Source organism: Salvelinus namaycush, chromosome 25 (assembly GCF_016432855.1).
Source record: "Salvelinus namaycush isolate Seneca chromosome 25, SaNama_1.0, whole genome shotgun sequence".
In the NCBI taxonomy this organism is placed as follows: Eukaryota; Metazoa; Chordata; class Actinopteri; order Salmoniformes; family Salmonidae; genus Salvelinus; species Salvelinus namaycush.
The window spans coordinates 39,432,532-39,576,710 of record NC_052331.1 but is presented as its reverse complement, the minus strand read 5'-3'; the positions used below and the strand labels follow the sequence as shown (position 1 = coordinate 39,576,710).

The 144,179-nt window shown below is 42.2% G+C and overlaps 1 protein-coding gene across 1 annotated transcript; it reads right to left on the bottom strand.

Moving 5' to 3' along the window:
• Nucleotides 1-35,548: 35,548 nt before the first annotated feature.
• LOC120019940 (pinopsin-like) lies at nt 35,549-99,924 on the bottom strand. The gene is made up of 4 exons (XM_038963350.1): nt 99,552-99,924; nt 82,546-82,874; nt 53,778-54,011; nt 35,549-35,902 (listed from the first exon to the last, which is right to left on the bottom strand). Exons 1-4 carry the CDS (start codon nt 99,922-99,924, stop codon nt 35,549-35,551), a joined length of 1,290 nt encoding a protein of 429 aa, XP_038819278.1.
• Between the last annotated feature and the right edge of the window lie 44,255 nt (nt 99,925-144,179).

Here is a 144,179-nt window from a genome sequence, read left to right as displayed (position 1 = left end):
TAAACAGCCCATCTATCTACCTACCTCATCCCCATACTGTATTTATTTATCTTGCTCCTTTGCACCCCAGTATCTCTACTTGCACATTCATCTTCTGCACATCTACCATTCCAGTGTTTTAATTGCTATATTGTAATTACTTCGCCACCATGGCCTATTTATTGCCTTAACTCCCTTATCTTACCTCATTTGCACTCACTGTATATAGACGTTTTGTTTTCTTTTGTTCTACTGTATTATTGACTATGTTTTGTTTATTCCATGTGTAACTCTGTGTTGTTGTATGTGTCGAATTGCTATGCTTTATCTTGGCCAGGCCACAGTTGCAAAAGAGAACTTGTTCTCAACTAGCCTACCTGGTTAACCTTTTGTCAATAGGGGGTGCTATTTGCACTTTGTAATAATTTCATTCCCAAATTAAACTGCCTCGTACTCAATTCTTGCTCGTACAATATGCATATTATTATTACTATTGGATAGAAAACACTCTAGTTTCTAAAACCGTTTGAATTATTTCTCTGAGTGAAACAGAACTCATTCTGCAGCACATTTCCTGTCAGGAAGTGAGATTTCTGAAATCGAGGTCCCTGTTCTAGGGTCAGTTTATAAGTCCCCATGTAAGCTATGCACTGCATACGCCTTCCTCTAGATGTCAGTAAGCGGTGAGAATTTGAATGGAGTGGATTGCACCATCTGGGGGACTATAAATGCTCATGGAACGGAAGTACTGTTCTTTTCAACGGGGCGCCTGGCGCAAGAGGGACATCACAATGGCGTCCTGCAAAAGCTTCGTTTTAGCAGTTCTATATCTCCGGTCATGTTTTTATTCGTTATAGGTGTTAAAGACATCATAAGGTAGTTAATTTAAACCGACTTATAGCAGTTTATAGCGATTTTCTGGGATTTCTTTGTGACGCGCTATCACGAGTTGGACACCTCTCCAGTGGATGGCTATCGTTAGCTGCTATTTCTACAGGAGAAGAGGACATCTTTCAACCAAAAGACGATTGTTCTGGAGAAAGGACACCTTGCCCAAGATTCTGATGGAAGCTCAGCAAATAGTAAGCAGTCTTTATGCTGTTAACTTTTACCGCCTCAGAAACCCGGATCCGGGAGCACCCCCCACCACCCCCACCAGTAAAAAAGCTGAATAGCATAGCTAGCATAGCGTCACAAGTAAATACTAGCATCTAAATATCATTCAATCACAAGTCCAAGACACCAGATGAAAGATCCACTTCTTGTGAATCCAGCAATCATTTCTGATTTGTAAAATGTTTTACAGGGAAGACACAATATGTAAATCTATTAGCTAACCACGTTAGCAAAAGACACCATTTTTCTTTGTCCACCATTTTTTCTCTCCACCAGTAGCTATCACCAATTCGGCCAAATAAAGATATTGATAGCCACTAACCAAGAAAAAACCTCATCAGATGACAGTCTGATAACATATTTATTGTATAGGATAGGTTTTGTTAGAAAAATGTGCATATTTCAGGTAGAAATCATAGTTTACAATTGCACCCACCATCACAACTCGACTAGAATAAATACAGAGAGCAACGTGTATTACCAATTTACTCATCATAAAACATTTAAAAATATACAGCGCACAGCAATGGAAAGACACAGATCTTGTGAATTCAGACAATATTTCAGATTTTCTAAGTGTTTTACAGCGAAAACACAATAAATCGTTATATTAGCATACCACATGTGCAAACGTTACCCCAGCATTAATTCAAGGCAAAGAGAGCGATAACGTTATCACCACCAAAATATATTAATTTTTTCACTAACCTTCTCAGAATTCTTCCGATGACACTCCTGTAACATCATATTACAACATACATATAGAGTTTGATCGAAAATGTGCATATTTAGCGGCACAAATCGTGCTTACACAATGGAAATAGTGTCCAACTACTCAAGCAATCTGCCCGGCGCCATCTTGGAAACACAACTATTTTTATCGAAAACTATTCATAAACTTTAATAAAAAAATACAAGTTGGACAGCTATTGAAAGACAAATTAGTTCTTAATGCAATCGCTGAATTACATTTCTAAAATTATCCTTACTGTGCAATACAGGGTCCGCCAAAGCGAAGCTACACAAAAAAAAAATGGCGATATATGCGTTTAACATTTTTCAACAGAACAGCGATTTATCATCATAAATAGTTCTTACTATGAGCTGTTCTTCCATCAGAATCTTGGGCAATGTATCCTTTCTCCGGTCTAATCGTCTTTTGGTCGAAAGATGTCCTCTTGTCCCGTCGAAATGGCCACTAACGTTCGGTATGTACAGGAAAAGTGCCCAGCTCTTGGAAGGGCGTCACAAAGAAATGCCTCAAAATCGCACTAAACGGATATAAATTGCTATAAAACGGTTTAAATTAACTACCTTATGATGTTTTTAACACCTATAACGAGTAAAAACATGACCGGCGATATATTACTGGCTAAACCAAAGCTTGGAAAGAGGCCCGTCCGACGTCCATCGTGCGTCAAGTGCAGGGAGCAAAAGAAAGGGACATCCGGTCTTTGGCCTTTTATACAGGCCCTGATTGCGCAATCGACTCCATTCAAATTGTCACCACTTACTGACATCTAGAGGAAGGCGTAGGCAGTGTTTGTATCCTCATAGCATTCACAGGGACATTAAAACTGACCTGGGACCAGAGGCCAAGATTTCTGAAATCTCACTCCCTGTCAGGAAAAGTGCTGTAGAATGAGTTCTGTTCCACTCAGAGACATAATTCCAACGGCTATAGAAACTAGAGAGTGTTTTCTATCCAATAATAACAATAATATGCATATTGTACGAGCAAGAATTGAGTACTAGGCAGTTTAATTTGGAGACGAATTTATGCTAAGTCGAAACAGCACCCCCCATAGGCTCAAGAGGTTAATTCGTATTTATGTTGACAAATGTCAAATAATAATTCCGCCATGAATTTCGGTGCGGTCTCGCTTTAGCGCACGCTGTATTGCGCAGTAACGTTAATTTTAAAAATCTAACACAGCGGTTGCATTATGAACTAATGTATCTTTCATTTGCTGTCCAACCTGTATTTTTTTAGTCAAGTTTATGATTACTTATCGATTAGAATAGGTGCCTCTCCAAGATGGCGCCGGACAGATTGCTTGAAGTTTTGGCCACTAATCACATTGTATAACCACGATTTGTGCCGCTAAATATGCACATTTTCGAACAAACCCTACATGCATTGTGTAATATGATGTTACAGGACTGTCATCTGATGAAGAAAATCAAGGTTAGTCAAAAATTATATATCTTTTGCCTGTTTGTTACGATCGCTAACCTTTGCTGCTGGTAAATGGTGTTGTGTTTCTGGCTATTGTGGTAAGCTAATATAATGCTATATTGTGTTTTCGCTGTAAAACACTTAGAAAATCTGAAATATTGGCTGGATTCACAAGATCTGTGTCTTTCATTTGCTGTACGCTGTGTATTTTTAAGAAATGTTTTATGATGAGTAATTAGGTAATACACGATGGTCTCTGTAGTTATTCTAGTTGCTTTGGTGAGAGTTGTGATGGTGGCTGCAATGGTAAACTATGATTTATACCTGAAATATGCACATTTTTCTAACAAAACATATGCTATACAATAAATATGTTATCAGACTGTCATCTGATGAAGTTGTTTCTTGGTTAGTGGCTATTTATATCTTTATTTGGTCGAATTTGTGATAGCTACTGATGCAGTAAAAAAATGGTGGAGTAAAAAAAGTGGTGTCTTTTGCTAACGTGGTTAGCTAATAGATTTACATAGTGTCTTCCCTGTAAAACATTTTAAAAATCAGAAATGATGGCTGGATTCACAAGATGTGTATCTTTCATCTGGTGTCTTGGACTTGTGATTTAATGATATTTAGATGCTAGTATTTACTTGTGACGCTATGCTAGGCTATGCTAGTCAGCTTTTTTACTGATGGGGGTGCTCCCGGATCCGGGTTTGGGAGGAACTAGAAGTTAAATAAAAAAATACCAAGGTCCCATTCACGTGGTCCTCTGCCGCTGGCCCGGGTGTTCCGGGGCCTTAAACACCGCTTCACCACTGCTCCTATCCTGGTTCATCCTGACCCTTCCCATCAGTTCGTGGTGGAGGCCAATGCTTCGGATGTCGGAGTGGGGGCTGTCCTGTCCCAATGTTCTGCCCTGGACCTTAACTTCTTATGGATGAGAGGCGCTATTTCCACGTTCGGATGAAAAGCGTGCCCAGTGTTAACTGCCTGCTACTCAGGCCCAGAAGCTAAGATAAGCATATTATTGGTAGATTTGGATAGAAAACACCCTGAAGTTTCTAAAACTGTTTGAATGATGTCTGTGAGTATAACAGAACTCAGTGTAAACTTGGTCCGATTGCACTTCCTAAGGCTTCCACTAGATGCCAACAGTCTGTTTCAGGCTTCTACTGTGAAGGGGGAGAGAATAAGAGCTGTTTGACTAAAAGGTCTGGCAGAATGCCATGAGCTAAGTCATGCACACGGCCGTGAGAGCTAGCTCCGTTCCTTTTCAAAGGAATTGTCCGGTTGAAACATTATTGAAGATTTATGATAAAAATATCCTAAAGATTGATTCTATACATCGTTTGACATGTTTCTACGAACTGTAATATAACTTTTTTGACTTTGTCTGGCCTGTGCCTCATGAACTTGGATTTGTGAACTAAACGCGCAAACAAAAAGGAGGTATTTGGATATAAATTGACTTTATCAAACAAAGCAAACATTTATTGTGGAACTGGGATTCATTAGAGTGCATTCTGATGAAGATCAAAGGTAAGTGAATATTGATAATGCTATTTCTGACTTCTGTTGACTCCACAACATGGCGGGTATCTGTATGGCTTGTTTTGGTGTCTGAGCGCTGTACTCAGATTATTGCATGGTGTGCTTTTTCCGTAAAGCTTTTTTGAAATCTGACAAATCTGAATGCCTGGAACCCGGAGTCCCTGGTTGACACCTTCCTTCATGGATTATCGGAGAAAATTAAAGATGAGCTCGCAGCTCGGGAATTATCCATGGATTTTGACTCCATCATAGCCTTGACCCCTTGACCGTAAGGATCGATGGGCGCCTACGGGAACGAAGGAGGGGGATGAGGTCTGTTCTCGGCCACACACCGCATAGTCTGCCACACTATGGAAGTATTGACATAGTTGAAGTAGCTTCTGAGACGCTTCTCTCCCGGACACCGGAGAATCAAACATCTTCCTCACCTCCGCTACAAAATCCTCCAGACGAAGGCAAACGGGAGGCTGTTGCTCCCACACCGCCGTAGCCCAATCGAGCGCCCTTACAGACATCAGCGTTATGAGATACGCTATCTTCGAACAATCTGAAGGAAATGAAGAAGCCTGCAGCTCAAAGATGAGGGAGCACTGGGAGATAAACGCACGGCAGGATTCCCAACATAGCGCTCCAGGGAGGTAAGCAGGGTTCTCAGGAAGCCGGGGTAGGCTGGGAAAAAGCACCACTGGTAGCTGAGGATCCGGGAGGTTTCCGTTGTGGCTTGCTGCCTGATAGATAGTCCGCAGGATTGCTCCAGTAATGAGTTGAAACCCTGGTCAAGGCGTTCTGCCAAGGTATGAAGTACTACCATAAGGTTCAGAAGTGGCTCCTTGCAGGCAGACAGCATTGCAGAGCTGGTCCGAGTCTGCTGGGTCAGTCATGACCAGTTCGCACTATAACGACACAGGATGAGACCCAGATGCAGACACAGGAGGCAGATGGTTAGAGTCTGAGATGTAATATATACAAGGGGTAGGCAAATGGCAGGTCCAGGACAGGCAGAGATTAGTAATCCTAAGAAGGAGTCAAGTAGGCGTAGAGCGGCAGGCAGGCTCAGGGTCAGGTCAGGCAAAAACATGTCTGAACCGGGAAGACTAGAACACAAACTAGAGAGAAGGAAACTTGACGAGACGAACTGGCAACAGACAGAAAACGTAGGTATAAATACATAGGGGATGACGGGGAAAATAGAAGAAACTTGGTGGAGACAAGCACAAGACAGGTGAAACAGATCAAAATGCACTGAAGTGGACAAATTCCTCTTCTTCCCTGCCTAAGCAAGTTCTGTCTGACTGATATCATAACTGCGAAGAACGGGATAAGTGATGCTTTTATCATCATTTTATCTCGGCAGGCTTTTTATTTGAGAGAAACGGTGGTTTAATTGACCCTGGTCAGTCAATCGACTGCTCCTCCCTCTGCCAGCCTCTAGCTGACTCAACGGTTAATCCGTCTAGTGAATCTTTGTTTTCATTTCAACAATTTACTGTGATGTGCTAGATGCCTTGCTTAAGATTGATGTAAAAATAAATCCACTGGGGCTAATATGCTTGATCTATTTTTGCTGCAGCTCTTTTCCTCCCTGATTGATGAATCATTAACCCATATTTTCAACCTGACAATAATAGCTGGTACTATCCCCAAGGTTTGGAAGGCGGCCCATGTACTCCCCCTTCACAAAGGTGGTGATCCTTGTGACCTAAATTAAATAAAATTAAAAAATGTTTTTTTTTTTTTTTTTTTTTTTTTTTTTTTTTTTTTTTTTTTTTTTTTTTTAAATCGGCCTAATTCTAAACTTTCTTGACTAGCTAAAATATTAGAATCCTTGATTAATTCTCAGCTAAGATCTTTCTTATCTTTGAAATGTATTCTAAATGTACATCAGTCGTGTTTTAGACTAGGTCATAGCACTTTCGATACTGTTGCTCACTGCTAATTCAGAGGCTTTCTTCAACTGGCCTAGACCAGGCTGCATGTAACTGGTTTAAAAATGACTTGACAGATAGAACTCAATGTGTATCTACTGATGGTGTTAAATCAGGTTTCCTGGATATTACGAAAGGTGACCCGCAGGGGATGATTCTGGGTCCTGTACTTTTTACTGTTAACATGAGCAATATCGACTTGTCTGTAAAAAACCTCTAACCTGCACTTGTATGCCGATATTGTTGTGTATGCTATTGACCAGGCTCTAACTATAGTCTGCCTTCATTGTATTACAGAAACTTTATTGACCTGAAATTAGTATTGAACGCAGGTAAAACTAAGTATATGTTGTTCTCTAGAGCGCTTAAAAATAACTCTGATTTAAACATATGTGTGATGGTGTCCATATTGACCGTGTCCCTGCTTACAAATTTCTGGGCATCTGGATAGATGAAAAGCTGTCTTTTATAAAGCATATTGATGAGTTTAGTTAAGAAGCTGAGAATAAAAATGTGCTTCTTCTAAAGAAATAGGTCTTGCCTCAATAAATAGTAGAAAGCAGATTAGGAATGTCGACGTTCCTATCGGTCCTAGACTATGGCAACATCATCTATATGAACACAACTGCCACTTCATTAAAGCCGTTAGATGCTGTTTATCATAACGCACTGCGCTTTATTACGGGTGACAATATTAGGACTCATCACTGCATTCTCTACCAGAAAGTTGGTTGGCCCTCTTCGATGTCACGTAGGTTGATACATTGCTATGTTTTCATTTATAAAACCCTTCTACAAAAAGTCCCACTGTACCTAAAATCTTCACTAAACTTTAGGACATCCCACTGTACCTAACATATTTTAGAAACTTTAGACATGAGTTTTCTTGCACCTTATTAGTGGAACAATCTTCAAAATGTTCTTAAAATGTAATGTTGTGGTGCCTCTAGGGCAGTGGTTCCCAAACTTCTTATAGTCCAGTACCCCTTCAAAACACTCAACTTCCAGCTGAGTACCCCCTCTAGCACCAGGGTCAGCGCACTCTCAAATGTTGTTTTTTGCCATCATTGCAAGCCTGCCACACACACACACACTATACGATACATTTATTAAACATAAGAATCAGTGTGAGTTTGTCACTTCCCACGAGCCGGGTTGTGACAATTAGCTCTTATAGGACCAGGGCACAAATAATAATATAATAATAGTCAATCTTTTTTTATTAAACCATCTTACATATAAAACCTTATTTGTTCATCGAAATTGTGAATAACTCACCACAGGTTAATGAGAAGGGTGTGCTTGAAAGGGGGTTGTATTGGAGAGAGCCTCAGTCTTAAATCATTTCCCACACACAGTCTGTGCCTGTATTTAGTTTTCATGCTAGTGAGGACCGTGAATCCACTCTCACATAGGTACGTGGTTGCAAAGGGCATCAGTGTCTTAACAGCACGATTTGCCAAGGCTACTCTGAGCGCAGCCCAATCCAGAAATCTGGCAGAGACGTCTGGTTAAATTACATTTTCACAGAACCGCTTATAGCCATTTCGTTGAGGCTCCCTTGTTCAGATATCAGTAAGTGGACTGGAGGCAGGGCATGAAAGGGATAACGAATCCAGTTGTTTGTGTCATCCATTTCGGGACAGTACCTGCTTAATTGCGCACCCAACTCACTCAGGTACTTTGCTATATAACATTTGACATTGTACGTAAGCTTGAGTTCATTTACACACAACAACAAAAAATCATACAATGATGGAAAGACCTGTGTGTTGTCCTTGTTAATGCAGACACAGAAGAGCTCCAACTTCTTAAATCATAGCCTCAATTTTGTCCTGCACATTGAATATAGTTGCGGAGAGTCCCTGTAATCGTAGATTCAGATCATTCTGGCGAGAAGAAACCTCACCAAGATAGGCAAGTCGTGTGAGAAATTCATCATCATGCAAGTGGTCAGACACGTGAAAAATATGGTCAGTAAAGAAAACTTTAAGCTTGTCTCTCAATTCCAAAAAACTTGTCAATACTTTGCCCCTTGATAACCAGCGCACTTCTGTATGTTGTAAAAGTGTTACATGGTCGCTGCCCATATCATTGCATAGTGCATAAAATACACGAGAGTTCAGGTGCCTTGCTTTAACAAAGTTAACCATTTTCACTGTAGTGTCCAAAACATCTTTCAAGCTGTCAGGCATTCCCTTGGCAGCAAGAGCCTCTTTGTGGATGCTGCAGTGTATCCAAGTGGCGTAGGGGGCAACTGCTTGCACGCATGTTACCACTCCACTATGTCTCCCTGTCATAGCTTTTGCGCCATCAGTACAGATAGCAAAATAAGCAGCAGCTACATTTGGCTACATACGGACCGTTAGTGGAATTCCCACGAGAGAGTAACGGTTGATGTGGTTGGATGTTAATTATTTGACTAGGCTACCTGTATTTGACATTGTGTTGTTAATTCGCTGAACACTAGATGGGTTAATGTTATTTTTGGCAGTGAAACGAGGCTACTCAGGCGAGAGATTTTTTTTGTTTTAAACACACCCAAATGTATAGCCCTTCGAAAAATATAAATGGACTGTTTGAAAATTAAGGGAAAAAAAGTGTTAGAATTTTTTGGGGACATTTAAAAAAAAAAAAAAAAAATGAATCACCTTTTATTTGGCGTACCCCCTGAAGGCAGGGGTACGCGTACCCCAGGTTGGGAATACCTCCTTTAAGGTAATTCAGAAAGCTGGTTGAGGACCTTATTACTGATGAATGTGTTTGTTTTTTATGACCGTGTTTTTTTTCTACTTGCATTTTGGATTTATATTGACGTGTGTATTTTCTGTAATTTAGGGCTCATCTATTAAGAAGAGACCTTGGTCTCAGTATGACTCCCTGATAAAATAAATGGTCAAATAAATAAATATCTTTAACCTGGTTTAGGGGAGGTAATTTTCCCAAACAAGACTAGTCAACATCCATGCACTGTGATTAAAAAAAGACCAGTACAACAAAGTGCAAAGGTCAGTTGGAACGCTATGAAATGCAGTGAAAATAGGGTCATATTGAGATGGCCCTATGATTTCTCCATTGAAGAGCATGATCTGTCCCAAGACAGATGCATTCTTTTCTCAGAAATTAGATGGTACAACTGGTACTCTCTGCTACTTGCTTAAAATAATTACCTTTTGGTGACTAAACTGACTATCAAAATGGTACAGCCTATGAAAGGAAGACCTTACATCAAGTCAATTAAAATGTTTTACAGCTAAATCAAGTTAACACTGCAGAGTCATTTGGTTCTAGAGTTGGGGTTATGCACACGAGTTAGAGTATCTTGGGCCAATAAATAAAATGATGCATCCCTTTGATAAGGTCTTATAACTAGCCCGTTGTAGCATATACGATCCTCTTTAGAGCTATCATGAAGAGGGAACTGGGTAAATAGAGGGGGAACTGGGTAAATAGAGGGGGAACTGGGTAACTAGAGGGGGAACTGGGTAACTAGAGAAGGGTTCCAGCATTCATCTCACATTCCAGTAGTGCACCGGAGATCAGAATTGTCTCCCTTAGAAAAAGAAATAAAAATACTCAGTACATTATCTCACTGAGAGAAATTAAGTTTGACGTCCAGTAAAATCTCACAAACGAAGCTTTCGGAACATCTCTGCCGATAAGAGAGACCTCCAAGTATCATAGCAAAAAGATCTCACACAAAGGAATTGCAGAAGCTCTTGAGACGTTCACAGAGGGAATATTTTGTTTATTGTCTATTCCATTTTCTTTGGCAATGTAAACATATATTTCCCCATGCTAATAAAGCCCACGGAATTGAATTGAGAGTTGTGGGCAGTCTTACGTCGATTGATTCTAAAGTAACACATTGTGGTCCTGGAGTTTCAGTGATATAGTGCAGAGTTCAGTTCCAACCAGGCAACCACTCCTGACTGCTAATCACAACACTAACTTAACTAATTGACCTATCACACCAACTTAACATATTTATCCATCTCAATGATTAGTTGAATTCCACCCATCTGATCTCTCAGGTCTAAGGCAAAGAGGGTAATGTCGTGTTCATTAGGGCACAACACAATGGAAAATAGAAATTACTGTTTTTTTAGTGGACATGTTCAGATAGCAACTTCTCGTTTCACTCTGTTTTCTTCATTTTCGTGCCTACTGAACACAACCCTGTACTTGGGGCTCTCCAAAGACCAGGGTGGCCTTCCCCTGTATTAGAGGACCAGCTTGTCTAAAGCAATGCACAACAGCCTAAGAGTGGTGATGATTTGATGGTATGGATACTGTGATGGACATCTTTATTGCACGATTTCTCGATTGGTATAGCACGTTATAGTACTTTCAGTTGATCTGTACAACGTCAGCTAGACTGCTTCCTTCCAAAACCAGAATTTCCAGAATGTCCTGTCATTTTATGGTGATAGACACAGAACGTAGAATGTAATTGGTTAAAGTAAACCAATGGCAGATCCCTCCCTAGTTCAGGAGGAGAGATCTCTAACATTCAGAAGTTTAACAACCGGAAGGACGGGTGGAAGCATAACATTTTGAACCCATGAATTTCTATAAGGTACACTTACAAAACTTTAATAATTACACTTAAGTTAGCTTTCAGTTGGAAATACAGACAGTTATGCAAATAGTTTCTCAGCTGTGAAAATGTATTTGGGATTTTTTAAATTGCTGTTGTATAATCATATTTGTAGCAAGAAGCAACAAACCATATAAACCACTATAACTCACTTCACCTTCGCACTTCAACTCTCATTCTGTTATCAGTCTTTCCCCTCCCTCCCTCCCTCTAGCCTTCAGCCTCAGGGACCCAGAAAATTAATTAAACGACGGAAAATGACAGGCTCTCTTTCTCCCAACTCGCCCCAGCAACTGTCCTTTTCCCTCAGGCCCCAGGGACGACACATTGATTTCCCCGCTGTCTAATTTTCTCAAGCCATGTCTTCCAGGGGAAGTTTTTTTAGCTTGAGGGGGTGGGATAGAGAGAGAGGGAAGAGTGAGAGGGCAGATAGGAGGGCGGATAGGAGGGAACACACAAACAGTCACTGTCAGTGAAGGCCCTTCAATAACCCACAGCGCCGTTCCCTAGGCATACCCTCCCTATTTTTTAATAGTTTTTTCCCTGGCTCATGGAGGAAGGTCACCCAACAAAAGAAGGACTCCTGTAGTGGCCGCAATTAAGATGCTGTCTTGCTGCGTAGCTTACTTGTAATAGGCTGCAGTATAGGAAGGACTTCATGTGGGTTTGTCTGATGCGAAAACCACAACAAAAATATTCAGTTGATCAGAATAGTGATTAACTGTTAATAATTTTTGTGAAATAAATATATTGGTACTGTGTTTTTAATTTACGGTAAAGAGTCCTTACACATATTTATACTGGGAATATTTCAATTTCTCGACTCATAGCTCAAAAAATATATATTTTTTTTTAATTAAAAAAAATCCATCTTGCCTTGCCTGCTGTTCTTCTAGCTGTACTTTAGAGAAATACGTAAATATACAAATACGTCACAGTGGCTAGTCTGAGGGAGCAAGCCACCATTAAATACATCAAGGCTTTGTCAGCCAATGATGGAGAGAATAATAGTTATTCTTTTTTTCAAACCCTAGGTGTGCTGCCCTTACAGCCAGAATTGCAAAAGTACTGATTAAAAGCAGATTAGCGTTTTTTGTCAGGAATCCAATTCTGGAGGCAGCTCTGCAGAGTGGTCACTAGCTGGCACAGCCACAAAGTTATACAATCTGATTTTAAACCTAACCCTACCCTTAACCTTTTTTTTTTTTTTCCTCAACTAGGCAAGTCAGTTAAGAACAAATTCTTATTTACAATGACGGCCTACCCCAGCCAAAACCGTCCGACGCTGGGTCAATTGTGCGCCGCCCTATGGGGCAGCTGGATGTGATACAGCCTGGATTCAAACCAGGGACTGTAATGACACCTCTTGCACTGAGATGCAGTGCCTTAGACCGCTGGGCCACTCGGGAACCTTAACCACACTGCTAATCCAAATGTCTAACCCTAAACTTACATGAATAACAATGTCTGTGACAAATGACATTGTTCCAGTATGAAAGATGATGCCTTGGGATTCATGGCATTGACAGGTGTGTCAAGAAGTTCAGGTCGGGGACTCCCAAGTAGTGCAGCAGTCTAAGCTAGAGGCGTCACGACAGATCCAGGTTAGAGCCCGGGCTGTGTCACAGACGGCCGTGACCAGGAGACCCATGGGGCGGTGCACAATTGACCCAGTGTCGTCTGGGTTAGGGGAGAGTTTGTCCCGAGCCGGGATGTCCTTGTCCCATCGCGCTCTAGCGACTCCTTGTGCCGGCTGGGTGCATGTACGCTGACTTCTGTCGCCAGCTGTACGGTGTTTCCTACGACACATTGGTGCAGCTGGCTTCCTGGTAAAGCAAGCAGTGTGTCAAGAAGCAGTGCGGCTTGGAGGGGTCGTGTTTTGGATGACGTACGGCTCTTGACCTTCGCCTCTCCTTTTCAACAGGACAATGACCCAGCACACCTCCAGACTGTGTAAAATATATATATAGATTTGTTTAACACTTTTTTTGGTTACTACATGATTCCATAGGTGTTATTTCATAGTGTTGATGTCTTCACTATTATTCTACAATGTAGAAAACAGTAAAAATAAAGAAAAAGCCTTGAATGAGTAGGTGTGTCCAAACTTTTGACTGGTACTGTAAGTATTCATACTTCCCTGAGTCAATACTTTGTAGAAGCATCTTTGGCAGCGATTACAGCTGTGAATCTTCCTGGGCAAGTCTAAGAGCTTTCCACAATCCTGGATTTCGCAACACCGGCCTTTTATCCTTTTCAAAAAATGTCAAGCTCTGTCATACTGGTTCATGATCATTGCTAGACAACTATTTTCTTGTCATGGATTTTCAAGTAGATTTAAGTGAAAACTAACTCAGCCACTCCAGAACATTCTCTGTGTTCTTGGTAAGTAACTCCAGTGTATATTTGGCCTTGTGTTTCAGGTTATTGTCCTGCTGAAAGGTGAATTAATCTCCCAATGTCTGATGGAAAGCAGACTGAACCAGGTTTTCCTCTAGGATGTTGCCTGTGTTTAGCTCCATTCCATTTCATTTCTTTTTTATCCTGAAAAACTCCCCAGTCCTTAACGATTACAAGCATACCCATAACATGATACAGTCATCAGAATGCTTGAAAATATGGAGAGTGGTACACAGTAATATGTCATATTTGTTTTGCCCCAAACATAACGTTTTGTATTCAGGACAAAAAGTTAACGGCTTTGCCATATTTTTTGCAGTATTACTTTAGTGCCTTGTTGCAAACAGGATGCATGTATTTGAATATTTGTGTTCTTTACAAAATTCCATATTTTCACTCCGTCAATTAGGTTATTATTGTGGAGTAACTACAATGTTGTTGATTCATCCTCAGTTTTCTCCTATAATAGCCATTAAACTCTAACTGTTTTAAAGTCGCAATTGGCCTCATGGTGAAATCCCTGAGCAGTTTCCTTCCTTTGCGGCAACTGAGTTAGGAACGACACCTGTATCTTTGTAATGACTGGGTGTACTGAAACTATCCAAAGTGTAATTAATAACTTCACCATGCTCAAAGGGATATTCAATGTCTGCTTTTTACATTTTTAACCATCTACGAATAGGTGCCGTTCTTTGTGAGGTATTGGAAAAACCTCCTCGGTATTTGTGGTTGAATCTGTGTTTGAAATTCACTGCTCAACTGAGGGTCCTTACAGATGATTGCATGTGTGGGGTACAGATATATTAATTGGCACCTACTACCATACCTGGCACCTTCTACCATACCCCTTTCAAAGGCGGTGATGTAAAATATTTAAGTAAAAATAGTACTACGTAAGTCATTTTTTGGAGTATTTGTACATTGCTTTACTATTTATATATTTTTTACAACTTTTACTTCACTACATTCCTAAAGAAAATAATGTACTTTCTACTCCATACATTTTCCCTGACACCCAAAAGTACTGGTCACATTTAAAATGCTTGACAGGACATTAAAATGGTCCAATTCACACACTTATGAGAACATCCCTGGTCATCCTATTGCCTCTGATCTGGTATACTCACTAAACACACATGCTTTACGTGTAAATTATGTGGAGTGTTCCCCTGGCAATCCGTAAATACAGAAAAAAACAAGATAATTAAAAGTGTCTGAGTCATTTTCTATTAAGATATCTTTACTTTTATTGAAGTATGACAATTACGTACTTTTTCCAATACTGTTCAAAGGCACATACATATTTTGTCTTGCCCATTCACCCTCTGAATGGCACACATACACAATCCATGATCAATTGTTTTAAGGCTTAAAAATCCTTCTTTGATTAACCTGTCTCCTCCTCTTAAATCTACACTGATTGAAGTGGATTTAACGACATCAATAAGGGATCATCGCTTTCGCCTGGATTCACCAGGTCAGTCCAGGTCATGGAAAGAGCAGGTGTTCATAATGTTTTGTACACTCAGTGTATATAAGAAACATGTCCGGATTGATATTGTATGACAATGTCTTGTTCCCCATGATAGATGAAACCACACCACTATGGTCCAGACTTGATTCCTGCCCAGGTCAATGGATTATTCCACTGATGGATGATTAAGGGGCATGGGTTCAGGGGGTCCCCCAAAACTCATGGCAACTCTTAATCCATAACGTGAGGGGTGTAATCACGTGTTGATGGGTGCGTCTATACAGGGAGATGGGGGTAGGGTGAGACTGATGAAGGTCAAGGGAGCAGTGGAGGAGAGGAGGAGGAGGAAGGTAAATCACTGCTTCTGCTTCAACAATTTAGACCAGCCGTCAGCCAGTGAGAGATAATGGAGAATGGAACACTATTGGTTTTCCCTGGAAATGTTCTCCTCTGGCCTGAGTGATTCAACTCCTGATATCTTCACTCTATCTCCAGTTTTTCCCCTCCGGCCCAACCCACTGGGCACAGATGTTAGTTTACTTTCTAGTTTTGATTTACATTTGGTTGAGTTTGCAGTAACGTGAATTCAAAAAAACATTTTGCCATATCATTGGATTTAGGTTAAAAGTTGAAATATGGGCAACGTAAGGACATTTCATTAGCACAGACATCAATTCAACGTCTATTCCACGTTGGCTCAATGTAATTTAATTGAAATGACGTGGATGCAACGTTTCTTCAACCAGTGTGTGCAGTGGGTGATGACTTTTTGCAAATCCAATCAGTTTTCCATGTTGACTATTAATCATCGCATAGAATTGTTCTGTTGAAATGAAACTGTTGTGTATTAAGTATAGTGGTTCAAGGGATACTTCAGGATTTTGGCAATCAGTTCATGTTCATTGGGTTCATGATGAAAAAGGATGGCTCCTGGGAGGAGTACGTTGAAGAGCTCTGTTTTTTCATTGCTAATGACATTGATAATGCCGAAAAGAATTGCGCTGTGTGGCTGAGTTTGTGCAGGGGGGTTGGTGACATATTCTACATGACATTCTCTGCTCGTCTCCAGCCCTGCTTTCTGCAAAGGGTTATGATGATAGTGGCATGTGAAGTGGCATTTCAGACCAGCTCCGTCAGAAATTGTGCAGAGATTTCATTTGCATAACTGTAAACACAAGGCAAATCAAAATGTCTCCAGTTTCCTTGCTGGTCTGCGTAGGTTTTCGGTGCACTGTAACTTTGGAGATCAGCTAGAGCCGATGTTGCGTGACAGAATTGTTTGTGGGGTATCAGATGAGTCTCTCCAACGGCACCTATTGGCTAAACCCAATCTGACATTTAGAGTGGCTGAGGGAAAAAAATCCTTGGCGGCTTAGACTGCTGCAAATAATGCTGACTGCTTTACACAGAGACCAGATTCTCCGACACTGACATTCATCTCACTGTACGTAGTCGGCTTGTGCACGTGGAGGGGGGCCTGTTTCAGATGTGGGGGGGATGGCCATAATTCCAACAGCTGTAGGTTTAGTGCTGCAACCTGTCACTATCGTAAACGCAGGGGACATATAGCTCGAGTATGTTTGAAAAAGTCCCAGTCTCTGGCAGCTGACCCATGCCCACTAGGGCCACACAGACACATTTGATAAACTGTGAACCAGACCCTGAGGAGTAGGTTGTCTATAGTACTCATGGGAGAGCCACAGCCCGAGAGGAAGAAAGCCTGTATGGCCACAGTGCTGCAAAATGGCCAAAGCATGTCGTGGAAATATATACAGTAAATGCCATTTAGCAGACGATTTTATCCAGTGACTTACAGTTAATATAATTTCACTTATGGGTGGCCTGGGAACCAAACCTATAACCCTGGCATTGCAAGCACCATGTTCTATCAACTGAGCCATACAGAACCGGAAGTTGACTCAGGCTCTGGATGTTCACTGATTAGCGAGGAAACTTTCCATGTGTTGTGTACACAGAGCTCTTACAAGGCAATGGTCCCAGGCCCAGTTAGAGTTCCGGGTAAGATGTTGTGGACGTAAGCTATCGAACGGACCACAGCAGGCTACCCCTGATCCTCATTCAGGCCACTGGAGCCAGATAACTGGGCTGCGATTGGTTTGTACCTTTGACCATCGAGGTCACGGGGGTTTAATCACACTCAAAACTCTGGATTGGATTATCAAGCAGCATGAAGAAGCTTTCCAGAGGCTTGGGCTTTGCAGAGGGGCTCCTTTTGTCCATAGCTATCAACCCTAAGTAACCCCCTAAGTCCTTAAAGATCACCCAGTATCCTTCACTCTCCAGCTGAAGGTAGATGAGGCTCTGGATACACTGCTGGCTCAGGGGTTTTCAAACCAGTGATGGCCTCTAAGTGGGTTACATCCATTTTGCCGGGGGGGGGGGCTAGTTTGGGAAACCCTGGCCTACTGGAACAGGAAGCCTATAAAAGAGGCTAAGAGGATGCTGCTAGCAGATGGGCTGCTAGCCCACTGTGATGATAGAAAACCCCTGTTACTGGTCTGTGATGTGTTTCCATATGGTCTCTGTGCCTTGAGTCATGTGGAATATAATGAATATAATGGTCAGGAGGCACCTGTGTGCTACGCATCTAGGACCCTAACTGCCACTGAACAGAACTATGCGCAGCTGGATAAAAGAAGCCCTGGTGATCATTTTTTCCTGTCAAGAAGTTCCATCGGTATTTGTCAGGTCGCCATTTTGTGGTCTACACCAACCACAAGCCCTTATTGGGCCTGTTCCATCATATGAAGTCAGAGCTTGCTACTGCGACCCCGTAGTTATGAGCTCTGCTATCATCCAACAAAAGCAGCTGGCTAGTCTCCTGCCACTCGCTACACCTATGTCTGAGCCACCACCTCCCTGGGAAGTAATGCTGTTGGAGGGGTGGTGCCTGATGGCCCTCTCCATGCTTCTAGGATAGCCGCACTGACCTTGAAGGATCCTGTATGGATGGGCCTCTGGGAGGTTCCTAGCAGACAGTCCAGTTTGGGCCCTACTGGTCTCGTCGAAAGAACTTTGTGTTAAGGGGCAACCGGGTGGTGGTTCCTGGCCTGGTGAGGGAGGGGGTCCTTTCCATGCTGCATGATATGCATCCTGGAATAGTGAGGATGAAGGCACTGGCACGGAGCAATGTGTGGTGGCCTGGGATGGACAGGGAAGTTGAGGCGGTGGTGCGCAGCTGCGTCATCTGTCAGGAGTCATGCCAAGCTGCCTTCACTTCTGCTGAGTTTAAGGAGCTCACTGGGCGGAACGGAATCAGATTCGTCACCACAACCCCATAACATCCATCTTCCAATGGCCAAGCTGAACATATGGTTCAGACAGCCAAGGAGGCTCTGTCTAGGATCTCAGTGGGTGACTGGCAGCCCCGACTGTCAAGGTTCATGCATGTTACGCCCACGATCTGTACGGAGAAGAGTCCAGCCAAGCTGTTAATGAACAGGCGATTGACAACTGTCTTAGACCGGCTGCAGCCAGACTTCACAAGTGACATGCGTCTTAGGCAGGAGGACAATGTACACAACGAGTTTATCCACTTGGAGGAGCTACTCTGGAGGCCCTAAGTTATTTATGAAGCCAGTGACTGATGTGGTGTACTCCTCAGAACTCCTCTAGAGGCCTTAAGTGGGTCCCTGCAGTCGAGGAAGAAGCCTCCTGTCTCTTACAGGACTCCTGATGGCCAGTTGCACCGCCACCAAGTGGATCAGCTGCAGGGCTACGAAGCAGCAGCCCCCTTTGCTGCCACCTCCTTCCTCCCTGGCCTGGATGACCTGGACACCTTTAGGTGGGAGCGGAGTGCCAACTCCAAAGCTAAACCCTGATACTCAGCACCAACTTGCAGCTGAGCCCTTTCCGTACGCAATTAGGGTGCAATCTAATTGCAGGGGGGGGGGGGGGGGGGGGGGTCGGAGTGTTTTGGATATAGTGGTAGTGGGCACCCATTGGTGTTAAAGTTCACAGTCACCTGCAGACACGTCGTTCATATTCATTGCCTGCACCATGGACTAAATAGCCTAAACTTACCGTTGTGCCTCCTCGTTATTGGATTTCTACTTTCACCATGTCACAGACATAATTGAAACGTTGATTCAACCAGTTTTTGCCGAGTGGAAAGTGATCCAACTTCTAATATCCTCACTCTATCCAACTGCTGATATCCCCACTGTATCCAACTGCTGCTATCTCCACTCTATCACTCTCCAACTCCTGATATTCTCACTCGTTCCAGTTTTTCCCACTCCTACAAGGCCCCGGAATGATTTAAGATCGTTCCATCATTCCATTCCACTTGCTGGGCCTGGGAGCCCGGCAGTGGTGCTTAGTGACAAATGTGGGAGGGAAAGAGGAAAGGAAGAGGGGGCATGACGACCATAGAGGAGAGAGAGAGAGTCTTGATGAAACCTTAGTGTCAGGGTTGTGGTCAAGGGGCACACGCTGAAATTAGTTATCGTAAATGTCACTGGCAAAATCCAAAGGGACTTTTTAAAGGAGAGATGTGACTAAAATGAGCAAACTGGGGCAAAAGGGGGTTTCATTTATCTCTGCAATAGAATCCAATTTCAGTTGGGGAAACCCATGAAGTGTAGTTAGAAAAGATTGTGGTAACAAAACGAACAAGAGACAAAGTATATACTTTTTGTATTTTTTAATCTTTATTTATCCAGGTTAGTCTTATTGAGATGAAAAATAGATTTTAAGAGAGCCCTGGTCCAACCAAGACAGCACCAGAGGTGATTTTTTTCCCCCAGGCGTAACAACTTAGACATATACGCTCCATAAACAAATTATATACGCAGACACGCATACATTACAGTTACAGTGCATTCAGAAAGTATTCAGACCCCTTGACTTTATCCCCCAAAAAATTGTTACAGCCTTATTCTAAAATGGATTTTAAAACAATGTCCCCATCAAATCTACACACAATACCCCATAATGACAAAGTGAAAATGTTTGCAAATGTATTCAATTTTTTAAACAGAAATACCTTATTTGCATAACTATTCAGACCCGTTGCTATGAGACTCGAAATTGAGATCAATTGCATTCTGTTTCCATTGATCATCCTTGAGATGTTTTCTACAATTGGATTGGAGTCCACCTGTGGTAAATTCAATTGATTGGACATTATTTGGAAAGGCACACACACCTGTCTATATAAGGTCTCACAGTTGACAGTCCATGTCAGAGCAAAAACTCAGCCATGAGGTTGAAGCAATTGTCCGTAGAGCTGCGAGACAGGGCTGAGTCGAGAGACAGATCTGGAGAAGGGTACTAAAACATTTCTGCAGTATTGAAGTTTCCCAAGAACAGTGGCCTTCACTATTCTTAAATGAAAGAAGTTTGGAACCACCAAGACTCTTCCTAGAGCTGACCATCCGTCCAAACTGAGCTAACGGGGGGAGAAGGGCCTTGGTCAGGGAGGTGAAAAAGAATGGTCACTGACAGATGGTCACTGACAGAGGTCCAGAGTTCCTCTGTGGAGATGGGAGAACCTTCCAGAGGGACAACCATCTCTGCAGCACTCCACCAATCAGACCTTTATGGTAGAGTGGCCAGACGGAAGCGACTTCTCAGTAAAAGGCACAAGACAGCCTTCTTGGAATTTGCCAAAAGGCGCCTAAAGACTTAGACCATGAGAAACAAGATTCTCTGGTCTGATGAAACCAAGATTGAACTCTTTGACCTGAATGCCAAGTGTCACATCTGGAGGAAACCTGGCACCATCCCTAAGGTGAAGCATGGTGGTGGCAGCATCATGCTGTGGGGATGTTTTTCAGTGGCAAGGACTGGGAGACTAGTCAGGATCGAGGCAAAGATGAACAGAGCAAATTACAGAGAGATCCTTGATGAAGTCCTGAGCGCTCTGGAGCAGGTTCTCAGACTGGGGTGAAAGTTCACCTTCCAACAGGACAACGAGCCTAAGCACACACCCAAGACAATGCAGGAGTGGCTTCGGGACAAGTCTTTGAATGTCCTTGAGTGGCCCAGACAGATCCTGACTTGAACATCTCTGGAAAGACCTGAAAATAGCTGTGCAGCAACGCTCCCCATCCAACCTGACAGAGCTTGAAAGCATCTGCAGAGAAGAATGAGAGAAACAACCAAAGTACAGGTGTGCCAAGCTTGTAGTGTCATACCAATGAAGACTCGAGGCTGTAATCGCTGCCAAAGTTTCTTCAACAAAGTACTGAGTAAAGGGTCTGAATACTTATGTAAATGTGATATCAGTTTTTATTTGTAATACATTTGCAAACATTTATAAAAAAACGTTTTTTCTTTGTCATTATGGGGTATTGTGTATAGATTTAACTATTTAATCAATTTTATTATAAGGCTGTAACATAACAAAATGTGGAAAAAGTCAAGGGGTCTGAATACTTTCCGAATGCACTGTACATACAGAAACAATGTAGATAAAATGAATCATTTGGATAATTTTCCATCATTTGCCTCTGTCATTTTGGTTGGTATGAGTAGACATTTTTTTTTTTGCTTTTATATAACTTTTGTTTAAAATAATTAATGGAGCCCTTATAACACTTGAGTGGAAAAGCTGACAAATTGCACTGTTAATTTTAGACAAAGAAGGAGACAATGATTGAGCAATTGTGCCAAGAAGCGTGTAGAGTGTAGAGCGTAGAGCCCAAGAAGATTATCCTACTGTACCGATTGACAATATAGTCAGTTGCTATTACAGAAGAAAAGGGGAAATGGAATAGACAAGGATTTTGGAAAGCATGTCCATGTTGGCAGGCTAAACAATGAAAATCAACTGAGCGATTAATGACCTCTTTGTTGACCTTTTGACCTGAACGATACTTTCTGTGGGCGGCTAAAAAGTGCCGGTATTTCACTACGGTAATTTTACTATTGACATGGATAAAACAGGTTCACCCCGGAAGTTTTGTAGTCCCAGTCCTTGGAGAGCTGCAGTGTCTGCAGGCATTTGTCCCGTCCAGACAGCGAAGCCTGAATCAGGAGCAGAGATCCTAACCTCCTCTGTGAATGGGATAGAAACTAAATTGGCTCGATGAAGACAACAATCAGTTAAATGTGATATGTGCCGCCTCCCAAATGGTGCAGTGGTCTAAAGCACTACATCGCAGTGCTAGCTGCGCCACTATAGATTCTTGGTCCAGGCTCTGTCGCAGCCGGCCGCGACAGGGAGACCCATGCACAAATGGCCCAGCGCACGCTGACACGGTCACCAGGTGTATGGCGTTTCCTCCAACACAGTGATGCGGCTGGCTTCCGGGTTAAGTGGGCATTGTGTCAAGAAGCAGTTGGCTGGGTTGTGTTTCGTAGGACGCACGGCTCTCGACCTTTTCCTCTCCTCAGTGGAAGAGAAAGGGGATGGAAGAGGAAGGAAGAGTGTGTTTGTAATGACGTTAGGGTCAATCACAGAAATGAAATAATGAGCAGAGTTAGGACAGAGGTAGATAATGTCAAAGCATGTTGCGCTTAAAACCTACTTACAGAACCACATCTGCCATGGTTTACCGACCCTTTAACATTTCAGCTTTTTTTTTTGTGGTACTTTTTGTGTTAGCAAAACGTAAATCCAGTTCTTTCACACTGGCATTGAACTGTGAAGAAGTGTTTTGAGTTATGAAAAAGGAAATATCCACATTGTCCCCACGTTGTTTCTTAACACCATTGCATCCAGGTTGTATCACATCCTGCCTCGTTTGGGAGACCCGTAGGCCGGCGCACAATTGGCCCAGCGTCGTCGGGGTTTGGCCGGAGTAGGCCGTCATTGTAAATAATAATTTGTCCTTAACTGACTTGCCTAGTTAAATAAAGGTTAAATAAAAGATAAATAGAAAAAGAAAAAAAAAGACAAAACACACGTTACTTTGTTGAACCCCCATAAACTTCAAAATAAAATTTTGTGCTGCATTAAATTGTTTTGTTTCTAATTGTTTGCTTTTGTGAAGATTCACAATGTTGTGTGAAGTGAATTTAATAGTATGACAACTGGAATGATTTGAGTCGAAGTTTCTGTCTATGAGGTGAATAGAAAAGTGCATTTTAATAATAAACTTATGCAATGCCTTAAAAAGTGGTGCATTGTCAATATCCAAACAGTGATAGTTTGAGGAAAGTACACTGTTATGAATATTTAGAATTAAAATGATGTACCTTGAACAGATGTTTAAGACTAAATGCTGCTAAAATCATCAATGCACTCCCTTGTTTCAGCTAAAGTGGTTTTGCAATGCAGCTGTCCATATACCATCTACCTGCCTGTGCTTTACAAGTCAAATTAGTGAGGATAGTTGTGATCGAGAAGCGAATGTCAGCACGCTTACTAATGGCCTGCTAGAATTTAGATTATGTAACCATTTCTAACCTTCAAAAACAACTTGATCTCACAACCAATCAATCACTCTCATTTTCTGAAATTCAGCAGCCTCAGAAATGCTCATATCTAACATTTACAAGCATCAGAGACAAATGTATATAGAACTTACATACATATATCATTCTAAAATATATTTTTTATATTTTCAAATATCCATAATAAATCCAACAGTAAAGATGACCATATTAAGTTTGGGGCATGACCTCTTCAGGCAAAGCCTAACCCTGTTTGCTAGCTCTCAGTTCAACCAAGGTGCATGACATGAGTAACAAACTGGATCTACAGAGGGTGGTCAGCCACTCTAAGGAAATTGGAAGTTTAATAAAATATATAGTTTTAAATAATACAAAATATACCTTTTATTGAACTTACCTTCAAGTGTTGCCAAATATCTTCTGTTAATGTCCCATCTTCCTAACCTCTGTTCACCCTCTAGTGCAAGTCTCCTCCTACTCTGATTCTCTTGACCGAGACACTCAGCTCATTTCACCACCAGACAGACTCCAACCCAAAGAAGTTTAAAAACAGATAGCTATTTCATCCTTCTCTTCCCTCTGTATCAATCATTACCTGAAAGTGTGATACCACTGAAAAGCTCATTGCTATCTGAAAAAGCTCTCATGCTACAACAATAAACAAACTAAAAATATATACATATGTTTCTCTGACAAACACTTTAGAATTACAGTTTTAATTTGTCCCTCCCTCAGATTTAGAGTTTAATGCAGGCCTGGGAAACTCATCGGAGGCCTGATTGGTGGTCACACTTTTGCCCCAGCCCCAGTTAATACACCTGACTCCAATAATCAACTAATCATGATCTTCAGTTTAGAATGCAATTAGTTTAAATCAGGTGTGTTTGCTAGGGATAAGGGGGAAAGTGTAACACCAATCCAAGGACTGGAAAATGCCCAGGCCTGGTTTAGAGAGAGGGTCTCATCATATTAGATGGGGCAATTAAACATGTCCGTGCATAATCATCTCCCTTTTCTGTCTATTATTCGGCTAATTCCCATCAACCACTGTCTATGCAATTCAATTCTATAATCAACCCACTCTGCACTGTGGAACATTACAGAGACAAAGTGTGACCTTAATATTAATCACTCTGTCACAATGACGGGCCGCCTTGTATGATTGTACGAGCTTTTGTGTCACCGTGGCTTCCGTCTTCCAACCGTGACCTAGTGCGCGTCCTTTATAATGCACTACCTTAGACCAGAAGATAATAGAGTGCCATTTGCGACACAGACTTTTTGTCTTCTGTGGTGATAAGGCAGACCCACAGTGTGTAGAGATGTTAAAGTATAGGAATAGGCTACGTGATCATGTCGGTCATAAGACGCTTCATCTGTGTTGTTGAATTGGATGACGCTTTCCTTAATGGATCATTATTAGCTAAAAAGTTCTTTAGTGTCCACTATTTTGAGATCTTTGAGAAACTTGTCACTTTTTTTCACACTTTTTCACAGATTACTCTACATACACTCCCCTCTTAGATTTGAGTATAGAATGTCACCTCACATTTTCTTGTGTATTTTCATACATATCATAATCGTTTAGAGAGAAAAAAAGCACTTTAGGCATCTAGTCCCCTCATTTGAAGAAGTCATAAGTAGTCAAGACATTTTCACTAGGTTTACTTTAGTATACAGATCAAGTAGTCAAAAGTTTTGTAATTGGTCCGATATTCCTTGTAAGCAATGACTACATACAGCTTGTGACTCTACAAACTTGTTAGATGCATTTGCGGTTTGTTTTGATTGTGTTTTGGATTATGTTTAGCCTGTTTTCACAAGCGTCTCAGAGGAGGAGTGCTGATCTAGGAGCAGGTCTCCCCGTGCCATATAATCATATTTACTGTGATCTAAAAGGCTAAACTGATCCTAGATCAGCACTTCAGAGTTAATTCACCTGGAATTCTAATCCTGACCCTGTTTGTCACTCCCCCCGTAGAGCTTTTTAGTCATGGATTTCACAGCCTGTCACTCCAATGTTATGCCTGTTATGATAACCGACTGATGCCAGAACGTGTCTTGGAACTAGAACGGCGTTTCTAAAGTAAATCATCCGTTTGTCATTATTATGACGTCGTCAGGTTTACTTTAGATGGCTATGTTACCTTTATCTATCGCCTATCGTCATCAAAAGCCTAAAGTCTGCTAAACTCTGGTGCTCATCATGCAATCTGATGTAGCTAGCTAACGCTATGCTAAAGAAAGATGGAAAACATTCAACTGCCTGTACAAAATTGGAGGTATGGCTGTAGTCTGCTGTGCTGTCAGCACAACAACAGTAGTTATATGAGTGGGTCAAACAAGATCCCAAGTGTTTGAGTCCCTCTCGACAACAACTAGGCCGTCATTGTAAATGAGAATTTGTTCTTAATTAACTGACTTGCCGAGTTAAATATTAAATAAAGGTAAAAAATATAATAAAAAATCATGGACTGATAACAAAACTAGAGGAAATAGTTTGTCTGTCTGTTTGTATAGGATACTTCCCAGTGCATTTGGAAAAGAAGAAGATATATATGAAAACCAGCCAAAATTAATTGATTGAAAGCAAGGATATTGGGCAACTAGGCTTATCTATTTTTAATTTTCTCATTATCATCCTCAGTGGGGAGCCCTCATCTCCAGTACTAATTTAGGAAGTCGTGAATAGGGGGAGAGGAAGCTTACATCTGCTCCAGACTCCAGTGGTAATTGGCTCCAGGGTTTTGGAAGGTTTTCTAGCAGGGCTGTTTATACATTTTTGTTCTGAGCTCAAGTCTGCAATGTTGCTTAACAAAAAGGCTGTATAGCCTACTGGGGGCTAGATTCTATTAGATCTACTGGGGGCTATATCCCATCAGATCTACTGGGGGCTAGATTATATCAGACCTACTGGGGGCTATATTCTATCAGATCTACTGGGGGCTAGATTCTATTAGATCTACTTGGGGCTAGATTCTATTAGATCTACTGGGGGCTATTTCCCATCAGATCTACTGGGGGCTAGATTCTATCAGATCTACTGGGGACTAGATTCTATTAGATCTACTTGGGGCTAGATTCTATTATATCTACTGGGGGCTTAGATCTACTGGGGGCTAGATTGTATTAGATCTACTGGGGGCTAGATTGTATCAGATCTACTGGGGGATAGATTCTATCAGATCTACTGGGGGCTAGATTCTATTAGATCTACTGGGGGCTAGATTCTATTAGATCTACTGGGGGCTAGATTCTATCAGATCTACTGGGGGCTAGATTCCATCAGATCTACTGGGGGCTAGATTATATTAGATCTACTGGGGGCTAGATTCTATTAGATCTACTGGGGGCTAGATTCTATCAGATCTACTGGGGGCTAGATTCTATTAGATCTACTGGGGGTTCAATTCTATCAGATCTACTAGCCGACACTCATATAGCGGTTGTTTTGGCAGAGTTGGAGCCGGAACTGTGTTAGAGCTGTCAGATCCACCAGTGGCTCTCGGCATTGTACATTTACATTTTAGTCATTTAGCAAACGCTCTTAAGAGGACATTGCTAAGCGGACATAGCCATTGGCTGCATGGAGTCGCATTAGTAGGAATCCCATACAGCCTTGTTAACAAGTTCGAACGCTGGAATGTGAGATTATCAACACCTCGATTAGGCTGATAGAAATACTCATTATTTTTGTTGAATGATTTTCCATTTGGGTGTCATTATTTCTATATAGCCTTCACTTTCTTGTTCTGAAGTTCTAATGCGAGTGGGACGGGTGTGGCTCTGTGGCAATGACCACACGAACAGCCTCTCACCAATTTGACAGCTCTAACGCAGTTACATCGCCGACACTGCCAAAAAAACAGGTCTGCGGGTGTTGGCTATCACGTGTTAAAGCTTGAATTGATTGAATTTAGGCCTGGGATAGTGTGTGGGGTTTCAAAATGGATGGACTGGGACCAGAAATCATCCCTGGAAACACATCGGGCCATTTTGCTGTGACATTTAGCTTCCATTTCTTGCTGCTCACTACACACTCTGTATTAGAAACATAATACAATTTCACAAATACAATAGTTTTTTGTACTCAATTTGTCAATAAATAATCACATATATTTCTTATAATATGTCACACCCTGATCTGTTTCACCTGTTCCTGTGATTGGCTCCACCCCCTCCGGGTGTCGCTAATTTTCCCCAGTGTATTTATCCCTGTGTTTCCTGTCTCTCTGTGTGAGTTCATCTTGTATGTTAGTCAAGTCAACCAGCGTGTTTTTCCCGTACTCCTTTTGCTATTCTCTTTTTGATAGTCTTCCCGGTCTTGACCCCTGCCTGACTCTGGACTACTTTCCTGCCTGCCTCATCATCCTGCCTTCCCTGACCTTGATTCTGCCTGTCCTTCGGTACCGTTTGGACTCTGAACTGGTTTTGACCATTTTGCCTGTCCACGACCATTCTCTTGCCTAACCCTTTGGATTAATAAACATTGTAAGACTCCAACCATCTGCCTCCTGTGTCTGGGTCTCGCCTTGTGTCATGATATAGGACACAATTGTATTTTTACAATGCCAAAACAATGAGCTTATTAATTAAATAACCACAACAATGATACCAATAACCATGGCTATTTGCTTGTGTTCAGACTACCCCTTAGAGGTGAAATTGGATGTGTGCACCCATCATGTCATCATATGTATTCTGTATCACTACAAAACCGATAAGAGAAAGGTGAAGTAAGCAGTACGTTAATTTAACCCGTTTGACGAACCCTTACCCATGTGCTTTCTGCAATAAAATAATGATTGCCACATTGGTGGACTCCTTCGAATTGCCAACCAATAAGGTGTTCTGGAACTGATTTCAAGAGTAATCTAAGGGGGGGACGTGAGAGCTGCTGCAAACACATCCTGGGCGGTCAGATGGAATAGTCGTCTTGAAAAAAATCCAAACGAAGCAATTTCTTGTAATAATACATACAATGAATCAATTAGCTATTGAACTTCCTGCCCCATCTCTCTGTATATTTACTCAGTGGTTCATCATTTTGCTGCTGGCCATCCACTGATAGCTGGGCACACAGCCAATCGCCATAGCAGTGAGTGTTATTTGGCATGAGCGGAAGATAAATTCCACCTGTTGGGTTTGGAGCACTACAGGTGTCACAGACGCTATTCATTTACAGGAGCAGAATACAGAAAACATCAACAGCCTCCAAGCCATGTGCTATGTTTTAAATGCAATTTCAAATCTCACAGAATATTTATCAGTGGTCTAACCTGTGGTTAAGGATAAGAAGAACATGCATTTTGCCCCAAAAGGAAAAAACGAAATCACAAAAACAATTATGAATAATTATAAAAATCCGTTACCAATTACTTTTACTAACACTCGAGTAATCTAAATTGATTAGAGTAATCTAAAATCTAATATTGATTTAAAACAATGCTAATTATTCGTAGTGGCACCTTGTGTGAACTGTGAATTAAAAATGAACGGCAACATGATGGAATGAAGGCAAGTAAATTGTGGGGGAGGGGGAAATAACTAAGTGGAAAACGGTCCTCGTTACTCAAAAGAAGTTAACTTTCTGTCAGGTCAAAGTTCAAGAGCAGCTTTTCATTTCCCCCTCCTGTTTCTGTTTTCCTCTTCTTTAACCACATCGAGGAGTCCTTGATGTTCTACAACTGCGGGAAGGTAAAGATATGACGCAGGACCTGTGTCATTACAGTGCAGTTATTTATCAAAACAACTGAATGCATAATTTTCTTTGCCCATTCAGGATGTGAGGACACCATCAGGCTGTCCACAAGGTTAATAAGCAAGTACCTGCAGCCTTCTGGGGGAAATCACAAGACCTAAGACAATGCGGGCCAGCCATGTGGATTATTTAAGTGGCTCTTATCTCTACTCCGCTAAGGCCTCTCTGAACACTAGTGTCCAAATTATACTCCCACACCGCAAACTCCAAATGTCTACTTCACTCAAGTCTGATAGCATCAGTTTGGGTCCTGATTCCATCAACCCCAAGGTATATTACAAGGAGTACAATCTACAGAGGCCCAGGCCACAGTGCCCCAAGGAGGATAAGTCCCTCTTCTCAAGAGTCTGGCTGGCATACTCTTCTGCCTCCCTTTGTTAACGTAACATTTTTTTTATACAGTTTTATTTAACCTTTATTTTATCAGGGAGATTGTATCAGAGATTGTATCATGCTAGATTGTATCAGATCTACTGGGGGCTAGATTCTATCAAATTTACAGGGGGTTAGATTCTATTAGATCTACTGGGGGCTAGATTCTATCAGATCTACTGGGGGCTAGATTCTATCAGATCTACTGGGGGTTAGATTCTATTAGATCTACTGGGGGTTCAATTCTATCAGATCTACTGGGGGCTAGATTATATTAGATCTACTGGGGGCTAGATTCTATCAGATCTACTGGGAGCTAGATTCTATCAGATCTACTGGGGGCTAGATTCTATCAGATCTACTGGGGGCTAGATTCTATCAGATCTACTGGGAGCTAGATTCTATCAGATCTACTGAGAGCTAGATTCTATCAGATCTACTGGGGGCTAGATTCTATCAGATCTACTGGGGGCTAGATTCTATTAGATCTACTGGGGGTTCAAATCTATCAGATCTACTGGGGAATATATTATATTAGATCTACTGGGAGCTAGATTATATTAGATCTAATGGGGGCTAGATTATATATATTTTTTAATTGTAGGGAGTCATGCTGAGACCAAAGTTTCTTTTACAGATGATACCTGAATTACAGAATTTACAGAAATACTCACAGAAAAAAACAAATACAAAATGCAAGCCGAAAGAAAACACAAACATACCAATAAATACACAGCCGTTCTGAGTGATCGCCTTCAACCTATGAAAAATCATTTCTATCCTGTTGGGAGTGGTCTCTTCCAGGATGACAATGCCCCCATCCACAGGGTATGAGTGGTCAATGAACGGTTTGATGAACATGAAAACGATATAAACCATATGCCGTCTCAGTCATCATATCTTAACCCAATTGAAGACGTTCTGGAGCGACACCAACCCACCATCAACAAAACACCAAGAATGGTGTCGCATCCCTCCAATAGAGTTCCAGACAGTTGTAGAATCTATGCCAGGGTGCATTGAAGCTGTTCTGGTGGCTTGTGGTGGCCCAACGCCCTATTAAGACACTTTATGTTGGTGTTTCCTTTATTTTGGCAGTTACCTGTATGTTGATAGCTTGAGGGTTACATCAATATGTAACATTTTGCCAGAAAGGCTTGTGGTTAAGCGTGTGGTTTAAACTTGTGATTTGAGCTGGTGATTTGAGCTTGTGATTTGAGCTTGTGGTTTAAGCTTGTGGGTTAAGCTTGTGGTTAAGCTTGTGGTTTAAGCTTGTGGTTGAAGCGTGTGGTTTAAGCTTGTGGTTTAAGCTCGTGGTTTAAGCATGTGGTTTAAGCTCGTTGTTTAAGCATGTTGTTTAAGCTTGTGGTTAAATATGTGGTTTATGCTCGTTGTTTAAGCATGTGGTTTAAGCATGTGGTTTAAGCTCGTGTTTAAGCTCGTGGTTAAGCATGTGGTTTAAGCTCGTGGTTTAAGCTCGTGTTTAAGCATGTGGGTTAAGCTTGTGGGTTAAGCTTGTGGTTAAGCTTGTGGTTTAAGCTTGTGGTTGAAGCGTGTGGTTTAAGCTTGTGGTTTAAGCTCGTGGTTTAAGCATGTGGTTTAAGCTCGTTGTTTAAGCATGTTGTTTAAGCTTGTGGTTAAATATGTGGTTTATGCTCGTTGTTTAAGCATGTGGTTTAAGCATGTGGTTTAAGCTCGTGTTTAAGCTCGTGGTTAAGCATGTGGTTTAAGCTCGTGGTTTAAGCTCGTGTTTAAGCATGTGGTTTAAGCATGTGGTTTAAGCTTGTGGTTTAAGCGTGTGGTTTAAGCATGTGGTTTATGCATGTGGTTTAAGCATGTGTTTTAAGCTCGTGGTTTAAGCTCGTGGTTTAAGCGTGTGGTTTAAGCCTGTGGTTTAAGCCTGTGGTTTAAGCTTGTGGTTTAAGCTCGTGGTTTAAGCTTTGAAGGCCATATGCAGTATAGGGTACATTATATTGCTTGTTACGGATTCCCTACTGTTATCAGGACCACACATCCCTGAGCTTTTGATCCACTCCCCATTCACCACAACCGGAACCTGAGAGTCTAGGAGGAACCATAAACCTGCCTCTCAAACGCTTTCTGACCTGCGTGACCTGTGCCCTGATAGGTTGCTAGGGTTACTAGGGGTTCTGCCCTTACTGTTGACTCCACAGCTCATGATTGTGAGGTGTTGTTGTCTCCCTCAAGCAGTTGCAGAGAGCAACATCTCTATCTCTGCCCATCAACATCGAAACTCATTTACATTAAGTGTACAAAATATTAAGGACACCTGCTCTTTCCATGATATAGAAATACCAGGTGAATCCAGGTGAAAGCGTCGATCCCTTATTGATGTCACTTGTTAAATCCACTTCAATCAGTGTAGGTGAAGGGCGGGAGACAGGTTAAAGAAGCCTTTTAAGCCTTGAAACAATTGAGACATGGATTGTGTATGTGTGCTATTCAGAGGGTGAATGGGCAAGACAAAAGATTGATGTGCCTTTGAACAGAGTATGGTAGTAGGTGCCAGGCGCACCGGTTTGAATGTGTCATGAACTGCAATGCTGCTGTTTTTTTCCACACTCGACAGTTTCCCATGTGTATCAAGAATGGTCCGTCACCCAAAGGACATCCAACCAACTTGACACGACTGTGGGAAGCATAGGAGTCAACATGGACCAGCATCCCTGTGGAAGGCTTTCGACACCTTGTGGAGTCCATGCCCCGATGAATTCAGGCTGTTCTGAGGGCGAAAGAGGGTGCAACTCAATATCAGGAAGGTGTAAATCTCTGGACTGGCGGGATGGTGTTCCGTGCCCAAAGGGAGTTGTGTGACATTAGTATATTGTTCTTCGTAGTTAGTTACTACTGTTGTCCCTCTGAGTTTACTGTGGGATGTAATACACTGCAGGTGGCATATGCAATCTATTTATTCCCCAGCCATTTATTCTGTAAGATTCTGTATCTGTGCATTTGTGCCCGGGTGTATTCATTGGGTATGTGTTTATTCATTACCTCTGTTACAACATCACTACCATTCCCACTTTTCATCCCCATGTTCGTCTTCCTCAGTGTGTTTAAATAAAGTTGACTGTGTGTGTTAACTCTTGAGCTGCCTTAGCCTCCTCTAACCGGGGACTGTTAAGTGGGTCCAAGGTCAGCAACTACGTAGAGCCGGGCTGTTCACTGGGCCCAAAGACAGCAACTACGTAGAGCCGGGCTGTTAAGTGGATCTAAGGTCAGCAAATACGTAGAACCAGACTGTTCATTGCCTGTAACCTAGCCCTTACCTTAAGCTATTCAAATAAGGGGTAAGGCCTAGGGATAGACTAGATCTGTCCAGGGGGGTATACATTTCATCAAGATACCTCACACTACAGAGATAGGCTTCTGTCCTACGGGTCGTTCCAGCTTAGATAAGGCAACCTCATTATCATTGGTCTGCATATTGTGTAACTCCTCTATATCACTTTATTTTACAGTTACCAGATACTTGTTGGTACTTTCAATGGGCCCAGTGTGTACAGCAGCTCTCTACAGAAAACATCAACAACAGAAGACGTTGTTTAAAAAAAAAAAAAATCTTTATTAAACCGCAACCGTCAAAACAGTATGAAATTCCTCTCACTTTGGTGTGACAGTATTTACGACCTGTAACTGGTCTGTCCATAGTTAACAGTCTCTGTGGTCAGTTAGTTGAGGACACATCTATGTACAGTGTTGAATGTATTTTTTCCCAGTGAGATAACATTACACTACAAATGGTTACACATATTCACCGTGGTCAATTCAAGCATTTAATAACTCCTACGTAACCATTCTATTGTTAATAAAAAATAATGTAACATCAACTCTGATTTTAATATGACCCTCAACACAAAGAAAACAAACACATTTCAAACAATATGCAAATGTATGACTCCTGTCAGCTCATTGTAAATAAGTTAACTGACTTGCCTAGTTAAATAAAGGTTAAATTAAAAATATATATATGTTTACCAGGTTTTTTTTTCAGATTTGAACAACAATGTGCTCCAGTTAAAATGAAAATAATTCAGAAAGTGTGTTTTGTTCATACAGCACTCACTATACATGAAGTGGGCCATTGGGCTTCCTTACTGGTGCGCCAATCCAATCCACAATCCACCAGAAGCACTGGGTATAACCTCAAAAGTTGGAGTCCAACACCTATAGTAAATGATGTAAGACTCAAGGCCAGTAATACAAAATCATATGATCACATGCACTTACGACTCCTCTACTTTCTCTTTGTACCGTCATGGCATAACAAGCCATGCACTTTGACATTCTTCAGACCCAATTGGGTATGATGTAAACGTGATTATTTTCATAGTTTGATGTCCCAAAGTACTTAACTGATATTCAAATTAGACCAATTAGTCAAAGTAAACAAACTAGCTAGCAGTACAAGTAGCTAGCAGTAATTCATAGATGATCACTGTATAATTTGCAGGTAATTACTGTCAGACCTTTTTATTTTTATTGATAGCAAAGTCCTTTTTATATAGATGAGGCCTGCACTCTTTGAAGCATTTTACAATGCGACAGAAGTGTACTACAATCATTTCACGTCATTGTAGGCTTAACCGGGAAGTCCCTTGTTTTGACCAAATGTGGGTAACACAAACTGGCAAAAAAATAACCAGGGATGTAGTGGTAGTGATAAAAAGGGTCATTTCTGATCGCCAATCAAGATGATGGGTGGCGAGTAACGCCCATGTTAACGATTCTAATTTAGTGGGTTGATATCTAACCTTGTCTACAGTAAGACACATTCTGTCTCGACACCTAGCTAATCGTAGGCCTAAATCATAAAAGCTGCAATCATATTTCACATGAAAATGAACAAACTATTGTATCATAATTGCTGTAAAGTTGTTTAAAGGCCCAGTGCAATGAAAAATGTGATTTTCACACTATGAGGTTGGAATAATACTGTGAAATTGATGATAATGCCAAGTTTGGTGTAAGAGCTGTTTGAAGAGACAGCCTGAAATTCAGACAGAGGGTTCAACATAGAAACCAAAAGGGTTCTACCTGGAACCAAAAAGGGTTCTGCCAAAGAACCTTTTTGGAACCCTTTTTTCAAAGTGTACCCTCGACCACCAGTCTCCACATTTTATCACCTGGTGATACGTTTTAAGTAGTTTCTTGTACTTTTTTGCATATTTACATAAAATGAAGAAATATACATGCCAGACATGCTACCTGTGTTTATGACAAATGATATACAACAAGTAACGTGTGACTAGCTACAGTTGAATACGTTTTAAGTGTTGAGTGATATTTGATAGAAAATGGAATTCAGCAATAGATCAATGCTCAAAATTCATTAACAGTTCAATTTCCTCGTTACCTTTTGTGTTTTTTTTCTTTTTCTGAGCGCTTTGTCATCTTCACACCTTTGAAACGTGTCTCCTGAAAATACAATACATGAGTTCCCTCAAACTGTGACTCCAATCTCCGCTCAATACAAAAATACACTCTTCATCTCTCTCTGTTTTTTTGCACTATAAAGGTACACTGACAGAGGGTGAAATCACATTGACATGTCATGGAACTAATATATTTTACAAAACATTAGAAATTGCACAAAATAAATAGGGGTTCTTCGCACCATTCTCTCCCCACTCTCGGTCCATAGGCGTATTTGAGCTAGTAAACGGCGACAGAATGTATGAGCTTGTGCAGACCCAGACAGGTTGATGTCCTTCCTCAAGATGCCCTAGCAGCTCCTACGGCTCCACTTCCAAAGAGTCCGGAGGCATTCAGATTTTATAGCCTGCTGTCCATCATCCTAGCAGCACTAAATCCACTTTGACGGCCCCTCTGGATCCTCCTCCCCTCCCTGTAATTGGTTCCTAGGGGTTGTAACCCCTGACGGCCCCAGGCCGCCGTTGTAGTGGGCCACTAGCGACACAATGGTAGGCCTGACCATGTCAGAGTAAGCAGGGAAGGCTGAGTCCAGGGTTGCATTCCCCAGCTGGGGGACGTCGCTGGTGGGCTGCCCAAGGGAGGCAACCATGAAAGTTAAGTTGTGGTGGTTGGTTTTGCGGGCACTGCCTCGGACGGCTTTGGGCGGTGCCTTGGAGGAGTTCCTGAGGCTGGAACCCCTCTGAGGCTCTTGGCACCTCAGCAGCGCTCGGAAGCACCTGTGGAACTGGCATGCCAGTGCACACACACACACCCGTGCCCACGTTCAAACACACACCCAACATGCAGACGGACAAACAGAAGGAAAGATGCAGAGACAGTAGATCATCTGTTGGCTGTGTATTATCAGATTGATCCACTAAGGAATGGTCAGGCTAGAAAACACATACAGTCATGGCCTTTCTTAATATGGGGAAAACAAATTATGTGAGTATGTACTATCGTTAGCCTTTATTCGTTGCAAACAGCAGTGTTAAGCTTTAAGGACCATTTACTAATGTACCTACTTCAAGTTGTTACCTACCCCAACTCCACAAAGACTACTTAGAGATACTTGTGTACCTGCTGGAGGTTAATATATGCCACTTAGCATACAGTCATGCGTGCATACATTTTACGTATAGGTGGTCCCGGCAATCGAACCCACTACTCTGTGGTTACAAGCGCCATGCCTTACCAACTGAGCTACAAAATCCCATCTCCGCAGGCACAATCACATAAACTCTCCAACTTCCTGCTGACAAACAAGGGGTCCATACAAGTTGAGCCTTTCTCACCAGGGAAATTAATTCGCTCCGTGACACATGACTCCCGCCCTCTTTCTCTTGAGAAGTGCAATGGTCGATAATTACGAGCAATTCGGAGCCGTCTGATTGGATACCTCCTTTTCATGTGAAACAAAGCTGAGAGACACTAATTATTTGTGCATTTCCCAAATGGAATTAAATGCTGAATTAATTACATTCTCAATCAAGAATGGAACAATTTCAGCTTTTTCAATTGGATAAGTGTTTGCTAATGTGAGGTGCTGGTAACCTTAAATGGAAAAAGCCTGCTGAGGTAAGAGGACAACAGAGACTTATTTTCTCAACCGTACCCTAACCACTACATCATAGTCCCGTCCCAGAGAGATGAGCAATGATTACAATAAGGGACTAGATGGAGTCAGGTCTATAATTATTAGCACCCTTGATAAAGATTAGCAAAAAAGATTGTATACAATAAATAATACAAATAATACAAATACTGAACTATATTGTATTCTCAAAAAATTTGGAAATATTGCTCAGAGAAAGAGATTTTGTTTAACAAGTAATTTAAAAAATATATATATTTTAAAAAAGGGTAAAAATTATTGGCACCCCTGTTTGCAGCACCCTCCCCTTGCGAGGGTAACAACACTGATCCTTATTCTAAAATGTTTTATGACATTGGAAAACATGTTGGGAGGGATTTTAGACCATTGATCCATACAGAATCTTTCCAGATCCTTGATATCCTTCGTCTGCGCTTATGAACTGCCCTCTTTAATTCAAACCACAGGTTTTCAATAGGGTTCAAGTCCGGAGACTGAGATGGCCATTGCAAAATGTTGATTTTGTAGTCAATTAACCATTTCTTTGTGGATTTGAATGTGTGCTTGGGGTTATTGTCTTGCTGGAAGATCCACCTCCGGCCAAGTTTCAGCCTCCTGACAAAGACAACCAAGTTTTTGGCAAAAATCTCCTGGTACTGGGTAAAGTTCATGCTGCTGTTGACCTTAGTAAGAGCGCCTGGACGAGTGGAAGCAATATAGACCCATAACATCAAAGATCCACCACCATATTTTACCGTAGGTATAAGGTACTTTTCTGCATATGCTTCTGCCTATCAACAGAAATAGATTGGATTCTGCATGAACACGCCATCTATATTTAAAACCCACAAAGTGATCAGGAAACTACAGATGATCTATCTCACGTTTCACTCCAAAGTCAAAAACTCAAAACTCAGATATTTAATTTATGAATTATTAAAAAACTCCAGATCCTGTTTTAAAAGCATGACAATTAGGCCAATGGTTTGTTTTTATTCCAGGCGTGCACACATACAGATGGAGACAGAGACCTTAGTAGAAAAAGCCTATGGCCCAGGCTGAACTTTCACAACCCTTCGGTCCTGTACCGCCATCTTAAGGGCACTGACATCACCTCCCTTGAGAAAACGTAGTGTACTTAGTATACTCAGCATATTTCATGTATACTTATAGTCTACTACATTTCCTCAAGAGAAGTCAAAAAGTAGAGAGCCCTACGGCACTGTTGCCTCTTCAGATGGAAAACACTAAAACAGAGACCCCCCCCCCCCACACACACACACACACACACACACACACACAGAGAAAAGATAATCCAGACAAAAGCAAGATACAGTAACACAGATCCACAGTACGTTGGCAAAAGTAGACAATCCCCATCTCATGATGTCATATTGGAGAGGCTAGAGACTGGCATGAGGTGGATAGAACCTCTATGATCTTGTTGTTGAGCATCCCCTGGTTTTTGTCAGCTGTCAAAACACAAACCCTACTGGGGAGAGGTATATGATAGATGAGTGAGAGGTGGAATGCAGAGCAAGAGACAGCAAAAAGCCATATACTGTATGGGTGATATAGGGGGATACAACAAATAGTGGGTCTAAGACCAGGATGGAAAGAACTGAGATATGTAGGTGGAATGAGAAAAGTTGTGAGAAAGTTTGTAATGAACTTTGTTCTGGTCTGGTTCAGTGCACTGAAGCTAGATCTAGATGTCTCATTGGCACAGGATGAAAAACACCTGAGGGGTATGTCACGAAGAGGGGTGGAGGAGTTGTTTAGCGCCGCTTACACAATTGAAAACGACCTTTTAAAGCGGCAATCAGTAGTTGAAACGATAACAAAGCGTACTCCCACTTTTTTTATTTAACCAGGCAAGTCAGTTAGGAACAAATTCTTATTTTATAATGACGGACTACAGGGGGTTAACTGCCTTGTTCAGGGGCAGAACGACAGATTTTTACCTTGTCAGCTCGGGGATTCGATCCAGCAACCTTTCAGTTACAGGCCCAACACTCTAACCACTAGGCTACCTGCTGCCCCAAAACAACTGACCATCCATGATGTCAAAGTTATATTTGTAATGTTTTGAGGCTATACAGTGTTTCTTTATACTTATTGTTTACAAACATTGGAGTAAAACAGCTTATATTATGGGTTTTGATGGCGTACGACAGTTGAACTAAGTTCATGAGGCATTTATAAGTTACATCAATGGGTACATATACAGTACCAGTCAGAATTTTGGCCACACCTACTCATTCTTCATTATTACTATTGTCTACATTGTAGAATAATAGTGAAGACATCAAAACTATGAAATAACACATATGGAATCATATAGTAACCAAAAAAGTGTTAAACAAATCCAAATATATATTTATATTTGATATTCTTCAAAGTAGTCACACTTTGCCTTGATGACAGCTTTGCACACTAATTTTAAAGGAAATACACGGAGTATACAAAACATTAAGAACACCTGCTCTTTCCATGACATAGACTGACCAGGTGAATCCAGGTGAAAGCTATGATCCCTTATTGATGTCACTTGCTAAATCCAATTCAATCAGTGTAGATGAAGGGGAGGAGTCAGGTGGTTAAAGAAGGATTTTTAAGCCTTGAGACAATTGAGACATGGATTGTGTATGTGTGCCATTCAGAGTGTGAATGGGCAAGACAAAATATTTAAGTGCCTTTGTATGGTAGTAGGTGCCAGGCGCACCGGTTTGTGTCAAGACCTGCAACGCTGCTGGGTTTTTCACTCAACAGTTTCCCGTGTGTATCAAGAATGGTTCACCAACCAAAGGACATCCAGCTAATTTGACACAACTGTGGGAAGCATTGGAGTCAACATGGGCCAGCATCCCTGTGGAACGCTTTGTAGAGTCCATGCCTAGACAAATTGAGGCTGTTCTTAAGGCAAAACGGTGATCCTAATGTTTGGTATAGCCATTGTATATAGATGATTTTATTCACAAAAACTGTTGTGAAACAACTGTTGAAAGGACTTGAGGAAGAAAAGGAATGGGAAGGGGGGGGGGGGATACCGAGTCAGTACAACTGACTGCCTTCAACTGAATTGTGTCTTTCGCATTTCACCTAAACCCCTCAATAGTTGTAACGTGAATGACCTCGCTGACAGGAACTGATCATAAAGCAGGGAGATGTACACAGCTGGACAACAGTTTTTTCTCCTTCATTACTACTGATGTGTGATTGTAGGTAGAAATGTTACATGTTTGATTTGCCAGTAGAAATGTCAGATGTATAACCTTTAAAGCGCTTCAAGCGCTTCATTCTTTTAACCGCAGACTATTTTCACTTTTTTTGGCAGCACCTTTTACTGGGCCTTTATAAAGGTAGTAACTCTAAACAAAATGCTATATTTCAGCAAAATAATTTGGATATTTGTTTCCTTACCTCATAAGCAACAGGACATGTGAATTATTGTTTGGACTATAATTAATGGACATTTTTGTATGGAGTTGATAATCGTTTAGTCAGGACAATTGAAGTCTGACATTTTAAAGTGGAAATTACAAACATTAGAAGTCTTTTTAAACCCCAAATATACTACACGTTTGCATTATCTGCTGTGCAGGACATTTCCTGCGAAAAACAGGGTGATCAAATGAAGATCCTGCATCTGTATGCTCGTTTTTATAGCAATTTTAACAATCCCCCATCTGCAACATCCATAGCCACCTTCACTGTAATAAGAGGGAGAGAAGTAGCTAATTGTACTCACCATATACACAGTGTCATACTGTTGTCTTCGACGGTCTTCAGTGAGACAAACACATACCGCTACTTGTATCTGTACAGCATTTTTAGTCTTCAACTCGCCTCAACTCACAGTTTCCATTGTTACGGGCTGGGAGGAATTGAAGACTGAAAATGACATACAGGACATTCCGGTCTCCGATTAGCGGGCTCAAAACTTCCTGTAAGGTCAGCCATTGGGTGGGATGAATGATTTGAAAGAGGCACGATGAGACATTGGAGTATTCATACTGTCATTACGTAGCATTATATCTTTAATAGCGAGCTTGTGAGCAATAAACCTACATTTAAGACATAGAGGGCTTTCAACTCTGAACACCAGTGTTTCACTGTTGAGTAAAAGTTGCACTTGATACACACAACGCTGGACTCATAGGAAAAAGTTAATGGAGCTGTATGTACATAACTACCTCAATTACCTCATACCCCGGCACATCGACTCGGTGATGGTACTCCCTGTATTTACAGTAGCCATGTTATTACCTGGTACTCCCTGTTTTTACAGTAGCCATGTTATTACCTGGTACTCCCTGTATATACAGTAGCCATGTTATTACCTGGTACTCCCTGTATATACAGTAGCCATGTTATTACCTGGTACTCCCTGTATTTACAGTAGCCATGTTATTACCTGGTACTCCCTGTTTTTACAGTAGCCATGTTATTACCTGGTACTCCCTGTATATACAGTAGCCATGTTATTACCTGGTACTCCCTGTATTTACAGTAGCCATGTTATTACCTGGTACTCCCTGTTTTTACAGTAGCCATGTTATTACCTGGTACTCCCTGTATATACAGTAGCCATGTTATTACCTGGTACTCCCTGTATATAGCCATGTTATTACCTGGTACTCCCTGTATTTACAGTAGCCATGTTATTACCTGGTACTCCCTGTATATAGCCATGTTATTACCTGGTACTCCCTGTATATAGCCATGTTATTACCTGGTACTCCCTGTATTTACAGTAGCCATGTTATTACCTGGTACTCCCTGTATATAGCCATGTTATTACCTGGTACTCCCTGTATATAGCCATGTTATTACCTGGTACTCCCTGTATATAGCCATGTTATTACCTGGTACTCCCTGTATATAGCCATGTTATTACCTGGTACTCCCTGTATATACAGTAGCCATTTTATTTTTACTCATCATTGTTATTCATTATTCACTGTGTATTTATTCCTCGTATTCCTCAAAAATAAAACCTCCTAACAGAATAACTCAACAAAAATACACTCTGCTTTATTTGTCCGTGAGTGGAATATATTTGATAACAAAAAAGGGGGGTAAGATACAGTATATCAGAATTTGTACTGATCAATTATTTGGGTGTTTGTGGATATTTTATTGATATTGATATTTATTGATATATATGATATTTATCACCTTTTTGATAGGTATGCAACAATGGGATCTCCAGGAGTTTAGCTATAAGCAACTCTCTGTATGACAGTTCACTTCCTTGCCCTGACCACTGTTCAAACCCCCTTTATTTGACTCACTGGTCCAAAGAGCATAAGCACTGTTCAAACCCCCTTTATTTGACTCACTGGTCCAAAGAGCATAAGCACTGTTCAAACCCCCTTTATTTGACTCACTGGTCCAAAGAGCATAAGCACTGTTCAAACCCCTTTTATTTGACTCACTGGTCCAAAGAGCATAAGCACTGTTCAAACCCCCTTTATTTGACTCACTGGTCCAAAGAGCATAAGCACTGTTCAAACCCCCTTTATTTGACTCACTGGTCCAAAGAGCATAAGCACTGTTCAAACCCCCTTTATTTGACTCACTGGTCCAAAGAGCATAAGCACTGTTCAAACCCCCTTTATTTGACTCACTGGTCCAAACAGCATAAGCACTGTTCAAACCCCCTTTATTTGACTCACTGGTCCAAAGAGCATAATAAACAAAAATAACACACACAACACAAGGGTTGGAACCGGTTCAGGGAACAGAACCAAAAACCAGAGAATAACTACATTTTTCATGGAACAGAACCCTAACTGAGAACGATAGTGATCTACACTGTTTCCGGGAAGCATTATTTTAAAAGCATGGGAATCAGTTAATGACGATCTTTTAATGTTCTGGGATTTTCTTTCTTCAGTTTCACAACAACAAAAAAACATAACAAAGTATCTACACAAATCCCTGTGTCACTCAGAAACGTATTCCAGTGTCTGTCTGCCTTTGCCAGTGTGTGTGTAGGCTACTTGTCCCTCCCCCTCCCCCGAAGCATGCATATATTACTGTAGTTAATGACTTTACAGACGTGATTCATAAATTAGGGAGAGAGATTTTTTTTTACTAGAGAACAATGGATTCACTTTATCAATGCTAGTTAAGGAGACTATAGTTATCACGTTTCACATTGGATTTATTAACTACAAAAAAGGTATAACGTGTTTTTATTTTAATTCCTCTCTGTACACACAAGCTTGTTAGCTAGCCAGCTTGTTAGCTAGCTCTGGTCTAGCTCTTGAAAACTCAAAGCGGCACTATGTGTACATTTTTTTGATTTGATTTTTATTTCACCTTTATTTAACCAGGTAGGCTAGTTGAGAACAGGTTCTCATTTACAACTGCGACCTGGCCAAGATAAAGCAAAGCAGTGTGACACAAACAACGACACAGAGTTACACATGGAATAAACAAACGTACAGTCAATAACACAATATAAAAAGTCTATATACAGTGTGTGTATATACAAATGTGCACATGGCGTAAGGAGGTAAGGCAATAAATAGGCCATAGTAGTGAAGTAATTACAATTTAGCAAGTTAACACTGGAGTGATAGATGTGCAGATGATGATGTGCAAGTAGAAATACAGGAAATACAGGTGTGCAAAAGAGCAAAAAAGTAAATAAAACAATATGGCGATGAGGTAGGTAGTTGGATGTGCTATTTACAGATGGGCTGTGTAATGTAATGCAACTGAGAGTCATGATCAGGGGCTAGCTCTGGTCCAACGATAGGTAGCTCTGGTCCAACGTTAGTTAAGCCAACTCTGAAGTTCAAAGACATTCAAAGTTCCTCCATAGAAGTCGCTCCTCCGTAGGTATAATACTGTGGACCTTATTCAGATAATGCACGTCATAACAACAAGATGCCTAGCGCTTCATGCCCAGCGCTCTCCCTTACCAGCAAAATGTCAGTCCTACGCCACACCCTACACTACACTTGTCTGTCTAATGCATATACATAGCTGGCACGTTCCATAGTAAGCTGCTCTATCCATTGGTGAAGTCATTTAATGTCAATCTAAATGTTAAAAAAATATATATATGATTTCAGAGGTTTAAAAAGGAACAGAAAGGAACGATTTGAACTGTAAGTTTTAGTTTGGGGTTCAAACCGGTTCAGGACTTTATTTTGCTGGTCGGGAATAGTGGAACGGAACAAAACAAATAACGGTTCCGTTCAGACCCGAAACGATTGGAAAATCATTTTGGTTCCAACCCTTGCAATGTGGCAGTACTTTCGATTGAGTTACAGACATGTTCCGCCTCTTAGTTGGCACGGCCTTGATGTTTCTGGGAATAAATCAAATGTCCCTAACAACAACTGCATACAGAGCAATAGTCATCCACTCTGCCCACATGATTAGGGAACAACACTAGGGTAACATCAGTCCGTTTTACTGACTGATTAGGGAGCAACACAAGGATAACATCAGTCCGTTTTACTGACTGATTAGGGACCAACACTAGGGTATCATCAGTCCGTTTTACTGACTGATTAGGGAACAACACTAGGATAACGTCAGTCCGTTTTACTGACTGATTAGGGAACAACACCAGGATAACGTCAGTCCGTTTTACTGACTGATTAGGGAACAACACTAGGATAACGTCAGTCCGTTTTACTGACTGATTAGGGAACAACACCAGGATAATGTCAGTCCGTTTTACTGACTGATTAGGGAACAACACTAGGATAACATCAGTCCGTTTTACTGACTGATTAGGGAACAACACTAGGATAACGTCAGTCCGTTTTACTGACTGATTAGGGAACAACACCAGGATAACATCAGTCCGTTTTACTGACTGATTAGGGAACAACACTAGGATAACATCAGTCCGTTTTACTGACTGATTAGGGAACAACACCAGGATAACGTCAGTCCGTTTTACTGACTGATTAGGGAACAACACCAGGATAACATCAGTCCGTTTTACTGACTGATTAGGGAACAACACTAGGATAACATCAGTCCGTTTTACTGACTGATTAGGGAACAACACCTGGATAACGTCAGTCCGTTTTACTGACTGATTAGGGAACAAAACTAGGATAACATCAGTCCGTTTTACTGACTGATTAGGGAACAACACCAGGGTAACATCAGTCCGTTTTACTGACTGATTAGGGAACAACACTAGGATAACATCAGTCCGTTTTACTGACTGATTAGGGAACAACACTAGGATAACGTCAGTCCGTTTTACTGACTGATTAGGGAACAACACCAGGATAACGTTAGTCCGTTTTACTGACTGATTAGGGAACAACACCAGGATAACATCAGTCCGTTTTACTGACTGATTAGGGAACAACACCAGGATAACATCAGTCCGTTTTACTGACTGATTAGGGAACAACACCAGGATAACATCAGTCCGTTTTACTGACTGATTAGGGAACAACACCAGGATAACATCAGTTCGTTTTACTGACTGATTAGGGAACAACACTAGGGTAACGTCAGTCCGTTTTACTGACTGATTAGGGAGCAACACCAGGATAACATCAGTCCGTTTTACTGAGTGATTAGGGAGCAACACAAGGATAACATCAGTCCGTTTTACTGACTGATTAGGGAGCAACACAAGGATAACATCAGTCCGTTTTACTGACTGATTAGGGAGCAACACTAGGGTAACATCAGTCCGTTTTACTGACTGATTAGGGAACAACACTAGGATAACATCAGTCCGTTTTACTGACTGATTAGGGAACAACACTAGGATAACGTCAGTCCGTTTTACTGACTGATTAGGGAACAACACTAGGATAACATCAGTTCGTTTTACTGACTGATTAGGGAACAACACTAGGGTAACGTCAGTCCGTTTTACTGACTGATTAGGGAGCAACACCAGGATAACATCAGTCCATTTTACTGAGTGATTAGGGAGCAACACAAGGATAACATCAGTCCGTTTTACTGACTGATTAGGGAGCAACACAAGGATAACATCAGTCCGTTTTACTGACTGATTAGGGAGCAACACTAGGGTAACATCAGTCCATTTTACTGACTGATTAGGGAACAACACTAGGATAACATCAGTCCGTTTTACTGACTGATTAGGGAACAACACTAGGATAACGTCAGTCCGTTTTACTGACTGATTAGGGAACAACACTAGGATAACGTCAGTCCGTTTTACTGACTGATTAGGGAACAACACCAGGATAACGTCAGTCCGTTTTACTGACTGATTAGGGAACAACACCAGGATAACATCAGTCCGTTTTACTGACTGATTAGGGAACAACACCAGGATAACATCAGTCCGTTTTACTGACTGATTAGGGAACAACACCAGGATAACATCAGTCCGTTTTACTGACTGATTAGGGAACAACACTAGGGTAACGTCAGTCCGTTTTACTGACTGATTAGGGAACAACACCAGGATAACATCAGTCCGTTTTACTGACTGATTAGGGAGCAACACTAGGGTAACATCAGTCCGTTTTACTGACTGATTAGGGAGCAACACAAGGATAACATCAGTCCGTTTTACTGACTGATTAGGGAGCAACACTAGGGTAACATCAGTCCGTTTTACTGACTGATTAGGGAACAACACTAGGATAACGTCAGTCCGTTTTACTGACTGATTAGGGAGCAACACTAGGGTAACATCAGTCCGTTTTACTGACTGATTAGGGAGCAACACAAGGATAACATCAGTCCGTTTTACTGACTGATTAGGGAGCAACACTAGGATAACATCAGTCCGTTTTACTGACTGATTAGGGAACAACACTAGGATAACATCAGTCCGTTTTACTGACTGATTAGGGAACAACACTAGGATAACGTCAGTCCGTTTTACTGACTGATTAGGGAACAACACTAGGATAACGTCAGTCCGTTTTACTGACTGATTAGGGAACAACACCAGGATAACGTCAGTCCGTTTTACTGACTGATTAGGGAACAACACCAGGATAACATCAGTCCGTTTTACTGACTGATTAGGGAACAACACCAGGATAACATCAGTCCGTTTTACTGACTGATTAGGGAACAACACCAGGATAACATCAGTCCGTTTTACTGACTGATTAGGGAACAACACCAGGATAACGTCAGTCCGTTTTACTGACTGATTAGGGAACAACACTAGGGTAACGTCAGTCCGTTTTACTGACTGATTAGGGAACAACACCAGGATAACATCAGTCCGTTTTACTGACTGATTAGGGAGCAACACTAGGGTAACATCAGTCCGTTTTACTGACTGATTAGGGAGCAACACAAGGATAACATCAGTCCGTTTTACTGACTGATTAGGGAGCAACACTAGGGTATCATCAGTCCGTTTTACTGACTGATTAGGGAACAACACTAGGATAACGTCAGTCCGTTTTACTGACTGATTAGGGAACAACACCAGGATAACGTCAGTCCGTTTTACTGACTGATTAGGGAACAACACTAGGATAACGTCAGTCCGTTTTACTGACTGATTAGGGAACAACACCAGGATAATGTCAGTCCGTTTTACTGACTGATTAGGGAACAACACTAGGATAACATCAGTCCGTTTTACTGACTGATTAGGGAACAACACTAGGATAACGTCAGTCCGTTTTAATGACTGATTAGGGAACAACACCAGGATAACATCAGTCCGTTTTACTGACTGATTAGGGAACAACACTAGGATAACGTCAGTCCGTTTTACTGACTGATTAGGGAACAACACCAGGATAACGTCAGTCCGTTTTACTGACTGATTAGGGAACAACACCAGGATAACATCAGTCCGTTTTACTGACTGATTAGGGAACAACACTAGGATAACATCAGTCCGTTTTACTGACTGATTAGGGAACAACACCTGGATAACGTCAGTCCGTTTTACTGACTGATTAGGGAACAAAACTAGGATAACATCAGTCCGTTTTACTGACTGATTAGGGAACAACACCAGGGTAACATCAGTCCGTTTTACTGACTGATTAGGGAACAACACTAGGATAACATCAGTCCGTTTTACTGACTGATTAGGGAACAACACTAGGATAACGTCAGTCCGTTTTACTGACTGATTAGGGAACAACACTAGGATAACATCAGTCCGTTTTACTGACTGATTAGGGAACAACACTAGGATAACATCAGTCCGTTTTACTGACTGATTAGGGAACAACACCAGGATAACATCAGTCCGTTTTACTGACTGATTAGGGAACAACACTAGGGTAACGTCAGTCCGTTTTACTGACTGATTAGGGAACAACACCAGGATAACATCAGTCCGTTTTACTGACTGATTAGGGAGCAACACTAGGGTAACATCAGTCCGTTTTACTGACTGATTAGGGAGCAACACAAGGATAACATCAGTCCGTTTTACTGACTGATTAGGGAGCAACACTAGGGTAACATCAGTCCGTTTTACTGACTGATTAGGGAGCAACACAAGGATAACATCAGTCCGTTTTACTGACTGATTAGGGAGCAACACTAGGGTAACATCAGTCCGTTTTACTGACTGATTAGGGAACAACAGTAGGATAACGTCAGTCCGTTTTACTGACTGATTAGGGAACAACACCAGGATAACGTCAGTCCGTTTTACTGACTGATAAGGGAACAACACTAGGATAACGTCAGTCCGTTTTACTGACTGATTAGGGAACAACACCAGGATAACATCAGTCCGTTTTACTGACTGATTAGGGAACAACACCAGGATAACATCAGTCCGTTTTACTGACTGATTAGGGAACAACACTAGGATAACATCAGTCCGTTTTACTGACTGATTAGGGAACAACACTAGGATAACGTCAGTCCGTTTTACTGACTGATTAGGGAACAACACCAGGATAACATCAGTCCGTTTTACTGACTGATTAGGGAACAACACCAGGATAACATCAGTCCGTTTTACTGACTGATTAGGGAACAACACTAGGATAACATCAGTCCGTTTTACTGACTGATTAGGGAACAACACCAGGATAACGTCAGTCCGTTTTACTGACTGATTAGGGAACAACACCAGGATAACATCAGTCCGTTTTACTGACTGATTAGGGAACAACACCAGGATAACATCAGTCCGTTTTACTGACTGATTAGGGAACAACACTAGGGTAACGTCAGTCCGTTTTACTGACTGATTAGGGAACAAAACTAGGATAACATCAGTCCGTTTTACTGACTGATTAGGGAACAACACCAGGGTAACATCAGTCCGTTTTACTGACTGATTAGGGAACAACACTAGGATAACATCAGTCCGTTTTACTGACTGATTAGGGAACAACACCAGGATAACGTCAGTCCGTTTTACTGACTGATTAGGGAACAACACTAGGATAACGTCAGTCCGTTTTACTGACTGATTAGGGAACATCACCAGGATAATGTCAGTCCGTTTTACTGACTGATTAGGGAACAACACCAGGATAACATCAGTCCGTTTTACTGACTGATTAGGGAACAACACTAGGGTAACGTCAGTCCGTTTTACTGACTGATTAGGGAACAACACCAGGATAACATCAGTCCGTTTTACTGACTGATTAGGGAGCAACACTAGGGTAACATCAGTCCGTTTTACTGACTGATTAGGGAGCAACACAAGGATAACATCAGTCCGTTTTACTGACTGATTAGGGAGCAACACTAGGGTAACATCAGTCCGTTTTACTGACTGATTAGGGAGCAACACAAGGATAACATCAGTCCGTTTTACTGACTGATTAGGGAGCAACACTAGGGTAACATCAGTCCGTTTTACTGACTGATTAGGGAACAACAGTAGGATAACGTCAGTCCGTTTTACTGACTGATTAGGGAACAACACCAGGATAACGTCAGTCCGTTTTACTGACTGATTAGGGAACAACACTAGGATAACGTCAGTCCGTTTTACTGACTGATTAGGGAACAACACCAGGATAACATCAGTCCGTTTTACTGACTGATTAGGGAACAACACCAGGATAACATCAGTCCGTTTTACTGACTGATTAGGGAACAACACTAGGATAACATCAGTTCGTTTTACTGACTGATTAGGGAACAACACTAGGATAACGTCAGTCCGTTTTACTGACTGATTAGGGAACAACACCAGGATAACATCAGTCCGTTTTACTGACTGATTAGGGAACAACACTAGGATAACATCAGTCCGTTTTACTGACTGATTAGGGAACAACACCAGGATAACGTCAGTCCGTTTTACTGACTGATTAGGGAACAACACCAGGATAACGTCAGTCCGTTTTACTGACTGATTAGGGAACAACACCAGGATAACATCAGTCCGTTTTACTGACTGATTAGGGAACAACACTAGGGTAACGTCAGTCCGTTTTACTGACTGATTAGGGAACAAAACTAGGATAACATCAGTCCGTTTTACTGACTGATTAGGGAACAACACCAGGGTAACATCAGTCCGTTTTACTGACTGATTAGGGAACAACACTAGGATAACATCAGTCCGTTTTACTGACTGATTAGGGAACAACACCAGGATAACGTCAGTCCGTTTTACTGACTGATTAGGGAACAACACTAGGATAACGTCAGTCCGTTTTACTGACTGATTAGGGAACAACACCAGGATAATGTCAGTCCGTTTTACTGACTGATTAGGGAACAACACCAGGATAACATCAGTCCGTTTTACTGACTGATTAGGGAACAACACCAGGATAACGTCAGTCCGTTTTACTGACTGATTAGGGAACAACACCAGGATAACATTAGTCCGTTTTACTGACTGATTAGGGAACAACACCAGGATAACATCAGTCCGTTTTACTGACTGATTAGGGAACAACACCAGGATAACGTCAGTCCGTTTTACTGACTGATTAGGGAACAACACTAGGATAACATCAGTCCGTTTTACTGACTGATTAGGGAACAACACTAGGATAACATCAGTCTGTTTTACTGACTGATTAGGGAACAACACCAGGATAATGTCAGTCTGTTTTACTGACTGATTAGGGAACAACACCAGGATAACATCAGTCCATTTTACTGACTGATTAGGGAACAACACCAGGATAACATCAGTCCGTTTTACTGACTGATTACGGAACAACACCAGGATAACATCAGTCCGTTTTACTGACTGATTAGGGAACAACACCAGGATAACATCAGTCCGTTTTACTGACTGATTAGGGAACAACACTAGGATAACATCAGTCCGTTTTACTGACTGATTAGGGAACAACACTAGGGTAACATCAGTCCGTTTTACTGACTTATTAGGGAACAACACTAGGGTAACATCAGTCCGTTTTACTGACTGATTAGGGAACAACACTAGGGTAACATCAGTCCGTTTTACTGACTGATTAGGGAACAACACTAGGGTAATATCACATGAATGTATAGCCTAAGTGGTAACAATACATTCGATTAGAACGATCTTATCAGAAATAACTGATACTCACACACACACACACACACACACACACACACACACACACACACACACACACACACACACTCACACACACAAGCACGCACGCACGCTCGCACGCACGCTTGCACACACACACACACACACACACTCACGCACACACACACACGGACACGGACACTCACACACACATACACATGCACATACACACACACAGCTGTCTTTTTAAACCTGTTTGAAAGAAACTACTATATTTTTGTCGAAAGAAATGATCTGAGCTGCATGCGATTGAACAAGTCACAGGAAGCATGTGCTCCTTTCGTTGCCTTCATTTGGACACGAAACCCACCGCTGGTGTGGGTGGCCAATGAAATGTAAACACATAGAGTTTGCTAAACGGCATTGGCACTTGGATTGGAACCGGTGCTTTGGTCAGATGACATGAAATTATACGTATTTTTTGGGCACGCACACCAGTGGTGGGTTTGGCCTTGAAATGAGAATGCATCAGCAGAAAAGAGCCCCGTACCTACTGTACTGAAGGTCTACTGAAGGAGTACTGAAGGAATACTGAAGGTCTACTGAAGGAATACTGAAGGTCTACTGAAGTTGTACTGAAGGAATACTGAAGGAATACTGAATGAATACTGAAGGAATACTGAAGGAATACTGAAGGTGTACTGAAGGAATACTGAAGGTCTACTGAAGGAATACTGAAGGAATACTGAAGGAATACTGAAGGAATACTGAAGGTCTACTGAAGGTGTACTGAAGGTGTACTGAAGGTCTACTGAAGGAATACTGAAGGTGTACTGAAGGAATACTGAAGGAGTACTGAAGGTGTACTAATAACCCGATTTCTTTCACTTTGTATTCATGTGGATGATTACGAGGGTGTCTCTCTCAAGTAGTTATGAAGATGTAGGTGACCCCATGGTGTAATGTTATGTTATGGAGATGTAGGTGACCCCATGGTGTAATGTTATGTTATGGAGATGTAGGTGACCCCATGGTGTAATGTTATGTTATGAAGATGCAGGTGACCCCATGGTGTAATGTTATGTTATGGAGATGTAGGTGACCCCATGATGTAATGTTATGTTATGGAGATGTAGGTGACCCCATGGTGTAATGTTATGTTATGGAGATGTAGGTGACCCCATGGTGTAATGTTATGTTATGAAGATGTACGTGACCCCATGGTGTAATGTTACGTTATGAAGATGTAGGTGACCACATGGTGTAATGTTATGTTATGGAGATGTAGGTGACCCCATGGTGTAATGTTATGTTATGGAGATGTAGGTGACCCCATGGTGTAATGTTATGTTATGAAGATGTAGGTGACCCCATGGTGTAATGTTATGTTATGGAGATGTAGGTGACCCCATGGTGTAATGTTATGTTATGAAGATGTAGGTGACCCCATGGTGTAATGTTACGTTATGGAGATGTAGGTGACCCCATGGTGTAATGTTATGTTATGGAGATGTAGGTGACCCCATGGTGTAATGTTATGTTATGGAGATGTAGGTGACCCCATGGTGTAATGTTATGTTATGGAGATGTAGGTGACCCCATGGTGTAATGTTATGTTAGGAAGATCTAGGTGACCCCATGGTGTAATGTTATGTTATGGAGATGTAGGTGACCCCATGGTGTAATGTTATGTTATGGAGATGTAGGTGACCCCATGGTGTAATGTTATGTTATGTTATGAAGATGTAGGTGACCCCATGGTGTAATGTTATGTTATGGAGATGTAGGTGACCCCATGGTGTAATGTTATGTTATGGAGATGTAGGTGACCCCATGGTGTAATGTTATGTTATGGAGATGTAGGTGACCCCATGGTGTAATGTTATGTTATGGAGATGTAGGTGACCCCCTGGTGTAATGTTATGTTATGTTATGAAGATGTAGGTGACCCCATGGTGTAATGTTATGTTATGTTATGAAGATGTAGGTGACCCCATGGTGTGATGTTATGTTATGGAGATGTAGGTGACCCCATGGTGTAATGTTATGTTATGGAGATGTAGGTGACCCCCTGGTGTAATGTTATGTTATGAAGATGTAGGTTACCCCATGGTGTAATGTTATGGTATGGAGATGTAGGTGACACCATGGTGTAATGTTATGGTATGGAGATGTAGGTGACCCCATGGTGTAATGTTATGTTATGGAGATGTAGGTGACCCCATGGTGTAATGTTATGTTATGGAGATGTAGGTGACCCCATGGTGTAATGTTACGTTATGGAGATGTAGGTGACCCCATGGTGTAATGTTATGTTATGAAGATGTAGGTGACCCCATGGTGTAATGTTACGTTATGGAGATGTAGGTGACCCCATGGTGTAATGTTATGTTATGGAGATGTAGGTGAACCCATGGTGTTGTGTTACAATTATGTCAGGATGTAAACCACAGTATTGCTAGGGTTGCAAAAGGATGTAACCTTTCCCCTAATTCTCAGGTTTTCCAGAAATTCCCAGAATCCTCCTTGATTTCTGAAAAACCTGAGAATTTGGAAGTATGACCATTCCGTTCTAACAGTGATGAGCATGATTATCTATCTCACCTGCTTGTTCATGAAGATATAGATAACAGGGTTGAAGACCGTGCTGGTCTTGGCCATGATCGCGGGGACGATGCTGGCCTCGGGGGTGACCAGGTCCGGGCGTCCGAAGGTGGCCAGCAAGGCCATGACCCCATAAGGCAACCAGCACATCAGGTACACCATCACCATGACGACCACCATGACGAGAACACGCTGCTCCCTCTTCCTGCTCATAGCTGTGTTGATGGCGGTAACCTGCCCGAGGCAATAAGCAGAGAAGGAGAGACGACGTGTGCAGTCGATGAAAGAGAAAGATACCAAAGGAAAAAGAGGTAACAGAGGGGGGGGGGGGGGGGCATAGAAAGACAAGAAGCGAGAGAGAACAACCTTTAGAATGTCATTCTTGCTCCTCAGACACCGGGAACACACTGGCATTAGAGTGGAATCAGAGAAAGACAATGAAGGGAATGAGATGGCTTTATACCCAGACAGGCATGTTCTGACAAACAAACAGAAAGTGCTTAGCTACTGTTTAGGAGTCCTCATTTTATAGATTTTTCCCCAATTGTAAACAGTTGGTCGGCACCAGAGGAGGCTGGTGGGAGGAGCTATAGGAGGACGGGCTCATTATAATGGCTTGAATGTAGTATATATATATTTACCTTGATTTAACTAGGCAAGTCAGTTAAGAACAAATTCTTATTTACAATGACACCCTACCCCGGCCAAACCCAGACAACGTTGGGCCAATTGTGCGCCGCCCCACGGGACTCCCAATCACGGCCGGCTGTGATACAGCCTGGAAATGAACCAGGGTCTGTAGTGAAGCCTCTACCACTGAGATGCAGTGCCTTAGACCGCTGCACCACTCGGGAGCCCCGTTCCATCAAACACATCATATGGAAACCATGGAAACCACATTTGACTCCTTCCATTATTAATTCCATTCCAGACATTACAATGAGCTGTACTCCTATAGCTCCTCCCACCAACCTCCTCTGTTAGGCACAATGCAACATCAGGGATACATGTTACATGTCTTGACATGGCTGGATTCTGAGGAACACACTCATGCACTGACACTATAGAAACACACACACACACTAGAAACACACACACACACTAGAAACACACACACTAGAAACACACACACACTAGAAACACACAGACACTATAGAAACACACACACTATAGAAACACACACACATACTATAGAAACACACACACACACACTAGAAACACACACACTATAGAAACACACACACTATATTAACACACACACACACAGTACCCGCTGAACTTCTTTCTCTGCACAAACATGAGCTGTTTTTATTTCACTGTCTGCGTTGTTTCCCAATGGCCGCCCATCATATCAAATCAAATGTTATTTGTCACATGCTTCGTAAACAGGTGTAGACTAACAGTGAAATGCATACTTACGGCCCTTCCCAACAATTCAGAGATATGCTGAATTCAAAGATAAATAATAGTAAAAAAAAATATATAAGAATCACACGTGGACCAAACAAACAAGTTTCCACGGAGACAGACACACCGACAGAAACCCGGGTTGAAAAGGCCTCAGTGCTGACATGATTTAGGGGATCAGAGTGTTTTTATTTTATTTATTTATTTATAATTTTACCCCCTTTTCTCCCCAATTTCGTGGTATCCAATTGTTAGTAAATCTCTTGTCTCATCGCTACAACTCCCATACGGGCTCGGGAGAGACGAAGGTCGAAAGCCATGCGTCCTCCGAAACACAACCCAACCAAGCCGCACTGCTTCTTAACACAGCGCGCCTCCAACCTGGAAGCCAGCCGCACCAATGTATCGGAGGAAACACCGTGCACCTGGCTACCTTGGTTAGCGCGCACTGCCCGCCGGTGCGCGATGAGACAAGGATATCCCTACCAGCCAAACCCTCCCTAACCCGGACGACGCTAGGCCAATTGTGCGTCGCCCCACGGACCTCCCGGTCACGGCCGGCTGCGACAGAGGATGGGCGCGAACCCAGAGTCTCTGGTGGCACAGCTAGCGCTGTGATGCAGTGCCCTAGACCACTACGCCACCCGGGAGGCCCAGGATCGGAGTGTTTTCAGCCACTCTGTCACGGATCCCTCTGGAACATTCATTACGCACACCTGTCCTCTATTCCCACTGATTAGTACTTGTATAAGTGTGCCCTTTGGTTTCCATTGGGCTGTCCATTATTGTTACAATGTCCGTTGGTGCGTGTGAGTACCTGTGCTGTGTGTTTTGGCTTTCGTGCCATTGTGGATTGCGCCGATGATTACAGGTCTCGTCCCATGTGTTAATCATTGTAAGCTTGTGTTATTTATTCGAGGTACTCCTCGCTCTTTTTGTTTGGGTTTCTACCCTGTGTTTTATTACGTGTTTGTTTGGTCTACGTCCCCGTGCCTTTACACGGCACGCCGTCATTTGGGCTTAATAAAAAAAACTATTACTCATTCCTGCGCCTGTCTCCCGAATCATTCATGCCAGCGTGACGCACTCGAACAACATCAGAAAAAAACATTACATCAATCACTAATCTCATGGCAGCTAATCATGTTCCAAGATTCACTCAATCCGTCTCTGCCTTTGTCTCTCCAAAGACAACCCTGTGATGATTTGATAAATGTTGGAGGTCTCTTCCCACTCCCCTATGTATTGTGGGTTCAGGGTTAACTAGACACTAACGAACAAGGAAGTATTATCACATTTCAAAGTATTTTGATATAAATTATTCCCAAACATTACCATAATTATTATGTTTACAGTGGGAATTACCAGTAAATTGGTTAAAGTTTGGACTGCTTGGGACTCTTTATTCATGCTGCTGTTGAGGCCTCTGCGTCATAAGCAACTTTTTTTCAGTTTGGCCTAGAGGCAGAGACCAATTTAACCAAAAGCATTTTAAGCAGGAAAAGGTCAGAATTGGAGAGGAAATGTCAAATCTTCGATAGATGCTAGGTTTTTCATCCACTCTCCATTTTGGCTCTAAACACTTTGGGCCATAAAATAACTGTTCATCTGGGGAAAGGGGACTAAATGGGTTCAAAGAGCATTAGATTGAATCCATTAAGCGTCCTTTGATTTCCCCCAAAACAGTCGACTAAAAGACTGATTGGGTAAATCATGACTTGGCTCAGTGACTTTAAAAGCCTTGGTAAGAGGAGATACAAACACAGAAAAGAAAATGTCCCTCAAGGAGCATTGTGTTGTAGCTAAGAAGAGGTCAACATTATTGACATCCCTAAAGGTTCTTAGAAATAAAGTAATGTATAGTTTTGTACTTGGTCCCATATTCATACCACACAATGACTATACCAGGCACAGCCAGAAGAGGACTGGCCACCCCTCATAGCCTGGTTTCTCTCTAGGTTTCTTCCTAGGTTTTGGCCTTTCTAGGGAGTTTTTCCTAGCCACCGTGCTTCTACGCCTGCATTGCTTGCTGTTTGGGGTTTTAGGTTGGGTTTCTGTACAGCACTTTGAGATATCAGCTGATATAAGAAGGGCTATATAAATACATTTGATTTGATTTGATTTGACTACATCAAGCTGTTTACTCTACAAACTTGCTAGATGCATTTGCAGTTCGTTTTGGTTGTGTTTCAGATCATTTTTGTGCCCAAGAGAAAATAATGGTAAATAATGTATGAGTGAGAAAGTTACAGAGGGTCAAAGATCATAACCCCAAGACATGCTAACCTCTCACTATTACCAATAACAGGGGAGGGCCCCCCTCCAACTCACTAGCTCTGACTTTGCTGATAGCTCCTTTATTGGGGGAAAATGTACTTACTATGACTGTGATATGTGGACGACCCACCTATCTGTCTTAAGCTGACTGCACTAACTGTAAGTAGTTCTGGATAAGAGTGTCTGCTAAGTCAGGGGTTCCCAAATTTTTTCACACAGGCCCCTCTTCCAGCATTGGGGAACACAACCCCGCCACCCACGCGCCATGTCTATTTCTATGGGCAAAAGCACTGTTCATGACACAAACTGTTTACGCCCCTCTTATTTGCGGAGAGAACAGGTTTTAAAGCTTATTTCTTGCAATTCTATCCACTTTGCCATGTCTAATGTGGATTCATGTAATATTTGAGTGACTCATTCATTAAAACAAAATCTATGGACTAAAAAAAACTAACTAAAAAACAGCTGACATGTTGATCTGGACATTTCTGACAAATTATAAATAGCTCTCTAAGGTCTGCAATGACTGGCATGACAAGAGGAAATGATGATGCACTACCCAATTTAGAAAATGCACCTTGTGCAAAGTTGAAAGCCGGACTGAGTTTATTTGCTGACCCCCTCACCCAACTGTTTGGGAACCACTGTGCTAAATGACTCAAAAGTACGTTTTTTGGTGTTTTTTTGCATACAGTATAGCTCAGTAATTTAATGTTGTGGTGTTACAGCATGAATTCAAAATGGATTAAATAAATAAACATCTCACCATTTACACACCACAACTCATAATGACAAAGTGAAAACATGTTTTTAGACATTTTTGTACATATATTGAACATTGAAACATAAATAGCTCATTTACCTAATTACAGCTGTGAGTCTTTCTGGGTAAGTCTTTGAGAGCTTTGCACACCTGGATTGTACAATATTTGCCCATTATTAAATAAAACATTCTTTAAGCTCTGTGAAATCGGTTGTTAAAATCATTGCTAGACACCCATTTTCAGGTCTTGCAATAGATTTTCAAGAAGATTTAAGTCAAAACGGTAACTCGGCCGCTCAGGAACATTCACTGTCTTATTGGTAAGAAATTCCTGTGTAGATTTGGCCTCGTGTTTTAGGTTATTGGTTATTCTTACCAATAATACAGTGAATGTTCCTGAGTGGCAAAGTTACAATTTTGACTTAAATCTACTTAAAAATGTATGGAAAGACCTGAAAATGGGTGTCTAGCAATGATCAACAACCAATTTGGCAGAATTTGAAGAATTTTGACAAATAAAAATGGGCAAATGTTGCACAATCCAGGTGTGGAAAGCTCTTAGAGACTTACCCAGAAAGACTCACAGCTGTAATCACAGCCAAATGAGCTTCTCCAAGTATTGACTCAGGTGTGTGAATACTTATGTAAATTTAATTTTCAATAAGTTGCTAACATTTCTAAAAACATGTTTTCACTTTGTCATTATGGGGTATTTTGTGTAGCTATTCTGTGTAGATCCATTCAGTTTTCTGTTTTTCCTGAAAAATTCTCCAGTCCTTAACGATTACAAGCATACCCACAACATGATCACAGCCATTACACTCTTTAACTGTTTTAAAGTCAACATTGACCTCGTGTTGAAATCCCTGAGCAGTTTCCTTCCTCTCCGGCAACTGAGTTAGGATGGATGCCTGTATCTTTGTACTGTCTTCGTGTATTGATTCTTTCTGAAGGCATTGTATATGGAGTACGGAAGATGTATTGGTGGCCTGAGATCAGTGAAACAATACTACATAGAATAGAAGCAGCAGTAAGGGAAAGGGGGATACCTAGTCAGTTGTACAACTGAATACCTTCAACTGAAATGTGAATCAGAGAGGTAAGGGGGGCTGCCTTAATCGACATCTTCAGCACCCAGGGAACAATGGGTTAACTACCTTGCTCAAGGGCAGAGTGACAGATTTACCTTGTCAGCTCGGGGATTTGATCCAGCAACCGTTCAGTTACTGGCCCAACGCTCTAACCACTAGGCTACCTGCAGTAGCAGTAGTAGCAGTAGCAGTATCAGCAGTAGTAGTAGCAGCAGCAGCAGCAGCAGCAGCAGTAGTAGTAATAGCAGTAGCAGTAGAGGTAGCAGCAGTAGTAGCAGTAGCAGCAGTAGTAGTACTAGCAGTAGTAGCAGTAGTAGTAGTAGCAGCAGCAGTAGCAGTAGCAGTAACAGTAGTAGCAGTAGTAGTAGTAGTAGCAGTAGTAGTAGCAGCAGTAGCAGTAATAGCAGCAGTAGTAGTAGTAGTAGTAGTAGTAGTAGTAGCAGTAGCAGTAGTAATAGCAGCAGCAGTAGTGTAACGGATGTGAAATGGCTAGCTAGTTAGCGGTGGTGCGCGCTAGCAGCCTTTCAGTTGGTTACGTCACTTGCTCTGAAACCTTGAAGTAGTGGTTCCCCTTGCTCTGCAAGTGCCGTGGCTTTTGTGGAGCGATGGGTAACGATGCTTCGTGGGCGACTGTTGTTGATGTGTGCAGAGGGTCCCTGGTTCGCGCCCGGGTCGGGGCGAGGGTACGGATTAAAGTTAAACTGTTACATTGATGCTGTTGACCCGGATCACTGGTTGCTGCGGAAAAAGGAGGAAGTCGAAAGGGGGGTGAGTGTAACGGATGTGAAATGGCTAAGCTAGTTAGTGGTGGTGCGCGCTAGCAGCCTTTCAGTCGGTTACATCACTTGCTCTGAAACCTTGAAGTAGTGGTTCCCCTTGCTCTGCAAGTGCCGCGGCCTTTGTGGAGCGATGGGTAACGACGCTTTGTGGGTGACTGTTGTTGATGTGTGCAGAGGGTCCCTGGTTCGCGCCCGTGTCGGGGCGAGGGGACGCTCTAAAGTTAAACTGTTACAGTAGTAGTGGCAGTATCAGTAGTAGTAATAGCATCTCCTGTTTCTGTAGCTGAGACAGCTTGATGTACAAGTACCACAAGACCACTGAGTTGGTAACTTCACAGCATAACCCTAACCTTCAATGAGTATTCAACCTCTCTGTAGTGTGAACAAAGAACCCATTGTCTTTTGGATTTCCTCGGCAGCTACTGCAGTCCATTTATTTTATGCAGTCGCAAAAAAATTGTTTCGATTTTAGATTTAGATTTTTTTTTTGTGGTATTAAATATAATGAAGGTGCTGTGTCATTGTGTGCCAGGTTTACTCTGGCTGACACTGTAATGGCAATGAACTAGAATAATTAGCATGTGTCAAATGAGTGTCCCTCTCTGGGGACAAAACAGTCTGAAATCTGGTCACATTGGAAGTTTCATTTTAATAACAGCATGGCCCGTGTTAAGACTATGACGGACCCTCAGACGGTCTGAATGTGATTGCCTTTTACCTCCGTTGCCCTCACAAGCTACACACAAAACAAAAAAAACTATGTTTATGAGGACTTGTGGTATAAACATAGGTGAGGGGAAACACTGGTGGACACCACCTCACAAATGCACTTCTATACGTGCTTAATTGTATGTAAAATTAACTTAAACTGTGGCCTGCATAAACGTATTAAGAGCCACGGGTCATTCTAAAGCCCTGTCTCCATGCCATGTCTCAGTAGTCTGACTGACCAGCTACACTACATATAGTGCTGTGAACAGAACATGGCAGGTTGTTCCGGGTGTTAAATTGGAATTACATGAGCTGTCAAACAATGTAATGTCAGTGAAAGGCAAGGGAGAATACCATATGGTCAACTTTTTTTTTGCGTGAAATGTATTTGAACATTAGCAATGTTTACAGTACATCTAAGCGACATCCTTTCAACTCCGGCCAAGAATCAATCTGGAAGTCTATACTGCCCCACACCAGTGTCTCCTTAAAGCAAGCCAACAACTGCGAGAAGCCACTTTCTTTGCAGACACAGCGCCGGCACCAGCCCACAAATTAGAGTGCCTTAATGGGCTTAATTAATCCACATAATCAGTCAATTTAAAAACTTCTTGCGACTACAGGGGGTGCTGTTCCGAATTAGCATTTTGTCGTCTCCAAATTAAACTGCCTAGTACTCAATTCTTGCTCGTACAATATGCATATTATTAATTCTATTGGATAGAAAACACTTTCTAGTTTCATACAAAGTTGGAATGATGTCTGTGGGTGACCCAGAACTCTTTCTACAGCGAAATCCATGACAGACAGTGAAAGGTCTGAGAGCGAAGCTCTGATTTCAGATCAGTTTTAAAAGTCTGTGTATATCCTATGGAACGACACGAACTGCACCCGCCTTCCCCTGGATGTCAGTAACCAATGAGAAGTGGAATGGGCCTTCTGCGTAGCTCTCAGAGGTTATAAAGGACCAAGGAGTGAGGGTAGCCCCCCTTTCGACGCTCGCCTTTACGCAGGAAGACACCTCCGGATGCCATTTTCAAAGGCTCGGTTATCAACGTAAAATGTATCCGTCTGTAATTTAATTCGATATAGGACTTAGAAACATCATAAGGTAGTTAATTTAAACCGTTTTATAGCAATTTATATCCGTTTAGTGCGATTTTGATGCATTTCTATGTGAAGCACCGGGCACATTTCGGGGTCCCGGTCGAACGTTAGCGGGCATTTAGACGGACAAAGGACATCTTTCGACCAAAAGAAGATTAAACCCAAGAAAGAATACATTGCCCAAGAATCTGATGGAAGAACAGCTCAAAGTAAGCAATATTTAATATGATAAATCGTTGTTCTGTCGAAATATTTTAAACGCATATTTCGCCATTTTGTTTGGTATAGCTTCACTTGGCGAACCCTGTATTGAAAAGTAAGGATAATTTTAAAAATGTAAGTCAGCGGTTGCATTAAGAACTAATTTGTCTTTCGATTCCTGTCAACTCTGTATTTTTTAGTCAAGTATATGATTAGCTTTCGATTAAACTAGATCACTCTGAAAGCTGACGTCCCTCATTTTGATGCTTGAGTTGTGACTATTTCCATTGTATAACCACGGTTTTGTATGGCTAAATATGCACCTTTTCGAACAAACTGTATATGTATGTTGTAAAATGATGTTACAGGAGTGTCATCGGAAGAATTCTGAGAAGGTTAGTGAAAAAATTAATATATTTTGGCGATGATAACGTTATAGCTCCCTTTGCCTTGAATTCATACTCTACTAACGTTTTCACATGTGGTATGCTAACTTATCGATTTATTGTGTTTTCGCTGAAAAACGCTTAGAAAATCTGAAATATGGTCTGAAATCACAAGAACTGTGTCTTTCCATTGCTATGCTTTGTCTATTTTTATGAAATGTTTTATGATGAGTAAATTGGTCATACACGTTGCTCTATCTAGTAATTCTAGTCGATTTGTGATGGTCGGTGCAATTGTAAACTGTGATTTCTACCTGAAATATGCACTTTTTTCTAACAACACCTATCCTATACCATAAATATGTTATCAGACTGTCATCTGATGAGTTTTTGTCTTGGTTTGTTGCTATCAATATCTTAGTTTAGCCGAATTGGTGATAGCTAGTGGTGGAGAGAGAAAATGGTGGACAAAGAAAGATGGTGTATTTTGCTAACGTGGTTAGCTAATAGATTTACATATTGTGTCTTCCCTGTAAAACATTTTAAAAAACAGAAATGATGGGTTTATTCACAAGATCTGTATCTTTCATCTGGTGTCTTGGACTTGTGATTTAATGATATTTAGATGCTACTATTTACTTGTGAAGCTATGCTAGCGATGCTAATCAGTGTGGGGGGGGTGGGGGGTGATCCCGGATACGGGGTTGATACTCGTGAAAGGTTAAAGCAGTAGACAACCTAAATGGATTAAACGTGTGCAGCCGACTTTGCACCGGTTGGTGAAAATCCCCTAATGCTGGAATGAGTCGATACCTCGCGTCCCCCGTGCTGTCTGCTTCCTTCAGCGCCAGGGACAACATGGACCTGCAGGTAATTATACTGGATTAGTGGAAGGTTGCCTGAATGTCCTTGTGGAAGGTGAAAACTGGGGCCTCTGATTTGAGTGTAATGCTCAGGTTACTGTAATGAATTACCCTTAAGGTGCGGGAAGTGCTGGGAGAGCAAGAAACCTGTGGCCTCTCATGCCCATGTAATGTCCAATCTATTTCCAGCGTGTGTCGTATCACCGAGGAGTTTGGTGATAAATGACATGTTCATATGCCCCCTTCCCCACCGTCTCTATATTTTAGATGGAGGTGATTAGCATCGGTGGCTCGCCAGCCTTGGAATAGGTGAGCCTCTATGTCGACTGGGCAGTGAAGCGAGAGCAAAATGACCGTGTACTGTTAGCCGAGGAAAGACAAACAGGCCTCTTTCACCTTTAGGGCTGCATGCCTCAAGCAACAACCCACAAACCTGCCACCCGCACCCCCGCATGGCTTCCCTCGGAAGACTCTTATAAAGCAGAGGGCAGATCAATGTGGGTTAGCATCTGCCAAACAAAAGAGGTCTGCCATTATGTATCATCTACGCCTCACAATCTTGGGAGAGATGAGCAGGAACGGAATGGTTTACAAAAGATTAAAAACTTTCTGAGTGAAGACTGGATTTCATAATCCTGAGACCAGAACCACACCAGTTTTTCTCAGGGGCTTTTAAAATCAAGGCAAGGCATGAAACCAAGGCAAGGCCTGAAATCAAGGCAAGGCCTGAAACCAAGGCAAGGCCTAAAACCAAGGCAAGGCCGCAATCAAGCGTTATAGCGATGCTTATTCTGACCTCTGGATAGGTTTCCTTTCCTAAAATTCTGTATAATGAGGAAGAATCTGTGGATGGGAATCATAAGGGAATCAATCAGGCCATCTTGAAGTTCTAATGATTGACACACAACATTATCTGTTCATTCATTATAGTCCTTTAAAAACCTGCTGTATGTAAAATATTGTGTGCTATTGGAAAATAAAAATGTTTGACTTTGGATGACCAAGTAATGATGTTTGTTTACAACTTTGGGTCTGTTTTCCTAAGAAGTTAAATCCGCTTTGTGATTCGTTTCCTTCTTCACACCTGAAAATATATTTATCTAAGGGTCTTTCTATGTTGTACAGTATTAGAGGGGGTGAAGGGTCATACACCTCCCAACAAAACAAATAAAGACACACAGGCACATTCATTGGTATTTCAAATCAGACTCAAACAGTCACACGATGACATGTTCCCAAACACACACCAGACACACACCAAACCCAGAAAGACGCACACCAACCCCAGAAAGACACACACCAAGCTCAGAAAGACACACACCAGACACACACCAAGCTCAGAAAGACACACACCAACCCCAGAAAGACACACACCAACCCCAGAAAGACACACACCAACCCCAGAAAGACACACACCAACCCCAGAAAGACACACACCAAGCTCAGAAAGACACACACCAAGCTCAGAAAGACACACACCAGACACACACCAAGCTCAGAAAGACAAACACCAACCTCAGAAAGACACACACCAAGCTCAGAAAGACGCACACCAACCCCAGAAAGACACACACCAAGCTCAGAAAGACACACACCAGACACACACCAAGCTCAGAAAGACAAACACCAACCTCAGAAAGACACACACCAGACACACACCAAGCTCAGAAAGACAAACACCAAGCTCAGAAAGACACACACCAACCCCAGAAAGACACACACCAAGCTCAGAAAGACACACACCAAGCTCAGAAAGACACACACCAACCCCAGAAAGACACACACCAAGCTCAGAAAGACACACACCAAGCTCAGAAAGACACACACCAACCCTAGAAAGACACACACCAAGCTCAGAAAGACACACACCAACCCCAGAAAGACACACACCAAGCTCAGAAAGACACACACCAACCCTAGAAAGACACACACCAGACACACACCAAGCTCAGAAAGACACACACCAACCCCAGAAAGACACACACCAAGCTCAGAAAGACACACACCAAGCTCAGAAAGACACACACCAAGCTCAGAAAGACACACACCAACCCTAGAAAGACACACACCAGACACACACCAAGCTCAGAAAGACACACACCAAGCTCAGAAAGACACACACCAAGCTCAGAAAGACACACACCAACCCCAGAAAGACACACACCAAGCTCAGAAAGACACACACCAAGCTCAGAAAGACACACACCAAGCTCAGAAAGACACACACCAAGCTCAGAAAGACACACACCAACCCCAGAAAGACACACACCAACCCCAGAAAGACACACACCAACCCCAGAAAGACACACACCAACCCCAGAAAGACACACACCAAGCTCAGAAAGACACACACCAGACACACACCAAGCTCAGAAAGACACACACCAAGCTCAGAAAGACACACACCAACCCCAGAAAGACACACACCAAGCTCAGAAAGACACACACCAAGCTCAGAAAGACACACACCAACCCCAGAAAGACAAACACCAAGCTCAGAAAGACACACACCAACCCCAGAAAGACACACACCAGACACACACCAACCCCAGAAAGACACACACCAGACACACACCAAGCTCAGAAAGACAAACACCAAGCTCAGAAAGACACACACCAACCTCAGAAAGACACACACGCAGCACTTTTGACTGCCTGTTTCGCTTCAGCATTACAATTCCAGAGTCCACATGGAGTCCCTGCCAGTCCTGCTGTAGCCTGTTAAATGTGATAGATCGTACACTTTGGGTCTCCCACATTAAGCTACACGAGGCTATAGTGGCCTGCTGAGACTCACTTGTTAAGGGCTCTCTCAGTAAGAAGACTAAACACTCAACTGCGCCCAGCAACAAACGCTCACAATCATTTGACATTTTAGGTGACACTCTTATCCAGAGAGACTTACAGTAGTGAGGGCATACATTTTCATATCCCCCCCCCCCCCCCCCTGTAATGGTTCCCCCGTGATGAATCTAACCCAAAACCCTGTCATTGCAAGCGCCATGCTCTACCAACAGAGACACACGGGACCCCACCAAACCCTCCTTCCCTTTGTGTCACACCATCAAGGTGTTTCCCTTCTGTGTGAGAGGTCAGACACAGGGAATTATTATTGCTTTAACTGACGGACAAATAAAAAACTGTGTTTTTAAAGCATTACATTGAGGCAAAGCACCGCCAGGTGTTATTAAAGCATTATGTTGAGGCAAAGCACCGCCAAGTGTTATTAATGTCACGCCTGCTCCTGCTCTTGCCCCCTGGCGGTCGAGGGCGCCAGGCTGCCCTGCATTACGCACTCCTGCCACCATCATTTACGCACACCTGCCTTCCCTTGTCACGCGCTTCAGCGATATTGGACTCACCTGGACTCACTCAATCCCCTGTTTATTACCTCCTCTATGTTTGTCAGTTCCCCAGCTCTGTTCCCTGCTGCTGCATTGTTTGTCATCTGTCTTTGTGTTTCCCAGTTCTAAAGCTGTTTCTGTCCTGTTGCCTGTCCATTCCTAATTAAATGTCAACTCCCAGTACCTGCTTCTATTCTCTAGCGTCATTCCTTTTAACTAAAGCATTACGTTGAGGCAAAGTACAGCCAGTTATTATTATAGCATTATGCTGAGGCAAAGCAACGTCTGGTGTTATTAAAGCATTATGTTGAGGCAAAGCAACGTCAGGTGTTATTAAAGCATTATGTTGAGGCAAAGCAACACCAGGTGTTATTAAAGCAGGTTGAGGTTAGAAGTTTAGAGTCAATTGGAGGTGAAGTTCAGGAGGGTGCAGTGATTTTAAATCAGAAGGCAACGGTTAGTTTCACCTTTCAGAATCTCAAAGAGGCTCTATGCTGAGGCAAACAGGTCAAATGTGAGATGGTTTTATCACTTGATGATGGATTTAGAAGTCTCTGTAGAACTGGATGAAAACCTGCTCAGGCTTGGAGGAGTGCTGAGATGTATTCCGGCTTGGAGGAGTGCTGAGATGTATTCCGGCTTGGAGGAGTGCTGAGATATATTCCGGCTTGGAGGAGTGCTGAGATATATTCCGGCTTGGAGGAGTGCTGAGATATATTCCAGCTTGGAGGAGTGCTGAGATATATTCCGGCTTGGAGGAGTGCTGAGATATATTCCGGCTTGGAGGAGTGCTGAGATATATTCCGGCACCATGAGCGCCAGCTCTATGCAAATAAAAATATAAACAATGAAAAAGCAGAAGTGACATATTGGAGCTCCTGAGTGGCACAGTAGTCTAAGGCACTGCATCTCAGTGCTTGAGGCGTCACTACAGACCCTGGTTTGATTCCAGACTGTATCACAACCGGCCGTGATTGGGAGTCCCATATGGCGGCGCACAATTGGCCCAGCATCGTCCGGGTTTGGGGAGCGTTTGGCCAGGGTAGGCCGTCATTGTAAATAAGAATTTGTTCTTAACTGACTTACCTAGTTAAATAAATAAAATATTGAACACATGGAGCATCCGAGATCGCTCCAGCAAACACCCGTGGAAAGACAAAAAAGGAAAGGAAAATCTTTAGATTCCACCAACTCTTTCATGAACTGCCTTGAAACCTTAAAGGGTCTTGTTTAACTATACGTGAGTGTTGTCCTGGTTGATGAGTTCATTTTGGGTCAGCTACACTGCTGCCACCAAACCCAACCGTCTGGAGAGCTTCCAGAGAGCCAAAGTGTCTGCCTGTCTGCATGCCTTCATTCCAACCAGGAACAGAGTCATACGTTTGAAGAACAAGAACTCGTGGTCAAGGCCAATTAGGTACTACTTGTGTTGTTAAGGAGATGAGCTATTTAGATAAATGTACTGAGATAATGCACGAGTACAATGGTCCTGAGGAGCGTCAGAGTCTACAGGCTTCAGCTGTTGTATTCAAGGACAAGAAGCCTGTCACACACCTTAGTATTCAATTAACCAATATTACTCATGTGGTTGTTTTGAGCTGCAGTGAACACGAGCGTGAGGCTTTTTGATCTTTCTTAACCCTTTAAACCTATTCTCAACTGGCTGGTAGAGCATGTTTTGATGTCTAATCTTCACTAGATCTTGAATGGTCAACTACCCCCCCCCCCCCCCCCCCCCCCAAATATTCCTGCAATAATTTACATAATATGTGTCCTTTTGCAGTTCAGTGTTGGGGCACTCTAACTTTACCCACTCAGAGGCTGTAATAAAACTCAAAATCAGTCCCCAAAGATCTGGGATAAAGGCAGGAATTCAGTTGGTGAGGGATTCATATTGCACCATTAGTAGAGACCTTGAAGAGTAGGAATACTGAAAAGAAATAGTTACAATGTAAAAAGGCTAAAAAGCAAGAATTCTTTGAGAAAGAAATTGCTCAACCAGGCGGTTGATATGTCAGTAAAAAGTATGGTGGATTTATTTTGTATTAAAAATACTTATTTTGGTGAAAAAATATAATTGAATTGTTGACACACTATATTAGGTATCATAAATTGGTTAAACCACATTTCATGACCCATGACCCATCAATCGATATTCAGACTTAAGGTTGCCTATGCCTATAATAGTAATACTCTTTAAGATTAGTCTGAACATGTGGTAAACACGGTGGAAGAAACTAGATCAATGGAAATTTTAAGAAAACCACAGAGAGGGACATTGCACTATTCAGCACTTGAAAACTACATTCATTTCAATGTATACTGAAGAAAAATATAAACACATTAATTTCAATGTATACTGAAGAAAAATATAAACACATTAATTTCAATGTATACTGAACAAAAATATAAGCTAAACATGCAACAATTCCAATGATTTTACTGAGTTACATTTCATATAAGGAAATCAGTCAATTGATATGAATTCATTAGGCACTAATCTATGGATTTCACATGACTAGGAATACAGATATGCATATGTTGGTCACAGTTACCTTAAGAAAAGGTAGGGGCATGGATCAGAAAAACAGTCCGTATCTGGTGTGACCGCCATTTGCCTCATGCAGTGCAACACATCTCCTTTGCATACAGTTGATAAGGCTGTTGATTGTGGCCTGTGGAATGTTGTCCCACTCTGCTGTTGGATAATGGCGGGAACTGGAATAATCTGCCGTACACGTCGATCCAGAGCATCCCAAACATGCTCAATGGGTGACATGTCTGGTGAGTATGCATGCCATGGAAGATCTGGGACATTTTCAGCTTCCAGGAATTGTGTACAGATCCTTGCAACATGGGGCCGGTGCATTATCATGCTGAGGTGATGGCCACGGATGAATGGCACAACAATGGGCCTAAGGATCTCATCACGGTAACTCTGTCATCGGTAAATAGCAATTGTTTTCGTTGTTCTTATGCCTGCCCATACCATAACACCACCGCAACCATGGGGCACTCTGTTCTCAACGTTGACATCAGCAAACCGCTCGCCCACATGACGCCATACATGTGGTCTGTGGTTGTGAGGACAGTAGGACGTACTGCCAAACACTCTAAAACAACATTGGAGGTGGCTTATGGTAGAGAAAGGAACATTTAATTCTCTGGCAACAGCACTGCTGGACATTCCTGCAGTCAACATGCCAATCGCATGCTCCCTCAAAACTTAAGTCATCTGTGGCATTGTGTTGTGTGACAAAACGGCACATTTTTTTTGTGGCCTTTTATTTTCCCCAGCACAAGGTGCACCTGTGTAATTATCATACTGTTTAATCAGCTTCTTGATATTCCACACCTGTCAGGTGTATGGATTATTTTGGCAAAGGAGAAATACTCACTAACAGGGATGTTAACAAATTTGTGCACAAAACTTGAGATAAATAAGGTTTTTGTGCATATGGATAATTTCTGAGATATTTTATTTCAGCTCATGAAACATGGGACCAACATTTCACATGTTTTTGTTCAGTAAAATGTACTATTCAGATTTGGACATACACGAATTACCATAATTGATTTATCAGTCCTTATTTAACAATGCTTACTACTGTACTATTGTTGAAATGAGTAAAAATGCTATGCAAATTTCCATTGTAAAATGGCATTGCTATTATGACTTTTGACTTCTTAACCACCGGGTAGAGCTCTGATATTTCTTAAATAAACATAAAGTTAAGGGAAAAAAACTATTGGAGTTCTTACTGTAGTAATATAATATAATATAATATAATATATAATATATAGTATAATATAATAATTTTACTCTTGACAAACATGGTGCAAAAACTAAATATAGGCAGGTTAAGCAAACACCAGGACACCCACTACTAGACAGAGATTAATTTACACATGTGCACATGCACACGCAGACACACACACACACACACACACACACACACACACACACACACACACACACACACACACACACACACACACACACACACACACACACACACACACACAGCTCCCAACCTCAGAACAGGGAGAATCTCCTCCCTTGGGCTTTAAACCCATTCAGTATGCCATCAATCTTATTCATTGTCCCAGTATGGCTCCAGTTTTAATGCATTGTAGGGATGCTACATTCCAACAGCAAATTATTTGTATTCATGAATATTTTATTTCAAATAACACAAAGCGCAAACCATTAGAGGTGTGAAATTATACATCTGTCAATTTGTGTTTAAAAAAAAAATAATAATAATAGATTGGCGATGTCAGTTGTTTTTGGAAGGCTTGTATTTATCATAGACATTGGATTGCTGCAGAACACAGAATATCTGTAGCTATCTAAATATCTCAGGTTGTTATTGAGGCTTTCACACTTTGCAGCTACAGTATATTTAATTACTACATTTTGTGCACTGCTTTATCATGTGCCTTTTAAATGTCATTCACGCATCCCACAGAGTTTACCACAGTGTTTACCATGAAAGCGATCTTTGCAAACATTGTGGAAATTGCCTTTAATAAAAGGTGCTTTGTTGGTAGTGCAGTACGAATGAATCCCGTCCATCGTTTCCATATAGGTGGATGTCGCCTGATGTCTATGGGAGATATGCACATCTTTAGGATTGTGTCCATAGAAATGTTTATTTAGTTTTCATGGAATGTTTCATGCTATCGTTATTTTAATTAATGACACTTTATTTATTCACTGTGGACTCAGGACAGGAAGACTGTAAAATAATACAATCTCCCGGAGGCTGAGCCATCCTAACATCTGTAAAGGTATTTCCTTCTAGAATCTTTCTAGAATCTTTCTAGAAATCCTTCTAGAATCTTTCTAGAAATCGTAGAAATCCTTCTAAAATCTTTCTAGAATCCTTCTAGAAATCCTTCTAAAATCTTTCTAGAAATCCTTCTAGAATCCTTCTAGAATCTTCTTCTTTGATTTAGCAAAGACCCTCAGTTTTCCAAACCAGAAACAAGCAAGTGGCATGGCTTCACTTTTAAACGGAACATTTTAAGGGGCAATCTGAAATTGCTACATCCGCTTTTTTTTTTAACTTTTAATTCATGATATATACCCATTGATTCATGAAGAATACAACTTATACACGGAGTATACAAAACATTAGGAACATCTGCTCTTTCCATGACATAGACTGACCAGGTGAATCCAGGTGAAAGCTATGATCCCTTATTGATGTCACTTGTTAAATCCACTTCCATCAGTGCAGATGAAGGGGAGGAGACAGGTTAAAGAAGGAATATGGATTGTGTATATGTGCCATTCAGAGGGTGGATGGGCAACTCTGCTGGGTGTATCAAGAATGGTCCACCACCCAAAGGACATCTAGCCAACTTGACACAACTGTGGGAAGCATCTGAGTCAACATGGGCCAGCATCCCTGTGAAACCCCTTGTTTTTTCCTTTGTTTGTATACAAAGTAATTGTAAACAAACGCTGCATAGCCTCAAAACATGGTTAAAACTCAAAATTAGTGTACAGATGGAAATAGGTTGGCAAGAAAAATCTGATAATCAGCCAGGCCAGTGTTCCGATGTAGAATTCTCTGGGGAATAAAGATGTCTACTCTCACAAGGCAGACGTGGAGACAGGAGTAAGATTCACAATGGCTTTCCTGAATATGCCAAAGTATGACAGTGATATTTACGAGAGGGGCAAACCGTTCATCACTCACAATAGTTGAATGAATGTCAGGGCCTCAGCACTCGATGAGCTGCTACACTTTGTATGGACAGATGGTGAAGGAGCTTTGGTGTGAGGCACCAAATTTGATATTTTTGTAGCTAAAGACAGAAAGTAAAATGAGTTTGTTTTGGCAATGCTCAATCTTGTTGTCATTGAGTCAGAGGCTGTAGCCGCTGCACTAAGAAATTAAGTGAATTAACATGAATCAACTCGCCCATTCTAGGAACTGTTTATTGCAGAGGATGATCTGATGCATAGATTAATATGATTAATAAACATTTAAAATAACACCTACCCCCCCACTGAATGTGCTGTAACTGGAAACCCTCTCAGATGGACGGTGACAGCTTGTATGAAGTGGACTGGGTGGAGGGAGATATTAGCAACAAAGCTAACATATTCCTCAACGCTGTGTTGTACACTCTCAAAGAGTTTATTTGACTTTTGCCACCAAAGGTGTGTGAAATGGTGAAGAGCTAATTTGGCAGACCATAAATGTTTACAAAATGATGAAGAGCTTTTTTTTTTAGCTTCTTTTTAGCTTCTTTGAACTTTCTCTTTTTCCCTTTTTGTTTGGACCTGATGCTAAACTATTGTCCCTCTCCGGCGCTCGAGATCATCAGGCTGCTCATTATTACCCACACCTGTCACCTTAGTTACGTGCATTGGGGCATCATCAGACTCACCTGGACTCAATCACCTGCCCGATTACCTTCCCTATATCTGTCACTCCCAATTTATTCCTTCCCTAAGCGTTATTGTTTCTGTTCTGTTGTTTCATGTTTGTACACTACCCGTGCTTCTTGTTTTGTTCCTTGTGTTATTTATCAATTAAAAGTCACTCCCTGAACTTGCTTCCCGACTCCCAGCGTACACGTTACAACTATGAAGAGCTAACTTAGCTCTCTGTCGATTTCTACAGTGACGGGTAGGTAGCTAATTGAGATGCTTCGATGTGGTCCTATTGAGCCCGTTAAATGGTCTTTAGAAACCGTGTGGAGCTTTTTCAGTGCTTTAAAAAAATCCTTTGAATTTGGGGAGACCTCGTTTTGATGTTGTACTGACAAGCACACCCACAAAATCTACAGCAATACTTTACGTTCTGTAGCTTGTTCATATTTTTTCTCCATTACATTATATCAACCCATGATGCAGTGAATGGTCCTGTCTTGCAACCTTTTTCAAAAAGGAAGAAAATAAAAATAAAACATAAAAAAAAACATTTGGGGGGGGGACTTCTGTCACTGAGCATGAAAGCAAAAACACTTTGGTAACTAAGCAACACGTGGTAATAAGTGTGAAGTATTCCCTACGGGTCGGGCCAGATGTGGCAGACCTCGCTTTTCAAAATCACAGATTTGGCAGACCTCGCTAAGTGAAAATCACAGATGTGGCAGACCTCGCGAAGTGAAAATCACAGATGTGGCAGACCTCGTGAAGTGAAAATCACAGATGTGGCAGACCTTGCGAAGTGAAAATCACAGATGTGGCAGACCTCGCGAAGTGAAAATCACAGATGTGACTGACCTCGCTAAGTGAAAATCACAGATGTGGCTGACCTCGCTAAGTGAAAATCACAGATGTAGCTGACCTCGCGAAGTGAAAATAACAGATGTGGCAGACCTCGCTAAGTGAAAATCACAGATGTGGCAGACCTCGCTAAGTGAAAATCACAGATGTGGCAGACCTCGCGAAGTGAAAATCACAGATGTGACTGACCTCGCTAAGTGAAAATCACAGATGTGGCTGACCTCGCTAAGTGAAAATCACAGATGTAGCTGACCTCGCGAAGTGAAAATAACAGATGTGGCAGACCTCGCTAAGTGAAAATCACAGATGTGGCAGACCTCGCTAAGTGAAAATCACAGATGTGGCAGACCTCGCGAAGTGAAAATCACAGATGTGGCAGACCTCGCGAAGTGAAAATCACAGATGTGGCAGACCTCGCTAAGTGAAAATCACAGATGTGGCAGACCTCGCTAAGTGAAAATCACAGATGTGTCAAAGCAGAGATGATAATCACCTCAAGCTGAGTGATTGAGGATAAATGACTAAATCTGAACGGATATTCACTGTTAAGGGATAAATGTCTGTCACTCTATTCCTAAATCAGTGCTCTTATCCATTTTACAGCTAATTGTATTATTAAAAAAGCTTTGACCATCACCAAATGTAGTAGCCTGGGCACCAGTCTCCTTACCTAACATTCCACTCCTTGCCACTCCTGTAATTTTCCAAAGTCTTTGACAAATGACGGTACACAGTGGACATGTAACAAACAAACAGACACTCAAACTGACATACACCAAATACGCAGACAGCACATTGACACCTTAAGAGTATAATTAAGAGGTGTCATTGTAATAAAGACTTCTAAGCACTTTCACTACAAAGCCATGCCTGGTAAATAGCAATTTTTGTCTGAACTAATGAAAGACTACACTCTGTTGTCCATGCCAAATGTTCCTCTATTTTAATGCAACAGGTGTGTGGTATCATCTTGACAGCTGTGAATCCCTCTCACACCTTCCTATTGACAGAAAATGGCTGCCCAAATCATCAAGAATTGGACCGGAGAAGAGACATGGTGGAATGTCAATTACCGAGAGGAGAAAAGCTTCCATTGGGAATGAAGGATATTGAAAGAGTCAGACAGAGAATTAAACAGACAGAGAAAGAATCAGACAAAGGGTCGGACAGAGAAAGAGTCAGACAGAGAAAGAGTCAGACAGAGAAAGAGTCAGACAGAGAAAGAATCAGACAGAGAGGGTCAGACAGAGAGGGTCAGACAGAGAGGGTCAGACAGAGAAAGAGTCAGACAATGAAAGAGTCAGACAGAGAAAGAGTCAGACAGAGAAAGAATCAGACAGAGAGGGTCAAACAGAGAGGGTCAGACAGAGAGGGTCAGACAGAGAAAGAGTCAGACAATGAAAGAGTCAGACAGAGAAAGAGTCAGACAGAGAGTCAGACAGTGAAAGAGTCAGACAGAGAAAGAGTCAGACAGAGAGTCAGACAGTGAAAGAGTCAGACAGAGAAAGAGGCAGACAGAGGGTCAGACAGTGAATGAGTCAGACAGTGAAAGAGTCAGACAGTGAAAGAGTCACACAGAGAGTCAGACAGAGAGTCAGACAGAGAAAGAGTCAGACAGAGAAAGAGTCAGACAGAGAGTCAGACAGAGAGCGATGACCAAACATAGAAGAGAAAAATAGCAAAAGGGAATTGCAGAGAAAGAACCTACGGGTCAGGAATATGTGCTATGTTCCAACGCTCACACTAACAGTGAGTATGAGTAGATGTATTGAGCATGCTTTCTAACTGTTTGAACCTAGCCATGGACTGTCTGATAATCAAATGGTTCCTAGTTCTTTACCTGCAGTTTCATGTCGATCATCAGACCTACTTAAGGTTTCTCCAAGGTAGTTCATTAGCACATTCCCTAAATCTAATTGGCCGCTGAAGTTTCTCCCAATCTATTAGGTCAGCTTCAAATAAATCAAATTTCATAAACTAACAGAACATTGCAAATATCAATCCAAATATGTGGACTATTCATTGAATCCGAGCTAATTTGTTGTCAAACTTGTGGCACTATAAGCTTTAGAGTGGTTCTGACTTTATTCTAGTGGAAGTCACGGAGATACAACGTTCCATTGATCAAAACACAAATGGATTATATATTACGTGATTATAAGGGAAATGGAACGTTTCATGGTGACCATGAAAGTACCTCCAGACAAATACATCACCTAATGAATTCATTAATTATAACACAGAATTACACATACAGTATAAGGTTTCAGATGATACAACCTCAACTCTCTTTTTATGTCCTCACAAAAACAATCACAAAAACAATCAGATACCTCTGACAAAATTACTGAACCGATGGCCTCTGTCAATTTTTTATTCTAGCAATTTCGTCAGAGCAAATATAGAGCCAAGATAAAGAATAATTCAAGTTGCGGGGGCAGCCAAATTGAAATGTAAGATGTCAGGTCGGCGATGCAGACAATTAAATATTAGGCGGTTCCACACTCAGGAACATAATCAGAGACATCCCTAATAGCCGAGTGATTCATCTTCAGTGGTTGATGTCAGTCATAAGTGGCCACGGCTGAATGGAAAGGAATGACATCTATGATTATGGCCTGGCACCTTGCCATGGAAAAGTAGTCATTTGTTTTTATGAGTACTGTGTGTGTGTGTGTGTGTGTGTGTGTGTGTGTGTGTGTGTGTGTGTGTGTGTGTGTGTGTGTGTGTGTGTGTGTGTGTGCGTGTGCGTGTGTGTGTCATTTCACATCAGTAATGAATTACATTCACTAGGACAGTTCTTCTCATAGCTTGCAAATGGCATCAGGCATCAAGAATCTCCTCACTACTAATGCCTCATCTAATACAAAATAGTCCAAAAGTAGGTTTGATTTTCCAATAACACACACACAGCTCTCCAAAGGGTTCACTTCACCCAATCCCCCAAAGCAGGTACAATTTCATACACTTGCACACCTTCAAAACAGACACACTCTTTGCTTCACTGCTTTTCGTTTAGTCCCCTGAGACAGACACACACACACACACACACACACACACACACACACACACACACACACACACACACACACACACACACACACACACACACACACACGTGTCCTGGGACCCGTTCTGGTTATAACAGCCATATTATCAAGCAACTGGAAGCTCTGCACCCAATAGGGAGGAGGAAGTAGAGGAGGGGGTCGAACCCTTCAGCAACGTATCACAAAGTGAGTGGGGGACCAATTACAGCATTTCAGACAATCAAAGTGAGTGTGATGCTGTCAAAAAATATGGAGGGTGGAAAGGGGCCCAATTGCAGGGGGCCACTGGGAACGTCATTCCATCTCACTGTTACGAAACAGCAGAGTACTTTAATAACAGCTGTAAATCTAAATCACATTAAATCTAATCAAATCAAAAAGCTTGCAGCCTTTTGTCACTCCCTTTCTCAAACCACACAACTGCGATATAAACCAATTACAAAGGACAAAAAAAGAACAAGACAGCCACAATCTTCCTGATAATTTCCCTGTTTTTTTTCTCTAGCAGCCTTTGTGGAGAGCTTGGTTGGTTCTGGTGCAGCAGATAATGGCTGTGCATGTCGGTCGTCGTGTGCACCTGTCAGAGACAAAACTGACACATGTGGCATCTCTGGTCTACATCTGTCTGACCATTGGTCACATCGACGTCAGTCTGCACAACTGGCTGTCACAAAGGTTTACAAAGGTCTGGATGGGACATTTGGACCCAGCCTAATAATTGCTCATACCTGTCAGATCTACAAGAAGTGTCCGGTGGTGCAAAGGATAGATTTGAACACACGACTCACCCTCTAAAGCAAATGGAGACTTCACATCACGTATTTGAGGGTCTTTAATCAGGCTTTAGGGTCACAATCACAGCAGGGAAACTCTGGTCAAAGTGGCCAACAATCTATTACTAGCGACTGAATCTGGCAATCTTAGCTTTCTCATACTACTGGACTTATAAGCTTCCTTTGACACTGTTTACCATTCTATCCTCCTTTGAATAATGGAAAAGACTCTGGAAATTTCCAGAACAGCCCTGGTTCATGTCCTACCTGTCAGAACGGCAGCAGTTTGTGACCCTGGGGCATTTCAAATCCACCCATGCTCATGTCTGCTCCTGTCCCCCCAAGGCTCAGTCCTAGGGCCTCTCCTTTTCATTATCTATATCCTGCCCCTCGGCCAAATCATCCGCCAACGCGGTCTCCAATTGCACTGTTACGCTGATGACACAGAAATCTATTTTCACTCCAAACCCACCACTGACTTCCACCCGTCATCACTCATCAACCTCCTAAAATAAATAAAATCATGGATGAGCTCAAACCTTCTGAAGTTCAACGGCAATAAGACAGAGGCCATGTTGTTGGCACCCAGATCTCTACTGAAGAAGGAGAGGAGTTGAGGAGTTTGACCTCAACATCGACTGCTGCCCTGCCTCTCAGGTGAAGGATCTTTCCTTTGATGCCCACACTAAAACCATCACTAAATCTGCCTTCTTTCTCAAGAACATCACCAGACTCCACCCCTCCCTTACAGACTCAGCTGCTGAAACCCTTATACATTCCTTCATTACCTCATACATGGACTATTGCTTAAATATATCAAGAACTCAGCTGCGAGACTCCTCACCCGCCCTAAATCCTGAGAGCACATTACACCCACACTCCTCCACCACTGGCTTCCAATCAAAATTCAGATCAACTTTAAAATCCTTCTACTCAAACAACAAATCCCTGCATGACTTGGCTCCCTTCTATCTCTCTCACATGCTACACAGCTGCAAAAAGAAATCTCTAAAACACCACAATTCAAGTATTCAAATCCATTAAATAGACATCATTACAAATATAATGTATTATTATTTGTTACATGCATGTCTTAAGAAACATTGCTTATGTAATGGCAGTAATTATATTTTGAAATAGAGCTCAAGGGGTCATTTGTAAGAGGTGTTTGGCAAGGTGATTTGAAAACTGCAGAATATACTCTTTCTGATACTATAAAAATGTCTTACCTGTTTCTTTTCCCTGCGTCAATTCCAAGCTCTGCTGTCCATCCGATTCTTCATATATACGATTTAACAATTGATTATATTCTCACCCATCAGTCTATGGTCAATTTAATCTTGTCTTTAGGCTAAACTCTATTATTATATGTGTGAAAATGTTTTTTCGATATAGTTTAGTTGTAGTTTCGATGGACCATCATCAGCTGTGCAGGCTTATTGCCAGTGAATGACATGGCAGTGAATGACGGGCAGAGGGGAAAAAATAACATGTCCTCTTAAAACTACTTACAAAACAAATTCTGTTTGTGATATTAAGGTTCTATCAATGACAGTGTGTTATATAGGTTCATTTCGGATAAGTCCGGCTGTCTCTGTGGGAAAACCCTTTGAGCAGGGGTTGGAACCGGTTCAGGGAACAGAACCAAAAACTGAGAAAGAAAATTTTTCAAGGAACAGAAACGGAACCTGGAACAAAAGTTTTCCATACTGTTCCGGAACAGAACCGTTATTTTAAAAGCATGGGAACCGGTTGATAATGTTATTTTACGTTCCAGGCATTTTTTTCAGGTCTCACAACAAAACGTTTAGGCTACCTGCTGCTCCAAAGCATAGACTACGGTACTGACGTTAAAAGCTTGATTAAGAAGATAGGGAGAGAGATTTTTTATTTGCTAATAAAAATAATTTTGGTTCCAACTAGGGCTGTTGCGGTGACTGTATTACCGCAACACTGGCGGTCACAAGTCATGAAGGAGGTCAAATTACAAGTGACCGTTTAGTCACGGTAATTAGGCTTCTCCAAGCTCTGATGCTGCTGATGGTCATTAGCAGCCTATCAAACTTGCTAACTGCCTGGTACTCAGCACTCTATTGTCCCTCTAATCACTCTGACATCAATGCAAAAGTATTCAAAAAATCAAATTAAACATTTCATGAGAGCCCATGAACTCATGTTGTGCAACACTTCTATAGGCAACATTTCCATAGGCTATGCAATTGCGTGAGTGATGGCCTCTATTAAAAAGAGGAGGCTCCCATCAGCTACTATATTTATTTCTCAACTTTCCTAATATTAAGCACATTGCTTATATTTACAACAGGAGTATAGCCTACATGGCTGGCATGAAAATTAACCATGGGGAAAGCGTCCTCCATTCACTATTTAAGTGCAGAGATGACATGTACATTTCACACATATATTATTTAGTATATGTAAAGACAATATTAACTCAAGAATAGTCTGATGGGTGACAATATTAGCCTATCACTTATAAATTATATATTATCACTTGTGAACGATGCCCAGCATAAGGCAAGAAACAATGCCTTTTTTGTTGTTGAATTTTTCTAATCATAGTCGCACACCTCATGTAGCCTTGCCCATAGGCCTATATGTTTTGAGAAGGTTTGTACTAAAGCGGCCAAATAACTTCTTAAAAAGAAGCACATTAATCCGCTTTACAATGGGTTTGAGCCTAACTAGTACACATAAGCAGTGCGTGAAGATCATTTTCATCATAAAAATGCACCTTTATAATAAAAACATTACATGCATAAATCACATTTGCGGTCACTTTTTGATAATGGTGTTTTCCCGCTAATGGAACATTCACGCTGATAGCCTACTGCCATGTGCGCACTGCTCCACTTAAAATGTGAAGAAAAAACCTAATAGTTTATCAACATTTAAAGCTAAACTTTTTTTTTATATTAGTGGTTGTATTAATTTGGGATCTATCGCATCCCACAACTGTCCCAGACTGTGTTTGGAATATTTATTTCTCGCACAGAATAGAATAGGTCAACTTTTGTACTATGGGGGATAGTAAATTGACATAGGCTAGTGCTTTTGCTGTTGTTAGACATACTCATCTTGTTGGCTGATGAAAAGTAAATGTGGACAGTTCTTCCAATATCTTCAAAATGCACCTCGGAATTGGATAAGGAAACTCGCAGTTGCGTCCTCGATGTGTCTGTCTTCACTTGTAGCCTGTGAGAAAGACCATATCACGTGATGGAGAGCCATGTGAGTGAGAGATGCTTCGGAGTGCTCAGCACTCAGGGAGAAGGGAACAACACAGCACTCCGTGCCAAAGGCGCCTTTCGGCCACACAAAGGGGATGCCGCCATGAAATTCGAGGCATTATCAAGTGCTTGTCAAATTGTGAATGAGAGACTGATGAAGTGTGTACAGTCTGCGCAAAAAAACAAAGCAGCGCTCATGCTTTTCAATCGACTTATTTCTGCATTGTTAGGAAGGGCCCGTAAGCATTTCACTGTAAGGTCTACCTACACCTGTTGAATTCGGCGCATGTGACAAATAAAATTTGATTAGATTTGATTTGAATAACATTTGATTTGATTTAAATCGATGATACGGAGTGACTTGGTGTAGGTTTCAGGGTACTACACTCTTAGAAAAAAAGGGTTCCAAAAGGATTCTTCGGCTGTCCCAATAGGATAACCTTTTTTGGTTCCAAGTAGAACCCTTTTTGGTTCCAGGTAGAACTATTTGGGGTTCTATGTAGAACCCTCTGTGGAAAGGGTTCGACATGGAACCCAAAGGTTCGGAGGGAAAAAGGCAATAATACCGACAATGGGTAAGCTGCATCATTCCAAATGTCCCTCCCTCACCTCCCCTACGGTGAGTGGCTATTTATCATTGATAAGGTAGAGATGGTGGAGCCTGTCACAGCTTAAAATAGATTAATCGATTTCGCTATCCTCGTGTGGCTCGGACCAAAGACAAGCACTTTATTAGATTGGGGAATTCAACGCTGTCAGCTTCTCTGCTTTATTGGTCAAGTACCTGCCTGACAGGGAATACTTTGAGAAGAAATAACATTTAAAAAAGAAAGGAGCGAGGGAGGGATCTGCTTATTAAAATAATGGAACGTGGTTATTATTCACGGCTGCATGTCACTCCTTATGGTTGTTGAAGAGCCGCTGAGTGTTTATCACTTTAAGACATGATGCACTGACAGTTGAGCGAGCTGTACTCCTGGGAACAAATCAGAGCGGGGCGAGATACACTGAGAGAGAGAGACCTCCCGGGAGCGACAACGCTGCCTTTACAGCTTGTCTGCTCATATTTCCCCGGTCAGAGATGAGTGTGGAAGTGAAAACAGAACTTGCTGTAGTTCATCATGATTTAGTGTGTTGGAAGTATCGTAACATACGTAAATGGTTGCAGGCTAGACACAATTGTGGTTTATTCCATATACTGTATTTAACTGCTGAACTTGGTTGAAAAATATTTTTTAAGGCATTTTAAGGCAGGTGGTAAAGTTCCTGCAACAATAAAGTCGCTGCAAAAATACCCCGCAGTGTGTATCGTTCTAAGTAAGGAGGGGGTGGTCTAGAAAGGGCCACGATGGTGATAACATACTGTATGTCTCTGTATCTGCAACTCAGCACTGCTGAGAAATAGTCCATGCATTTAATAGTGTGCACTGTAACACAGTTATGTGTGCAATAGCCACTGTTTTATGAGTTGATTCATGAATTTAATTAAGAAAACAAGTGTTGTTGTCCTACTCACCTGTTTGATTGCATGCATCAGTTTAGCATAGCAGTAGACTATGACCAGGAAGGGGACGATGAGGCAGAAAACAAAGAGCGAGATGATGTACGAGACATTGTTGGCGTTCTTGGTCATCCAGTCCACGGAACAGGTGGTGCCGGGCCCCTCGGGGCCGTAGCGGCTCCAGCCGAAGAGCGGCGGCAGGGTCCACATCAGTGAGTAGACCCAGGAGAAAGCGATGCCCAAGGCTACCTTCCGGTAGTTGGTGGAGTCGGCCTCGGTTGGACCCATCATGGTAGAGTAACGCTCGTAGGAGAGCACGGCCAGGGAGATGAGGGACACGATTCCTTGGAACCAAAACACAGACACGCGCTCAGAATATGTTGAACAGGGCCAATATAGGAGTTCATACAGGGGGGTCAAGACAACATCACAGACAACACTCCTAACTTCAAACAAATGTTTACCTTTGGGGGGTTTGAACAAAAGGCAGACTAAACAGTGGGAGTACTTATACACTTAAGTAATAACGCACAAGGTGGTGTGGTATATTTTATTTATTTAACTAGGCAAGTCAGTTAAGAACAAATTCTTACTTACAATGACAGCCTAGGAACAGTGGGTTAACTGCCTTGTTCAAGGGCAGAACGACATATTTTACCTTGTCAGCTCAGGGTTTCAATCCAGCAACCTTTTGGTTACAGGCCCAATGCTCGAACCACTAGGCTACCTGCCGCCCCACGGCTAAGGCCTGTTCTTATCTCACCACAAACCCCCAAGGTAAATTATTGCTATTATAAACGGGTTACCAACGTAATTAGAGCAGTAAAAAGTACATGTTTTGTACAGACCGTGGTATACGGTCTGTCAGCCAATCAGCATTCAGGGCTCGAACCACCTACTGTATTTTATAATAGACGATATAATGCTTGAGTGTATGCTGGCTTCCAACTGTAATGCATTCATTTAGGTTGCTATTACTTTGCAAAGAGAGAGTCCAATGTACCAATGTAAGGTCGATCACTCTACATACAGTAGTAAAGGGGCAAAATTCTGCTTTTAGACATTATGCAGAAGGGCCCATTATACCAGTGATGATTTATATTCTATTTTATTTAACTAGGCAAGTCAATTAAGAACAAATTCTTATTTACAATGACGCCTACCGGGGAACAGTGGGTTAACTTCTTCTGGCTGCAAGCCCGAAGCCGGGCACAATATGACAACAGCCACTTCAAGTGCAGGGTGCGAAATTCAAAATATATTTTTTAGAAATATTTAACTTTCACACATTAACAAGTCCAATACAGCATTTGAAAGATAAACATCTTGTGAATCCAGCCAACATGTCCGATTTTTAAAATGTTTTACAGCGAAAACACCACGTATATTTATGTTAGCTCACCACCAAATACAAAAAAGGACAGACATTTTTCACAGCACAGGTAGCATGCACAAAACCAACCTAACTAACCAAGAACCAACCAAACTAACCAAGAAACAACTTCATCAGATGACAGTCTTATAACATGTTATTCAATAAATCTATGTTTTGTTCGAAAAATGTGCATATTTGAGCTATAAATCAGTTTACATTGCAGCTACCATCACAGCTACCGTCAGAAATGGCACCGAAGCAGCCAGAGTAATTACAGACACCAACGTCAAATACCTAAATACTCATCATAAAACATTTCTGAAAAATACATGGTGTACAGCAAATGAAAGACAGGCATCTTGTGATTCCAGCCAATATTTCCGATTTCTTAAGTGTTTTACAGCGAAAACACAATATAGCATTATATTAGCTTACCACAATAGCCAGAAACACAAGCCATTCCCCAGCAGCAAAAGTTAGCGATCGTAACAAACCAGCAAAAGATATATAATTTTTGACTAACCTTGATAAGCTTCATCAGATGACAGTCCTATAACATCAGGTTATACATACACTTATGTTTTGTTCGAAAATGTGCATATTTAGAGCTGAAATCAGTGGTTATACATTGTGCTAACGTAGCATCTTTTTCCCACAACGTCCGGATATTTTTCTGACACTCACATATTCTGACCAAATAACTATTCATAAACATAACTAAAAAATACATGTTGTATAGGAAATGATAGATACACTAGTTCTTAATGCAATCGCCATGTTAGAATTCTAAAAATAACTTCATTACGATATGCAGTTTACGTTATGGCGAGAGCGTGCCCAAAACCTGGCCGCAAACTACTAGTACAACATGTTCGACAGATATATGAAATAACATCATAAAATGGGTCCTACTTTTGATGATCTTTCATCAGAATGTTGTACAAGGGGTCCTTTGTTGGGAACAATCGTTGTTTGGATTTAGAATGTCCTCTTCTCCAGTCAATTAGCACGGAAAGCTAGCAAAGTGGCGCGAAGCTCTCCTTCATGAACAAACGCAGACAAAGCAACACGCCTAACGTCCCGAAAAAATTTCAATAATCTAATAAAACTATATTGAAAAAACATACTTTACGATGATATTGTCACATGTATCAAATAAAATCAAAGCCTGAGATATTAGTCGTCTATAACGACAGCTGTACAGAAGGCAAAACCAGGTCCCTTCACGCGCTCTCCAGAAAACAGGAAACTGGTGACACGTCATACAAAGAGCATTTATTCGACCCCAGATCAAGTTATACACTCCATTTCTTCTCTCACTGCCTGTCGACATCTAGTGGAAGACGTATGAAGTGCATGTATACTGATATATATCAAGGACATTTATAGGCAGGCCCTAGAACAGAGCATCGATTTCAGATTTTCCACTTCCTGTCAGGAAGTTTGCTGCAAAATGAGTTCTGTTTTACTCACAGATATAATTCAAACGGTTTTAGAAACTAGAGAGTGTTTTCTATCCAATAGTAATAATAATATGCATATTGTACAAGCAAGAATTGAGTACGAGGCCGTTTGAAATGGGCACCTTTTATCCGGCTACTCAATACTGCCCCTGCAGCCCAAACAGGTTAACTGCCTTGTTCAGGGGCAGAACAACAGATTTTTACCTTGTCAACTCGGTAATTCGATCCAGCAACTTTCGGTTATTGGTCCAACGCTCTTACCACTAGGCTACCTGCCGCCAAATTGATGCCACAAAACCTGTCAATGCACACACTTCCTGCAACTGCACCCCGAAACCTGACCCCCGTCATCTTCTTTATCTTGTTTGTTATTTACTTTGAAGTGAAAATGATCCATGAGGACGTCCTTCATGGCCATTGATTTCCAATAGCAGTGAAGCAGACGCAACCAGTCCTCTAATTAAAAAATATGGACCAGACCTTTTTTGCTGTATAGTTCTCCTCAGCTTATAAAGGCAATGGGGGATAATGTACTTGGGCTGTGGCAGCGCAGGTTGTTAACGCTGGTTCACAGTATTAATAAATTACATTCATGCCTGAGTACATGTGTAATATACAGCTGTTCACTATCTGAGCCGCAGGCAAAGCTCTGAGATTTTACCTCATACTGTACGATCACGGCTGCTACATTGTGGGTTTGCTTGCTACATTGTGGGTTTGCTTGCTACATTGTGGGTTTGCTTGCTACAATGAGGTTATCAATGAAAACTAACTCTTGACCCATCTGGGCTGGTGAGATTTGTGGATTTATGAGTTCTGAAATTGCAATATTTTTTTTTAATGACACCAATAAATACTTACAGTATCTCATGGTTTCTATACATAGACATCCAGATACACCATTAAAAATAAAGTGCCAGTATCTTCTCCGTGCACTGACCCCAGGACCCCAGTGACATATAATCAAACAACAAACCATCTAATCAAACAACAAACCATCTAATCAAACAACAAACCATCTAATCAAACAACAAACCATCTAATCAAACAACAAACCATCTAATCAAACAACAAACCATCTAATCAGACAACAAACCATCTAATCAAACAACAAACCATCTAATCGGACAACAAACCATCTAATCAAACAACAAACCATCTAATCAAACTGCAAACCATCTAATCAGACAACAAACCATCTAATCAGACAACAAACCATCTAATCAAACAACAAACCATCTAATCAAACAACAAACCATCTAATCAAACAACTAACCATCTAATCAAACCAACTAATAAAACAACAAACCATCTAATCAAACAACAAACCATCTAATCAAACAACAAACCATCTAATCAAACCAACTAATCAAACAACAAACCATCTAATCAAACAACAAACCATCTAATCAAACAACAAACCATCTAATCAGACAACAAACCATCTAATCAAACAACAAACCATCTAATCAGACAACAAACCATCTAATAAAACAACAAACCATCTAATCAAACCAACTAACCAAACAACAAAACATATAATCAAACAACAAACCATCTAATCAAACAACAAACCATCTAATCAAACAACAAACCATCTAATCAAACAACAAACCAGCTAATCAGACAACAAACCATCTAATCAGACAACAAACCATCTAATCAAACAACAAACCATCTAATCAAACAACAAACCATCTAATCAGACAACAAACCAGCTAATCAGACAACAAACCATCTAATCAGACAACAAACCATCTAATCAAACAACAAACCATCTAATCAAACAACAAACCGTCTAATCAAACAACAAACCATCTAATCAAACAACAAACCATCTAATCAAACCAACTAATCAAACAACAAAACATCTAATAAAACAACAAACCATCTAATCAAACCAACTAATCAAACAACAAAACATCTAATCAGACAACAAACCATCTAATCAAACAACAAACCATCTAATCAAACCATCTAATCAAACAACAAATCATCTAATCAAACAACAAACCATCTAATCAGACAACAAACCATCTAATCAAACCATCTAATCAAACAACAAACCATCTCATCAGACAACAAACCATCTAATCAAACCATCTAATCAAACAACAAACCATCTAATCAAACAACAAACCATCTAATCAAACAACAAACCATCTAATCAAACTGATGCTCCGCTGATGGAGAGCCAATCAATCAAATTACTCAAATCAAATAGAATTACTGTAAAATAATTTGTGTTTTATCCATGACTCACACAGAGTGACAGCGAATATGAAATCTAATATTCCCGTCATTATGTGGAGTAACCAACCCGGCATCTGTCTTTGGCCCTCAGGGCATAACGCAAATCTTATTTAAGGTTAATTTGGACTTTTTGTAAATAGGTTATGTTGGTTGGCAAAGCAGATGCCTCTGCCCAAGATTGGGACAGCTCGCTAGCATGTAATTGACACGGGACTGATTATTCAAAATAGGGCCTTATGGAGTGGGACACCAACTTGTAGGACTTCACGTCTTTTCTTCTTAAACTAGGACTCCGGTATAATCAGAGAGGCCAGCTAAATCTAATAAACTCAAAATAAATGTGATCTGAAATGTTTTTAAATTAACTTAATAATAGGATTAAATTCATTTGAGCAGTTCCCCCATCTTGGCTTAATCCCTCATGCATTATGTGTTTGTTTTTCCCACAAAAAAATGCATAAAGTAAATGTTCTGGTATTCTATGGTTTGTCCCACACAATATGGAATGATACCTACATTTGTCAAATAATTGACTGCCGTCATTTCTGATATCCATTTTGGCCAATAACTAAACATCTAGAGATCTTTAATCAGTGCAATGTTTTCAGACAAGTTTCCCTATCAAATAGATACTCACCACATATCACCACAACTGTTTTGCAAAAGGTTTTCATGCATACACATCTGTAGTTCAACCCTAGTCTGTATGGGTTCATATTTGAAGATTAAGGCTGTACAAAATACGTAACCTAGCGTCAGCATCTTTTGTACCATAAGGAAAATATAATCAGCAAGAGAATAAATAGAGGCCCGTTGTTAAAGGTTTGGACATCGAACTGAAATGCACAGTGCCTTCAGAAAGTATTCACACCCCTTGACTTTTGCCAAATTTTGAGTTTAAACTGTTTTAATTGTCATTTTTTTGGTAACGATCTACACAAAGTACTCTGTAATCTAAAAAAACTCTAACATTTGTAAACAATTTATGAAAAATTGAACACTAATATATCTTGATTCAATAAGTATTCTACACGCTGAGTCAATACATGTTTTTTAGACATTCCTACCTTCAGCAATGCTTTGTGATCATGCATACATGATATCCGATGAAGGTAAGAATGTTTAATAAAAAGAGGAAGAAAGTATTTTCCAGTACAATGGAGGATGACAAATTTTCTGAAAGAGAAGGATAAAAATGCAAAGAGAGAAGAGTTGGACTGGCTAAATGGGAGGCCGGGGCTGCTAACTAAGCAAGAGAAAAGTTCGACTGGCTAAATGGGAGGCCAGCCTGCTAACTAAGGAGGGGGAGAAGAGTTGGACTGGCTAAATGGGAGGCCAGCCTGCTAACTAAGGAGGGGGAGAAGAGTTGGACTGGCTAAATGGGAGGCCGGGGCTGCTAACTAAGCGAAAGGAGAAGAGTTGGACTGGCTAAATGGGAGGCCGGGGCTGCTAACTAAGCAACTCACAGGAAAGATGTGACTATAATAATGTTTTCCAGTCTTTAACCTGCTGTGGTCTCAGGCCATTAAGTCGAGGCAGCAGGTTCTAAAGTCATTACAGACATCACTTATCTACAATAATGGCAGCTTAGGTCCAGGGGCAAGACGGCTGTATGCAACATTCAACTGTTTAACAGATTCTAAAAATAATTGTAATAATCTTACTATGGCTAGCAGGGGTTGGTCAATTCCATTTCAATTCCAGTCAATTCAGAAAGTAAACTGAATTCAACATTTTTCTAATTGAAAAGGATTAAAGAGAATTGGAATTGAAATTTCAGTGTACCTTCTGAATTGTCTGGAAATGAAATGGAATTGACCCCAACCCTTAAAGCTGAGCAACTCACAACATCAACTAAAGGACGGTATTCAGACTTGAGATCTGCACGCTTAAAGCTGGAGTCTCTACTTGAAACTATAATAAAGCCGGCACCCCGCCTATGTTTTTGTCACACCCTGATCTGTTTCACCTGTCTTGTGCTTGTCTCCACTCTCCACCAGGTGTCTCCTATTTTGCCCCATTATCCCCTGTGTATTTATACCTGCGTTTTCTGTTTGTCCGTTGCCAGTTCGTCTTGTTTTGTCAGGTCTTTACCAGCGTGTTTCCCATTTCTCCAGTTCTCAAGTTCTTGTTTTCTAGTCTTCCCGGTTCCGACCCTTCTGCCTGTCCTGACCTTGAGCCTGCCTGAAGTTCTGTCCCCTATTGACTTTACCTTGGATTACGAACCTCTCCCTGCCCTCAATTATAATAAATATTCTGAGAACTGGACTATCCGCCTCCTGTGACTGCATCTGGGTAATTTCCTGAGTCGTGCTAGTTTTGATAAAAAAGCTGAGGGATAGGCCGGGAGAAATGTAAGCACTCTCAAATTCATAGACAGAGCTATGGATGCAAGGACTGACCATCCATGATATAAAAATTATAGTTTTAAAGATGCACTATTGTCACGCGCTGACCATAGAGAGCTGTTTATTCTCTGTTGGTTGGGGTCTGATAGTGACTAGGGTGGGTCATCTAGGGGATTAATGGTTTATGTTGGCCTGGTATGGTTTCCAATCAGAGACAGCTGTTTATCGTTGTCTCTGATTGGGGATCATATTTAGCCAGCCATTTCCCCTTTGTGTTTCGTGGGATCTTGTCTACAGATAGTTGCCTGTGTGCACACCAGTAGCTTCACGTTTCGTTTGTTCTTGTGCTTTATTGTTTTGTTTGGTGAGTTTCAATTTATTCAAATGTGTGGAACTCTACGCACGCTGCGCCTTGGTCTACTCATTAGGACGATCATGACAACTATGCAGAAATCACTCCGCCATTTTACTGGTTGCTAAAATTCTAATACCGTAGTTCGCCTAATTTCAGTTTATGTGACAAAACAAGCAAGTATGACGTAGAGAATCATTGTACCCTCTAGACATGCTGTGAAATATATTTTCCATTAACAAAAATCTTGTATTTTCAGCTGCTTGAAGCTGGTGTACAAAACCCGAAAGTAAACTCAAAAAATAAACTAATGTCAGCGTCGTGTGTATAGGTGGCAGGGAAGTCAGGCGCAGGAGAATCAAACTGAGTGTAATGGAGTTATTTAATAATAATGAGCGAAACCTACTCCAAACACTAAATGTAACAAATAACAAAATGGGTACGAGGACCCGTCGCGCACCAATACAAAAGATATACAACACTGACATACAAACAATCTCTGACAAGGGGAAACAGAGGGTTAAATACACAACAGGTAATGAATGGGATTGAAACCAGGTGTGTATAAAGACAAGACAAAACCAATGGAAAATGAAAAATGGATCAATGATGGCTAGAAGACTGGTGACGTCGACCGCCGAGCACCGCCCGAACAAGGAGAGGCTTCGACTTCGGAAGAAGTCGTGACAGAGCCGCGCGTCGACACCGGCCTCGGGGACGACCCGGAGGGCGAGGTGCAGGGCGATCCGGATGGAGACGGTGGAATTCTCGCAGCATGGAAGGATCTAATACGTCCTCCACCGGAACCCAGCATCTCTCCTCCGGACCGTACCCCTCCCAGTCCACGAGGTGCTGAAGGCCCCTCGCCCGACGTCTCGAATCCAAGATGGATCGAACGGAGTACGCCGGGACCCCCTCGATATCCAGAGGGGGCGGAGGAGCATCCCGCACTTCAGCCTCCTGGAGCGGGCCAGCCACCACCGGCCTGAGGAGAGACACATGGAACGAGGGGTTAATATGGTAATTAGTGGGTAGCTGTAACCTATAACATACCTCGTTCACTCTCCTCAGGACTTTAAACGGCCCCACAAACCGCGGACCCAGCTTCCGGCAGGGCAGGCGGAGGGGCAGGTTTCGGGTCGAGAGCCAGACCCTGTCCCCTGGTGCGAACACCCCGGGGCCTCACTGCGGTGACGGTCTGCGCCAACTTTCTGGCGCAGTATGGCGCGCTGAAGGTGGACGTGGGCGGCCTCCCAGGTTTCCTCCGCGCGCCGGAACCAATTGTCCACTGCAGGAGCCTCGGTCTGACTCTGATGCCAAGGAGCCAGAACCGGCTGATACCCTAATACACATTGAAAGGGAGAAAGGTTAGTGGAGGAGTGGCGTAGCGAGTTCTGGGCCATCTCTGCCCAGGGCACGAACTTCGCCCACTCCTCCGGCCGGTCCTGGCAATAAGACCGCAGAAACCTACCCACATCCTGGTTAACTCTCTCCACCTGCCCATTACTCTCGGGGTGAAAACCTGAGGTAAGGCTGACCGAGACCCCCAGACGTTCCATGAACGCCTTCCAGACCCTTGATGTGAACTCGGGACCCCGATCAGACACTATATCCTCAGGCTTCCCATGGTGCCGGAAAACGTGTGTAAACAGGGCCTCCGCAGTTTGTAAGGCCGTAGGGAGACCGGGCAAAGGGAGGAGACGACAGGACTTAGAAAAACGATCCACAACGACCAGGATCATGGTGTTACCCTGTGAAGGTGGAAGATCAGTTAAAAAATTCACCGACAGGTGCAACCACGGCCGTTGTGGAACGGGTAAGGGTTGTAACTTACCTCTGGGCAGGTGTCTAGGAGCCTTGCACTGGGCGCACACTGAGCAGGAGGAAACATAAATCCTCACGTCCTTAGCTAAAGTGGGCCACCAGTATCTCCCATCAACACAGCGCATCGTCCGACCTATTCCAGGATGACCAGAGGAGGGTGACGTGTGGGTCCAATAAATCAATCGGTCGCGGACAGCAGACGGAACGTACAGACGCCCAGCTGGACACTGAGGAGGAGAGGGCTCTGCACGTGACGCCCGCTCAATGTCCGCGTCCAGCTCCCACATTACTGGCTCCACCAAACAAGAAGCTGGGAGTATGGGAGTGAGATCCATGGACCGCTCCTCTGTGTCATACAGCCGGGACAATGCGTCTGCCTTAATGTTCTGGGAGCCTGGTCTGTAAGAGAGGGTAAACACAAAACGAGTGAAAAACATGGCCCACTTTGCCTGACGAGGATTCAGTCTCCTCGCCTCCTGGATGTACTCCAGATTGCGATGGTCAGTCCAGATGAGAAAAGGGTGTTTAGCCCCCTCAAGCCAATGTCTCCACGCCTTCAAGGCTTTTACGACAGCTAACAGCTCCCGGTCCCCCACATCATAGTTTTGCTCCGCTGGGCTGAGCTTCTTCGAAAAGAAGGCACAGGGGCGGAGCTTCAGTGGCATACCCGAATGCTGAGAGAGCATTGCTCCTATCCCAGCTTCGGATGCGTCCACCTCCACTATGAATGGCAAAGAGGGATCCGGATGAGCCAACACAGGAACCGAGGTAAACAGAGCCTTCAGGTGCCTAAAAGCCCTGTTCGCCTCAGCCGACCACTGCAAGCGCACCGGCCCCCCCTTTAGCAGTGAGGTAATGGGAGCAGCAACCTGACCAAAACCCCGTATAAACCTCCGGTAGTAGTTGGCAAACCCTAAAAAACGCTGCACCTCCTTTACCGTGGTGGGAGTCGGCCAATTACGCACGGCTGCAATGCGGTCGCTCTCCATCTCCACTCCTGACGTGGAAATCCGATGCCCTAGGAAGGAGACGGATTGTTGGAAGAACAAGCATTTCTCAGCCTTGACATATAGATCATGCTCCAACAGGCGACCAAGCACTTTGCGCACCAGGGACACATGCTCGGGGCGTGTAGCGGAGTATATCAGAATGTAATCAATATACACCACTACACCCTGCCTGTGCAGGTCTCTAAAAATCTCATCTACAAATGATTGGAAAACTGATGGAGCATTCATCAACCCATATGGCATGACGAGGTACTCATAATGCCCTGAGGTGGTACTAAATGCCGTCTTCCACTCATCTCCCTTCCGAATACGCACCAGATTGTACGCACTCCTGAGATCCAGTTTAGTGAAGAAGCGCGCCCCATGCATTGACTCAATTGCTGTAGTGATAAGAGGTAGCGGGTAACTATCTCACCGTGATTTTATTGAGATCTCGATAATCAATGCACGGGCGCAAACTGCCATCCTTCTTCTTCACAAAAAAGAAACTCGAGGAGACGGGTGAAATTGAGGGTTGAATGTACCCCTGACGCAGGGATTCGGAGACATATGTCTCCATAGCCACCGTCTCCGCTTGTGACAGGGGATACACGTGACTCCTAGAAAATGCAGCTTCTACCAGGAGATCTATCGCACAATCCCCCCGTCGATGGGGTGGTAATTGAGTCGCCTTCTTTTTACAGAAGGCGAGAGCCAAATCGGCATATTCAGGGGGAATGCGCACGGTGGAGACCTGGTCTGGACTTTCCACCGTAGTAGCACCAACGGAAACCCCTAAACACCTACCTGAGCACTCTCGCGACCACCCCGTAAGAGCCCTCTGTGGCCAAGAAACAGTGGGGTTATGACAAGCTAACCAGGGTAGGCCTAGCACCACAGAATATGCAGGAGAATCAATAAGGAAAAGACTAATCTTCTCCTTGTGACCCCCCTGCGTTACCATACACAAAGGAGCGGTGACCTCCCTGATAAACCCTGACCATAATGGTCGCCTATCTAATATCTAAAGCATGAACGGGGAAAGGCATATCCACAGGAACAATGGGGATCCCTAAACTATGAGCTAAACTTGTATTAATGAAATTCCCAGCCGCGCCTGAATCTACTAGCGCCTTATACTGGGAATGCGGGGAAAATTCAGGAAAAGTGACAGAGACAAACATAAGTGCAACAGAGGGCTCTGGATGAGAATGGTGCCTACTCACCTGGGGTGATGCCAGAGTGCCCTGCCTGCTGCCTCTATTCCCAGAGGAACCAACCCGGCACCGACCAGCAGTGTGACCTCTGCGACCACATATGGTGCTCGAGCGGGAACCCCCTCCGGTCTCCCTGCGCACCATCCCTCCTAACTCCATGGGTACGGGAGAGAGGGTGCGGGAGGATGGAACAACCAGACCCCGATCTAGACATCCACGAGTAGCCAGCATGTTGTCCAGCCTGATGGACATGTCCACCAGCTGGTCGAAGGTGAGGGTGGTGTCTCTACAGGCCAGCTCCCGACGGACGTCCTCGCGTAGACTACAGCGGTAATGGTCGATCAGGGCCCTGTCGCTCCATCCAGTGCCGACAGCTAGGGTCCTAAACTCCAGAGCAAACTCCTGTGCACTCCTCGTCTCCTGCCTCAGATGGTAGAGGCGCTCACCCGCCGCTCTGCCTTCAGGTGGGTGGTCCAATACTGTCCTGAAATGGCGGGTGAACTCCTCAAAATGGTCCAACGCCGCATCCTCTTCTCCACACACAGCGCTGGCCCACTCCAGGGCTTTCCCGGTGAGGCACGAGACGAAGGCGTAACTCTTCTCACGGTCCGATGGAGCTGGGTGGACCGTGGCCAGATACAAGCTTAGTTTAAGGAGAAAACCCTGGCAGCCGGCAGTATCTCCGTTGTACCCCTTAGGCAGGGATAAATGGATCCTGCTGAGTTCAGGAGGGGGAAAAGCGTTCAAGGGAGACCCCGGTTGTGCTGGTGGAGGCGCTGGAAAAACTCCCTGTCTCTCCCAGCGGTCCATATTCTGGACAACGCGATCCATGGCGGCGCTCAGGTTGTCAATCATCTCTGTTTGTTCCATGACGCGTTCCTCCACCTCCATGGCCGAGGTACCTTCTCCTGCTGACTTCATTTTTTGGGGTCAGAGATTCTGTCAGCATCGTGTGTATAGGTGGCAGGGAAGTCAGGCGCAGGAGAATCAAACTGAGTGTAATGGAGTTATTTAATAATAATGAGCGAAACATACTCCAAACACTACATGTAACAAATAACTAAATGGGTACGAGGACCCGTCGCTCACCAATACAAAAGATATACAACACTGACATACAAACAATCTCTGACAAAGACATGAGGGGAAACAGAGGGTTAAATACACAACAGGTAATGAATGGGATTGAAACCAGGTGTGTATGAAGACAAGACAAAACCAATGGAAAATGAAAAATGGATCAATGATGGCTAGAAGCCCGGTGACGTCGACCGCCGAGCACCGCCCGAACAAGGAGAGGCTTCGACTTCGGCAGATGTCGTGACAACTAAAGCATGGGAAGCATAGAAATAGAGCACATAGAACAGATCTGCCGCTTCTTAGACTTGCTTTCAATGAGAATGACCGAACTATACATGTCTCTGTGAATTTGGTCGGGTCACCCAAAAAAGTGACATATTGCAGCTTTAACCATCTTTTGGTGCTACTATGGTATTTGTTTACATTTACATTGTTTACAAACATTGGAGTTAAACAAGCTTATATTTTAGGTTTTGATGGGGTGTGACAGTTGAACTAAGCTCATGAGGCATTTAGAAGTTATATTTTTGAAGAATCAATGGCTATATTATAATTAATTTATAAGTCCAAAAATGTATGTAGCAACTAAGGATTCTAGCCTCAACACACATTTCTGCGGAAGTCTCCCATTGACATGAATGAATGATTTACGCAAAATTCTGAGTGTTGCACGCTTAACTCAACTCTGAATTGGCTCTGATGTGAGAGGTTATCCCTGGTCAGAATTTTCTGTCACACAGCTAACAGTGTGGGTGCTGACGAGTGCAGACTTTTGCTTCACACTCTATCGTGCATGTCAATATATTTATCCCTGATACCTAACATATAAAAAATGTTGTACATTATGTGTATACATTCTGTTTTGGTCCCCAAAAGTGATTCTCTCTTATCAGCATGATGTATGACACATAATGATGATGTATGACACATATTGATGATGTATGACACATACTGATGATGTATGACACATACTGATGATATATGACATATATTGATGATGTATGACACATACTGATGATGTATGACACATACTGATGATGTGTGACACATTGTTCCTTCTCTGAGTATTTTCCTGACAAGCCTGCATAAGACCAGCCTGAGTCCATAACACTGAAACAGAGAAATAATCACTTCAGCAATGACTCTGTGACTTGTACAGTAATTCCTTAGCCACAGCTAATGGAATAAGGAGCCTTGTTGATGTCTGGTAGCAACAGTGCTTAGCTATCACACTCCGTGCCTCAGATTCAGATGCCAAATACTTGTCAAAGAGTTTTAGTAAATTGGCTCCTTGCGGATCGCACTGTGGCTGTGTTTATATTTGTTTCACTAATTGGTATTTTTTAATTGGAACAATCAGATCTGAAAAATATCTTATGTGAAAAGATCGAATGTGATTGGTCAAAAACTCAATTTGTAGAAAATATATCCGAATTGGGCTGCTTGTGTAAACGCTGCCTGAGATACCATTTCAGAGGCTAATTTAAGCGATGCGAAACCACGAATATCTCTGAGATATAGTTGGTAACCTAGAAAGCAATAAAGCGAGACTAAGAGACGTGCATCAGTATGTCTGAAATGATCACAATGAAATACCAAATCCCATCCAAAATTACTAATGCATCTCTGAGGAGCTGATATGATGATGTGTGAGCTTCCTTTCAATTTGGAGGCATAAAATGTCACAAAGAAACCACCAATGTAGCCTGAAGGGATGTACTAACAATGTTCCTATATCAAAGAAAGTTGTAAATGTGTTCTGATACTGCCCACAACGCCACAGAAAAGCACTTTTTTTTTTTGAGTGTCAGAAGAAAGCTGTTGAAAACAGGAGAACATAATTTTTCGAACTATATTCAACTTTCTTTCTCATTTCTCAATAACACATTAATTACAGCCTGCTGGAGTATCACTCAAAATAATTTTCATGAAAAACACATCTGTATATTTAACAGGCCAATAGTGATGGTTGTATTCTGTTGTTCACCGTAGCTCACTGCCACTACCTGTGAAGCATTTCTAGGCAAACCAGTGTGGAAGACTTATTTAATGGAACATTTCATCTAAATTGGATGGCAAAAACTGGATGCATGATGCAAAGTTGAATGTGCAATTTTTGAGACTTTGAGCATTTGCCCCCCCCCCCCCCCCCCCTGAATGTCTTTGCACCGCCCTGCATCGCTTCATCACAAGGGACAGATGGAAAACCAACACGTATATCTCTTTGTGACAGCATGTCGGGCTGACAGTACAGCCCTTATCGTTGGTCATCACGAAAGGGACTAGTATTGGCTGTGATTTGGGGCAGCTAAAAACTGGTTTAGATGTGCCCTACTGGATTGAAACATGAAATTTATATTCAAAATGGTGCCAATTGGTATCAATGCAGGTTTGGACAAATAAAAACGTGTATGCTAGTGTTTTTTTTTTACGGAGACTATTAAGGAGAGGTATAGCTGCTCAATACTGTTGTATTAAGATAACAGAGAGCCTGAGATGTTATGAAAAGAGAAGGTGAACAGGCTCTGATCTAGAACAACGTGAGCAGCCCCAAATACGGCCAGTTGAATTAAACTTGTGTTTATATCGGCAAACAGATCGCAGGAATATAGATGATTCTTCCTGTACAGCCTATTGAGGCACGGTTGGATGGACTAATGCACTTTGGACAGTTTAATGTGCAAGGCAGCAAGAGAGTTGGGCTATGGGGAGAGCTATGAGGATGCCCAACTCCAAAAACAACTGTAAAAACCAACAACACAAAGAGGTCGACTGATATCTCTGAATAAGACAGACTGGAGTATTTACATCAGCAGACAATTTATCTCATGAGACTAAGCCAGCATGGCACAGATCTAAATCAAATAATCAAGGGAAACTCCAGACATTTGTGAGGGAGTGAAACAGTATCACAGAACTGATGACATTGCACAATTCAGCTCGCTTGAAATCACATGACATCAAGGGTATCCTGAATATCTGGTAGACAGCGAACATATTACACAGCATGGTGTATCAGTAATTATAAACTGGGTGGTTGGAGCCCTGAATGCTGATTGGCTGACAAATGTGGTATATCAGACCGTATACCACAGGTATGACAAAACATGTATTTTTACAGCTCTAATTACATTGGTAATCACTTCATAATAGCAATAAAGGCACCTCTGGGATTTGTAATATATGGCCAATATACCATGGCTAAGGGCTGTGTCCAGGCACTTGCATTGGCCATATACCACACACTCTCGGGCCGTATTGCTTAAATAGACAGTTATAACACCCACAGCTGATTGTGACTGAAGCTTTCCGTATCTTCTGAGCATTATAATGTTATATATGATTCTTGGCGAGGAGGCCTATGGTGAGTCTATTGTAAGACTTTACAATATGTCTTGCACAGTCACCCAACAAAAATGCAAGGTCGGTGAGAGTACATGACAGCGACCTGCCGGTGCCCTCAAACGCCTTTTCGTTACCCTTTGAAGTCAACATATTTCATGGCAACTTTGATAGTAGCCTTCCTGACAGTCCCTGAAAACCATTAGAACAGACTATAACATACAGTATATGACTCACGATACGTTCGGAGGGGCGTATTAAACAGTTAGAACGACTAAACAAAATGTCTACACGCTTATTGCAAATATGATGAGTCCTTTAATGTATATGGACGCCAGTGGACGGAAGTTCTATTTTCATGTACTGTAGTCTATACTTACAATGATGAACAACATAATGCAGATTGATCGACCAGAGATATTTTTTTACTAGCCTGTTTTAAAAATGTGTATGACAACTTATGGTATTTCATTTATTTTGAATATTTTAGCTATCACAAATAAATGAGTGACAGACTTCAGAAGGGATTTTGCGACAAGATTTCTGACCCATCATTAACCTCGACCTGCAAACCACCATAAGAAGCCTATCGACGTGCAATTGTAATATTCAAATGAAATTATAAAATAATACTACCAAGCATAGGCTATCCCCTCTTTACGCATTGTGCTGGCCAGATTCCAAAAGTGCACACCACATCTAGGGTAGACTAGCTCTTTTAAAACCACATTTTGAAACATAACCAAACATGAATGAAGCAAGGTTACAGTACACTTACCTAATAGTGAATTGGCAAAGCCGTACCATACACACCCACTTTCTCCTATGAGCCATCTTCCCTGTGTACTTGCCGCGAAACTGAACGGAGTTCCCACCACACACACCAGCAGATCACTGAATGAAATGTTAATCAGTAGCAAGTTGATAGGCGAGCGCAGCACCTTGTAACGGCAGAAGAGGACGAGAACCAGGAGGTTGTTGAGGAATCCGAAGGTGCCAATGAAGCCCAAACACACTGAGACTATCAGGTTCCCGGTCGGACTGAGAGTGGTGCGGGATAAATTGTGTTCCAGGTGCCTCTCTGCAGCACCCGTACACAGCGCGCTATTGGCCCTCGTGCAGCCGCTGAAGCTCACATTGGACACGATCATCGCAATCCGTTTTCGCTACACAAGCGCGCGCAGTGGATTGAACAAGAGCTACTTTGTGCTTGGCATTTTTAGGAAAGTTGAAAAATGTGGGCTTCTGAGTTGGCTAACAATATATTAAAGTTGATGGCTGAGTCACTTGTTGCTTTGAGGAATTTGTTTTCCAAAAGTGGATCAAAATAGGCTAAGCGCTCGTTGGGAATCTATAACTTTGTTTTCCAGTTCAGGGTTTAAACCAGCAACGTTTGACGGGGCTGTGCTCCACCGTGTGGTAGTCTACTTAAAATCCACACACACGGCTGGACTAAACTCCCTCAGTCAGTGTTTATATTGCTGTACCACTTTCACAGCTGACGTCTGCGCCAGTGAACAGCACGTCCTCACAGGGTCTGTGCTATGCTATACCGGGACATTACAGGACAAGTGGGCTACAGTAGGCTACACCTTCCATATGCTGCCCGACTCTCAATTTATTTTGACTAAAATCTAACAACATTTAGGCTAAGTGCAGTGCTGTGATAGTTTCAGTGTTAGGTTCATGTTATTCTGTGCGGTAGTAACCGCCACACGTTCCTGTTGGATGCGGGCGCTGTCCATGGTCCTGCAGCCTGTGTGTCCTGAAGTCATTGCCAATTTGACATCAAAGTTCTCGAAATCGCCAACAATCAACGGTGCGGACCATTTCAGAATCCCCATGAGATAAGAGTCTTCTGTATCAGGCCAAGACTGTTCCTATTGATTTACTTGCCTTTTAAGTGGTAGCACTTAATCACTTCTTAAAAGGTTAACAGAGCCAGTGTGGTTTAGGATATAGATGGGTGAAAGTAATACATTGCCACAAACACTAGCACATACTTTTTGAGACTATTTCAATCGTTCCATTGTATACTGGACAAGCTCCAAACTAATCTCAAGTATTTGCAAGTATTTTACATACAGTGCATTTGGAAAGAATTCAGACCCCAGGACTTTTTCCACATTTTGTTACATTACAGCCTTATTCTAAAATTGATTACATTGTTTTTTGCTCATCAATCTACACGCAATAACCCATAATGACATCACAATACCTCATAATGACATCACAATAACCCATAATGACAAAGCAAAAACAGGTTTTTCGAATTTTTTGCAAATGTTTTAAAAACCAAAAAACTGAAATATCACATTTACTTAAGTATTCAGACCCTTTACTCAGTACTTTGTTGAAGCACCTTTGGAAGCGATTACAGCCTCGAGTCTTCTTGGGTATGATGCTATTTTGTGTTAAATGCTCTACAACAAAGCTTTCTTAGTGTACACCAAGCTTTCTCTGCCCTTGACCTTGTTCTGAACACCTCCAAAACAAAGATCATGTGGTTTGGTAAGAAGAATGCCCCTCTCCCCACAGGTGTGATTACTACCTCTGAGGGTTTAGAGCTTGAGGTAGTCACCGCATACAAGTACTTGGGAGTATGGATAGATGTTACACTGTCCTTCTCTCAGCACATATCAAAGCTGCAGGCTAAAGTTAAATCTAGACTTGGTTTCCTCTATCGTTCCTCTACCTCTTTCACGCCATCTGCCAAACTAACCCTGATTCAGATGACCATCCTACCCATGCTAGATTACAGAGACGTAATTTATAGAGCGGCAGGTAAGGGTGCTCTCGAGCGGCTAGATGTACTTTACCATTCGGCCATCAGATTTGCCACCAATGCTCCCTATAGGCCACATCACTGCACTCTAAACTCCTCTGTAAACTGGTCATCTCTGTATACCCGTCGCAAGACACACTGGTTGATACTCATTTATAAAACCCTCTTAGTCCTCACTCCCCCCTATCTGAGATATCTACTGCAGCCCTCATCCTCCACATACAACACCCGTTCTGCCAGTCACATTCTGTTAAAGGTCCCCAAAGCACACACATCCATGGGTAGCTCATCTTTTCAGTTCGCTGCAGCTAGCGACTGGAACAAGCTGCAACAATCACTCAAACTGGACAGTTTTATCTCAATCTCTTCATTAAAAGACTCAATCATGGACACTCTTACTGACAGTAATGGCTGCTTTGCGTGATATATTGTTGTCTCTACCTTCTTGCCCTTTGTGCTGTTGTCTGTGCCCAATAACGTTTGTACCCTGTTTTATGCTGCTACGATGTTGTGTTGTTGTCATGTTGTGTTGCTACCATGTTATGTTGTCATGTGTTCCTGCCATGCTATGTTGTTGTCTTAGGTTTCTCTTTATGTAGTGTTGTGTTGTCTCTCTTTTCGTGACGTGTGTTTTGTCCTATATTTTTATTTAATTTATTTATATTTTTAGCCCAACCCCAGTCCACGCAGGAGGTCTTTTGCCTTTTGGTAGGCCGTCATTGTAAATAAGAATTTGTTCTTAACTGACTTGCCTAGTTAAATAAAGGTTAAATACATTTTATTTAAAAAATAATAATAATACGCTTGGCACACCTGTATTTGGTTAGTTTCTCCCATTCTTCTCTGCAGATCCTCTCAAGCGCTGTCAGGTTGGATGGGGAGCGTCGCTGCACAGCTATTTTCAGGTCTCCAGAGATGTTAGATCAGGTTCAAGTCCGGGCACTGGCTGGGCCACTCATGGACTTTCAGAGACTTGTCCAGAAGTCACTCCTGCATTGTCTTGGCTTAGTGCTTAGGGTCATTGTCCTGTTGGAAGGTTAACCTTCGCCCCAGTCTGAGGTCCTGAGGGCTCAGGAGCAGGTTTTCATCAAGGATCTCTCTGTACTTTGCTCCATTAATCTTTCCCTCGATCCTCACCAATCTCCCAGTCCCTGCTGCTGAAAAACATCCCCACAGCATGATGCTGCCACCACCATGCTTCACCGTAGGGATGGTATTGGACAGGTGATGAGTGGTGCCTGGTTTCCTCCAGACGTGACGCTTGGCATTCAGGCCAAAGAGTTCAATCTTGGTTTCATCAGACCATAGAATCTTGTTTCTCATGGTCTGAGATTCCTTTAGGTGCCTTTTGGCAAACTCCAAGCGGGCTGTCATGTGCCTTTTACTGAGGAGTGGCTTCCGTCTGGCCACTCTACCATAAAGGCCTGCTGCAGTGCTGCAGAGCTGCAGAGATGGTTGTCCTTCTGGAAGGTTCTCCCATCTCCACAGAGGAACTCTGGAGCTCTGTCAGAGTGACCATCGTCTTCTTGGTCACCTCCCTGACCAAGGCCCTTCTCCCCCGATTGCTCAGTTTGGCCGGGCGGCCTACTCTTGGAAGAATCTTGGTAGTTCGGAGCTGTCTCTGAGCTCTACGGACAATTCCTTCTACCTCATGGCTTGGTTTTTGCTCTGACATGCACTGTCAACTGTGGGACCTTATAGAGACAGGTGTGTGCCTTTCCAAATCATGTCCAGTCAATTGAATTTACCACAGGTGGACTCCAATGAAGTTGTAGAAACATCTCAAGGATGATCAATGGAAACAGGATGCACCTGAGCTCAATATCGAGTCTCCATAGCAAAGGGTCTGAATACTTATGTAAATAAGGTATTTCTGTTTTTTATTTGTAATACATTTGCAAAACTTTGAAAAAAACTGTTTTTGCTTTGTCATTATGGGGTATTGTATGTAGATTGATGAAGAAATACAATTATTAATACATTTTAGAAAAATACTAATGTAACAAAATGTGGAAAAAGTCAAGGGGTCTGAATACTTTCCGAATGCACAACCAGGTCTTAACAACCAGGTCTTAACAACCAGGTCTTAACAGCGTACTGTTTGTACAGCTCACGGACACACAGTGGTGCACAATTACATTATTTGCGAACTTTTTGTTTTCCATTTTGAGCTGTATTTCTCCAAAGTCGCATTCCCATTGTTTCTGTGTACATTCTCACTTGACATACAAGTGGAGTTGTGAGGATGCTTATGAGATATACTGTAGACAGTGGCAGAGCAGACTTGGTGGTTCAGGCTTGATTTAAACAGTTCCTTTGGATTCCTTGTTGTTTCCCTCAAAGCCACTGATGCTAAAATGGGCATAATGCATTTCTGAATGGAATCGCATGACTCCCTGACTGACTTGTGAATTGAAGAAATAAAAACGGCCTCTCTTGAAAGATTACCCGCTAGCCTGCATGGAGCACGAAGCACGACTCGCATGTCATGGACAGTTAGAATTGACCTGTTCTGAGAGAGCTGTGAATTCCTTGCTACTTTCTTTGCATTTGTTTGAATTATCCCTGTCAGTATATACATTTGAAAAGCATGTTGCCTATTGTCTGTCTAAATCCTATTTTTATTGATATGTTTAATAATGTAGCGACCCGCACAGACAGCTGTGTGTTATGTGTTAGGCTATTAGTTGGTTGTGTTGAACTTACCAGTACCCAGTGTTTGTGGGGTCCGCCATACCAATCAACCTGCTATCTGCCAATCACGGGAATGCCTGGAATGTTCTGATGCCGGGTATCCTGGTGGTTGGTGGAGTGGCGTGTGGGGGGTCTGGCAGGGGGATGGGATTGGGACCAGGTTTAGCCATTGTTCTCTCTCTTACGTTTGGTCTTCACAAGAGAAGGTCACGGTTGTTTTACAGGGTATCCTTCATTTATTTGGCGTGGGCTACCGCCAACAGTAGCCTGTGTGAAGTTGTGTTAATAAACCGTAAATGCGTAAACTCAAACCTCTTTCTGGACAATTGTTCCTTTATGATCTAGTCAGGTCATTACAATAATAAAAATATATATATCACACACATAAAAAAAACAGCCTTAGGGCTCTATTCAGTCTGTAAAGTGGAAGCGGATTCCGCGATAGAAATGTAAGGTAATTTTCCATTGAGCCGACATATGCAACGTTTACTGTGAATGCAGTCTCCGCTAAATCCTTTACATTTCAAGCATGCTGTAAAACTGAACTTCCGCGATGCAGATTAAATATAGCCCCTAGTAGCCTATTGATTTGACGACATAATGGAAAAACTGCAGAAATGGCAACTTGATGACTAATGTATGATTTTCATAATTTACAACTCACTCATAAAAAAAACGATATTCTACAGTAAATAAGGGAATATGCATGTAATGGTGTGTTAATTAAGTAACACTTAGCGCCAAGGGCCCTATGACGGAACGCATAGAACACAGCATTTAGAACACAGCATTTAGAATGGCACCTACAGCACTCTCTAACATGCAGAACATATACAATTAGAATGCATCACTATATTTATATAATAGAACTGTAAGTTCTATTTGCCAATATTCTGACATTTCCGTGGCTCTTTGCATAAACTCAAAGGAACCTATTATATTCCTTAATAAACTTGGAAACTGCTGATGATGACATAAGTACTCCCGAATCACATGGCATTGATGCTTTCCAGATGTCGCCAGTATGAGACAAATTCATTGCGGGCAGGCCTCTCCTCCTTCGTGCATATATGTGCATAATGTATGTCAGTAGATTTCGTGCATCGGTGTTGCACATGTAGCCTACAGACTACGCTAAGTGGTTTGGGAGTTATGTAATGTAACACTATTCTATCGTCACATGCATGGCCATAATCTTTCCTATTCTTACCCCATGCACTAAGGAAAGTACTTTCCCTTGGATCCACACTTCTGTTGTATTTAAAAAAAATACATTTAAAAAAGCTTAATTACCCTTGAAAATAGCATGGCGACATTTAAGATGACAAATATGCAGCTCTAATTGGGTTGGATTAAGACATTATAGGTCCTCTGCTGAATAACATTTCCATTGAATAATCTCAGTGGGCCTTCCGTGGTATTTCAACAAGGTTTTCAGGTCAATAGTGTAGATAGAATTCAGAGAGCTATCATTGTACAAGAAGGCCTTACTAAAGTCACAAGGTTATTGGGCTTAACCTTTAACCTTTATCCAGGACATTCTCAACTGGATGTTGGATGGTTCCATTAATCAGTGTCATGTCTGTGAGTCCAATGAGAACCCAAATAACAAAACCTTAGGCTATTATTAGTCTAATCAGTGTGACCATTGACAATATGTTCATGTACACCCACTGTAGACCAGTAAACCAACTACTGGGTTTTTCTCCTGTGTTCCTTATTGAAAATAATTAGTCACACAAAAAAATAAACAATAGTCCAACTATTCAAATTGGTCAGATTACATTCTTGTGGCTAGAAATAGTATTGTATGCCTCTTAAATCACTACCTATATGAAGTTGCGAGATCTTTAAAGGCCCCAATGTAGCCATATTTATCTCAGTATCAAATCATTTCTGGGTAACAATTAAGTACCTTTCTGTAATAGTTTCCCATTAAAATGGTAAAAAAAATAGCTTTTTAGACAAAAAAACTATTCCTCAAGACAGAATTTTGCTAGGGTTGCCTGGGAATGGTCTGAGTGGGGAGGGGAAGGGCACCAAATCGGTGGCGAGGCCAAATGGGAGGGATATGTAATCTGAAAACCAGCTGTTATTATAGAAGAAACACTAGGGTCCCCAATCTTCAGTTTTCTGATTACGTGGCAATTTCCTGGAATCTTGGAACATGGTCTCATAATTGTAAATGTTTATTCAAGAACCTATTCTCTGAGCCTAGTTGTGTGGGTTGCATAAAAAACACAACGCTGTCTTTACTCTGCTTGATTATATCTTTTCTCTCCTAGGTTCTGTGCCTGTCTAGTGAAAGGATGAAAGCCATCTATCCAGAAAAGCTGTGTTGAAGGTAATGACAAATGGAAAGTACACTGTATCCACATATAGAAACGGACCATAAAGAACATGTATAGTCCCATGATGTAAGTTGTTGAATACTGTTATGTCTCGTTGGTTTCATAACCTCGTCTTTCAAACAATTCAATAACGATGAGACCGGAAACAGGAATCCGCTCCACCATTTATATAGAACGTGCTCAGTCTTAGTACATAGAACCCTCATGATGCTCTGCGACACAACTCCAATACATCACATCTCCTCCCCCTACTTAAAACCTCTTAAGGATCCGACCCTTTTTTTCAATTTTCGCCTGAAATGACATACCCAAATCTAACTGCCTGTAGCTCAGGACCTGAAGCAAGGATATGCATATTCTTAGTACGATTTGAAAGGAAACACTTTGAAGGTTGTGGAAATGTGAAAGGAATGTAGGAGAATATAACATATTAGATCTGGTAAAAGATAATACAAAGACAAAACCAATCGTTCTTTTGTATTTTTTTTGTACCATCATCTTTGAAATGCAAGAAAAAGGCCATAATGTATTATTCCAGCCCAGTTTCAATTTAGATGTTGGCCACTAGATGGCAGCAGTTTATGTGCAAAGTTTTAGACTGATCCAATGAACCATTGCACATCTGTAAAAAAAATGTATCAAGACTGCCCAAATGTGCCTAATTGTTTATTAATAACTTTTCATGTTCAAAATTGTGCACTCGCCTCAAACAATAACATGGTATTCTTTCACTGTAATAGCTACTGTAAATTGGGCAGTGCAGTTAGATTAACAAGAATTTAAGCTTTCTGAATATATCAGATATGTCTATGTACTGGGAAATGTTCTTGTTACTTACAACCTCATGCTAATCGCATTAGCCTACGTTATCTCAACCGTTGCATGGATGAGACACCGCTCCCGAAGAAGTTAAATTGTCCCCATTATGAACAACAGTCCTGAGATGGTGACGGTGAGGCCCTAGGTGTCGACTGCTGGGTCAGGGTGTCACCCAGGAAAAGTTCTGGACCACTCACGACTGGTGGGTCTGTCGGTTTTGCTATTTTCAACAGTAACTGATTTGTGTGCCTTCTCCAGGTGACGTCCTCTGCAGTCTGGACAGTGTAGGATACAGGACCAGTCTGACCAATGACTGTAGCAGGAACCCACTTTGGTCCTTTGAGGTGTAGTTCCTAGCTAAAACAGTTTGTCAAGGCTTGAAAGTTCTGTCTTTTGCTTTTCAGTTCACAACGTTTGACTTGACTCTGTTGACGTCGCCCTGTCTCCGTTGCGGTCGGAGGTTTGAGTAGGTCAAAGCTTGTGCGTAGCTCTCTCTTCCTGAATAGCGATACAGGCGAAGCCTTGGTGGTTGTGTGAGGCGTGTTGTTGTAGGATAGCAAGAAGCTGTTCAAGCCTTGTTGCAGTGTCCCTTGACCCTAGGACATTTTTAAGGCATGTTTCATAGTCTGTACAAACTCTGATCACTTGCTATGAGCACGAGAAACATTCTGTCTTCAAATGGACCTGTGAAGTCGATGTGTATGCATTGACACGCCTCTTCAGGCCAATCGAACAGATGAAGAGGTGCATGTTGAGGTACATTGCAAACCTTCTGACATGAGTAACATGTTTTCGCTTTCTCCTCAATGCTTCCATCCAATCCAGGCCACCAGAAATAGCTTAATGCGATTTCCATCATGCAAACCATTCCACAATGACCTGAGTGTAGCTGTTGCAACACTGGTTTCCTCAGCGAAGGCGGAATGATAACTCTCCTCGCCCACAGCAGACAACTGTACTGACAGCTTAGTTCTCCTGGAAAGGTAAGGTTTCAGTTCCGGAGCATCTCCTACGACTTTACCTTTAATGATAATGTCCATCACTTCAGATAACAACCAGGTTGTTTCTGGTGTTTCTTTGAACTTGGGTTGAAGTGACTGGTGCGTTTTCCACTTGTCTGAAGTAGAAGATGTCAACTTGACGTGACTCTGATTTGACCACAGGTAATGTTAACCTGGAAAGTCCATCATTGTTGCAGTGCAACTCTGACTTGCGATACTTGGGGTATCCAAGATAGCCTTATGAAGGCCTGTGGCGTCAATGACGTGTCCGAGGTATTCAACCGCTGATTGAAATAATTTTTATTTAACTTTTATTTAACTAGGCAAGTCAGTTTAAGAACAAATTCTTATTTACAATGACGGTCTACCGGGGAACAGTGGGTTAGCTGCAATGTTCGGGGGCAGAACAACAGATTTTTACCTTGTGAGCTCGGGGATTTGATGCAGCAACCTTTTGGTTACTGGCCCAACGCTCTAACCACTAACGCCCCAAATGCACATTTGTCCTTACGACCTCACAGTTCGTAGTCCTTCCACATCTGTAAGGTCGCATCCAAGTTTCGAAGATGGTTTTCTTTGTCTTTTCCAGTTACGAGGATGTCATCCAGATAGCATTGTTCTCCTAGCCATCAACTCAAGATCTGCTCCATCGCCCTCTGGAACAGCGCGGGCGCACTTGTAATTCCAAATGGTAGACGACAGTACCTGAATAGCAGATCAGCAGCTCCTTTGACTTTTCATCCACGTGCATCTGCAAGTAGGCGTGGCAGAGGTCAATTTTGCTGAACTTTTGACCCCCAGCTAAGCCCGCAAAAAGGTTGTTGATGCGTGGTAGCGGATACTGCTCAGCGGACAACACAGGGTCTACGTATCCTGATTCCACCATCCTTCATAAGGACTGGTATGATGGATGTTTTCCCTTCACTCACACTGACCATCTCCGGTACTTTGTTCTTGAGTAAAGCGTACAAGTCATTCTCAACTTTCGTTCTGATAGCATAAGGTACTGGTTGTGCTTTTCAAAAATGTTGTTTTGCTGTTAGGCTTTTTTATTTTACCTTTATTTAACTAGGCAAGTTAGTTAATTCTTAGGGCTGCAATCCCGTTAACGGGATTGATATGACAACAGCCAGTGAAAGTGCAGGGCGCCAAATTCAAACAACAGAAATCTCATAATTAAAATTCCTCAAGCATACAAGTATTTCACACTATTTTAAAGATACACTTCTTGTTAATCCCACCACAGTGTCCGATTTCAAAAAGGCTTTACAGCGAAAGCACCACAAACAATTATGTTAGGTCACCGCCAAATCACAGAAAAACACAGCCATTTTTCCAGCCAAAGACAGGAGTCACAAAAAGCAGAAATAGAGAAAATTAATCACTAACCTTTGATGATCTTCATCAGATGACACTCATAGGACTTCATGTTACACAATACATATATGTTTTGTTCGATAAAGATCATATTTATATCCAAAAACCTCAGTTTACATTGGCGCCTTGTTCAGAAATACCTCCAAAATATCCGGAGAAATTGCAGAGAGCCACATCAAATAACAGAAATACTCATCATAAACTTTGATGAAAGATACATGTTTTACATAGAATTAAAGATAAACTTGTTCTTAATGCAACCGCTGTCTCAGATTTCAAAAAAGCTTTATGGAAAAAGCAAAAACCATGCAATAATCTGAGGTCGGCGCTCAGAGCCCAATCAAGCCATACAGGTACCCGCCATATTGTGCAGTCAACAGAAGTCAGAAATAACATTATAAATATTCACTTACTTTTGATGATCTTCATCAGAATGCACTCCCAGGAATCCCACTTCCACAATAAATGTTTGATTTGTTCGGTAATGTCCATCATTTATGTCCAAATAGCTACTTTTGTTAGCGCGTTTGGTAAACAAATCCAAAGTCACGAAGCGCGTTCACTAAAAGCAGACGATATGTCAAAAAGTTCCGTAACAGTCAGTAGAAACATGTCAAACGATGTATTGAATCAATCTTTAGGAGGTTTTTAACATATATCTTCAATAATGTTCCAACCGGAGAATTCCTTTGTCTTCAGAAAAGAGATAGAACAGAGCTAACTCTCACATGAATGCGCATGGTCAGCGTATGTTCAGCTCATGATAGACCTTACTCAATCCCCTCTCCTTCGGCCCCAATTCACAGTAGAAGCATCAGACAAGGTTCTAAAGACAGTTGACATCTAGTGGAAGCCGTAGGAAGTGCAAAATGAACCATAGCCCACTGTATATTTGATAGGCGATGATTTGAAAACCTACAAACCTCAGTTTCCCACTTCCTGGTTGGATTCTTTTCTCAGGTTGTTGCCTGCCATATGAGTTCTGTTATACTCACAGACATCATTCAAACAGTTTTAGAAACTTCAGAGTGTTTTCTATCCAAATAGACCAATAATATGCATATTTTAGCAACTGGGACTGAGGAGCAGGCAGTTTACTCTGGGCACCTCTGGGCACCTTTTCATCCAAGCTACTCAATACTGCCCCTGCAGCCATAAGAAGTTAAGAACAAATTCTTATTTTCAATGACAGCCTAGGAACAGTGGGTTAACTGCCTTGTTCAGGAGCAGAACAACAGAAAGACTCCTCCATGTTTCTTTAAGATGGAGGTTAGACCTGTGTCTCCATGTATCATTGTACGCACCGATGGCCAGTCCAGGGGTGACTTTCTCCAACCATGAACGTCCCAGTAGTGATGGATAGTCTTCTTTCACAATGTAAAGTGGCAGCTTTTCAATTTGTTTCCGTTGAACTGAACTCTGATCTCAGTGATGCCTCTCACGGCAACAGATTCACCTGTGTAAGTCTTTAACATGATGTGTGCTGGCTGAAGTGAAAGGTGTTTTTGTAGACTGTGTCTGACACAAGAGATACAGCTGTCCCTGTGTCAATCTCCATAGGCACCGGCTGCCCCTCTAGTAAAGGAGAGACATAGTCGCAGTGTGGCCTCCCAGCAGCAGTCAGTATATTCAGTGTGACTTCCTCGTCTGATGAGCCAATCACCTCTGTTCTCCTGATCAACAACGTGAACGTGTCTCTTTTTCTTTCATTGGAATGACTTTTCTTGTTTTTAGTCTTTGACGTTTTCTCTGAGGATTTTTTTTCATCTGCAGGCTCGTTCGATGTGACCCTTTTTATCACAGGCTGGGCCATCCATGTCCTTTACCTCAGGCTGGGCCATCCATGTCCTTTACCTCAGGCTGGGCCATTAATGTCCTTTACCACTGGCTGGGCCATCCATGTCCTTACACCAGCACGTAGATACCTGATGTCCCACTTTGCCACAGTGGAAGCTTGTGCCTTGATTTGCCTGTCTCTGATTTTCAGTTGCAACACTTTTCCTGATGAACTCAACTGCTGAGCCTCTTCAGCAGCTCGTTCCGTGGACACACTGACTTCAATGGCCTTTCGCCAAAGTCATATTACTTTCAGTCAATATTCTCTTGTGTAGCTTCACTCCGTAGCCCATGTAATAGTCTGTATCAAAAGTTGTGTCATTTAGAACATCATTAAACTCACAGTACTCTGATAGCTTGTTGAACGCAGCAGCAAACATTGTCACTGATTCTCATTCTTCCTGTTTTCTTCTGTGGAACGTTTCAGCAATAACTAGTGGTTTTTGGTAAAAAGGGTCCTTTCAGTATTTCCACAATATCCCCATACGTCTTATTACCTGGCATGTCTGGCTGTAGCAGGCCGTGTAGTAAATTAAATGTATTTGGCCCCATAATGACCATCCTACCGATCCTCGACTTTGGCGATGTCATTTACAAAATAGCCTCCAATAACCTACTCAATAAATTGGATGCAGTTTATCACAGTGCCATTCGTTTTGTCACCAAAGCCCCATATACTACCCACCACTGCGACCTGTACGCTCTCGTTGGCTGGCCCTCGCTTCATACTCGTCGCCAAACCCACTGGCTCCAGGTCATCTACAAGACCCTGCTAGGTAAAGTCCCCCCTTATCTCAGCTTGCTGGTCACCATAGCAGCACCCACCTGTAGCACGCGCTCCAGCAGGTATATCTCTCTGGTCACCCCCAAAACCAATTCTTCCTTTGGCCGCCTCTCCTTCCAGTTCTCTGCTGCCAATGACTGGAATGAACTACAAAGATCTCTGAAACTGGAAACACTTATCTCCCTCACTAGCTTTAAGCACCAGCTGTCAGAGCAGCTCACAGATTACTGCACCTGTACATAGCACATCTATAATTTATCCCAAACAACTACCTCTCCCCCTACTGTATTTATTTATTTATTTATTTTGCTCCTTTGCACCCCATTATTTCTATCTCTACTTTGCACATTCTTCCACTGCAAATCTACCATTCCAGTGTTTTACTTGCTATATTGTATTTACTTCGCCACCATGGCCTTTTTTTTGCCTTTACCTCCCTTTTCTCACCTCATTTGCTCACATTGTATATAGACTTATTTTTCTACTGTATTATTGACTGTATGTTTTTTTACTCCATGTGTAACTCTGTGTTGTTGTATGTGTCGAACTGCTTTGCTTTATCTTGGCCAGGTCGCAATTGTAAATGAGAACTTGTTCTCAACTTGCTTACCTGGTTAAATAAAGGTAAAATAAATAAAAATAACACCCCCAAAAATGTAGCCGCAATTTTGTCCTCATCAATGTCAAGGACAAAATACTCAAACCGTTCTGTATATGAGCTCCATTGCTCAATAAATCAAACTGTCCAATATTTCCAACATTACCAGACATTTTTTGTTTCTCAATAGGCTCCTGATTGTCAATTACTTCAGTATTGTCCTCAACCACGGCAATATTTTCCTCAGTCACGTGATCTTCATTCACTTCGGTCACTGATGTTTCATCCTTAAGCTCATTTAGCAGTTTTAAATTCCAAAGTTCAAAGTTGAACAACTGTCCTTTCCTTTTTAATCACGTTGTTTTCCCGCTCTAACGTCCTTCTCAAATCCTTTCTGCCGTCCATGACGATGCTAACTCTTTCTCTCTTAGCTAGCAATACACTGTGCTAACATTAGCCTAGACTATACCATGGAAAATAACATTTTTATACTTGTAAAAATAGTTCCTGTAGGTTCAGACTTACCGGTCGCCAATCTTTTGTTATGTCTCGTGGGTTTCATAACCACGTCTTAATATCAATTCAATAATGACACATGAGACAGGAATCAGACAGGAATCAGCTCAACCATTTATGCTCAGTCTTAACACATAGAACCCCTATGATGCTTTGCAGCACAACCCCAATACACCACAAAATACACTGCTAGGCTATATTTAGGTGCCATGATACCGTAATAAGTGATTGCTATGATTCCTCTTATGATCATTCAGGGCAGCTCATGTTGTTTGAATAAACATAATATTTTTCTGGTTTACTTTACTTACTTTAGCATTTATTTACTTAATTATAATGAAAATTCTGTTTTAGCCATGGCTGGAAAATATTGTGGCAGCCGTGGCATGTTTGTACTTGCATTGTGAAGTAGAGGCCTACTCAAGGTACAGTGTCACCCGTTGATGTTGCACTTCATTTAAATGAATCTCTGGATCTCTGTATGTATGTGGGCATTCCGTTGCCATATTGTCAGAGACAATAACATGTCACAACAGAGGCAAGGTGAGAGGGTCAGCGGAAACAAATAGCAGGAGAGAAGAGAGAGAGAACACGTAAAGAGTACAACAGGCAGATATTGCGTCTGTGAGTGACAGAGAGGGGAACACATAGAGGTTAGTCATTAACAACACACAGCAACCAGGCCTTCACATGGCTGTGTGTGTATCAGCTCGGGGAGGATCATGGAATGTTGTATAATCAAATCAAATCAAACATTATTTGCCACATGCGCCGAATACAAGTGTAGACTTTACCGTCAAATGCTTACTTTTACAAGCCCTTAACCAACAGTGCAGTTCAAGAAGAGTTAAGAAAATATTTGCCAAATAAACTAAAGTAAAAAATAATAAAAAGTAACACAATAAAATAACAATAATGAGGCTATACACACAGGGTACCGGTACCAAGTCAGTGTGCGGGGGGTACAGGTTAGTTGAGGTCATTTGTACATGTAGGTGGGGGTGAAGTGACTATGCATAGATAATAAACAGCGAGTAGCAGCAGTATAGGATTAACTCAGTGATAATGGTAGGATAGGATGAACTTTAATGCCCCAAGGAGAGAATTGTCTTAGACACCCAGTACTGCTGTTATTAAAATAGACACATTACATTATACACTCAACGCAATACATACATTACACATTACCCGATATAAGTAAGTATATGTAGATAATTGTGCGTTATCAATTACCAGTCCAACCGCATGGACGAACAGAAGAATGTGTGTATGGTAGCCTGGTACGGTAGCCTGGTATGGTAGCCTGGGGTTCAGAGCATTGGGCAAGTAACTGAAAGGTTCAAATCTCTGAGCCTGTCAATGTGCCCTTGCACTGTCAATGTGCCCTTGCACAAGGCACTTAACCCTAATTGCTCCTGTAGGTTTCTCTGGATAAGAGCATCTGCTAAATGACTAACATGTATAAAGAGAGCGTATCCTGTGTATGAACATTACATGGGGAGATAGACCGATAGACAATAGAGTCCATTTCCAATAAGTTTGCCTGACCTCCTCAGCTCATTCCCTCTGTTGAAAAATCATCACCACTCCAGCGAGTAGCTGCAACTTAATTTGCCTCAGGGACTAGGGGTCAGGGGCCAGAACGCACGGATAAAGTGCCACGGAGCATATAGATTTAACGTCAACACCCCTAGTAAATGGGATCAACACGGCACCCAGTTTATCTGGACACTCATGTTTTTCTGAGTTCATGTATTAAAGGCTTGGTGTGCAGTTTGTCAAGTAACACTTGAGAGGACTACATATCAGCTGATTGCTGGGATATAAAGTAACAAAGGGAAATACATAGAGTATTAGAAGTATTTTCGCTGGAAGCAATCATGTGTTAGACAGTTGAAATGAAATGTTTAAAAAGTGCTAGTGGCTGCATGTCTGTTCTTGTGGATTTCTACGAGTGTAGAAGCTGTCTGACATATTACAACTTTGATAGAGTTGATGATTGATAACCGAACAGATGATTGAATGTCATTTTGGGAAAGGAACATGGATTGATCCCTATTTCTTATCTACAGTGCCTTCAGAAAGTATTCATACCCCTTTTGTTGTGTTATAGCCCGAATTTAAAATTGATTACATTTATCATTTTTCTCATCCATCTACACACAATACCCCATAATAACAAAGTGAAGACATGTTTTTAGAAATGTTTGCAAATGTATTGCAAATTAAATACAAAAATATCTAATTTACATAAGTATTCACACCCTTGAGTGAATACTTTGTAGAAGGAGCTTTGGCAGTGATTACAGCTGTGAGTCTTTCTGGGTAAGTCTCTAAGAGCTTTCCACACCTTGATTGTGCAATATTTGCCGATATTTTTTTTTTTTTAATTCTTCAAGATCTGTCAAATTGGTTGTTGATCATTGCTAGACAACCATTCTCAGGTTTTGCCATAGATTTTCAAGTTGATTTAAGTAAAAACTGTAACTCGGCCACTCATGAACATTCACTGTCTTCTTGGTAAGCAACTCCAGTGTAGATTTGGCCTTGTGTTTTAGGTTATTGTCCTGCTGAAAGGTGAATTAATCTCCCAGTGTCTGGTGGAAAGCAAACTTTCCTCTAGGATTTTGCCTGTGCTTAGCTCCATCCCATTTATTTTCATCCTGAAAAACTCCCCAGTCTTTGCCGATGTCAAGAATACTCATACCATGATGCAGCCACCACCATGATTGAAAATAAGGAGGCAGTTAGTTACTCAGTGATGTGTTGTGTTTGGTTTGCACCAAACATAAAGCTTTGCATTTAGGCCAAAACAGTGTATTCCTTTGCCGTGTTTTTTTTTTCAGTATTACTTTAGTGCCTTGTTGCATACAAGTTGCATGTTTTGGAATATTCTGCTTATTTTTATTCTTCTGTCGTTTAGGTAATTATTGTGGAGTCAATACAATATTGTTGATCCATCCTCAGTTTTCTCCGATCACAGCCATTGAACTCTGTAACTGTTTTAAAATCACCAATGGCCTCATGGTGACATCACTAAGCAGTTTCCTTCCTGTCCTGCAGCTCAGTTCAGAAGCACGACTGCATCTATGGTGTGTCTTGGTGGTTTAATACATCATCCACAGCATAATTATTGCTTAAAGAGATATCCCATGTATAATTTGTTATTGTTACCCATCTACCAATCACTGCCCAACTTCATGAGGTTTTGAAAAAGCCCCCTGGTCTTTGTATTTTAATCTGTGTTTGAAATTCAATACTTGACTGAGGTACCTTACAGATGTTGTATGTATTGGGGACAGAGGAAGGTTTAGTCATTCAAAAACATGCCAACCCCTATTATTTCACACAGACTTAGTCCATAGAACTTATGTTATTTGTTAAGCCAAATTTTACTCCTGAACTAATTTAGGATTGCCTAAACAAAGGGGGTGAATACTTATGCAACAACTATATTTTTGTTATTTAATTTCTATTCATTTGTAAAAAAAAATATATATATATATATTTTCACTTTGACATTATGGATATTTTTTGAAGTAGTTAAATGACAAAAAATTATAATTAAATCTATTTCATTTCAACTTTGTAACGAACTTTGCAACTTTGTAACGAAGTAGACTTTCTATAGGCCCTGTACCTGGCATAGTCATACAGTACCTGGGACAAATAGCCTCTTAGGCATAGCTCAGAGGCAGACATTTTAACAACAAGAACAAGTAGCATTGCTATCAAAATAGTATATATATATATATGACTTGTCATTATCTAAACATCTGTCTCACCAGTCATTTAGAAACCCATTTTCAGTCCGCAGTGTGAAGGCAGAAATAAAGTGGATTTGGAAGGTACAACATTTTGAAACACCAGGCTCAACTTAGTCTCAAGTCTGTGATTGAACCTGTGATGTTCCAACATTTCGACAAATGTGGGATAGATCGCTTCAGATGATTGTAATCTAAATGTAATAGGAAATGTAATCTAAATGTAATAGAAAATGTAATCTAAATGTGATAGAAAATGTAATCTAAATGTAATAGGATATGTAATCTAAATTTAATAGAAAATGTAATCTACGTCATTACCAAAAGTTATTATTTATCATCAGAGAGGCCATAAACAATAACTAATAATGCTACATTCTCCAAGAAAGATTAAAATCTCACCTTTATGGTAAAAATAGTTATACATTGCTGAGATGTAGTCACTTTTGATTATATTCAATATTTTATGATGTATTTCCTATTCAATAAAACTGTATGAATAAGGCTTAAAATAAGATATTGGTCTACCTTATAACTGCAAAATACATATTTGTGTGTTTAGTGTTAGAGAACATTTGCTTATTTTCCAACGGTCTCTCTTGATCAAAACGTCTAACTCCATCGCTGTGAACGTCTCGCAGAGCTCTATCTTGGCTTCCTGAACTCGTTAGGAACTCGCCTTTCATCTCATATTAATCTTGTCCGTCTATGATAAACAAATTTGTTTATAATCTATTAATTATTTTAGATTAATGGCTATAAATTGATCTGAATGTGCTACAGTGATGAAACCACTCTCTCTTGCTGCGCTACAAAAAGAGACATACTCCTGTGTCTGTGAGAATCAGGGCTACCGCTCAATGCAAGCCTTTTTGATCTATAATGTCCACAGATCAATTTATAAGCGCAAAATGTCAGTCGGAACCGGTACAAGAACCATGCAGGTCCCTAAAACAGAGGACTTTACATCTAAGAGGTAATGACAGTGTGTCTTCTATGTGTTGACAAAAATGGGCCAAAATCCTGACTTCAAATACACGTGTGTAATTCATGGGTGTCAATTCATGATTGACAGAACAATTTGTGTCCCTGCACATGAATCTCAAGTCAGAATTCAGCCCAGGAACACAAGCCTGTCTGTTACAACAAGGTCACTGCATTGACAGCCATTTTATGTCTCAAAGGATACTTCTGTTATGGAAGTAAACTACTAAAGCCATCACTCATCACCAGTGAAACTGAAGTTAAGGTTATTGGAATCAATGTGCAATCAAGGCTCAATACCCATAGTCATTGCTTCTCTTGTCAAAGCTGAGCAAGCAGAAACATATATTGGGTAGCACTGCAAAGAATCACTTTGCCAGGGTTTTCAACAAGGTCACTATTGCTTATCACACTAATAATCAAATTATGATGGGATATTACTGTAAACCCAAGTACAGCATTGTCTCAAGACCTGATACATTTATTCTGTTGATGGTGTAATCTCATCAAAGCATCCAACAAAAACAGATTTACTATCATTGTTGTATTACTGTGTGTGTTGTGTGTGTGTGTGTGTGTGTGTGTGTGTGCCTTTGCTGTACCAGCAGTTATGAGGTAAAAACAAGAATTTCACAATACAGAGTATACGATCAAGTCTGTCCTGTGTGTAACAGCCCATAAGAGTCACCTATAGACATAGAATTATTTACTTGGTCATTTCACCTGAAATGTGTCATATGATATGAGCCCGTTTGAAATGAGCGGTGAGTGGCGAGCATCATCCTCCCAACGGTTAGTCATTACTCTTCGTCAAAGGAAAATGGAAAATGAGGAGTTAGAAACCATGCAGCGTTAAAGCCACAGTGGAGAAGGCAAAACAATGTGTAGCAATTAACGGAACTGCTCTGACTTTACCCTCAGGGAGCCAATGCCATTTCAGAAGCACATAAACAAGAAGAAGCAGGGCCGGCCCTAGCCTTTTGGGGGCCCTAAGATACATTTTCCTGCCCCCCCCTGGAAGTCAGGGCCCCTGAGCACATGCCCTGCTTGCCCAATCGATAATTCAACCATGATTACTATGAGTTTAGATAGCTGGCTAGACTAATTTACCAATCAATTTTTTTCCCGCTTGCATGGCTAAATCAGTGACTGTCTGTAACTGACATAATAAAAACTGCTGATGCACAACCACATTTCGAAAATTGTACTTTGTGTATTTTACTGTTTTTATTTCATTTTATTTCACCTTTATTTAACCAGGTAGGCCAGTTGAGAACAAGTTCTCATTTACAACTGCGACCTGGCCAAGATAAAGCAAAGCAGTGCGACAAAAACAACAACACAGAGTTACACATAAACAAACGTACAGTCAATAACACAATAGAAAAATATATGTACAGTGTGTGCAAATGTAGAAGAGTAGGGAGGTAAGGCAATAAATAGGCCATAGAGGCACAATAATTACAATTCAGCATTAACACTGGAGTGATAGGTGTGCAGGTGATGATGTTCAAGTAGAGTTTCAGGGGTGCAAAAGAGCAAGAGGATAAGTAACAATATGGGGATGAGGTAGTTGGGTGTGCTATTTACAGATTGGCTGTGTACAGGTACAGTACAATAAGCTGCTCTGACAGCTGAGAGGGAGATATAAGTTAGAGAGGGAGATATAAGACTCCAGCTTCAGTGATTTTTGCAATTCGTTCCAGTCATTGGCAGCAGAGAACTGGAAGGAAAGGCGGTCAAAGTAAGTGTTGGCTTTGGGGATGACCAGTGAAATATACCTGCTGGAGCGCGTGCTACGGGTGGGTGTTGCTATGGTGACCAGTGAGCTGAGATAAGGCGGGGCTTTACCTAGCATAAACTTATAGATGACCTGGAGCCAGTGGGTTTGGCAACGAATATGTAGTATATGGGGTAGTATATGGGGCTTTGGTGACAAAATGGATGGCACTGTGATAGACTACATCCAGTTTGCTGAGTAGAGTGTTGGAGTCTATTTTGTAAATGACATCGCCGAAGTCAAAGATCAGTATGATAGTCAGTTTTACGAGGGTATGTTTGGCAGCAAGAGTGAAGGAGGCTTTTTTGCAAAATAGGAAGCCGATTCTAATTTAATTTTGGATTGGAGATGCTTAATGTGAGTCTGGAAGGAGAGTTTACAGTCTAACCAGACACCTAGGTATTTGTAGTTGTCCACATATTCTATGTCAGAACCGTCCAGAGTAGTGATGCTAGTCGGGCGGGCGGGTGCGGGCAGCAATCGGTTGAAGAGCATGCACTTAGTTTTACTAGCATTTAAAAGCAGTTGGAGGTCACTGAAGGAGTGTTGTATGGCATTGAAGCTTGTTTGGAGGTTTGTTAGCACAGTGTCCAAAGAAGGGCCAGATGTATACAGAATGGTGTCGTCTGCGTAGAGGTGGATCAGAGAATCACCAGCAGCAAGAGCGACATCATTGATATATACAGAGAAAAGAGTCGGCCCGAGAATTGAACCCTGTGGCACCCCCATAGAGACTGCCAGAGGTCCGGACAACAGGCCCTCCAATTTGGCACACTGAACTCTATCTGAGAAGTAGTTGGTGAACCAGGTGAGGCAGTCATTTGAGAAGCCAAGGCTATTGAGTCTGCCGATAAGAATGCGGTGATTGACAGAGTCGAAAGCCTTGGCCAGGTCGATGAAGACGGCTGCACAGTACTGTCTTTTATCGATGGCGGTTATGATATCGTTTAGGACCTTGAGCGTGGCTGAGGTGCACCCATGACCAGCTCGGAAACCAGAATGCATAGTGGAGAAGGTACGGTGGGATTCGAACTGGTCGTTGATCTGTTTGTTAACTTGGCTTTCAAAGATTTTAGAAAGGCAGGGCAGGATAGATATAGATCTATAACAGTTTGGGTCTAGAGTGTCACCCCCTTTGAAGAGGGGCATGACCGCGGCAGCTTTCCAATCTTTGGGGATCTCAGACGATACAAAAGAGGGGTTGAATAGGCTAGTAACAGGGGTTGCAACAATTTCGGGTGATAATTTTAGAAAGAGAGGGTCCAGATTGTCTAGCCCAGCTGATTTGCAGGGATCCAGATTTTGCAGCTCTTTCAGAACATCAGCTGTCTGGATTTGGGTTAAGGAGAAGCAGGGGGGGCTTGGGCAAGTTGCTGCTGGGGGTGCTGAGATGTTGGTCGGGGTAGGGGTAGTCAGGTGGAAAGCATGGCCAGCCGTAGAAAAATGCTTATTGAAATGATCGATTATCGTAGATTTTTCGGTGGTGACAGTGTTTCCTATCCTCAGTGCAGTGGGCACCTGGGAGGAAATGCTCTTATTCTCCATGGACTTTACAGTGTCCCAAAACTTTTTGGAATTAGTGCTACAGGATGCAAATTTCTGTTTGAAAAAGCTAGCCTTAGCTTTCCTAACTGACTGAGTATATTGGTTCTTGACTTCCCTGAAAAGTTGCATATCGCGGGGGCTATTCGATGTTGATGCTAATGACGAACGCCACAGGATGTTTTTGTGCTAGTCAAGGGCAGTCAAGTCTGGGGTGAACCAAGGGCTATACCTGTTCTTAGTTCAACCTTTTTTGAATGGGGCATGCTTTTTTAAGATGGTGAGGAAAGCACTTTTAAAGAGCAACCAGGCATCCTCTACTGACGGGATGAGGTCAATATCTTTCCAGGATACCCGGGCCACGTCGATTAGAAAGGCCTAATCACTGAAGTGTTTTAGGGAGCGTTTGACAGTGATGAGGGGTGATGAGGCAGTGATTGCTGACTTCCTAGTTGAAGACAACAGAGGTGTATTTAGAGGGCAAGTTGGTCAGGATGATATCTAGGAGGGTGCCCATGGTTTCGGATTTACAGTTGTACCTGGTAGGTCAGGTCACTGTATGCTACTTGTTTTTGTTGCTTATGCCTAGGGCCGGCCCTGAGAATAAATCTTTGGAAGAGGAGTTTTGTTTTGTGTTGGGTGGCAGTCTGGTCTGGTGTGATGTATTACATTTGACATTTTAGTCATTTAGCAGACGCTCTTATCGAGAGTGACTTACAGTTAGTGCATTCATCTTAAGATAGCTAGGTGGCACAAACACATATCAAAGTCATAGTAAGTACATTTTTCCTCAATAAAGTAGCAAAGTCAGAGCTAGTAAATCATGTTTAAGTAAAGTGTGTTAGTTCAAGGGAGTTCTGGACACAAATAAACACAAGCATCAAAACACCCTGATTATTAAAGGCCCAATGCAGCCATTTTTATATCAATATCAAATCATTTCTGGGTAACAATTAAGTACCTTACTGTAATAGATTTCCATTAAAATGGGCAAAACAATATTCTTAGCAAAAAACGATTTCTCAAGCAAGAATTTTGATAGGACTGTCTGGGAGTGGTCTGAGTCGGGAGGGGAAAACTGAAAACCAGCTGTTATTGGCAGGGAGATTTGGAAGTCTCTTTGATATTGATTGGTTTTTAAATCAATCCATGATTGTGCACCCCAATTCATGTCAGACATGCTTTTAAGTTATGTACACAGTAGGTCCCTCAGGTCCTCTCTCACTGGCCTTTTAACTATCCCAAAGCCTAGGATCAAGAGGCATGGAGAGGCAGCCTTTAGTTACTATGCCCCCAGCTCTGGAATAGCCTGCCAGAGAACCTGAGGGGGGCTGAAACTGACATATTTCAAATACATCTTAAAACACACCTCTTTAGCTTTGCTTTTCCTTCGGGTACTTTTTAGTTGTTCAGTTTGTGTCATTATTGAGTTTTTTATCTAATGTTTGTTGTGTAGTAAATATTTCAGCTTTTTCTTTTCATTGATTTGAATTTGTGTTTTCCTGTAAAGCACATTGCATTGCATTCCATGTCTGAAATGTGCAGAAAAAATAAAGCTTGATTTGATGATTTAATTTATTATTGGTCTATTACCTAATTTATCGCATGATGATGTCACTATCGAAGGCCAAAACTCCATCCCACCAAAACAGGCTGGAATTCCAGGCTATCTTTTCCAACAGCTTTCACACTAAAATGGAATTATCATAATTTTCACAATTTCACAGTATTATTCCAACCTTATAGTGTCGAAATATATATACAACACATGAACATATTTTTTGGAACTACACTGGGCCTTTTCAAGGCCAACAAACTTCAAATTGTTTCCTTTCAAATTGTACCAAGAATATGCATATCCTTGCTTCAGGTCCTGAGCTACAGGGAGTTAGATTTGGGTTTGTCATTTTAGGCGAAAATTGAAAAAAAGGGGCGGATCCTTAAGAGGATTTATTAAAGGCCAGAGTAAAAGCAAAGAAATCTTTCCCAAGTTGGTATTTTCCCCTTAACTCTGTGCCAAATGTGCATGCTTTGTTGCTGCACTATACACCCTAAACTGAATGAGTGACGTTATGCTTATTACAATGTACTTAAAGCTGATCATTTCCCTTGAGCGCTTTAGACACCCTCTATATCTTGCTTGTGAGTTAGTGAGCTAGTGAGTGAGCTAGTAACAACATTAACGCAGGGATTCATTCCTCAGGGATGTTCTCGTATTCTCAGTCGAAAATCACATTCAAGGATGAATGCTGCAGTTGTCGGCTCAATTAAAATGACCTTTAATGTTTATATGCGCTATAACACAGTTTGGATTGAATCCCGGCCTTAGTCTTTACAGTTTCTTAGGCGTTTGGCGATAAGAGCAACATTTTAATCGGTCTTAATAAACAGGCCCAATTTATATGCTTCACAACTTCCCTTATGGCACGACGTACTACAGCGCTCACAGACATGCACTCAAAGACCTCACGGAATTCAAATTTAGAAACACTGTTAAAAGGATTTCCAGCATGCAAAATCTCCTTGGAGGGGGACATGGTGGAGAGATGGAACGGAGAAATGTTAAGCATTTAGTGCAGTTCTATATTTTGAGCTCTTTAAATTATCATCCGTCCTCCACCTCCACCCCATTCTGAACAGTAATTTAGCCCGCAGTGAGCCGGAGAACCTGTCCACCACCGATGCACCATGCAGTGACATGGGTGATTTCCCACCTGGGACCACTGACACTTTTAATCATGTCCTCAGTGACAGAGGGAGGGAATGAGGGAGACAAAAAGAAAGGGAATAACAGACAGATAGTAAAACAGAGAGAGGGAACCACCATATTAGGTCAACAGTCAGTGACAAACCTCAACAGCAATAGAACATTCCGGTTAATTAATTATATTAGCTAGGGTAAGTGGACGTAATTTTGTTAGCTAGGGTAAGTGGACGTCATTTTGTTAGCTAGGGTAAGTGGACGTAATTTTGTTAGCTAGGGTAACAGGACGTCATTTTGTTAGCTAGGGTAACAGGACGTCATTTTGTTAGCTAGGGTAACAGGACGTCATTTTGTTAGCTAGGGTAACAGGACGTCATTTTGTTAGCTAGGGTAACAGGACGTACTGTATGCATCACAGCTTTTGTAAACCTTTAGAATGTGATTTTCACAAGCTGGAGTGTTTGACTGGTTCTAAGGGTTTCTGATTGTCACCTAACTTTGGACAATATACAGTATGGTAGCAGCATCCAGTTTTATACTCAACAAGGTCAATCAAGCACACTTGGAGGCCAAATTCTGACTTGAAAAATAAGCACCTTACATACACTTTTGTGAAAGTCTTCTATTGTCAGTAAAAGCCCAAACCAAGAAAGGATTCAACCACATTCATCTACTTGCACTCTGCACTCAACCATGAATACACTTTCACTGAAAAACTAGGAATTTGCTCATGGGATGCCACTGCACAAGGCCACTCTTTATATAAAGGACCTCCGAGTCCTTCTTGAATTGCAGTGGTAAATGCTGTCCCTTGACTTTGGCACCATGTAAAATCAATTTAAAAATGACAAAAACATGACAAGTAAAACTTGTTCTGTTTATATTTAGCTGTTATTTATTAGGTGTTATTTATTACCTTACCCTATTTAGCTGTCTATGAATTACCTCCACAACAAATGCATGATTTACACTAATGTTTGAGTTAGGTCAAAGCATATACCCTGAAGGTCCCTTTCTGAAAAAAAGGTATTCTGTTCTCAAGACAGCTTGTTGCTATCAAAGGGTCTACTATCCTACACAGTGTAGAAGCTACATAAAGACAGCTCCTCTTCCAGCGCTGAACGAGCCCTAGCATTCAAGGCCAAATGAGTTCTTGACGATACGTTGGCACAACCTTTGTCAGTTACGGGGCATGACGTTGTCTTTTTCGCCGTGATCAATGAAGGAAAGACACAAATAAACTCGCCCTATCAGCTGCGTGATGGCAGAGTAGTGTGGAGAGGGGAGGGGGGAAATGTGAATAGTCTGGGTAGCCATTTGACGAGATGTTCGGGAGTCTTATGGCTTGGAGGTAGAAGCTGTTTAGAAGCCTCTTGGACCTAGACTTGGCTCTCCAGTACCGCTTGCCGTGTGGTAGCAGAGAGAACAGTCTATGACGAGGGTGGCTGGAGTCTTTGACAATATTTAGGGCCTTCTTCTGACACCGACTGGTATAGAGGTCCTGGATGGCAGGAAGCTTGGCCCCAGTGGTGTACTGGGCCGTTCGCACTACCCTCCCAGGTAAAAAAAACTACCACAACTAACCGGTGACTCTGTACCGGCACCCTCCTGTATATATTGTTATTTTTTTTACTGCTCCTCTTTAATTACTTGTTACTTTTATCTCTTATTCTTATCCGGATTTTTTTAAACTGCACTGTGAGTTAGGGGCTCGTAAGTAAGCATTTCACTGTAAGGTCTACACCTGTTGTATTCGGAGCATGTGACAAATAAAGTTTGATTTGATTTGAGGAGTCCGGAAGGTGCGGTGGAGGCTTGTGATTGAGAGTGTGCGCGACCTCTTCTGACGACCTTGTTTACATCTACATTACGCCTCCGTCTCCTAAGGAAAGGAATGGAAAAGAGTAAGACCCGGTTCATTATGCTTCCTACTTTGAGCGTGAGCTGAATTCTCTTATGGCAGACAGCAGACGTTAACGCAACAGCTCGTCTACTTATCATGGTCTGATACATAAGGGTATAACAGCCAATAAGAAGTGAAAAGGTCTAGTTAAGCGAAGTTTGTGAAGAAACTTGAATACCTTTAATAGGAGCCCATGAATAGGTGATACTGATAGTTTGGCTATTCATCGGAATGGTACATTTGTGTTTCCTGGGGTCAATGGCAAAGTTACATTACTGTTCCATAGTGTCTACTTTGTGAATGTCTGACAGTGTTATGTCTGGGAGTCTATGAATGGTGTGCCTCTGTTATGCTGAGTTTCTGAATGATACTTTTGGGTAAGTGGGAGTTTTCTGAATGAGTGGCACTGACGTTAAAATTCCTGCAGCATACTATCCTGCATCCCACTGCTGGCTTCTGTCTGAAACTAAGCAGGTTTGGTCCCTGGATGGGAGACCAGATGCTGCTGGAAGTTGTGTTGGAGGGCCAGTAGGAGGCACTCTTTCATCTGGTCTAAAAAAATATCCCAATGCCCCAGGGCAGTGATTGGGGACATTGCCCTGTGTAGGGTTCTGTCTTTCGGATGGGACATTAAACGGCTGTCCTGACTCTCTGTGGTCACTAAAGATCCCATGTCACTTATCGTAAGAGTAGGGGTGTTAACCCTGGTGTCCTGGCTAAATTCCCATTCCGGCCCTCATATCATCACGGTCACCTAATCATCCCCAGCTTTCAATTGGCTCATTCATCTCCTCACCCCTGTAACTATTCCCCAGGTTGTTGCTGTAAATGAGAATGTGTTCTCAATCAACTTACCTGGTAAAATAAGGGCTAACCCCCCCCCCCCCCCCCCCCCACCAAGAAAAATAATCTTAATGAGTGGGCCTGACAAAGAGTTCCCATAGTAACCGTCTTAACAATCGTAGCCAGCGATAATATCCTTTGGCCTCTGCCAGCCCCCGCCTTGTTGCAATCAGTCATCAAGCCTGTATCCACCTCCGGCCGTGTTGCAATCAGTTATCAAGCCAGACAGAATGTGAACAAATGAGACAAGATGAGAAAATTAATGCCAGAGTTACACTGAAACCAGAGCCATGTATTTAGTCATATACCTGAGACCATGTCTAGCAACTACATAACAGCTGCTATTGTTCCCCAATTACTGCTGACAGAATGACAGAATGACACACATTCGTGACATAAACAGGAACAACGTACATTTCATAATTAGTCATTCAAACGTCTACTTCATATAAATCTTGTAGGACCCATCCCATCTTCAAAGGTGCTATCGAGAACTTGATGTGGTGGAGCGTGACATCGGGTACCTACGGCACCCGATGTCACAAGAAGGCCAAAAAGATCATCAAGGACAACAACCACCCGAGCCACTGCCTGTTCACCCCGCTATCATCCAGAAGGTCGAGGTCAGTACAGGTGCATCAAAGCTGGGACCGAGAGAATGAAAAACAGCTTCTATCTCAAGGCCATCAGACTGTTAATTAAATAGCATTCACTAGCACAGAGAGGCTGCCTATATATACATAGACTTGAAATCACTGGCTAATTTAATTAACAAACGGAACACTAGTCACTTTAATGTTTACATATCTTTTATTACTCATCTTACTCATCTTACATCTCATTACTCGTCATATACTGTATTCTATACTATTCTACTGTATCTTAGTCTATGCCGCTCTGACATTGCTCGTCCAATTATTTATATATTCTTAATTACATTCCTTTACTTAGATTTGTGTGTATTGGGTATATATTGTGAAATTGTTAGATATTACTTGTTAGATATTACTGCACTGTCGGAGCTAATAACACAAAGCATTTTCGCTACACCCGCAATAACATCTGCTTAACACGTGTATGTGACCAATAACATTTGATTTGATTTGAATCTGGATTAAATGAGAAGGGGTTACAGGTCAAAGGTTAAAGGTCAGATATGGAGGAAGCTTGATGAATAACATTTGTACGTCAAGCATAACCCCTATTTGCATGACTAGAATATATACGGTACAGCTACAGGCTGCTTAAAATGGATGCTGCTTTCTGAAGACCTGGATACGCCACTTATCACTCACAAGTCTTAGCCGTGGGTTACTATGTCCCATTTGATCATGTTTTGTTTATTAATATAGGGGGCACACAATTCCACTCCTTAAGAGCAGCGACGTCTCATAGCCCTGCTGTATTTTAACTTAAGTAAATTACTTATTTAGACGGCTAGCGACTGGAACAAGCTGCAACTAACACTCAAACTGAACAGTTTTATCTCTTCATTCAAAGACTCAAATCATGGACACTCTTAATGACAGTTGTGGCTGCTTTGCGTGATATGTTGTTATCTCTACCTTCTTGCCCTTTGTGCTGTTGTCTGTGCCCAATAATGTTTGTACCCTGTTTTGTGCTGCTGCCATGTTGTGCTGCTGCCATGTTGTGTTGCTATCATTTTGTTGTCATGTTGTGTTGGTACCATACTGTGTTGTCATGTGTTGCTGCCTTGCTATGTTGTTGTCTTAGGTCTCTCTTTATGTAGTGTTGTGTTGTCTCTCTTGTCGTGATGTGTGTTTTGTCCTATATTTATATTATTTTAATTTGTTTATTTTTAATCCCATCCCCCGTCCCCGCAGGAGGTCTCTTTTACAGCTGGGCCCTGCGTATACATGTCTACACATACAGTTTAGGTACAATGATTAAGAAATTACACAAGACAAACAAAACCATCACAGATAACACACAAAAATACAGCAGCAGATTATTACATTTACAAACAGGTTATTCCCCTAACAGCACAAGAACTTGCATTACCTGAAACAGTTACAAGCAATACAAAAATAAAAATCATCCAATAAATGTTTAAATTTGGCAAGGGGGACAAGAGTCTCAAGTTTAAGTTTAGTCTGCAGGCTATTCCATAGGCAAGGAGCGTAACAGGAAAAGGCAGCCATACCCAACTCTGTGGAAATCGCATGGGCCTCAAGTGTAATCCATGCTTGAGACCTGGTTTTAGGAATTATAATTATAATGTTGATGAGTGACGATAAAATAAATGATTGGTTATGTAGCAAGGAGAAGGGAAAACCAACATACACTGGAATTGCAGACAGCTTCATTCATCATGCATGTTCAATCTAAAGACATATTCAAATACATTTTATTCAAATACGATACATAGGACATGTGTGTAGACTGTGGACACACATTTTCAGAGGAAAAAACAGGTCATTATCTGAATGAGCAAAGAGAATTTCCTCGACTCAGAGTGGGCACTTGCACTGTATCTCCCGGGTGTATCTAGACCCAGACATACTTCTACTCTGCTTTAAATATAATAGGGCCAGAACAAGTGGTGCAGACATCTACCGAAGTCATCGGACTGCCACACAGCCATTCATCAAAGTCTCTGTTACTCTCTTACCATATGTAAATTCACCCCTAGCCATGGAAAGTGTCTGGGCTTCCATTACTCTGCGGATAGACCAATGGTAGACGTGACGCTGACACCCTGCTAGACCAGGAACAGATAGCGAATCAGCAGTTCACTGCGTCTAATGAGGAACACGAGGAAACACAACATGGCTTTTATCTATGGGCAAAGGGATGAATCATAATCTATTGGCCCTTGGACGCTTTCAATACTAATGGACCTCGTGGGATTTTTTGTTTTGAGGATTAATAACGACCTTGTCATGTCAGGCCCACTCATGTCAATAACGGCCCTCAACTAACCGGTGCCCCCGCACATTGACTCTGTACCGGCACCCTCCTGCATATATTGTTATTTTTTTACTGCTCCTCTTTAATTACTTGTTACTTTTATCTCTTATTCTTATCCGTATTTTTTGAAACTGCACTGTTGGTTAGGGGCTCGTAAGTAAGCCTTTCACTGTAAGGTCTACACCTGCTGTATTCAGCACATGTGACTAATACAATTTGATTTCATGTGATGTTTTGGAGAATTATTTTTTGACACCTTCAGTGTTATTAATTCAGTTCCAATATGGATGAGGGTTTTTTTATGCAACGTTGTTCACCGCCAAGTAATCTTGGGGCTCAAAGACATTAGCCATGTCTCGTCTTTGTCATTTACAAACATTAACCAAAAGAGGAAGTTAGATTGAGGGAAAACAAAAGGCGATGAATCGATTGTGATTTGCTGAATACAAACTCTGAGCCTCGAAAACAGCCAGACAGCACCAAGGGCTATGTCGTCGAACGGAACGAGGCTTTGGTTTTCTGAACATAACGCACAAACCAAATGGCGTTTTTTTGTTATAAAAGTAATATTTATCGAACAAAAATAACATTTGTTGTGTAACTGGGAGTCTCGTGAGTGCAAACATCCAAAGATTATCAAAGGTAAGCGATTAATTTGATTGCTTTTCTGACTTTCGTGACCATGCTAATTTGGGGCTAGCTGTTGTAGCATTGATTGATACACTCACAAAAGCTTGGATTGCGTTCGCTGCAAAGCATATTTTCAAAATCTGACACGATAGGTGGATTAACAACAAGCTAAACTGTGTTTTGGTATATTTCACTTGTGATTGCATGATTATAAATATTGTTAGTAATATTTTGCGCCCTGCAATTCAGAGGTTGTTTAGGAAAATGATCCCGCTAAAGGGATCCGTAGCGCAGAGAAGTTTTAATCGCAATGCAAATAAGGACCAGCTTTTTCAGACCGAAGATTATGACTCAGAAATGGTTTAGCATGACTACAGATCAAAGACAGTAGATGGGAAGATATAACGATAGAATGATTACCCTTTGAAATAATTCATCCGTATTTACTTTGAGTTTTTGGGAAAAAGACTCTCAATGGGGGGCCTGAGAAACTCTCAATCACTCATCACTGCCAGCACCTTGGAGCCCCGGCACCTCATCTCCACCAGCTCCTTGGAGCCCCGGCACCTCATCTCCACCAGCTTCTTGGAGCCCCGGCACCTCATCTCCACCAGCTCCTTGGAGCCCCGGCACCTCATCTCCACCAGCTCCTTGGAGCCCCAGCACCACAGTATGGTGTAATGGGTTCCTTTGGACGGTCCAGATAGCCCCAAAGGCCAGTTTCTCAGAAAGTAAAACTACTAATGGACTAAAATGCATGCTTAATGGAAATTCTGAATTGAAATAGGTTTTTAGTCCAGGCTTAATCTCTGTCTAGAAAATCACCTCAAACGGTTCTAAAAGCTGCTGTTGTGCATGCTAAGGTCATCAAAATATTTGTTCTTGAATTGCGGTGTCATTTGCATCCCTTGTCTTTGCAACCATTTAAAACACGTTGACATTATGTAGAGTTACACATGTGTAATCTTTATTTAACTAGGCAAGTCAGTTAAGAACAAAATCTTATTTACAATCAGGGGCAGAACGACAGATTTTTACCTTGCCAGCTCGGGGATTCGATGTAACAACTTTTCGTTTATTTTCGGTTACTGGCCCAATGCTCTAACCACTAGGCTACCTGCCGCCATCATACATGTTCCTGTTCTTTGTTTATATTGACCTGTTTATCAATTATAAAGGATAATGCAAGTATTTTATAGTGCTTTATAGTGTTTAAATCATAAAACCTGCTTGAAATAAAAAGAAATCCCCCCCCAAATTAGACTTTCATAATTCACATCTCGAAATTCATAACGTTAACGTGCAAAAAATGTTTTTTGCATAGCCCTATTTATTTCTTCAAGAACACACTCACTCAACACAAATTGTAAGGAGGCTAGTTACAGTGCCTCCTAAAGAGATGATTGACATCGGGAACATTTGGTGGGCTAGCAACTGATCATTGATGTTGATGATTGATAGAAATCTGCTAGTTAGCTAGCTCAAAAATATTTTTACTGATTGTGATTTACAGTGCATTCCGAAAGTATTCAGACCCCTTGAGTTTTTCCACATTTTGTTACGTTACCGCCTTATTCTAAAATTGATTAATTTGGTTTGTTTCATCATCAATCTTTTTTTAAAGATTTTTTTAGCTAATTTATGAAAAATAAAAAACTTCAATATTACATTTACATAAGTATTCAGACCCTTTACTCAGTACTTTGCTGAAGCACCTTTGGCAGCGATTAAAGTCTAGAGTCTTTTTGGGTATAATGCTACAAGCTTGGCACATCTGTATTTGGGGAGTTTCTCCCATTCTTCTCTGCAGATCCTCTCAAGCTCTATCAGGTTGGAAGGGGAGCGTTGCTGCACAGCTATTTTCAAGTCTCTCCAGAGATGTTTCATCGAGTTCAAGTCCGGGCTCTGGCTGGGCCACTCAAGGACATACAAAGACTTGTTCTGAAGCCACACCTGCGTTGTTTTGCTGTGTGTTTAGGGTCGTTGTTCTGTTGAAAGGTGAACCTTCGCCCCAGTCTGAGATCCTGAGCACTCGGGAGCAGGTTTTCATCAAGGATCTCTCTGTAATTTGCTCCGTTCATCTTTCCCTCAATCCTGACTTGTCTCCCAGTCCATGCCGCTGAAAAACATCCCCACAGCATGATGCTGCCACCACTATGCTTCACCGTAGGGATGGTGCCAGGTTTCCTCCAGACATGTTCCTACGGACAATTCCTTCGACCTCATGGCTTGGTTTTTGCTCTGACATGCACTGTCAACTGTGGGACCTTATATAGACAGGTGTGTGTCTTTCCAAATCATGTCCAATCAATTGAATTCACCACAGGTGGACTCCAATCAAGTTGTAGAAACAGCTCAAGGATGATCAACTGTCACGCCCTGGCCTTAGTATTCTTTGTTTTCTTTATTATTTTAGTTAGGTCAGGGTGTGACATGGGGAATGTTTGTGTTTTGTCGTTTTGGGTGGTTATATGGTAAAGGGGGTGGCGCAGTGCGAGGAGGGATACCGGCGAATGGAGGCAGCACGACGACGCGGTAGGAAGCCTGTGAGTCAGCCCAAAACATTTCTTGGGGGGGGGGCTTAGAGGTAGTGGGCCGAGGGCAGGTAGGAGACCTGCGCCCACTTCCCAGGCTAACCGTGGAGAGCGGGAGTACGGGCGAACACCGTGTTACGCAGTAGAGCACACGGTGTCTCCTGTATGTGTTCATAGCCCGGTGCGGGTTATTCCACCTCCCCGCACTGGTAGGGCTAGATTGGGCATTGAGCCAGGTGCCATGAAGCCGGCTCAACACGTCTGGTCTCCAGTGCGTCTCCTCGGGCCGGCATACATGGCACCAGCCTTACGCATGGTGTCCCCGGTTCGCCTACATAGCCCGGTGCGGGTTATTCCACCTCCCCGCACTGGTCGGGCGACGGGGAGCATTCAACCAGGTAAGGTTGGGCAGGCTCGGTGCTCAAGGGAGCCAGTACGCCTGCACGGTCCGGTATTTCCGGCGCCACCTCCCCGCCCCAGTCCAGTTCCACCAGTGCCTACACCACGCAACAGGCTTCCAGTGTGTCTCCAGAGCCCTGTTCCTCCTCCACGCACTCGCCCTATGGTGCGTGTCTCCAGCCCGGTACCACCAATTCCGGCACCACGCACCAAGCCTCCTGTGCGTCTCCAGAGTCCTGTGCATCCTGTTGCTGCTCCCCGCACTAGGCACTAGCCCTGAGATGCGTGTCCCCAGCCCGGTACCACCAGTTCCGGCACCACGCACTAGGCCTAATGTGCGTCCCCAGGGTCCAGTATGCCCTGTTCCTTCTCCCCGCACTAGCCTGAAGGTGCGTGTCCTTAGCCCGGTGCCTCCAGTTCCGGCACCACGCACCAGGCCTACAGTGCGCCTCATCCGGCCAGAGCCATCCGTCTCCCCAGCGCCATCTGAGCCATCCGTCTCCCCAGCGCCATCTGAGCCATCCGTCTCCCCAGCGCCATCTGAGCCATCCGTCTCCCCAGCGCCATCTGAGCCATCCGTCTCCCCAGCGCCATCTGAGCCATCCGTCTGCCCAGTGCCGTCTGAGCCATCCGTCTGTCCCGAGCCATTAGAGCCGCCCGTCTGTCCCGAGCCGTCAGAGCCGTTAGTCAGTCAGGAGCCGCTAGAGCCATTCGTCAGTCAGGATCTGCCAGAGCCGCCAACCAGACAGGATCTGCCAGAGCCGCCAACCAGACAGGATCTGCCAGAGCCGCCAACCAGACAGGATCTGCCAGAGCCGCCAACCAGACAGGATCTGCCAGAGCCGTCAGCCAGCCATGAGCGTCCAGATCCGTCAGCCAGCCATGAGCAGCCAGATCCGTCAGCCAGCCATGAGCAGCCAGATCCGTCAGCCAGCCATGAGCAGCCAGATCCGTCAGCCAGCCATGAGCAACCAGATCCGTCAGTCAGCCATGAGCAGCCAGATCCGTCAGCCAGCCATGAGCAGCCAGATCCGTCAGCCAGCCATGAGCAGCCAGATCCGTCAGCCAGCCATGAGCAGCCAGATCCGTCAGCCAGCCATGAGCAGCCAGATCCGTCAGCCAGCCATGAGCAGCCAGATCCGTCAGCCAGCCATGAGCAGCCAGATCCGTCAGCCAGCCATGAGCAGCCAGATCCGTCAGCCAGCCATGAGCCCTCCAGCCAGGATCCGCCAGAGCCGTCCAGCCAGGATCCGCCAGAGCCGTCATCCAGCCAGGATCCGTCCCTCAGTCCGGAGCTGCCGTCCCTCAGTCCGGAGCTGCCCCTTATCCTGGTGCTGCCCCTTATCCTGGTGCTGCCCCTTATCCTGGTGCTGCCCCTTATCCTGGTGCTGCCCCTTATCCTGGTGCTGCCCCTTATCCTGGTGCTGCCCCTTATCCTGGTGCTGCCCCTTATCCTGGTGCTGCCCCTTAGTCCGGTGCTGCCCCTTAGTCCGGTGCTGCCCCTTAGTCCGGTGCTGCCCCTTAATCCAGTGGGGTTAATGTGGAGGGTGGCCATTTGGAGGAGGCTACGAAAGCGGGTAGTGACTATGGTGGGGTGGGGACCACGACCAGTGCCAGAGCCGCCACCGTGGACAGACGCCCACCCAGACCCTCCCCTAGACTTTATGCTGGTGCGCCCGGAGTTCGCACCTTAAGGGGGGGGTTATGTCACGCCCTGGCCTTAGTATTCTTTGTTTTCTTTATTATTTTAGTTAGGTCAGGGTGTGACATGGGGAATGTTTGTGTTTTGTCGTTTTGGGTGGTTATATGGTAAAGGGGGTGTTGGGTGTAGTGTATGAGTTTGTGTTGAGTGAATGTTTCTAGGTATGTCTATGTCTGTGTCTATGTTGCATGTTTTTGCACTTAGTCATTTATAGCTTCACGTTCGTCTATTTGTTGTTTTGTTTAGTTTTTCTTCTTCTAAATAAAGAGAAGATGTATTTTTCACACGCTGCGCCTTGGTCCTCTCTCTCTCCCTTTGACGATCGTGACATCAACGGATGCACCTGAGCTCAATTTCGAATCTCATAGCGAAGGGTCTGAATGCTTATGTAAATAAGGTATTTCTGGGGGGTTTTATATACAGTTGCAAACATTTCAAAAAAAATGTTCTTTGCTTTGTCATTATGGGGCATTGTATGTAGATTGATTAGGATTTTTTATATATTTCATCCATTTTATAATAACGAAAAAGTCAAGGGGTCTGAATACTTTCTGAATCTATCTTCAACGCTCTTTAATAATAATAATTTCATAGTATAACATTCATAATCCTTTAACTCTATTGGCTGGCTGGTGGTTATCTAGAGTCTAGACTACCTGTGTTGTTGCTGCCCTGACACACATATGAAACTCCCGACTGAAGAAGGGATGGAGTTGGGTCGGAGGGTATTAGATACAGCTGCTCCTCTCTGTGTCTCTCTGCTGTGTGTAGGCCAGACCGAATATTGACGATAATGAAACTCAAGTGTTATCAAGTGGTTAATAAAATATTATGATGCAGCTGCTGTGGCAGGGCTGTTGATATTTAAACTAGGTAGCTTGCTACACAGACTGGACCGGTGAACGCATCTCAAGCCGTGCATGTTTAGATACCAGGTGTACGCAATCTCCATACAAGGCAGAATGGGTAACAGGTGCAAAGCTGGCGCGAACTCCGTACAGGGCAGGCCAACAGGCGCAATCAACCAACGGATTGGGGGGGAAGTGGGGGTGGAATGTGGCAAACTTGAGTTGGTTCAGAACATCAACGACAAAAACGGCATGTAAAAATATATATACATATCACCACCCAAAAGGGCAGGTGTGGGAGGTCAAAGAGGCGGGTTATCAGGTACACCCCTATCTGTACCCCACAGGAGGCTGCTGAGGGGAGAACGACTCTAAATAATGTCCGGAACGGAGCAAATGGAATGGCATCAAAACACCTGGAAACCATGTTTGATGTATTTGTTACCATTCCACTGATTCAGCTCCGGTCATTAGTAGGAGCCCATTCTCCTTTGCTGTGCATGTGTCTGGTTTAAAGTACTTAGGGTAGGGGTATTCAACCTGGGGTCCGTGGCCCCCTAGTGGTCCGCAGAGGTACTGCAGCGAGTCCAACCCCAAAAAATGTAAAGTGGAAAAATATGTTTTTGGAGTTACCTTTCTAGCTAATAGGCTAAAGTTTAGGTCTACACTTCCTCTTCCAAATATGATGTGGGGAGGTCAAAATAATGAAAAACTATCTACCAAATCTATTAATTTTAAAACGTTGATTACTTCTCCTTGCCATTATCATTCACCTGATGATAAGACAAGGCATGTGATTATTTTTTTATTTTTTTGCTAACATATGATGAGGTTCCCTGGTTTGCCGGTTTGCCTGTGAGGAAGTCCTTGGGCAAGAAAAGTTTGAAGACCCCTGACTTTGGGTAAGCAAATTGGCTTGTCCCAGTAGTGATGTGTAGAGCCGTGACATGTTTGGGGGATTTATAGATATCTATCTAATATCTATCTAATATTTTGAATGCTAGAAAGTGAACTACAATATTTAATATATTGTATAGATCAATAAAAACAAAGAATTCTATTTAATAATCCTATTTTACTAGTATAATGTGTGTCCCTCAGTTTTATGTCACTGGTGTTACTGCCTTGAAAATCACTCATTAATGATATAATGTACAAGGATTATTAGCTAATCACACCCTTTTAGTATGTTACATTTGAGGATTTAATTGATCATTTGGTGTGTCTAAATCCAAAGTGTCACTTGATGTTAGTCAATTTATTAGGGAAATAACATTGTGAGCAAAATGATTAATCATTAGTAAATCCAGCAAGTGAAGAAGCCGGATGTGGAGGTCCTGGGCTGGCGTGGTTACACGTGGTCGTGAGGCCGGATCGGACGTACTGCCAAATTCTTTAAAACGACCTTATGTGGTAGAGAAATTAACATAAATTCTCTGGCAACAGCTCTGGTGGAGAGAAATAATGAGAGAAATAAGCTTTTTGTGCGTATGGACCATTTCTGGGATCTTATATTTCACCTCATGAAACATGGGACAAACATTTTACATGTTGTGTTTCTATATTTTTGCTCAGTGTAGAAAAGTCTATATTTAATATTGGACGGAAAACGAGTTTGATTTGGCCAGGAAAATGTTTGAGCACATCCGTGATTATGAAATACTAGTGAAGTTGAACACAGACATTGGGAAATGTGTTATTAGAGAGCTATTAACAGCTGTTACAGAATGTGTCAGACTTCTTAACTCACAGCCGATTGCATCTACAGTCCTTCCTAAAGGAGTTAGGCATCGGATTTAGCCCAAGTGTTACAGGGAACACATGGTCCATTGGCATGAACACTAGCCAAAGTGCAACTGGGAGTACTACTACATGGTTGATTTCCCATCGTTCATGGCTGAGAGAGAGTGGTTAAGTAACAGTTCTCACACACAGCAACTGAACACACACACACACACACAGACACACACACACGACTGACTGAACAGTAGGTACTAATACATTTTCTTTTCCATTGACACTAGCTTTAGCCGGAGTGCTAGAGGGAATGTAATGGTCCATTGGCCCATGAAGTAAGCTCCAATATGACTGCAACAAAAACCATTCCTCATCACCAAGGGACAGGGGCACCAGGGCGATAGAGAGGAAGAAGGGGAGAGAGAATACGAAGAAAAAAATGTTTGACAGAGAGAGATAGACCTTATGGATTACCTCTCCGTTGTCTTTCGAACAAGACCACCCACGCACGCCTGTCCTTCCGCCCACACCGGGCCTCCACTCGTCCCCGCTCTCCAATGCGGCAACGAGGGGGACTAATAACCTCGGGCGTCAATCACGACGCTCCTTCACAACGTGGCGCAGGACCGGACCCAGGATGAAATTGTGTAATTACCTCCCCCACTAACGCACTGGCTCCACAATGACTGGCTCAGACGAGACTCATGCATCTCTTTGGGGTGTGTGTCTGTGTTTGTAAGGGGGGGGGGGCATTTCAACAGGAAATAAGGTAGTGCTACATTATTAGCGAGGACACAGTTACAGTGATGTCGCAAAGGTGCTGACAAATCCATAGACGCCGCAGAACATTGGCCATGCATATGGAACAGGGCCCCACTCACAGGAGATGAGATCTGTATCTTTGGGAGAAATTAATTCCAGTCAGCAGAAGATGTATGTTTTGTGGGGCCCAATGTGAGACAGAACTTCACTGACTGTGACAGTGTGGGAAATGATGTGGAATTATCTTTTTCATCAAGCTTAGTTCATAAACCACCCTCCCTCTCACCCTTCCTCTCTCACCAACACCCAAAGCCAAATAAAATCCCACATTAAAACATTGTCGAGACAGTTAAGGCACCGGAAAGTTTTTGACATAGCATTCTCTTGGTCTTAGGTGTAATGGGTCTATCCAACAATTAGGTGCCTTTTGAGTAGCGTAACTTGGTGGGGGAAAAAATATTTTACTTCACCCTATTTTAACATTCTGTCATAAAGAGCACATGTTCCACCTCAACAAGTACAAGAACAACACAGATTGTTCTGAAATAGTTTCTGCTCTTAGAAACAGATAAGATTAGCATTCCAGCAACATTATTTAGTTGAAATATAATTTGATCTTTGAGATATTAAGGTAATTAATTGCATCTGAAATGGCCATTTTTAATTTATAGGATTCCTTTTTTATTCAATAAATATAGTATCTAACATCCAATTTTGGACAATTTTTTTTTTTTTTTTTTTAACAATAAGACATGAGGAATCTAAGAAATAGTCAAAAGCCACTAATGGACATCCCACATCCCACGTCAACCCCAACCCAACAACGAGTACAGAGTCTAAGTTCTCTACAGTATGTCTGACAAGTAATATGGGGTGGTTTGTTTCTAACTACACAAATGATTCCAGAACAATCTGAGTTGGTGGGTGTAATGGCTTGCTTAAATGACTTGGAACAATCATGACACAAGGCGAGACCCAGATGCAGACACAGGAGGCAGATCAGATGGTTACAATATTTATTAATCCAATAGGATAAGGCAAGAGAATGGTCGTGGACAGGCAAAAGGGTCAAAAAGGCACCAAAGGGTAGGCAGAATCAAGGTCAGGGCAGGCAGGATGATCAGGCAGGTGGGAAAGTAGTCCAGAGTCAGGCAGGGGTCAAAACTGGGAAGACTATCAAAAGGAGTACGGGAAAAACACGCTGGTTGACTTGACTAACATACAAGACGAACTGACCCAGAAAGGCAGGAAACACAGGGATAAATACACTGGCCCAGAAAGGCAGGAAACACAGGGATAAATACACTGACCCAGAAAGGCAGGAAACACAGGGATAAATACACTGGCCCAGAAAGACAGGAAACACAGGGATAAATACACTGGCCCAGAGAGACAGGAAACACAGGGATAAATACACTGGGGAAAACAAGCGACACCTGGAGGGGGTAGAGACAATCACAGGAACAGGTGTAACAGATCAGTGCGTGACAGGAACGGCCCACATAATAAAAAAACATGTTTTCCCATCTCAAGAGATTAAATAAACCCTTGGCCTAAAATTTCCATGACCCCGCGCAAATCTAATTAATGTCATAAAAAAATCCCCATCAAAATCTGTCTGTTTACGCTAAAGATGTCTGTTTTTTTGCATGGGCTGAGTCTCAATCCATCGCATCTGCCGATATCACCCTTACGCATCTGCGGTGAAAGGTGGGAGAGCTAGAGCGTTGTTTGTCAGACCATGAGACATCCCGAAAATCAGTATTCTCACTAAAAAGTCTGTAGCGTCCGAACGGTTTGGCAAAACTATTAACCGTTTGGCAAAACTACAAACTATTATGACCACTTTATTGAAAGATGAGACTCTCATGAACATGATGGTGTTCTCCATTTTTCTATAGGATGCCCACAAGCCTCACAAGTCTTGTCTGAAGATCCCGGTACCAGTTTTTAAGAAAATTAATGGAAAACAAGGGGATAAATACATGTAAAAAAAAAAGTTGTTTCCTGATCTTTCTTACATCTCTCAGATATAGGACAGACACTTCAGTTAAAACTACCTTTTGATTTTTTGGGGACGATCTGTTGTTCCATGTAGTGAATCTGTTATTCAATGCGTTTCTATTCGCTAACAGCAGTAATGCCAATTTCAATGTTTTATTCAATAATTTTTTTATATATTTTTTTTAATACTTTTTAATGGGTCTTAAAATTCAAAATCAAATCGCTAAATAATCCTTGGTATCCACATCTTAAAACAATTAAAACAAAAACAAGAGCACTTTTTGCCAGTCCTGTCTGGTCCAGCGACGGTGGGTTTGTGCCCATAGGCGACGTTGTTGCCGGTGATGTCTGGTGAGGACCTGCCTTACATCAGGCCTACAAGCCCTCAGTCCAGCCTCTCTCAGCCTATTGTGGACAGACTGAGCACTGATGGAGGGATTGTGCGTTCCTGGTGTAACTCTGGCAGTTGTTGTTGCCATCCTGTCCTCTTCTGGCTGTGCCGGTTGGAGATTATAAGAGTACATGGCCTTTAATTAAGACCAGATTGTTCTTCAAGATGTTCAAACCTTCATAGATGACCAGCACAGTCAAATAATAATCACAGTGGTTGTAGAGGGTGCAACAGATCATCACCTTAGAAGTAAATGTTGGCATTTCATAGCAGAGCATTCAGAGGTCGAGACAGCAGGTGCGATAGAGAGAGAAAGAGGGAGAGTCAAAAAACAGCAGGTCTGGGACAAGGTAGCACGTCCTGTGAACATGGTCAGGGTAACGGGGACAGCCAGGAGTCATCAGGCCAGGTAGTCCTGAGGCATGGTCCTAGGGCTCAGGTCCTCCGGGAGGGGAGGGAGACAGAGAGAGAGAATTAAACTCACACAGGACACCAGATAAGTGAAGAGAATTAGACCAGATATAACAGACTGACACTAGCCCCCCCGGCACATAGTCTATTGCAACATAGATACTGGAGGCTGGGGGGGGGGGGGGGGGGGGGGGTTGGGGACACTGTGGCCCTGTCTGACGATACCCCCGGACAGGGCCAACCAGGCAGGACATAACCCCACCCACTTTGCTAAAGCACAGCAGCCCCCCCGCCTTCACTAGAGGGATATGAACAGACCACCAACATACTATTCTGAGACAAGGATGAGTATAGCCCACGAAGATCTCCTCCACCTCATGACACCGAGGGGGCGCAAGACCAGACAGGAAGATCAAGTCAGTGACTCAACCTACTCAAGTCGAGAATAGCGCAGATGAGCTTGGCACGACGTGACGCACCCCTCCTAGTGACGGCATGGAAGAGCAGTAGTAAGCCAGTAACTCAGCCACCGTAATACGTTTAGAGACAGAGAATCCCAGTGGAAAAAGGGGAGCCAGACAGACAGAGAAAGCAAGGGCGGTTCGTCATTCCAGTGCCATGCCGTTCACCTTCACACCCCTGGGCCAGACTACACTCATTCATAGGACCTACTGAAGAGATGTGTCTTCAGTAAAGCCTTAAAGGTCGAGAGCGAGTCTGCGTCTCTCACATGGGTAGGCAGACCATTTCTTAAAAATGGAGCGCTATAGGAGAAAGCCCTGCCTCCAGCTGTTTGCTAAGAAATCCTAGGGACAATAAGGAGGCCTGCGTCTTTTGACCGTAGCGTACGTGTAGCTATGTATGGCAGGACCAAATCGGATAGATGGCTAGAAGCAAGTTCATGTAATGCTTTGTAGTTTAGTAGTAATATGATATATTTTGGGGGGTTCTAGTCAGGATTCTAGCAGCCGTATTTAGCACTAACTGAAGTTTATGTAATGCTTCATCCGGGTAGCCGGAGAAAAGAGCATTGCAGTAGTCTAATCTAGAAATTACAAAACCATGGATTAGCTTTTCTGCATAATTTTTCAGATTTCTGCAATGCAATGAAGATGGAAAAAAGCTGCCCTTGAAATATTATTGATATGTTCGTCAAACGAGAGATCAGGGTCCAAAGTAATGCAGAGGTCCTTCACAGTTAATTGTCAGATCAAACCGCAGATCTCTTTGCTTCTTGGGACAGAGAACTAGCATCTCTGTTTTGTCAGAGTTTAAAAGTAAAACATTTTCCGCCATTCACTTCCTTATGTCTGAAATACAAGGGTAGGCAATTTTAGGGCTATAACATTTTTTCATTGAAATGTACAGCTGTAGTGAAAGTTGACGTTGTGTTTCCCGAATGACATCATCAAGAGATCAAGAGAATATATAGTGAAAATAATAGTGGTCCTAAAATGGAACCTTGAGGAATACCGAAACTTACAATTGATTAGTCAGAGGACAAACCATCCACAGAGATGAACTGATATCATTCCGACAGACAATTTCTATTTTATATTTTACCTTTATTTAACTAGGCAAGTCAGTTAAGAACAAATTCTTATTTACAATGGCGGTCTACCCCAGCCAACGCTGGGCCAGTTGTGCATATCCCTACGGGACTCCCAATCACGGCCAGATGTTATAATGCCTGGATTCAAACCAGGGACTGTAGTGACACCTCTTGCACTGAGTTGCAGTGCCTTAGACTGCTGCGCCACTCGGGAGCCTAATCTAGAAGTGATAAAAGCATGGATTAGCTTTTCTGCTTAATTTTGGGACAAAAAGTTATGATGATGGAAAAAAGTCTAAACCAGGAAAGAACTTGTCCGTGTAGACCACTCAAACTCAACTCTGGACCTCGAAGCCAGTTCCACTGCATTTTTTAATTGTTCCCCTCTAATCAGGGACTGATTTAGACCTGGGACACCAGGTGAGTGCAATTAATTTGAGTTGAGTACCCCTGGTGTAGACCAATTAGGGTTTCCAATCTCTCCAAAAGAATGTGATGATCGATGGGGTCATAACCGGCACAAGGACAGATGCCGACACATATTTCTAGCTAATTTACACACTGAAGTTATGTTGCCCTTGTTGACCTCTGACTGTTTCACATCTTTGGTGCCGATGTAGACAACAATATCCCTATGCTCTCTACACTCGCCAATTTTAGCCATAGCCAGCACCCTCTTCAGATTAGCCTTCACGTCGGAAGCCCTGCACCCTGGTAAACAGTGTATGATCACTGGATGATTCGTTTTAAAGTCTAATATTGTGGGTAATGGACTCTACAGATTTCAATTTGTCAGAGGTAATGGTGGGAGCCTTCAGCAGCTCAGACCCCGTAACGGGTGGAGGAGAGACCTGAGAATGCTCGGCCTCTGACTCCGACTCGTTGCTTAATGGAGAGAACCGGTTGAAAGTATCTGTCGGCTGAATGAGCAATACGGGTTGACAGCATTTCTTTCCAGAAGCCTTGAGAATATTGTCCGGCTGCGGTGTCTCTCGGGGGGATTTAAATGACTATTTGTACTTATTGGTAGAACAGACGCTGTTTCATCCTTTCCTACACTTAAAGTGCCTAACGATTGCGTCTGAAGCCGGGCTTGCGACTCCACTATCCTCACCATAAGGCGATAGTTCTTCTGCATATTATGAGTACAGCAACTGAAATTAGATGGGCATAACGTTAATGTTACTACTTAGCTTTTTCGGCTAGTAGAGATCCTGTAGTACC

What these genes read in the sequence shown, in the direction of transcription:
- LOC120019940 (XM_038963350.1), bottom strand. Translation starts at nt 99,924, where the DNA reads ATGATCGTGTCCAATGTGAGCTTCAGCGGCTGCACGAGGGCCAATAGC. An exon ending in TGATGCATGCAATCAAACAG is followed by an intron (nt 54,012 to 82,545) that starts GTGAGTAGGACA and finishes TGCCTCGGGCAG; the next exon opens with GTTACCGCCATCAACACAGC. An exon ending in ATATCTTCATGAACAAGCAG is followed by an intron (nt 35,903 to 53,777) that starts GTGAGATAGATA and finishes CTGGCATGCCAG; the next exon opens with TTCCACAGGTGCTTCCGAGC.